The following is a 129,251-nucleotide window of genomic DNA, read 5'->3' on the forward strand; positions in this document are numbered from 1 at the left end:
TAAATCTTTTATTTATAGTTCCTAGAGACGATAGTCCGCTGTTAATCCCCAAACAGCATGCATTTCCTGAAACGGATCAATATTTACCTCAACTCCTCAAGAGAAGAAGAATGAAGTCTCGCGTCTCGCGTGATTACCGCGTCCCCTTTAGCGAAAATAAAAGCTTTCTCCTGGAGTTATTACAGCCAGTATGTACACAACAAGGCATCGTGGTATATATATAAAAAATAAGAAAGCAGAAGAATATAATCTAGTTAGTCTGTTGATCGCTAGAATCTAGTAATATGAGTGAGAAGGATTGGATTCACAACAAAGCATAATAACAGACTTCCTTCCTGTGGTCATAAGGTAATTCTATTACCTTATTTATTTTTATTTTCCTCAATACATTTCTTCGATTTTATTTATTATTTATTAATGGAATTACTTACAAAATAAGTAATAATTTATATTTTATATTCATATATAAAATATAAATGTCTCGATCTCATGTGGTCCAATATGTCAGACATCTATGATGTCAGACCAGTTTTACGTCACACATTTTAGTCTCCGCCAGGCCGGAAGGCCAAGAGCCAGACACAATGTTTTCGCCCCTGACCGCACGCACATCCATCCATCCGTCGTGTGTGTGCGTGCACTATGAGTGCGTGCGTGTGTGTGCATGATGTGTGTGCGCGCGCGCGCGTGTGTGTGTACACTCATTGAGATCACATTGAGATAACCTTCATAACAATGATGTCTGGTCTCTGTATAATGATGTATTGTCTTTGTTTTCAGTGATGTCCAGATAGAATCACCAGAAAACAACAGAAGTTACAGAAGGTCATTCCATCGGTGAGTCATAAATTAAGTCTCAGAGCTCTCTGTTTGACAGATACACAAGACATAAACAAAACACACCATTTCACCCAGCCTACTGTACTTCAACTACAATCCAAAAAAAGGAAATGCATCTCTGATCTGTTTTGTACTTCTGTCTTTTGTCTTGATGTGGATAATCTAAAGCAACTACAGGACTGCTTGTCAAACTACACCACCTGATCTCAGATGTAGAGTTTTGAACTGAGAGCCAGTGGGCACAAAATAAACAAACAAATAAACACGTTGTGGGCTTGTATCAGCTGTTATATGTACTACCGGACTTACCATTGGGCAAGGGTGGGCATGTGCGAAAAAAATAATAATAATAAAAATAAAAATAAAGATTATGATGACATTTTTATATTTGCAATCCAAATAAAGTGATACTTGTGTTTAGTTACTGTACATTTTGTTTTATTATGGTAATAACATTGAGAGCTTCTGCTCTGCTTGCCGCAATGCATGTAGCTGCTCTGAAAGCAGTCTAAAGCACTTTCCACACACATAGGCTACACACATGCACACACACCCCACTTCTGTATCCGCTTTAGACCCTTCCAATGAGCCAATGAGGATACACAGTCAGATTATGCATGGGCCCGTCCGGAGATGAGTTCACGGTGTGGTCAGGTGGACCGGAGGTGGAATTTTTGCGCGCGCACGAGGGCCTCTTTATTTCCCCTTGCCCAGGGGCCTCATGTCATATAAATCCGGGCCTGCCTGGGCCACAGTAGCCTGTGATTGGGCTACTAGGCTGGTATTCAGATGATAGACAAGCCTTTCTGTTTTAAATGTAATGTTGTTGTTATTGTTTAGTTTAACTTAATTAACAGTGACATGATGCTATTGTGCAGGTTCTGTTCTACCTGCTGTTCCTCCAGTCCAGCCAATGAGTGGTTCCTCCCCCCCTCCCTTGCATCCATCATTCACCACCAAGATGACACGCACACACACACGCTCACGCAAAGGAAATCGTCATCTTATCGTGTGTTTCTTAAACATACCTGCTCGCTCTCCTTGGGCTAAATCAGCACCATCGGCAAGGATTTTTGCTTACTTTCTCCTCTGCGTTCTGTGGTGTACGGATTCGTACCTTAACTCACCACGGAACCTCCACCAAATAGAGTCTGAGAATTATGTTCGAGAACAGAAGGAGTCCCACAACGCCTTCTACCTGCATGACGGGACCGAACGCAAACATCTTGGTTTCGGTACGGCTACTATCTACTCCACGTTAACATCAAACCCGGATCGGAAGAATAAACCCCTGTCTGGCAAGTTTGATAGAAGGACATTGATTTTCCTTTACCTGCTACGATCGGGAGATGTACCACAAAACCCTGGTCCAAACACTACCAGGCAAGCTGATGCCAGTTTGGCCAGGGATCAGCTGATCCCACCCCAAGCTAATGTTGCTAACGCTACCGCAACAACAACAAAAATGGATCCTCAGATCACGACTCATCCTCAAATCCCCGTCAAACCCAGCTACATTGGGACGCGAGGGAAGGAGCCGAGTGGCGATCCAGAGTGCCCCACGGCTGAACATGGTGAGATTAACTTTTTGACCTTCTCAGAGACCAAGCTTGATGACTCAACAACAGACTCTTAGATTGAAATAGAAAACTATTCAGTCATCAGGAATGATAGAAATAGGTGTGGAGGTAGAGTTTGCATGTACAGTATATACTGTACATAAGGATGTCACATTTATCACTCGTTCTGACCTGAATCACAGAGCTCTTGAAACTGTATGGGTGGAAGTATTTTTTTTAGAAAACTCAAAAACATTTACTAATCGGCACTGTATACTGACCTCAGAGTGATTTCTATGATTTGCTTGAAGAGTGCTTAGCATGGTGGAACGTGTAGAAAAACATCTTATTGTGTCTTCAAATCCTTCAGTAAGCTTTGTGATTTGCACGGCCTCAGTCAGCTAATTACTCAACCCACTAGAATGAGGGGACACTTTCTCAAAACATCATAGATCTCATTGTAACAACGGTCCAAAATCACCTCAAGTGGGGCTAGTGTATTAATTGATCACTATATGATTTAGATTTACTACCCTTACAAAACAAAAATCCAAGGCTGGCTGTCACAAAACAGTCTCAGCTAGAAACATAAAAACCTACTCTAGCAAAGCCTTTAATCACAAACTGGTGATTTTTTACTTGTCCGCTGAACTCAGGAGTACACAGGTCAAAGAAACATGGCTGGGGTTTAAAACCAAATAGCTACTCTAAATGCCATGGCTGCCATGAGAACCACCAGGGTTAAAGCACGCTCAGAGCATGGATACATTCTGACATAATGAGGGGCGCCTCACCTAAACTCACCAAATGCTTCATCAATGACCTCCAAACCCACCTTGGGAAAATTGTAAAAGATGGTAAAAGACTATAAAACCAGGCAAACGCCCAACACCAAATCTGCCCCAAAAAAGCCTATACCTCAATGATAAAGTTGCCGAAAACATAAACAAACCGCATGGGCTTAGAAGTTAGGCCTACTGAACAACCAACTAGGCTGCAGTCAGAAACTGAAAACCAAATACCACAACATCAACATTATATCGGACGACATTACAGACAAACTCATTACAGACAAATCACTTACAGGTGGCTGCGACTCGAAACTGGTAAAAGGACAAAGCCAAAGCCTACCCATACCTCCCTCTGACCTTGCTGGTGACAGCTTGATGAATGCAGGAAAAGGTGAGCTTTTTCTGGTACTACCCTTTCTTTACCAGGAGCATAGGCAGCGGTGAGCCAAACGTTTGATGAGGCTACATGTTGGGGGTCTCCTCTCGTACCCTATTACAAACTATATCCAGACTTTGTGTAGGTTACTATGAAATAATATTGCTATAATAGTGCTATTTAGGTAATTTGGAAATCAGTAGTGCGGCAACAAGACACACATGCATGCACGCACGCACGCACGCACGCACACACACACACACACACACACACACACACACACACACACACACACACACACACACACACACACACACACACACTCTAGTCTTTTTTGCAGGTCTTTCAGTCCAAGTGTATCAAAAAAGGTGAAGACGACCTCCCGTTGGTCCGACCAGGTTAAAATTCACCAGGTTAGCATTTACCAGCGTCCGCAGGTTAGCATTTCACCAGGTTAGCATTCACCAGCATTAGTTTTACTGAGGTTAGGGTTAAGGTTAGGTTTAGGTGTATCTCCGTCCCCCGACTTTCGGCACCTCCATGCAGCCAATCACAAGCTTCCGCTGCCTTAACCGAGTTGCTTTTTTATACACTCGGACTGAAAGACCTAGAAAAAACACTCTCCCATACTGTATAATGCTGCCCATATATATTATATATCATTTGTAAAATTACCCTATGACCAGGATGTACATACATCTTATTCCAAAACTATGCACGTACCAGTTGTTCCACTACTATTCTTGTGGGGATTTACAGGTGCAGAGAGATTTATTTTTCACATAATCACATAATGACTATTTATCTCAACCACTCTTTTTTTCTCTTGCAAACAGGACATTTTGTGATCCAGCACAGGGCGCGGTTGATTCAAAAGGTCACCGCAGTCATGCCTATAGTAAACAGTCTAGAAACCATGGTCCATCCTGAGATCTATGCTGGGATTCGAGCTGAGAAGACAAGCATGGACCAAATGAGGACACTGTACACTGAGCTTCTAACTCCAGGTGGAAGAGCCGTTAGAGAAGCATTTTATGATGCCCTTAAACAACACCAACCTGACCTGTTGAAGAGCTTTGGTAAGATCAGATTTATTGCTATTGTTATTGTCTGGACAGCCTAGGATGGGAGACTATGTTTTTGTTTTCATATTCAGAATAGTTTTCACTTGTCCAGCACATGGGGAGGGGTGGGGGTCCCTAGCAAAATGTGTTAATAAAGTAATAATATCATGTTAAACCTACATAGGCTATTTGAAAAGAGACAATCTACTATAAAAGCTCATGTGAGCTTGTAGATTTTGAAAATGTTTTTATAAAAAAAATCTTGTATGGAGGGGTCTCTGGCACAAAACATTTTCAGACAAATACATAATAATGTGGGGGTCCTTGACATGAGAAGGTTTGAGAACCACTGTTCTAAACAGTCTCCAGAACATTAGACTGTAAATACAGAAAAATAAACTTGTTTATTGACGTTGTTTGACGTCTTTGTTCTCAAATGAATCTTCAAAACAACTCATTCTGAAGTAATGTGTTCACTTTTGTGGCCCATTCAACTTAAAGGTGATACACCATGAAATTTCACTTTTCCTATTTTAAAACCTAGCACCTAGCACCTAGCACCTTCTATCCTCACAAAGTCCCAATTCTGACCGTTGTGTCTTTCTCTGGTTTTGAGAAGGCGAAGGTTAAAATACGTCATCATCGGCCGTCATCATCGGCCGTTTTTGAAGAAAAGCATTTTATTTTTTTCATTTTTTCAGTTTCAACTCCACAGGCCGGTGTACGCATTGGTTACCACAGGCTAATGTAGTCTTTCTGCTGCTAAGGTGGATGTCACTCTCCTTAGATAATGACAGGAGTTCCATTGCATGAATGTCACTCACAGAGCTCATTTCATTATCCTCCTCTCAGAACCTGATCTTCCAGTAGAAGACTCAACTGAAATTCATGCAGCCGTCCCACCTGCTGGTCTGCAATTTAAAACCATTGGTGAGTTATGAAGGAATCTGAATCAATATATTCTATTAAACAAATGTCACCTAGGCTTAATGTCATCTCTATGGAGTTGGATCAAATATCACATGACTACTTAAAATGTAACGCAACATGCCAGTTGACATTTACCCAAACATGCAATTATCAATGTTGTCTGTCCTTTTGTATTTTAGAACCCCAAAAACAGCTTAAGCGTTATCTGAAGAAGAATCTTCAGTGTGTGTTTGAGTGGAAGGAACACTTAGGGGAAGAAGGGGAAGGAACACGTCTGAATGACATTTTCACAGAGGTCTACATCACAAAGGGATTTAGTGGAGAGATCGATAGACAACATGAGGTCAGACAGATTGAACTGGCATCCAGGAAACCACCCAGACCAGAAACACCAATCAAATTCAACGACATCTTTAAACCTTTACCTGGAGAAGATGAGATCAGAACAGTGATGATGAAGGGAGTGGCCGGCATTGGGAAAACAGTCTTAACTCAGAAGTACATTCTGGACTGGGCAGAAAACCAAACCAACCAGGATATCGATTTCATGTTTTTATTCACTTTCCGAAAGCTGAATTTGGCGAAGCAGGAGAATCACAGCTTGGTGGAACTTCTTTATCCATTCTTTGGTGAAACCACAGAAACCGTAATCAGCAGCCTTAACAAGTACAAAGTTTTGTTCATCTTTGATGGCCTTGATGAATGTAGGTTTTCTTTAAGATTTAAGAACACGGAAATCCGGACTGATGTCGCAAAGCCAATTTCAGTGGACGTGTTGCTAATAAACCTCATCAGTGGAAACCTGCTTCCCTCTGCTCGTATATGGATAACCACACGCCCTGCAGCAGCTGAGCTGATCCCTAAATATTATTTTGACAGGGTGACAGAGGTGAGGGGATTCACTGAGCCCCAGAAGAGGCAATACTTCATGAAGAGATTCAGTTATGATGAGAACAAGGCCAGAACAATCATCTCACACATCAAGAAATCACAAAGCCTCCACATCATGTGTCACCTTCCAGTCTTCTGTTGGATCACTGGTAACGTCCTGGAGGACATGTTGACAAAAGCAGGGAAATTATCACAGCCAAATACACTGACTGATATGTACATCCACTTCATGGTTCTTCTTTACATACAAAAGGAGGCCAAGTATCATGGGACATTTCATTCAAATCGAGATAAAGCCATTCTGTCTCTTGGAAAACTGGCTTTTAAACAGCTGCAGAAAGGTAACCTGATCTTCTACGAAGCCGACTTGACAGAGTGTGGCATTAACATCAGAGATGCAGCAGTGTACTCAGGAGAGTTCACACAGATCTTCAAAGAGTACAAGGACACAGTGTTCTGCTTTGTTCATCTAAGTGTTCAGGAGTTTCTGGCTGCTCTTTATGTCCATCTCAAATACAAAGACAAGGGTGTCAACCTACTGTCAACCCCCACGAGTACAGTCCATGGTCTGTTTAAAGACAAATCCAACTTAAATGACTTACACCAGACTGCTGTAGACAACGCCCTGCAGAGTCCAAATGGACACCTGGACTTGTTCCTCCGTTTCCTGTTGGGCCTCTCATTGGAGTCCAATCGGGTGTTTTTACAAAGACTGTTGAAACATCCAGGAAAAATATCACAGACCAATCAGGAAACAGTTGCGTACATGAAAGAGAAGATCAGGGAGAATCCCACTTCAGAGAGAACAACCAATCTGTTCCACTGTCTGAATGAGCTGAATGATCATTCTCTAGAGGAAGAGATCCAAGAGAACCTGAGCTCAGGAAGTCTCTCCACAAAAAAACTCTCTCCTGCTCAGTGGTCAGCTGTGGTCTTTGTGTTGCTGTCAAGAGGCAAGGACCTGGACGTGTTTGACCTGAAGAAATACCAAGCTTCAGAGGAGGCTCTTCTGGGGCTAATGCCATTGGTCAAAGCCGCAAAAAGAGCTCTGTAAGTAAACTGATATCTGGATACATTTAACATAATAGGTAATATTGATACTGGTCGGTGAGAAGCCTAAGGGTGAAAAGCGCCATCTATCTTGGCCAAATATGGATTCTGTTAGTGTGGTTCTCCTAACAGGGCATCATCTGGGATACAATCCCTTTTATGCCCATATGGAGATCCCTAACAGAATCCCCTTTATGCCCCTATTAGATATGGGCTTAATATTGATGACATCAGGGATTTCCATATATGGGCATAAAAGGGATTCTGTTAGTGATTCCCATGACATCACAACATACAATCCCTTTTATGCCCATACATGGAGATCCCTGTCTGAACCAGCCACACCACTGTGATGTCACCTGTTTATGCCCATTTATGGAGATAAATGCGTATCTGACATCACTGTGATGTCACCTGTGATGTCACAGTGACGTGTCAGGGGAACCACAGTGTCAGGCGTTATCCCTGCTCTGAGTATCTGACATCACTGTTATGTCACCTGTGATGTCACAGTGATGTGTAAGGGGAACCTCAGTGTCAGCCGGTTCTGACAGTAATTAAATTAAATTGAATATATGATTTTATAACATATGTTTCTTCAGGTTGAGTGGCTGTAACCTATCAGAGAGATGCTGTGAGGTGTTATCATCCGTCATCAGTGACAACTCCTCCAGCTTGAGGGAATTGGACCTCAGTAACAATAATCTGCAGGATTTGGGAGTCCAGCAACTCTCTGTTGGACTGGGGAGTCCACACTGTTTACTGGAGATCCTCAGGTCAGTATTCCTGAACTGTTTCAACCAAGTTAAATTCTCGTGCGTGTACATATAAGCATGTGTAAAGGTTATAAAACAAAGAAACAAAGTGATGAGATCCTCGGGTCAGTACTTTTCAACCAATTCAAATTCTGGTGCATATAGTATATAAGCATTTGCACTACTGTTGTTGTCAGGTGGCCGTAGGCACATCAAAGCCAGGTGGGGATCAAAGCCATTGCTTGCTCTGCCTCGGGCCGAAAACCGAGCACACCTTTCCAACCCTGCCAGCATTTCCAAACGCACCATGACATATACAATATATGTTAGTGTTTTTGAGACCCAGTGAAATTGACACCAGGAGCGCTCGTTTTCGAGTGCTGCTAGTCCCTTTGAGCGGCAGTCGTCGCAGAAACAGTCACCACAACAATATTTTCTATTCTGTCCCCCCTGGTTTACACATTCTAAAGGCGCCGAGTTGGCTCATGCAACCTTCGCAATGCTCGACACAGTGACTAGCTCGCTAACGCTCGCTTGGCGGTGTCTCACGTGGCTCACGATCGCCTGAGACGGCATGCCTCCGTCATGGTCAATAGAAAACGAGTGCTCCTAGGTGGTAGTAGCGGGGTGTGGTGAACTAGAAGACGAGCGCACCGGTCCCAATCTCACTGGTACCTCTAAAACACTGTAACATACAGTATATATCTGTAACAGTGTTTTTGAGACCCGGTGAGATAGAGACCAGGAGCGCTCGTTTTCCATTGACCATGACGGAGGCGCGCCGTCTCAGCACTAGAAAACGAGCGATCCTGGTCTCAATCTTTCTGGGTCTCAAAAACACTTACCGTTGTCTCTGGTTGACCTTGTCACATTTCCTGGGGCAATTTGCCCAGATCAGGCATGTCAGGGATGTAAAGCATGTCATGTGATTTTCAACTGTCCACCACTAAGGGGCAGTGGTGATCTGCTGCCTTGTTGCTGTTTTTATTTCAATTGGTCAGTGGTAAGTACTAGACTACATACTTTCTGTTAATGTTTATGCTAGGTGTATGCATGTTTTCTCAAGACAGCTCATTTGAATTGAGAAAAGGGAGAAAAAATAAAATAATAATAATGTGTTTGTTTCCTTAATTTATATATATATATATATATATATATATTAGGCCTGTCACGATTTACTAAACCCACGATTCGATTCGAATCACGATTCAAGGTTGACGATTCACGATGTCACGATTTTTTCACGATTTTTTCAACAAATTTATTTTCCAGAGAAATTACCCCAAAAAATCCACAATTCTTACAATTCCAGTATTTTTTTTGCTTTTAACAATACTGTTTTCTCTTATGCTCTTTTCAATACAGTAGAACTATCAAATAACAAAAAACAACAATAACATTTCAGTTCACTTGTCTTCTCTTACAAGGAATCCTGTATGTTTTAGATGTTCTCTTATCCTCTATACAGTAGCAAATAGCAAATGACAGAATAGTGTAAACTTATCAATTCTTAAATGTCAAATCCTGTTATTTTTTTTAAACTACACTCTTACACTTTTTTCAATACTGTATCAAAGAATGCATTTTTTTTGTGGTACATATCAAGCCAACTGTACTGTAAGCCAGGCACAAACTAAGGCATAATAACAACTCTTACCCTCTTTTCAAAATCAATAATTCATCAAAGTCAAGACCTAGTGTCTCATTGTGGATAGACTGTTCAAAGTCCCTGACTTTCTAACACACCATTCCACCAGCTTATATATTGAATGTGTCAATTCTTGTTTACCATTCCACCGGCTTATATATTGACTGTGTCAATTCTTGTTTTCACTAGAAACGTTGTTTCCACATTGTAACCAGTGGCAGAGACATGCATCTGTACGTAGCATTGTTGTTGTTAGCCCTTAGCACTGATTAGTGCTATGCTCTGTAGCAGCAAAGTAATGACACAGCACTCAACTAACTGCTCTCTTTGTCAATCGAAATCGCGGAGCTATGCTCTGCAGCCCAATGGAGGCACGCTGGCAGCTGTGAGTGGGTGAGCCTTCCTACTGTAGCTGCCGCTGCCTGTGTCTGCCTGACGTTAGACGTTGAACACGCAGAGACGTTGAAGACAGAATGGAGATTAAGTCGAGGGTGACCTCTGGTGGTCGAATCGCGATTCGTTTTTAAAAAAATCGATTTTCACCGTCCCCCAATAAAATCGATTTAAATCGATTTTTTCGTAAATCGTGACAGGCCTAATATATATATATATATATATATATATATATATATATATATATATATACCGCTCAAAGAAATGAAGGGAACAAAATGTTCCCTTAATTTATTTGTAGTACTGCTCAAAGAATTAATTTTGTTCCCTTCATTTCTTTGAGCAGTATATATTATATAGGCCTACACCTATTTCGTCAGGAAATTAAGTATTTTCCCAACCTAGCTGATTTGCTGCCCACAAGGAGCGTGTGAGAAATTAGGGGCTAAGAGTCTTGCTCACGGACACACATTGAGATTGCTACCTTGGCCTAGAATCGAACCAGGGCCAGCCATAGGCTCTGGTTTCCCAGGCGGGCTCCCTAACCATTCAGCTATGCTACCCTATTTATTTCAGCTTAGTTTTTTATTTATTTAATAAATCAAATAGCAAAACTAATTAAAATGTTTATAGTGTTATATGGGTGGCTGACATTTTATTAAAATGAGTTTTGATAAGACAGACTGATGCTGTGCAATTGTACTCAGAAGGATGTATGTATGTGTTTTACAAATGACCATAGAGTTACCATGGCTTGGTGGTAGAATCAATGTGTTGTAATGTCTTGATCCTTGGGTAAGGCAGTTTGAATCCGGGAAGAAGATCATCATGTAAATTAGTTTTTCAATTTGAGTTTTGCCTATTATGTGTTCATGGCAAAGACAGCCATTAAGCTATCGATTAATTGATCAATATAATGTTAGATAGGTAGGCTAGAGTAAAGGATCTTATTAGGTGTGATGGTGGCTCAGGGGTAGAGAAACTGGCATAGAAGACGGAGGTTTCTCGAAAGGTTTTCAGTTCGATTCTGGGCTCCCCCAGAGATAGTGTTTAAGAATCCTTGTGCAAGACTCTGAAGTCTCAACTCCTAGTTGACTGGTGAGCAGGTTGGTGCCTTGCATGGTTTCCTGCCATCTGTGTGTGTGAATGCAATCTGGCAAGCCATTGTCAAGAAAAGGGACCTCCCACTCGTCCCTTTCATAGCCATCATTGACTCTTGTCTCGCGAGATTGGTGTGAATGTAATGCACAATCTATGTAAAGCGTAGATCGTCCATTCTCAAAAAGCCAAGGTATAAAATAGGATTAAAGTGGTTAATGTTAGTTTTGTAATATTATAATTTACTTCTTCAAAGTCCAACATTATGAATTGCTCAGCGGCAGCTCCGACTGATGTGTGCAGCAATAACAGCCTACAATTAAAAGTCTTTAGCAACTCTATCATCAGCAGCTTAAAAAGGGGCGGCCATAGCTGAATGGTTAGGGAGCCCGCTTGGGGAACCAGAGCCCCTGGTTGTCCCTGGTTCAATTCCAGACCATGGTAGCAATGTTGATGTGTGTCCCAGAGCAAGACTCTTAACTCCTAATTGCTCACGCGCTCCTTGTGGGCAGCAAATCGGTTGGGCTGAAAATACTGAATTTCCCTTGTGCAAGGAGTAGGTAACTATTATTATTCAAATGTAGTTGACACTCTGATATAGGTAAGAACCCAATTCTGATTGTGATTGAACATAAGAATAAGAACGAGTTTTGTCATTTCTAGACACAATATTTTCTTTAATCTTAATTAAAACATAATTTAGCTAAATTGCATGACTATGGTGGGGAAAGAACAAACCAATCTGTTTCTGATTAACATTTGTATTTACTTTCCATAACATGCCATGGATAAATACATTTCTTGTATGAGACATTATATATCCTGCTGATGTTTGCTGACTCCTAAGTGCCACCCCGTGGCTGTATTTGAAACTACATTGCAAGACATAAGTGTGTGAAGGCAGTAGACCGTGTGAAGTAAGTGAGATGAAAAAACCTGAGTGAAATGTGACAAAGTCAACCAGAGACAACGGGTACATATATAACATATATTTCACTTCAAGGGCTATAGTTTAAGTCGGAGGTGGAGTATAGCAACCAAAAGTTGCTGAAACTTGGATATAAAATGTGTATTCTTTACTCAGTTTGGTCAACAGCCATTTGACAGAAAAGTGCATAGAACTTTTTCATGAGACGTCATGGCCATTTGAAATTCATAATGGACATGACAAAATCTCCAACCCAGCAGAACATTGTATTGAAATAACCCGTGCGTGCATGCGTGTGCAGGTTGCCTGGCTGTATGGTCTCAGAGAAAGGCTGTTCTCATCTGGTCTCAGCTCTGAGATCAAACTCCAATCTCAACGTTTTGGACTTAAACTACAATCACCTAGGAGACGGAGTGGAGCTCCTCTCTGCTCTACCACTGGAAACTCTGAGGTTTGGACAGAACTGCTGGCACTCACTGTAAATGTGTTCTATGGTAGTTGGTTTAGAGTAAGATAATCATATGGTGATGCTGTAGAATATTGCTTGATTGTTTCTATTATTGAATGGAATAAGTAGACCTTAGGTTGTGTCTCCTCCAACCCCAGTGTTGACCATGGTGGCGAGTGGAGGCTGCAACAAGGTGTGAGGAAATGTAAGTGTGAATTCTGTTTCATTCATTATATCAAAGTATCACACATCCAGCTATGAACAGTTAGTGTACATAGCAGCATGTGATTACCTCATTCACATTCTTCTGTGAATGAATATGAAGAAGTGTTTTCATTCCCAAGAGCCCCTGTAAACAGGTAAGGTATTAACAGTTCAAACATCCATTCTGGAGTTGTGATTCGGGCTTCCGTGGCCTATGTTGTACTTTTTACTCCACTACAAATATTAATCAGCTTGCAGATTTATTATAACAAACATTAATCACTGAAGCCCTATTTGATACTTTGGCTCTTCAAAAATAGATGATCTACAAGCTCTCACTCAAGCATGTAGAACTGCTACAACACGCAACAACATTGTATTGAGATAGTGTGTGTGTGTGTGTGTGTGTGTGTGTGTCTGTGTGTGTGTGCGTGCACGCACGTGTGTGTGTGCAGTGTGTCAAAATAGAGAAGATTTAGTAGATTTAATGTAGCTCCTTTTAAATCATAGGACTTTTACTGAGTAAACTACAGTGTGGTATTGCACAATATAGTTTGTGCAGTAACGTGAAGACAATGGAGGGAGCAAAGAAGGGTAGAGATGTTGCCTCGCAACATTTACAAAATCCACTATGTCAATTTACAGGCCTGGGACACAACTATGAAATAATAATAACAAACACAAGTGTTTCGAACGAAACACCTGTTTATTTAGGTCTGGAGTGAGGTACTCAATCCTATGGGTGACCGCTAGTTCACTCAAATACAGAAACGTATCTCCTCAGCTCCCAGAGGTCAATCTCCTATTGGCCAAAGGGGATGTCAATCAAGTCTTGGGGCGTTAGGCCCACCGGGTAGAGACTCGGATGGAGTACCTCCTTCCAGACCTAAATAAACAGGTGTTTCGTTCGAAACACTTGTGTTTATTAGTGGTAGAAGCTGCTTGGAGGACCGAATGCGCTAACGAGCACGGGGCCACATCCAACTGAGGAGGACATTCCTCTAGTGGAATGAGCAGTAAAACCTTCAGGTCTAGGCAAATTCACACTATCATAGGCCAACTTAATGGCCTCCCCGATCCACCCTGAAAGAGTCAACTTAGTGATCTCCATTGAAGGGGTGGACCTACCATGAGGAACAAACAGACTATGCGACTTCCTGCGCGTCTGAATCCTCTCACAATAAATCCTCAGTGTCCTGACAGGACAAAGGGAGGAGAACGAAAGGTCAGAAGTTCCACCAGAACATGCTGCACCACCTTATTATTTCGGAATGAAGTGAAGGTGAGGTTTCAGCAGCACTCTCCGTCCGTCCGGAGAAAACCTCAAGCAACCCTCTGACACAGAGAGAGCATGGAGGTCACTAACTCTCTTGGCAGTGGTCAAGGCCAACAGGAGAGCAGTCTTTAAGCTGAGAAGCTTCAAGGACACGCTCTCTAAAGGCTCAAACGGTGCTTGACTCAAGCCCCGTAAAACCACTTCAAAGTCCCAGGGGGGGACAAGAGACCTCGCCGACAGGCAAGGGTGTTTTGACAGTTTTACTCCATCCAAACCCTGGTGACAGGCCCTAAGGGCCGCGATGTAACCTCTGATCGTAGAGGTTGCAACATTCCTACTCACACAATCCTGGAGGAATTCTAGGACTAAGTGAATGGAGGAGTGGAGAGGGTCCACCGAAGGATGTTTAGTCCGACACCACTCCACAAAGGCTTCCATCTTGACCTCATACACCTTATGTGTGGAAGGGGCCCTGGCCTTCTGCATCATATCAATGACTGCAGAAGACAAAGCAGCTGCCATCAGCCTGTCCCTTTCACGGGCCAGTCCCACAGGTCCAGCCTCTGAGGATCGGGATGGAAGATCTCTCGGTGGCTCAGCAGATCTATCTGCGGTAACTGCCAAGGATCCTTGTACAGAAGTGGAGCTATCAGGGAGCTCCAAACTCCTGCCTTCGGTGCTATCAAAAGCATCTCCAGACCGTACCTGAGAACCCTCTCGAGGGTTAGAAGGACAAGGTCCATCGGTGGGAAGGCATACAGAAGGCCCTGAGGCCACTCTTGAGCAAGAGTGTCTATCCCCTGGGGGCGAAGGCCCCCTCAGGGCAAAGAACAGTGAACACGTTGCGTTCTCTTGAGATGCAAACAAGTCTACCACCGGCCGGCCAAACTTGGCCCAAGTCTGGAACGCTACTGACTGGTTCAAGGACCAGTCCTCGTCGCGAACTCCCCTCCTGGACAGTAGGTCCGCCCCACTGTTCAGGAGACCAGGGACGTGGGAGGCCCTGACTGACTGCAGGTGCTCCGAGCAACAGAGAGCCACCTTGCGAGCTAGGCTGTCTCCCCCCCCCCCCCCCCCTGATGCTGAATCCCAGGGAAGAGAGGTGCGCCCAGGGAAGAGAGGTGCGCTATTACTAGACGTGTATGGCGCTCACTTCCTTTCTGGAGGATGCGCTTAAGAGCCAATCGTCCAGGTATTTTGAAATCCTTATTCCCTGACATCTCAGAGGTTCGATGGCTGTCTTCGTTACCATCACAAAAACGCGAGGACTGAGAGACAGACCAAAGGGAAGAACAGTGTACTCGAACACTTTCCCCTGGAAGGTGAACCTCAGAACTTCCTGTGTGGAGCGTAGGTCGCAACGTGCGTGTACGCCTCTTGTAGACCTATCGAAGTGAGCCAATCGCTCTCCCTCACCAACCGCAGCAGACTGGTGGTGGTGAGCATCCTGAACTTGAAGGTCATCAAGTACTGGTTGAGTTGGTGGAGGTCCAGAATGGACTGCCGTTTTTGCCCTCGGCGTGTGATAAATCCAAGGGTTCGCTAGTGATCCACACTCCTTTATGGCCTTCGGTAAGGCTTTCCACATTTTAGTTGTATAGCAGAAAAACGAGTTTGACCCTTTGTTGGTTTTGACTCTGGGTTGGAAGTCATCTGTGGCGCTGCCTCTGGTGTTGTAATTATGGACATCCTTAATGTTTATAAAGTATTTTGACAGGTACTTGGGTATCATAGTGGTGTAGTGTATCTTGTACACCAGGCCCATTGCAAGTTGCTGTACTCTGTCATCTACTCTGAGCCACCCCACTCTTAACTGGTGAGTAGCGGTGAGGTGAGTCTGATAGGGAAGGTTAAGCAGGACCCTAATTCGTTTATTTTGGGCTGTTTGGAGTTTAGTTTTAAGGGCTTTTGGGGCGTCACAATACCATACGTGAACTCCGTAGTCAAAGAGGGGCTGGATTATTGCACCAGCTATGGTCTTCAGTGTGTTGAAATTGACCATTGGGGCGATCCTCTGTAGGAAACAAGTTTGTTGGTTGATTTTATTTATTACTTTAGAAGTCATCTTTTCGCTGGAAAGATTAGAGATTAGTAAGAGATTTCGTTTTTTCGTGTTATGACCTTGTCACCCACTTTGATTGTGAAGTTATCGACTTTTTTGAGGTTAGGATTTGATCCAAAGAGGATGGACTCAGTTTTTCCCAAGTGAATTGATAATTTGTTGTCGTTAAGCCCCAGTATGCTACCTTGAGGAACACCACAGCTTACTGGGAGGGGGGGGGGGGGGGGGGGGGGGGGGGACAGGGTACCGTTAATCTCCACCACCTGTTCCCTCCCCACCAGGTAAGATTGCATCCAACTCACTGCTGCGCTGTCTAGACCGATGGCTTTTAGTTTCTCAATCAGAATAGAATGATTTACGGTGTCAAATGCCTTCTGGAGGTCCATCATGACCATGCCGCTATATTTGCCGTCATCCTCTTCTCGTTTGATTTGGTCAGTCAAATAGAGAAGGCACGTGTCAGTGGAATGAGATTTTCTGAATCCAGATTGGAACTCGTAAATCAGATTATTCTCATCGAGATATTTTGCAATCTGTTCGTAGACTATTTTCTCCATGACTTTGGATATGGAGCTAAGAATGGAAACGGGGTGGTAGTTTCCAGGGTCTAGTTTGCTACCCTGTGCTTCCTACAGCCTCTTGTGGAGGGGGAGGCAAGCTGTGTGTCAGTGGTTAAGGCAGAGTGTATATTGAGGCCTGACAAGGCAGAGACACCATACCACTGTTCAGACTTTGTGTATGCAGATTTAGCAGAGTCAGTGGCAGGGCCTGAGGAGGCTGAACACTAACCCCATTCTTCCCAGCAGAACATGCAGAGGGAAGAACGACACAGTTTGTAAGGAGAACACACTTTTTAATGTTGACTTCGGGCAGGGCATGAAAGAATCATTTTTGGCTTGCGCGGCAAGCAGCGCGAGCGGGCTCGCAACACAAACACACTGCAAACCAGAGTCCTCCATTGCCTGGAGGAAGAGCGTTGTGTGCGCTGTTTCTTGGGAGTGGAGGGGGCAACCGGTAGAGTCATGGGGACAGCCTCGACCACCAGCCCCCTCTTCTCTCTCCTGGCGGCAACGCGCGCCTGGAAGAGCTGGAGCCCACCTGCCAAGAGCTCAGTCCCCGAGTGGGGCAGGCTCAGTCCCCGAGTGGTGCAGGTCGCTGAGCTCCTTCCTGCCCGGTCCATCTTTGTTCCAGTCAATGGGGTCTAACCAACCTCCAGCGACATTAGGTGATCCATGGCCCTGCCTTTCCACGCCACAGCGTAGAAGTTCAGTTCTAATAGGAGGTCCATGGCCGCCTTGAGCTCGGCTATCGCATCGAGGTCAGGAGGCGGAGTGCTGTGGAGCAGCTTCACGTAGGCTAGGAGGCCCACAGTATTGAGGGCCCGAACAGAGTGTCCAGATGACCGGTAGGTCTCCCTGCGCATCTTGGAGACGTGCTTGTGGTGGGGGTCCTGCAGGAGGGTGCCCGAAAGAGCATAGGGGCTCTTTTTACCGGGCTGCTCCAACTGGAACTGGGCCTGGAGGGTGGAGGCCAGAGCGGGGCTGATGTGAGGACATCTTGGAATCCCCATCTGCTGGGCCCCCTCAAACTCGGTGGAGAATCCGAGTTTGGCTGGATCCTTGTGGGTGGTCCAGGGCCACTGGACCACGGCCTGCAAGCCCGTGATGGCGGGGAGGGGAGCCATCGCTGGTGGCGGCGGAGGGACAGGGTCCACGCCAAGCCTGGCTTGCTGGGCTGCAGCGGGCTGTTCCCGTACAGGGACGGACAGCCCTTTTAGCCTAGTGGCCCTCTCCAAAATGGCCCAGGGTTCCATGGAGAGGGCACTGGAACCGGTGGTGGCAGCGGTAGCGGCGCACTGGGGGGTGGGCAGGGCCACCGCCTGAGACAGAAGCGAGCTACCGACTGCCAAGGGGGAGGACGCCTGCGAGTCCGGCGTGGCGGCTCTCGCGGGCGTAGCACCAACACTGGCTGAGGGGGCAGCGAGGCCTGCACCGGTTCCAGCGGCATTGGGAGTCGAGGTCGCTGGGGCTGATCCCGGGATGGCAGCGAGGCCTGCCATCCCGGGAGTGGCGCGAACTCGATCGCATCCATGTGTGGACAGGGCCACAGCTGAAATGGAGGAGAAAGGAAGGAGGGGGGAGCCGTTATCCTCCGGGAAAAGGGAGATCACAGGGGAGCCTTGTTCCATGGGAGTGACGGCGTCGGACGGCTGCTGAGCGAGGAAAGATATTGTTCGTTGTCGTCTTTGTTTTTCCCCCTCATCCTCCTCCTCGCTGTCGACGTCCTCGGAGCCCGAGGAGGAGGAATTCGAAGAGGCGCTCACGGCCGCAGGCTGGAGGAGCAGCGGCCGCGGCCCGACTCGAAGGAGCCGGCTGCGCGGTTGTGCTGGGGTCTGTGGCCACCGCGGTGCCAGGGGCGTGAGCGGAGGTGAGGCCGGAGAGAAGGCAGGCCGAGTAGAAACGGCTGTGTCGCTGTGCCAGGGGCATCCTGCGGCAGACCCTGCATGCAGGCCTCTCTTCCAGGCTGTTGGCGGCGTGCTGCCAGCCCAGACAGACGATGCATTCGGAGTGGCGGTCGTCTGGGTCGAGCTTGTAGTTGCACTCAGGTATGGCGCAGTTAGCGAGAGGGCTCGAAGCAGCTATCGTCAGCGTCAGTCTTAGCCGAGAGGCACAGGGGCTCAGAGGCAAGAGGCAAGCAAGCAAGCGATCGGTAAGCTAATAGCAAACGCAGCGTTTGGTACACACGAGCAGGCTAAGCTAGCAGCAAACACAGTGGAAGCGAAGCTAGTAGCAGGTTAGCAAAACTAAGGCCACGGATGCTAGCAGGGCAAGTGGGCAATGGCTAAAGCAAGGCTAGGCTAGAGCAGGCTAGGATAGCACAATAACAATGCACCAAACAGTGAAATAATTCGCTGGAAAAAGAAGACTATAGAAGTCCCGAAGCCGTGGGACTGGTCCTAGGCTGTCGCTTTCGGCTGTCTTCGGAACAATTATAACTTCTCTGTGGAGAAAGCAGAAGAGAAAATAATACTTACGTTGGATGAGGAGCTGTGAGAATCGCGTCTGCATGGAGGAGCAGAAAAAGCGAAAGAGACGTAAGGAAGTCGCGGGTCTTTATAGGGGGTGGGCCTAACGCCTCAAGACTTGATTCACATCCCCTTTGGCCAATAGGAGATTGACCTCCGGGAGCTGGCGAGATACGTTCCTGTATTTGAGTGGACTAGCGGTCACCCATAGGATGGAGTACCGACTGGAAGACCGCTAATATAATATTGATTTGAAGATGATCAATGTGTGTGAATATGCTTATCTTTATTTATGAATGTGCATTTGATTTTAATCTATATTAGTCATGTGACGGTTAGAATTTTTTTTAAACCGGTGCGATATATCATTAAAAATCGAACCGAATCGGTAATACCGGGTTTGACCAATTGGGTGCAGATAAAAAGGCGGACAGATTTATGGTCCACATCTACTGTATATGGATCTTCGCAGTGAGATCAGATGTCTCCTGTTTGTACTGTAACTGCTTGCTTGTGTGGAATGGGGGAAATGCTCACTGCCGTGTTTGTTTTTGCTCAGGTGCAATGCCTATATTGGGTCAAAATGAGTGCTTGTAGATCGGCTACTTTTGGTTAAATGGCCGTAGCTCCAGAACCGCTGGTCCTAGAGGGCCCCTCTACGGATCCGGGAGGGCAAGGCGCAGGCAGCTGTGGTGGTCCGCGACCCCGGCGGACCACCAAAGGAGTGGCGCCGCCACAAAAACGCTATAATCAATCAAACAGTTAGGCTATATACATACTGTATCTCAGGTGGCATACATGCTAGGCTAGCTTGCAACCTCAGTGTTGTAGTTTGGCCAATAAAGATTATTTGACCATGTTCACCCCAATGTTAATCGTCGCTATTGTTGTAAAGACGTGATGAAGACCTGTGTGGCATCTAAAAAGTTGTCCAATGTCCACATCTGTAAACAATCAGCGTTAGTTAGAGTGTGTGTGCAGTTGTGATTGAATGAAGAGGACGGGGGAGGGGACAGTGGACGCGCGGGTCGCTGCCGGAGCAGCACTAAACTCCTGCAGTGAGCTGTCAATATAGCAGAACTGCGCTCCTTCACTCAGACTCACTCAGTATACAAGCACAATAAATATAATACGGAATGAATTTAGTGCTGTCGGAAAATACAAGTGACGACGCCAGCATACGTTTACATTTGTAAGCTATATTTTAATTGGATAGTTTTTTTTCCCAACTCGGTTTAGTCGGTATTCATAAACTGAAATGGTATAATCAAGTAAACCGGTTACCGAACCGGTTAAACCGGAAACTGTCACATGACTAATCTAAATCTTATTCTCCTCATCAGATGTCTGTGTACTCTCACTGGATCCAGACACAGCAAACGGATTCCTCTCCCTGTCTGAGAACAACGGGAAGGTGACACATGTGAATGAGGATCAGGGGTATCCTCCTCACCCAGAAAGATTTCAGCACCAGTCACAGGTGATATGTAGAGAGGGTCTGACTGGATGCTGTTACTGGGAGGTAGAGTGGAGCGGAAGGGTTCTCATAGCAGTCACATACAAAGAAATCAACAGTCAGGGTGATGAGAGTAGTTTTGGATCCAACGACAAGTCATGGAGTCTGGAATGTCAGGGTTATGATAATAACAGGTACACAGTGTCTCACAACAAGAAGGAAGCTATCCTGCCTGTCTGTCCTTCTGACTCCAACAGAGTAGGAGTGTATGTGGACTGTCCTGCTGGCACTCTGTCCTTCTACAGAGTGTCCTCTGACACAATGACACACCTGCACACCTTCCAGTCCACTTTCACTGAAGCTGTCTACCCTGGGTTGATGTTGTATGAAGACTCCTCAGTGTCTGTGTACATCGACAAGGTACATACTCTAGCATCCTGGGTCCTCTGGGTCCTGCGCACGCACACACCCACCCACCCACACAAACACACACACACACACACAGACACACAGATGGATTATGGATGTTAAAAGAGTGAAGTAATTCAAATGACTAAGCACATTTAAAGACTTTTTAAAAATATATATTTTTAAATTGCATAGACGTGGTCATAATGATTAATAGATGCAAATAGTATTTTTATATAAAAAAATCCAGATGTTTTCCTGTAAATGCAAACATACTGTGTGAAGACATACCGGTAGACCCGCATGATGAATATAAATTAATCTTGATTGAATTCACCTGCTAAATTCCCATACCTCACTTTCTTCCCCTTGCACCTGATTTTAATTAGGGAGACAATTCTTTATCTAACTGAAGATGTCAGCCAGATGGAGCATTACTTGTTTTAAACTCAAACAGTACATTCAAATGTAATAACATTGAAGTGAGAAATAAGCAGTGTAGCAACATAAACATACTTAACGCTGCCCCTCTCGCTCTCCCTCAGGCTGCGTGAATTGCAGGCTACAAATATAGCATTCTCTGGCTAATATATTCCCATAGACCATGGGGATGGAAACTTTTGATTGATTCAGAAACATAAAAAAGAAAAAATGAAATAAATGCTTTTTATTTCATTTTTAGTTATTGTAACTAATATCCGTATTAGCTTATTTTACACACAATTGATGATTTAGTTGTGTTATGTTAGTGCAAACCCACCAGACACACAGTAGTCAGCTGTGCATCACTCAATCAGAGGTCATTAGTCCCCCCAGGAATCCACAAAGAAAAAGTCTTGATTCCGCAGAGAACAATCCTGATTCTGTGGAATTCTGCGTAGAACACTTCTTGATTCTGCGGACATTAAAAAACAGCCTAAAATGACCATTTATCAAGCAAAAGATTATTTAGTTCTAATAATCAAGTAAAACCCTTCTTGAAATAGCTACAATTAATTGTAATTAGTGGTTAGAATAATCAAATATTCGAATAATCAATTTTTGAGAATAAAAATGTAATATTATTAAATCTATAATTTTTGTAATTGTTATTGTTTTTAATATTTAATTTCTGTTGCAAAGACTATATTGTCATCCAAACCATGCCCATAGTAATTACATTAGTTTGACACATCAGTCAAACTATTACTCCAGGGCCCTGTGAAGCAAAGTCCTATGAGGTGGCCGTAGGCTACAATTCGTTTTATAATGGGATTGGGAGTAATAACTGATATAATGTCAGGTTTTACTGTTATTCCGCGGACGGCAGAAAAATCCGTGATCGCGGATTTCCAAGCTTTTTTTCCAGCTTGGAATTTTTAAAAGCTGGTCTGCATAGAGATTACATTGAATTACCAAGCCAACCATTAGCTTGGCTTTTCTGTATGTGAATGAGGCATAAGTCAGTTATGAATTTAGTCATATTGTATTATTATCTTAACTAATAACATATTTATTAACAGTTCTAATCTCAACACAATCTTCCTCATATTTTAGAATCTGAGCACTGAACAACAGCTAACCACAGGTTAAGTGGCTAACGTAAACAAAACTATTCTCCAGTCAAACACCATTCCACCATTTTTCACAAGCCTCATGCACTCACTTTTCTTCATGGTCTACTTTGCTATTTAGTTGATTTGAATTATGATAACTAAGAAAATTAAAAAGCAATTCCTTTATAAATATTACTTAGAATGTGCATATTTAGAGAATAATGGTAATACATGTAAATGCAAATTGAACAATTGCAGTTTAATTTGAATTGTGTACAAAATGTTATCACATTATATTGTTTTTAAAACCATGATAACTATTTAACAGGACAGTTAATAATAAATGAATACAAAACATTTTTAATTATATCAAATAATGTGAACACTTAATTTGCATCGATGTAAATTTAAGTTAATGTCTTGACAGCTGCAGAAACTGGCTCAGGATATGCAGGACCTCGAGAAGTGCACGGTTCAACTCAATGAAAGAGACAGTGAACTGAGGAAGACCAATCAGAGACTGACAGAGACAGTCAAGCAACTAGAAGAGAAAGACACTCAACTGATGGAAACTAGTAGATTGCTGAGAGAAAAAGATGAAGAGCTGAGGAAGAGGAATAAGGATTTGGATGATGTCATCCGTGAAAAAAGTCATGTTGGTGAGATTTTATAAATCGCTTTTTATATTCTGGCCTTTAAGCCGACCTGGTACTCTGCAGACAGAGTTGGGTAGTAAATGGTTTTATTACACGCTTGATTTAATGCTTGATTCTGATGGGTCAACTCTGAATTCATCAGTCTGTTATTTCTGAATAATGACAGCTGAACAATAACTAACCTGCTGTATGATCAAAGACTCAATCAGTGCTGCTTGCTTTTGCCATATCCAAAATGGCAGCCATGTGAACAAACACACAATGTAATTTACACCTAAACTGTAGTCTCAATACACATTTGAAGCAATACACAAACAAAACAGTAACCGGATGTTGATTCTATATAATCAACATACAACCCTTCAGGGTGATATACAGATGTGCCATTCATCTGCTATTTTCCTTAAAATGTCCTGCAAATGCATTTTTACACCGGTTTTGCTTTTAATTTTTTTTTTGGAGAACAGAGCTTATTTTTGTTTTTGTTTTTTGCAGAAATTAGCAAAAATAGCTGATCTACAATCTATATTTTCTGCAAAATCCCTGAAAATCTATTTATTTATACTAAAACTCGTTCTTGAGGCTTTGAGGTAATTAAAGGGAAACCAGCCAATCAGAATCAAGGAATGGAAGAATTTTAGAATGATCAATAACGCCCTTTAGATCTCTACCTCTGCTATGTGATTGGTCTAATCACCCTGTCGGCTTTCACGTACAGTACACCTTGATTCATGTTTTTTCTTCTTTTTTATCCCTCGATTTTGTAACCTATTTTCTTTCACCCAGTCTATGTAATCCTGGGCTCTGCACTCCCTCTGCCACGCTTGGGGAGACAATGGACTGACCTCATGCTTCCTCCTTTGCATGAGGAGTCCAAGTTGCTCTTTTTTCACCTGACAGTGGGGATTTCCCCGGTTTGGACGTAGCACATGGAAGGAACACGTAGTTCCAACCGGTTCCTTTTCCCTCTGTCAGGCGCCCAGGCTGGCTAGGGGGTGGCACCATGAGACCAGGATGACTGCATGTTTTTGTGAGGGTACCTACCCAGGGGACACAGGGAGAACATGCAAACTCCACTCCTTGATTCATGTTACTAATACATGTATTTATGTATTATTTCATGTATTATTTCATTTAAAAGTATATAGGCTAATATAATTTAGACAATATTTGAATTGGCCCTTGGCTATTTAGATGTTTTTTTTTTTGTTTTTTTTCTGTTGGACTACTTATAATTTCATATTTTAGACATTTCAATTAGATTCTTATCATTTGAACAATACATCTGTAAGTAACCCAGCACTTGAGTTGTCTTCACTAGATTTTTTATTTGTATTTATTTGTATTTTTAATAGCAGTTGAGAAAGGTTTTTGGCTACTCTATCCACCCCTGTCTAGTGGATATGAAAGAGACAAGAGTTACACAATTTTATTGATTTACATGCACTCATCTTGAGTGAGTGGTGGTTAAACAACATAATTGTTTACATATATTAAAACTCGTTCTTGAGGCTTCACTAGTTGTTTGTTACACTCTGGTTTGTCAGAACTTACATATCATTTCTTCCTACTTTTGACAAAGAGAGCAAACTGGGCGATCTCAGCCAACAAATGAGAGACAAAGAGAGAGACCTGCAGTGCAGTCGTGAAGAAACGGAGCAGAAAGATGAGGAGCTGAGGAAGAAGGAGAAGGAGAGGAGTGAGGTCATCTTTGAAAACACACAGCTTGGTGAGAATTGGATCATTAAAACTTTCTCTAGATTCTATGGTTTATCAAAAAATACAGTACATATATCTTCAACCTGTCATTGCAGCTCAGCAGATTTGTGATCTAAAGACTGAATTAAAGAAACTGACTGCATCAGCTGCACAAACAGGTCAGTAAGCTGGAATAGGCATGTGAGCTTGTAGATCGGCTAAACAGTACTCTCAATAATGTTTTTGAAAACATTTAAAGCGAGAAGTAGACAATACGTAACAGAATATTCATTCTATATGATCAAAATATCAACACGTCCCGCTGTTTTACGAGACAACCACATTATTGGACACACCTGGCATAAGAGACTAGTTTCATTACAGTAAGAAATAAAATCAGTGAAATAATTTGGTTGTTATTGTTGGGTCAATGTATTAATTTCATTATTAAGTATCTGTGTGATAGGTGGGGGGTCATTATTGATCAATAAAGTCCTTTAGGTATCTACCTCTGCTATGTGATTGGTCTAATCACCCCATTCATGTTACTAATAATTGTATTTATGTATTATTTCATTTAAAGGTATATCATTGGCCCTTGGCTATTTAGATGTTGTTTTTTTAATTTCTGTTGGACTACTTATAATTTCATATTTTAGACATTTCAATTAGATTCTTATCTTTTGAACAATAAATCTGTAAGTAACTCAGCACTTGAGTTGTCTTTTCACTAGATTTTTTTTTAATAACAGTTTAGTAAGGTTTTTGGCTACTCTACCCACCTCTGCATACAGTGAATATGAAAGACACAAGAGTTATGACATTAAATTGATTTACATGCACTCATGTTGAGCAAGTGCTGGCGAAACAGAATATAATTATTTCAGTGACGTCATTACGTGCGCGTCCCGCGTCTCTGACGCATTCACGTTGCCTAGAGACGCATTCACGTCATTGTCCTGGTGTCCCACGGACGCATCACCTCCATTGGAGTCCACGTTAAAATAATTTACCACGTCGCGAAAAAAAAAATATTTTAAAAAGTCCACAGACGCCACCATTGTTCATGGGTGAAGGCATGCTACTGTACCCTACGTTAACACAAATGAAATCCGCGTAGAAAGTCTTAAAACAGACGATAGAACTAACGACAGTGTGTGTTTGGAATCCACCGATGCTATTTTTTGTGCCGTGCATGGTCACAGAATTCAATGGGTGCCTTAGTTTTAGCGTAGCACCGGGCCGCTCTCTGACCATAGTGGCACAGCGTGTTAGGTGATACACCAAGAAGGGTTCCCCCACCGAACGTGGGTTTGGCTTGTCGAGCCTGTTATCGGGTAAGCGTCACGTCATGGGCTGCTATAGCGGCCGGGGGCCGGGAGGTACAATGCGTTATTGATAGTTGTGTGCTTTGGAAGTGCATGCGTGCCGCGGAACAACGGTGGAACGCGTGAAACACTAAAAAGTTTGGTTACCTTTTTGAAAAGACAAGGAGAGAGCTAAATACAATGGGCTATATCATGCAGCACGGTTGTTACATCATGCTCGGGAGGGAACACTTCGACAATGCAGACGGAGCCAGGCACTTGTCCATAGTGCATCACATAAGACCCAAGTGCAATCAATAACTTTGCACATCTGCGACTAGCTCACTAAGGCTATGGACCAGAGCTAGTCTGAGACGAGTTGAAACAACTCCAACGCGGGCTGTTGAAGCAGCGCGACAACCGTTCTCTTCCACCCAAAGTATGTGGTGCTTGAAAATATGAATGATTCCATCGATAATAATCCGTTTGGGACACTCAAAATCACTGCCATAGAGTTATTGCGACCGTAGGTCGCACTTTACTATCAAAACCACCACAAAGTGTAAGTAACTCCGTCTGTCTGTCCCTCCGTCTGTCTGTCACACCTCACACGTCACACTTTTTCCCTGCTTATATCTCCGCAACCGTTGCCCCGATCCATGCCAAATTTTGCACACACGTTCCTTGGCTGCCAAACTACAACCTCCAAGGACCCCCAGAGCTCGGGGGACCCCCAGATGTAAAAAATGACCAAATGCGCAAACATGACCAAATGACCACCCCAACGGGGCTGCTCACGGGGAATTCCCGGGGACCACCGACTCCTGGTGCTCCAGAACGGATGCAAAAGTGGTGGCGCCCCCAGTGGAGGACCCCCTACACTGCAGCTCACATAAAATGCCGTAACTCCGGCTAGGAGCGACCGGGACAGCCGGGGCCGGTACCTATTCGTCCGCCTTGCCGGCGCGGAGACCCCACCCCTCATTTCTCACATGGCCCTCTTCTAGCGCCACCATCAGGCCGATTCTTGCAAAACACATTTTTGGACACTGCTCCTACAATTTTCGCCCTAAAATCACGCAAATCGGTACACAGTATGTCTACACTCATCCCATCAACATGAATCTGTCCCATATAGCGCCACCTCCAGGCCGATTTTTAAAAACACAGTTTTTGGACACTGCTCCTACAGATTTTGCCCTAAAATCACAAAAATCACTACACAGTATGTCTACACTCATGTCATCAACATGGATCAGGAAGATTTTGGCAAAACACATTTTTGCCCTATTTGTGGAGATAAGTGACCTACGGTCGCTTATCTCCCGATTAGGGAGCCTTACTGGTAATGTATCGCTCCGTGCGAATTAATCCGTAGCGTTGCCAGCGCGACTTCTCAGTCTACAGAAAATAGCAGATGTACAGGATCACAACGCGGTGCGAGCAGACACGGTTTGAGCTTGTTGATTGGGTATTTTTTTGTTGCGTGACACCGTCGTACTATGCATTATAAATTACACTGTTAAAGAGACGGTACACATTTAGTTTCTTCAAATATTTTCCAAAAAAAAAAAGGTTGACTTGCCTTCTGTCTGTTAAAGTACTGTATTTGAAGGCCCTGGTCAAATGTATTTAATGGAAAAAATAGATATGCATTTACTGTAAAAAAAAAAAAAAAAAAAAAAGGAGAGACATGGAAATGTTAGCCTATAGTTTATAGTATAGTTTTACAGTAGGCTATTATTATTAATTCATGAATAGTACTGTAATTATATATATATATATATATATTAGTGTCTCATCATGTCTTTCCACAAAATAACAGAAAAAAGCTCAATAGTGGGCTCGATAAAAGCCCGGCTCGATAAGCAACATCGATAAGGTGCTCATTATCAATAAAAATTAACGAGCTCCATCCCTAGTGCTTCTTCATCTCAAGGTACTATTATAGTTTAATTGTTTCATTCGTTTTTGTATGTATTTTGTAAGATAAACAATGTAAATAACCATATAATAACCAATTCAAGTGAAATGCTGCACTTTGTCAAAAAAATATCCCTGGGACTCATCCGAAAGACCCTTCTTGGGTCCCGGGACTCATTACATTAAAAACCTATTAACATCACTGTTATTTACATATATTAAAACTCGTTCTTGAGGCTTCACTAGTTGTTTGTTACACTCTGGTTTGTCAGAACTGACATATCATTTCTTCCTATTTTTGACAAAGAGAGCAAACTGGGCGATCTCAGCCAACACATGAGAGACAAAGAGAGAGACCTGCAGTGCAGTCGTGAAGAAACGGAGCAGAAAGATGAGGAGCTGAGGAAGAAGGAGAAGGAGAGGAGTGAGGTCATCTTTGAAAACACACAGCTTGGTGAGAATTGGATCATTAAAACTTTCTCTAGATTCTATGGTTTATCAAAAAATACAGTACATATATCTTCAACCTGTCATTGCAGCTCAGCAGATTTGTGATCTGAAGACTGAATTAAAGAAACTGACTGCATCAGCTGCACAAACAGGTCAGTAAGCTGGAATAGGCATGTGAGCTTGTAGATCGGCTAAACAGTACTCTCAATAATGTTTTTGAAAACATTTAAAGCGAGAAGTAGACAATACGTAACAGAATATTCATTCTATATGATCAAAATATCAACACGTCCCGCTGTTTTACGAGACAACCACATTATTGGACACACCTGGCATAAATTAAGAGACTAGTTTCATTACAGTAAGAAATAAAATCAGTGAAATAATTTGGTTGTTATTGTTGGGTCAATGTATTAATTTCATCATTAAGTATCTGTGTGATAGGTGGGGGGTCATTATTGATCAATAAAGTCCTTTAGGTATCTACCTCTGCTATGTGATTGGTCTAATCACCCCATTCATGTTACTAATAATTGTATTTATGTATTATTTCATTTAAAGGTATATCATTGGCCCTTGGCTATTTAGATGTTGTTTTTTTAATTTCTGTTGGACTACTTATAATTTCATATTTTAGACATTTCAATTAGATTCTTATCTTTTGAACAATAAATCTGTAAGTAACTCAGCACTTGAGTTGTCTTTTCACTAGATTTTTTTTAATAACAGTTTAGTAAGGTTTTTGGCTACTCTACCCACCTCTGCATACAGTGAATATGAAAGACACAAGAGTTATGACATTAAATTGATTTACATGCATTCATGTTGAGCAAGTGCTGGCGAAAAAGAATATAATTATTTACATATATTAAAACTCGTTCTTGAGGCTTCACTAGTTGTTTGTTACACTCTGGTTTGTCAGAACTTACATATAATTTCTTCCTATTTTTGACAAAGAGAGCAAACTGGACGATCTCAGCCAACAAATGAGAGACAAAGAGAGAGACCTGCAGTGCAGTCGTGAAGAAACGGAGCAGAAAGATGAGGAGCTGAGGAAGAAGGAGAAGGAGAGGAGTGAGGTCATCTTTGAAAACACACAGCTTGGTGAGAATTGGATCATTAAAACTTTCTCTAGATTCTATGGTTTATCAAAAAATACAGTAAATATATCTTCAACCTGTCATTGCAGCTCAGCAGATTTGTGATCTGAAGACTGAATTCGAGAAACTGACTGCATCAGCTGAAAAAACAGGTCAGTAAGCTGGAATAGGCATGTGAGCTTGTAGATCGGCTAAACAGTACTCTCAATAATGTTTTTGAAAACAGTTAAAGATAGAAGTAGACAATATGCAACCGAATATTGATTCTATATGATCAAAATATTAACACGTCCCGCTGTTTTACGAGACAACCACATTGCATTGACGTACCTGCTATAAATTTAACTGACTACTTTCATTACTATAAGAAATAAAATCAATTCAATAATTTGGTTGGGGGGCGCCTGCTGGCCTAGCGGACCAGGCACATACCACATATAGGTTAATGCAGCCTGACAGCGTGTCACCAGTTCCGGTCCCAATCCCGATCACGACGACCTTTGCGGCGTGTCACTGCCCGTCTCTCTCTTCCTGTTTCCTGCCCTATCTCCTCTGTAATACTATAAATAAAGGCAGAAAACCCAACAACTATATCTTAACAGTTTTTATGGAGAACAGAGCTTATTTTTGCAGAAACTAGCAAAAATAGCTGATCTACAATCTACATTTTCTGCGAAATCCCCTGAAAATCTACTGTCTTGAAGACGTGTGAATTTTTTAAATGACACATCTGTCTGCTTTGTCGTTGGTCTAATCACCCTGTCGGGTGAAATACTGTATGGCACATGGTTATTTTATATGTTGTTAATTTTTACTTCTTTAAAAGTACAATGTAATTATTTACATATACTAAAACTCATTCTTAAACTTGAGGCTTTGACGCTTCAAGTAGTGTTTGTTACACTCTGGTTTGTCAGAACTTACATATCATTTCTTCCTATTTTTGACAAAGAGAGCAAACTGGACGATCTCAGCCAACAAATGAGAGACAAAGAGAGAGACCTGCAGTGCAGTCGTGAAGAAACGGAGCGGAAAGATGAGGAGCTGAGGAAGAAGGAGAAGGAGAGGAGTGAGGTCATCTTTGAAAACACACAGCTTGGTGAGAATTGGATCATTAAAACTTTCTCTAGATTCTATGGTTTATCAAAAAATACAGTAAATATATCTTCAACCTGTCATTGCAGCTCAGCAGATTTGTGATCTGTATAGATATGTGAGCTTGTAGATCAGCTATTAAACAGTACAAAACAGTACTCTCAATAATGTTTTTGAAAACATTTGAAGCGAGAAGTAGACAATACGTAACCGAATATTGATTCTATAGACGGGTTTCTTGTTTACAAACATTGAGACTAAATGCACAGGTGACTGTATCATGTAATCAATTCCTACCAATCCCCAAACCTGTTGTTTTGGGGAGCGCGGGTTCCATTGGCTAATTTTGGTACCGACCTGCGCACGCATCTAGTTCTTATCAGTGTAACGTGGACCTGAAACCCGTCAATCAACACTTCCCGCAGTTTTCTGAGACAACCACATTATTGGACACACTTGGCATAAATTAACAGACTTCTTTCATTACAGTAAGAAATAAAATCAATGAAATCATTTGATTGTTATTGTTGGGTTGATGTATTAATTTATTCATTAAATATTTGTGTGATAAGTGTGGAGCAGGTCATTATTGATCAATAACGCCCTTTAGGTCTCTACCTTTGCTATGTGATTAGTCTAATAACCCTTTCGGCTTTCACGTACAGTATGCCTTAATTCATGTTACTTTGTAATAATTGTATTTATTTATTATTACCCATATTATTTCATTCATAGGTATATAATATAATATAGGCCATATTTGAATTGGCCCTTACCTGGTTAATTAGATGTTTTTAATTTCTGTTGGACCAGGACTACTTATAATTACATATTTTAGAAATTTCAATTACATTCTGATTGTTTAAAAAAATAAATCTTTAAGCATTTCAGTTCTTATCACTAGATATTATTTATATTATTAATATAAAGTAGCAGTTGAAAGGTTTTTGGTTACTCTACCCACCTCTGCCTACAGTGAATATGAAAGACACAAGAGTTACACAATTTTATTGATTTACATGCACTCATCTTGAGTGAGTGGAGGTTAAACAATATAATTATTTACATATATTAAAACCCATTCTTGAGGCTTCACTAGTTGTTTGTTACACTCTGGTTTGTCAGAACTTACATATCATTTCTTCCTATTTTTGACAAAGAGAGCAAACTGGACGATCTCAGCCAACAAATGAGAGACAAAGAGAGAGACCTGCAGTGCAGTCGTGAAGAAACGGAGCAGAAAGATGAGGAGCTGAGGAAGAAGGAGAAGGAGAGGAGTGAGGTCATCTTTGAAAACACACAGCTTGGTGAGAATTGGATCATTAAAACTCTATCTAGATTCTATAGTTTATCAAAAAATACAGTAAATATATCTTCAACCTGTCATTGCAGCTCAGCAGATTTGTGATCTGAAGACTGAATTAGAGAAAGTGACTGCATCAGCTGCACAAACAGGTCAGTAAGCTGGAATAGGCATGTGAGCTTGTAGATCGGCTATTAAACAGTACTAATATTAGTCTTTTATAGCCAGATAACAATCATTATCCATTGTCTTCATTATAGGACATGTAATGAGTGCATTTTTTAATTTTTAGAATTGAAAACAAGCTATATTGAAAGATGACAACATAACAAGACAGCTATGAGGTGGGGCAGGGACATCAATTAAATGTATAGTTTTTATGAGTATTTTGGTTTATGAGTAAAATCACAGGTCAAAGATCTCTACCTCTGCTATGTGATTGGTCTAATCACCCCGTCAGCTTTCACGTACAGTACACCTTGATTCATGTTACTAATAAATGTATATATGTATTTCATGTATTATCCTCACTAACTAATCAGAATGGGGTAGTGTGTATGTATGTATGTCTGTATGTCTGTATGTCTGTATGTGCATCTGCAACTCCACGTTCAGCAGTTGTTCAATTGTCTAAAAAACATAATACAAAAATCAATAAAGCATATGCCTTGCTGACCATCAACTTTTCCACCTTCAGATGCATCTCTACTTTTCATAATCACAGAATGTTTAGATTTTTTCCCCAAAATTTTGGCCTGTAGGCGGCGCAGGGCCAGACTGGGGCACCACACAGTATAGGCACCGAAGGGCCTGACTTGGCCACCACGCAGTATAGGCAGTGCAGGGCCACAGTGGGGAACCACACAGTATAGGCACTGCAGGGCCAGACTGGGGCACCACACAGTAGGCGGTGTAGGGCCGGACTGGGCCCCCACACAGTAGGCGGTGCAGGGCCGGACTGGGCCCCCATGCAGTAGGCATTGCAGGGCCTTATCAGTTGGATCACTGCTGTAACGTAGCTGTGAGCGCCTGCGAAGCAGGCGCGATCTCTAGATGTGAGCGGCCCGAAGGGCCGCGAACTTCTAGTTTAATTTAAAGGTATATAGGCTAATATAATTCAGGCCATATTTGAATTGGCCCTTGGCTATTTAGATGTTTTTTTTTCTGTTGGACTACTTATTATTTCATATTTTAGACATTTCAATTAGATTCCAATCATTTGAACAATACATTTGTAAGTAACTCAGCACTTGAGTTGTCTTTTCACTAACATTTTTACTTGTATTTATTTTTATTTTTAATAGCAGTTAAGAAAGTTTTTTGGCTTCTCTATCCACCCCTGTCTAGTGGATATGAGAGACACAAGAGTGACACAATTAATGTTTTGTGAGTGGTAGCGAAACAGAATATAATTATATACATGTATTAAAACTCATTCATGAGGCTTCACTAGTTGTTTGTTACATTCTAGTTTGTCAGAACTTACCCATAATGTCTTCCCGTTTTTGACAAAGAGAGCAAACTGGGCGATCTCAGCCAACAAATGAGAGACAAAGAGAGAGACCTGCAGTGCAGTCGTGAAGAAACGGAGCAGAAAGATGAGGAGCTGAGGAAGAAGGAGAAGGAGAGGAGTGAGGTCATCTTTGAAAACACACAGCTTGGTGAGAATTGGATCATTAAAACTTTCTCTAGATTCTATGGTTTATCAAAAAATACAGTAAATATATCTTCAACCTGTCATTGCAGCTCAGCAGATTTGTGATCTGAAGACTGAATTAGAGAAAGTGACTGCATCAGCTGCACAAACAGGTCAGTAAGCTGGAATAGGCATGTGAGCTTTTAGATCGGCTATTAAACAGTACTAATATTAGTCTAACTTTTTCAATTTATCAAAACATAAATATGTCTTCAACCTGTCATGGCAGCTCAGCACATTTGTGATCTGAAGACTGAATTAAAGAAACTGACTGCATCAGCTGAAAAAACAGGTCAGTAGGCTGGAATAGATTTTCTTTATTCAAGTTTTGTACATTTGACATAGTATGTTGTTGCGACTGTCAGCTCGCAGTTGAAAACGGCCAGCTCAAGTCTGTGAGTGAGTGAGTGAGTCAGTAATGCTCATGTCCTGTCATGTCTGTGAAAGCCACAAGGAGGCAGCACAGAGCTAGGTGAGTGTTTAACAGAGCACATCTGTGTGTGTCTGCTTTAAAACTTGTTTCACTGAACGCTGAGTATGTGATGTCAGCATGCAGACAGACAGTTACCATGGCGGCAACACTGTGTAGGATCAGTGATGTCAGCATGGAGATGGTCAGACAGTAAACTGTCAGACATTCGCTAAATTAATAGTTAGATAGATGATTAGAACACCTTAACCTCCAGGATGTCAGTGAATCATGACCATGAAACCAAACAAAGGGTATGTATGAAATGTAGTATATCAAATAACTGGGAAATATATATATATATATATATATATATATATATATATATATATATATATATATATATATATATATATATATATATATATAATGTGTATGTATGTATGTATGTATGTATGTATGTATGTATATATATGTATATATGTATATATGTATATATGTATATATATATATATATATATATATATATATATATATATATATATGTATATATATATATATATATATATAATATTTTTGTATATGGGGGAAAATGAATGGGAGATTTGTTTTTGGCACCAGTAAAACTGCTATGCTCTATAGCCAATACAAAACTTAGAAACATAGCCTAACAAAAGGAAATCATCAATAAAACCCCAAAATATATAACATAATTAAACGAAAATACACACTATTTAAATTTGACATTACTCAAATACAACAAATCAACCGAAGAAAGGGGAAAACATAAAAATCTTTCTGCAGACTAACATCCACTATTTATGTTGTGTTGCAGTAGATGGAGAGAACACTGACTCCACTCGTCCACCGAGGAGGGGATACAGTATGGAAAGACTTCCAGATAGTGAGTACACATTTTATCACACAATTCCAATTTACAATTTAGGCATTTAGCAGGCGCTCTTAATCCAGAGCAATTTACAAAAAGCAAGGTAATACATCAATACATCAACATCAATACATCAAATGCATAGAAATGATACATAGCCTGCGAAGTTAGTTCAGGCAGATATACTCGAGGGGGCATCAGCTGACTGTTGACTGCCAGCTGACGTGGCAGTCAGCTGATCATTGCCAATCTTAAAGCCTGCTCAGTATGTCTTCCTCCTGCCTTGTTTGATTTGTTGCTTGCGCTTGCTTGCCATCCATGTCTGGTGTGAGACTGTTTCCTGTGCCTAGCTGGCCTCTGGGTGTTACTGGTTGTTTCTGCTGCTACTGTTGCTTAAATCGTGTTCTTAGCCGCTGCTATGATGTGATCAAGGCCAGGTTGTATGCAAAAACTTTGGGATTGTTTGATTCTGGTAAACGCTGCTGAGTTCTAATTACTGCTTCATCAAGGTACATACATGTTTGTCGTTGCTAATGTTGCTGATGCCAGCTTAAAACCCGTTTAATCCCACCGGTCACAATAGTGACCGTAATTATTTTCTTCATTTATGAGGCTATAAAATGTTATTGAATGATTCATTCATGCATTTCCAGCAATTATTGAAAAGGTTAAAGGGTCCTAATCAAATATGTGCAGTGTCACATGTTAACTATAAATTGTCACATGACCAGAGCTGTTTACTTCCTGTCTGCACCAAGAGGAGACGATGGAAGCATCAAAGCCCCAAAAGAAAATGTTAGTAAAGTATCTTAACATAAAGATAGGACCATGATTTTTGGTACACGTCTTCTTTAAGATGTCTCGTATTGGTGTATGCCTTTGCAATTACTCAAATGTGTTCAGTGTGGTCATAAAATGAACAAACATATCAACGGCAACAATAGTGACCGGTGGGATAATACATTAGCAACTACTGTAGCTATACACATACTAATACACATAGCAAATTATTCTCTTTCTGCTGTTTTCTTTTACTTTAACTGGGGAATCCCCGGGGACCACCGACTTCTGGTGCTCCAGAACGGATGCAAAAGTCGTCGCGCCCCCTAGTGGAGGACCCCTGCCACTGCAGCGCACATAAAATGCCGGCAGCGCACATAAAATGCCGTAACTCAGGCTAGGAGCAAACGGGAGAGCTGGGGCCGGTACCCACGCGTTCGCCTCGGCGGTGCTGAGACAGCCGTGTGTATAGCGCCACCTTGTGGCAGACCCCCGCCACTGCAGCCCACTAAAAAGGCCGTAACTCGCCCCCCCGAGCCACTTGACGGTCGCTTATCTCCCAATTATTGAGTCTTACTGGTATGTTGGATGAAAAATAGCTCCCAGACAAGGCATGCAACATTGCAGTGTCTCAAAGTGAGAAAGATAGATAATGATAATGATATGATAGTTACCTACTCCTCCCGCGAGGGAAATTCAGGTATCACAGCCCAACCCAGCTGTTTTTTTTTTCAGCTTAACCCAGCTGAACCCAGTGCAGCCCACAAGGAGCGCGAGGGGGGGAGCAGTGATAGCTTGAGTGGGGAATCGTACCTGCGACCTCTAGGGTCTCCGGAGTCCTAGGTATGGACACTAACCACTCAGCCATCACTGCTCTCCTCAGTGCTGTCCTCAGTGATTGTTATAGTGATGTGTCAGACATGGACTATTAGGGGCAAACAGGTTATTAGGGGCAAGCCAGGCTGTTGAATGCACGTGCAGAATTTATGCAAGTAGATGAGTGGAACGATGACTTACTAGTAAAACGCCTAAGGACGACAATCGACCTTGCCGTGAAAGGTGAGGTCACGCCATGTCTTGGCCATCTGACCAGTTATGTACGTATATTGGACCAGTTACCCATAATGTAGACCCCTGGTACCCATATATGGAGATCCATGTGAGACCCCAACATGCTTATACTCAGTTATTTGTTATGTGAAAGTCCTATGACGTCTATGACATCTGACATCATATATACAATCCCTTTTGTGCCCATATATGGAGATCCCTGTCTGTAGAACCAGCCACACAGATGGTGGTAGGTAAGTAATAAGATGAGGGATCCAGTATGGTGGATGGTAAGTACTGTAGGTAGTTAGATGATGGATGCGGTATGGTGGTTGGTAGTTAGTAGATGAAGGACACGGTATGGTGGTAGGTAGGTAGGTAGTAGATGAGGGATGCAATATGTTGGTGGGAAGGTACTGTAGATAGTTAGATGAGAGATGATGGTAGTAGGTAGGTAGGTAGACCATACTGCTGTGTTGGTTGGTAGGTAGATAGTTAGATTAGGGATGCAGTATGGAGGTACATAGTTAGATGATGGATGCAGTAAGGTGGTAGGTAGGTAATTAGATGATGGATGCAGTATGTTAGGTAGGTAGGTAGGTAGGTAGGTAGGTAGGTAGGTAGGTAGGTGATAGATGCTGTAAGGTGGTAGGTATGTAGTTAGATGATGGATGCAGTTTTGTGGTAGGTAGGTATGTATACAGTAGGTAGATGAGGGATTCATTATGGTGGTAGGTAGGTAGGTAGTTAGATGATGGATGCAATATGGTGGTAAGAGGGTAGTTAGATGAGTGATGCGGTATGGTGTGGTATAGTTAGATGAGGGATGCAATATGGTGAATGGTGTGTACAGTATGTAGGTGGTTAGATGAAGGGATGCTGTATGGTGGTAGGTAGGTAGGTAGTTGTATGAGGGCTGCAGTATGGTGGTAGGTAGGTAGTTAGATAAGGGACCCAGTATGGTGCTAGATACTGTAGGTCTTTAAATGAAGGATGCACTATCATGGTATGTAGATAGTTAGATGGTGGATGGTTGAAACCACAGTTTATTATGAGAAACGGCACATCATGTCCATGTCTGTCCGTCCGTCACGCTTTTTTATGGTCTATGGGTTTGCCGCTCTGACATCATGCTCACTCTCACGCTCTGACATCACTGTGATGTCAGGGGAACCAAATCCCTTTTATGCCCATATATGGATATATGGAGATCCCTGTGATGCCAGGGGAACCAAATCCCTTTTATACCAGTTATGTGGAGATCCCAGATGTCATGAATATTACCCATATCTGTGAATATCTATGGGTACCAGGGGTCTCTATATATGGGTAACTGGTCCGATATATATCACTGGCCAGATGCCCAAGATATGGTGCGACCTCGCCCTTTAGGGCGAGGTCGCTTTTCACCCTTAGGCGTCTTACTGGTAGGTAGTTTAATGAGGGATGCAGTATGGTGGTAGGTAGGTAGTTATGGCCTTTGGTGTAAGATTTTAACTTTCTAGGATAACTATATTTACTATATACACTTTAAAAGGTTGATAGAACACATTATCCCACCGGTCACAATTGTGACCGAACATAAAACACACCTTTTCACCTACTTTTTCATGAAAATCTCAAAAAAATATGATTGATTATTGCAAAGGGTTACTAATGACACAATATTTGAATATTCTTATGTCTGGGAAGAATTCGGGATTAAACGGTTTAGGACAACTTTGTTTTTTTACAACAAGGGTTCATATTTTAGATTATAATTAGAAAAAAGAAAAAAATGAGTGTTAAAATGTTTTCATTTGCTTCGTTCTATTGTTTTATCGTGTTTACCGTGCTAAAATATGGGGCATGCGTACGCATGGGGGCATGCGTACAAGTGGCTAAATATGTAATTTTAGACACAATAAGCCAGCAGTTTCTTTGTTGCTTTTTACAGTAACACTTCTAGCCCCCATAAGTCACATCCAACCATGAAAGGTTGCGTTGTATCTTGGGAAGTGGCTTATTCTGTATAAAATGACATATTTAGCCACTTGTACGCATGCCCCCAACCACTGAAATAAGAATCTCTAAAACAATAGAAAGAAGCAAATTAAATCAATTTAACACTCATCTTTTATATTCTTTAATTACAATCTAAAATATGAACCCTTGTTGTAAAAAACGAAGTTGTCCTTTAATTCTGCAGTGCTGCGGTTCTAATGTGGCAGTCGTTTTGTTGCTAAAGCTATTTTAAATGTGCTTTGTGGGCAATAGTTTGGCTAACTAACAAAGTTAAGCTCAGGAACAGTGGTTGGCTGTGTTTGTTTCATATGTTTCATATGACGGTTCCCTCTGGGCTTAAAAACTACGAAAAAACTTTGTTAGAACAAGCACCTATTCAGTAAAAAAACGTATAAAATCAGAACACATAAAAATGCTATCTAAAGCTAGCCTTACATCTAACAACTTTGGTAAGATTGTGGACAGATTTGGGAAAGATTTCTTAAAGACTACCCCTCACACTATAAGATTTGAAAAAGACTCCCCAAAGACTGTAGGATGATTTTTCAAAGATTTCAGTTGTTAGATGTGTATGCCTATAAAGATTTTGTAAAGACTGGTTCAAGATTCCCTTTTATTTGCTGAAATATGCCTATTATATAGCCTTGTGTTCCTAAATAAATTATAACATTATTATAAAGCATTAGGCTAACCATAAATGAAAATAGCCGATCTACAAGCTCAGTCACAGCGCGTCGCATCACAGTTTTGATACTTTTACTTGATTACTTTTTCTATCACTGCACAGTGCACACACACACACACACACACACACACACACACACACACACACACACACACACACACACACACACACACACACACCGAGCTCCGCCTTCCTCCCTCAGCCCTCTGTGCCTCTCCTCTCTAGTTTTCTCCTCTCAGCCGGCGCAGATCGATCCTATCAACTATTATCAACGTTGAATGTTTGGAATAATGGAAACGCGGAGAAATAACTAATAAAGGGCTGTCGTAGTAGCTGCACCAACAACGACCAGGCTGGCAGCTCAGGCAGCGTCTTTTGGGGAATGAATGGCTTGGCTTTTGGATTGTTCTGTTTTGGTTGTAGGCTAGGCTACGTCATTGTATTCATTCAGACTCACCCCCGATTTGTGAAAATATTAAACCAGTTTGATATTCTCGTAAGTTAACAGAATCTGGCTCTCAAGTTGGGGTAAAAATCGAGTCGGACCACTACCTCACATTTAACGATTGAGTAACAACTGAGTCACGGGAGCGCGCCGCGACTAGCCTCGATTTTATTACGATTGAGAAATCTTTTCAAAGTTGTTAGATGTAAGAGGGCCTTAAATTACATGTATGGTCACTATTAATTAATGATACCACTAATAATACAATGAATCTCCCGTCTTGTCTTCAAGGTGCGTCCACAACTAAGACAAACAACAAAGCAGAAGATGAGCTGTTTTCTGCGAGGGTACAGTTCATTCAGAGTATCTCAAAGCCCACCCTGGATTCTCTACTGGACAAACTTCTGGAAAAGAAGGTTATCAATGATGGAGAAATGGAGTCAGTCAGTGCTGTAAATGTTAGGAGAGACAAAGCACGTACAATTATTGACATGGTGCGGAAAAAGGGAAATGATGCAAGTTTAGATATGATTAGCATACTTCATGAGCTGGACCCTGCACTTGGTGCACAGCTGAAGTTCATTTCAGGTAATAATATATCTCTCTCACACAAACACACAAGCACAGTCACACTCACGCACTTACTCACACGCGCACACATTAGGACATTTGTTTCTTGGGTGCCTTTGCAACTGCCAACATAGTCAAAATATATTTTAATGATTAACCACAGTTTTATCCTAGCTGAATGAGATTATGTGACTGACTTCACCTAATACTTTGCAGTTGAGTACTTAAGTATTTTCTCCATTGTGTTTTCAGAGCTGAGACTGGTGTTACTGGGGAGGAATGGAGTTGGGAAAAGCTCTGCAGGAAACATCATCCTAGGCACGGATGCGTTTGGTGCTGAGGCCAGCTCCTCTGACCTGAAGGGTAGAAGGAGAGTGCAAAAGGTCTATGGGAGACAGCTTGTGCTGGTGGACACTCCAGACTTCTCTGGGCGCTCTCTGGAGGACACATGGCAGGATGTTGGGAACTGTCTGAGTCTGTCTGCCCCTGGTCCCCATGCCTTCCTCCTGGTCCTACCAGCGGAGCCCTCTGAAGAAGAGGTGAGAAAGGAGATGGAGATTATGCAGGAGATGTTTGGAGAGACCAGCTGGGGACACAGCATCGTCATCTCCATCCACTTCGACAGCGTGAAAGAGCAGAATGTTGAGCGAGCACAAAGTCAGGCACATCAGCAGCTTGTAGAGAAATGTGGGAACAGAAGCCACATCCTCAACATTAAGGACAGCAGTGATGCTCAGGTTTCACAGCTGCTGGAGATGATAGAGATTATGGTGGAAGGAAACACATGGAGATTCTACAGCACTAAGGCCTACCAGGAAGCAGAATCTAAGGTCAGAGAGATAAAGGTTCAGATGGACAGGGAGGACATGAGACACATGGAGGAAGAGCAGGAGATGAGGGAGAGACTTGAGGGGGAGCTTAAGGGCTCTCTGAGGAAGATGGAGGTATCCATCCAAGAGCATGAGGTAGACATCAAGAAACTGAACCACCAAATAGGTGAACTGGAAAGGAAGGTGAAAGTGGAGAGTGATGAAGAAAAGAAAAGAGAGTTGGCAATACATCTGAGGGGGGAGTCTGAGAGAAAGGAGGAGATGGAGAGAAAGTTGCATAGTTTTAGAGAAAAGACAGAGATGGAGGAGAGACACAGACAGGAAATGGAGGAGATGAGAGAGAGCTTCGAAAGAAGGGCCAAAGTGGAAGCAGAGAGAAATCTAATGAAATGTCTCCTGACCTCAGAGGTGCAGAAGTTAAGGAGTCAACTGGAGGAGAAGGACAGAGAGGTGACACTGAGGGAAGACTTAGAGGAGAAACAAAGAATGTTGGAGGAAGAGAAGAACAAGGTGACAACACTGAGGGAAGAGTTAGAGGAGGAAGAGAACCTGGACTTACTGGAAATTTGTCACAACAAACCAACAGGCACAGGCAGTCTAGAACAGAGAACATGTGAAGGAAGACAAAGGAGAGGAGAGTCATGGTGGACGAGATGTTTAGTGATGTGTAGTAATATGTGCAGAAATGAACTACAAGACATCTACATGGTAACTTGATGTATATCTGTGAAACATGTATGAAGCTTAAATAAATGTACCTGGATTTCACACACTTGATCAGTGTCATTGTTTTGAGGCAGCATGTCAAGTGGTTGTTTAAGCTTTTGTTGACAATATTGGACAAATCCTTTGTGAACTGTGTATGAACTGATTTGTCATTATTTGTAAGGTAAAAGGTAAAAAAGGAGGGATTGGGAATAAGTAGGTAATGCAAGTCTGAAAAGGTGGGGGTTCAGTGTGGTTTTAAACGTGGCTCTTTGATTTGTGCTGAGAGTCAGAGGGTGTGACACAAAGAAGGCAGTGTCACCCCCAGGTTGGTTTCTTTGTCCTGGGACGTCCAGGAGTTTGGCATCACCCAACCTGAGGATCCAGTTCTAGTCCCTGAACAATACCCAACAGTACCTGCTCTATGTAATACATCAACACTGTCCATCAAAGGTCTTATGACATCACATTTACATTTCTTTTTACTTCATGACTTTTTGTTCATGTTTCCTGACCTCAATTACACCAACAAAACCTGACCTTTAAACATTCAGTGGTTTTTCTGTAATCTGTAGTTTTTTTAATAATTAGGCTCAGTTTGTCACGGGTTTGAATCTCCTTCCTGCAACCTTACCTGTGTGTCAGTCCTATCTCTCTCTCTCTCCCTGTTTCTTGTCTACTGTCCTATCAATAAAGGCATAAAAGCCCCCCCAGTGTACAAATGGAACCAAATGGACCCTTACAGGTCTGTAACTCTGAGAGTGTATAAATGGAACCAAATGTACCCTTACAGGTCTGTAACTCGGTCAGTGTACAAATGGAACCAAATGGACCCTTACAGCTCTGTAACTCTGAGAGTGTACAAATGGAACCAAATGGACCCTTACAGGTCTGTAACTCTGAGAGTGTACAAATGGAACCAAATGGACCCTTACAGGTCTGTAACTCTGAGAGTGTACAAATGGAACCAAATGGACCCACTGATCTGTGTCTACATGCTGATGAAGGTCCACGTGACCGAAACATTGCAATAAAACTAAAACCTTTGTAAGTGAAGACGGTGTGTTGTAGCTTTTGATCTATTAGTCCGACTCACTCCAAACATGTTCATGTCAAGGACCCCCAGATTAATGTCAAGGACCCCCAGATTAATGTCAAGGACCCCCAGATTAATGTCAAGGACCCCCAGATTAATATATGCATGCAAACCGCAGAGCCTTATCTGAAAAGTCCTTGAGGCAGGAACCCCCAAGAGAGAAAGATTGTTTTCCTCGCAATTTTTATACGATTTTTCAATATTTTTAAAATACATAAAAGGTATAAAACAGCCATGGTTAAAGTGGTTAAGCTGGTTGTGCTACTATATTAACAGTTTTAGCTGGGGACCCCCTGGAACCCCCTTCAAGGACCCCTGGATCACTTTGAGAACCACATAAATAGGGAAAAGGTACAGTTTATGACGGTACAGTTCACTGGTACAAGGTCTACTAAAAGGAGATCCTAGAAAAGACTACGCTTATTTACACAGGAAACCATTGAAGTATCTCATATAACATTGAATGACAGTGCAGTAGATCAGGGAAGTCAGGAAAAAAAAGAGAAAAATAAACAAAAAACAGTAGGCTTAGGTAGCCTATATACAAAGAAGGGTCAGTAATCACATTTGAACTGGGGAACCCCCAAACTACTCATATTTGATGAGTTGTGAGCTTGTAACAGCTATTTTCACAATATTTGCCTCTATTTGACAGTTTGGCCAATATGTTTGACCGGTTTTTATAGTATAGTTTGTTGATTACTTTTGATGGGGTAATTGCATTTTTTTATTCATTATTTTTTTTCATCCTTTTTATCTTTTTAAGTATTAAAAACTAAAAATGCTTATTAAATTGTCACTTCACTGTCAACTGGGACCCCTTCAAAAATCATGTGGGGACCTCCCTGGGAGTCCCGACCCCCAGCTTTAGAACCACTGCTATAGAGTCAGTATCAATCAATTAATCAATCAATAAAAAACTGCACTTTTCAACATGGCATTTCACGGGCAGGTCAGGAGGGGGCGCCGGAGTGCCGAGCAGCCAGCCAGGTTGCCGGGACAACCGACCAGCAAGAAGCCAAGAAGCCAATCAGGGCGCGAGCGTCCCTCCAGACGATAGGACGCCCCTCCCAGCCCTGGCCTGCTGTTACAGTGCATGTTGTGTAAACGTTGTTGGATAAGGACTGTGTAGGACTGAGGAGAATACAATATAAGGTTATGGACAGTGACCGTGAGCGTGCATGAGAATGACTTTGTCTCTGCAATAAACACATAGGTAACCAACCAGTTAGTTTACTAGTTAGTTAACTAACTAGTAGTGTGTGTCAAGTCAACCAGCTGCAGCCTTCTGTTCTTCACAAGGTGAGTGCACACTGTTCACACTAGCTGTACTAAACACTGTAGTCCAACCATATAAGACTTATTAATGAGTACAGTAACAGTAACGTGTAAATAAATGCCTGGTTATAATTGTGTTATGCTGCGTTCACACTGGCAGCGACAGGCTACCAATTTCAATTCAATTCAAAGGAGCTTTATTGGCATGAGAAAACATACGTTTACATTGCCAAAGCAAGTATCACAAATACAATAAAAACAGTTGAAAATGGGGAACATATACAGTTGGAGGGGGTACAGCATTGAGTTAACAGAGCTATGTCGCATTGTGACCAGTGGTGTACTGTAAAGTACATTTACTCACTATAGTAAATATCTTAAAGTACTTCTTGTGCACTGAAAGCTACAAAGATACAGACTGCTATTATTTTTCAATGGAACATATACTACATATTACACTATACAACAGGGTATCCAGGTTATTAAACAGAGTATTATCCCCCTTGGGATAATAAAGGAATTATCTATATCTATCTGAGTCTTTATACTGTAGTTACACCTGCATTAGCAGTTAACATGGTTGTAACATGTTCTGTTCAGACCATAATCACAAGAACATGAAATGCAATGCTTCAGCCATGCACCAGATCATGTATTGTGTATGTGTATTTTGCAGTTAGACATTGGCAGCTATTTGCAAAATGTGATATGATACAGTATGACATAATGTTAAGTAGGCTAGTATACATTATAACTTATAAGATTTGAACCTTCAAAATGTACCCTTCAACATATTGTGTATAATGCTATGCTATGATGACATCCACAGGTTTTTATAGAAATTGTTGAAATTAAATGATCTACAAGCATGTACAAATTGTATACATGACAGGTGGGCACTATAGGGGCATCTGGGCACATGGATGTACAATCGTCTATTTTGTCCAAAAATGTAAAATAAGGAGTAATTATTATAGTAATAAGTAAACATGATGTGAACATGCACAGTACATCATTATCAGACTTCAGTTTATCATTCAACTCTCTTGTTTATGCCCCACAATGACTGGATTTATCCTTTTCATATTTTGGAAACAAAAGCCAATTTAACAGTATACCACCTTCTTTGGTGCCCGGCCGCCTGTCCTGTTACCTTCATAGCACGTATTGTATATTTCGACTCTTCTGGTTACCAATACCAATACTAGTTTAGTCATACTGTCTACAATCCTATAAGTAACAACAACCATTAGGTGTGTGTGTGTGGGGGGGGGGGGGGTATGCCTTTAATGGTAATTGCATTTATATAGCACACTTTTATCCAAAGCACTTTACATTGTGCATTACACATTCATACACCCATGTCAGAGGAAACCATGCAAGGCACCAACCTGCTCACCAGGAGCAACCAGGGGTTCAGAGTCTTGCTCAAGGACTCTTCCACACTAACTCTGGGGGCGCCTGGGATTGAACATCCGGGCGCTCTACCGGCCACTCTACCCCTGAGCCACTGCTGTCCCATTCTTTTATTATTGATAGACAGTAGGCTGAAATGGAGAGAGAGAGAGATGGGGAGTTCTATACTTCCAGTCTTTTTTTTCTTTACACATTCAACTTGTATTTTTGTTGTGGTTTCAATGAAGGGAGGGGGTGCAGAAGGGCAGAGACCGTAGTATCTTAGCAACACTGAAAGCGCTATTTCTCATTGGTCGTGTCATGATTAAATGAGCCAATGAGCTGCCCGCAATGAGCTGAGTCCAGATCCAGACTGGCATTAATGTCTTGAGATGTGGCATTCCATGCTGCTACCATAACTGTTAACATTCCCTGCTCATGCTCATATTGCCAAGCTAGAAACATGCAGATCTCCGCCAGGCTGGGTTGTCTACCCAGGGCTGTGCCAGTCAGTCGACACAAGACGGTGCAACTGCTAAGTGAAAGCTCAGCCCCATGAGCCGCCTTGGCACGGAGGTTCTTCCATGGCCTGCTTGGGCCGCAAAGTTTCACACCAATAGGTCCGGCAGTGTCCGAGATTAGCTGTACGCACACACGCACGCACGCACGCACGCACGCACGCACGCACGCACGCACGCACGCACGCACGCACACACGGACACACACACACACACACACACACACACACACACAGCCATTCAGCTAGTCGGAAATAATATAATAACAAACTCCACAGCTAAATTAGGTGCGGCCATGAACTATGACCTAAGTACCAAACATATCACTGAAGTCACTGAACCCCAGACAGCACAGCACAACAAGACAGCTGCTCTCGCTGTCTGCTGTCGCTGTCTGCTAGTAGCCAAGAGGCTGCTCAGGAGAAGGAAACGTTAGCGTCATTTCTGTTATGACGAGCTCCCATTTCACTGTTGTGTTGTGATGTGATGCACTCAGTCAAAAGCACATGCTGCTGCATAGCAGTGGTTCTCAACCTGTGGGTCTGGCCCCGCATGGTTTATTTTTGCGGGGAGGAGGGGGACCCCAGATGACAGTGTGAAGTGACAATTTCAAGACATTTAAGACCTTTTTTAAATCTTAAAAGAAAGAAAATAACTCCTACATTTGTTGCAGCCTGAAAAGGTTGAGAACCACTGCTATAGTATTTGTGTGTAAAATATCGCAAGCTTCTCTGTTACTCTATTGGTTAAGCAATAAGCACTCTGCTCATGTTCAGTGATTTTCTCTATTATAAAATGCTAAATGGTGCATTTATATTGTGCATTTATCTAAGGTGCTTTTACTGCTTTACATAGATTGTGCATTACATTCACCCATTCACACACACATTCATAGTAGGATGGACGGAGGAAACCATGCGCAGCACCAACCTGCTCATCAGGAGCAGTTAGGGGTTCAGAGTCTTGCTCAAGGACTCTTAGACACTAACTCTGGGGGAGCCCGGGTTCCCAGTTTGATTGTGGGTAACTGTTGGATACATGGAATAGTTGTCTGACGGGATCTGACTTCACATCAGCGTGGTTCCAGAGACAGGGATCCTTATTGGCTCTACACAACCATAAGGGGATTTGTCCACCATTTAGAAGAAACCATTGCGTTTTGAGCATGAAAAATGCTTTGATGGACACATGTCCTTAGAAACACTTAGGGTTAAGGGTATGGTCACACCGAGCTGTACTTAGTTATAGTAATAATTATATAAGTTATTAATAATTAAGTTATCAGTGGGAATGGCCCTTTACGGCCGGACTACACCAAGAAATGTGTGCATATGCGCGTACTGTCCGTGAAGACGCTCGCGTATGCGTAAACGCTCCAGGCTACACCAAGGAGGGAGTATATGTGAGGAAGACCAGATAGTCTGTGTACAAAACGCATACGCCTGCTTAAAAAATAGAACCGATCCTATTTTTGGGGAATGCGTATCCGTGGTTCGCGCTATCCGTACGCCTGGTGTAGCCGGCTGAATTGATATATATTGGATCTATCCAAAACGCGCATACGCGCGCGCGCCCCACATACGCACTGACGCGCGCGAAACGGCTTGGAGTAGTCCGGCCGTTAGTCTGCTATAATAAATATGCTTTCCTCACAGTTAGGCCACTAAAGTTAACATGCTGTTGTTTCTCACAGTTAGCCCAATAGGCCTACATGTACTGTATGTATGTCTTCCTCAGTTCTCTCTGTCCGTCCTCCCTGCCCAGCATCCATCATGGCGTTGCTCCGTAGCTACTGTGAGGCCAACTCCTCTGTGTGGCGGACCTGGGTGGACCGCGGCATGGCGCCCTGCTTCTACTTCACGCTGGTGCCCTCGGTGCTGCTGAGCCTGGCCTTCCTGCTGGGCACGCTGCACTGCGTGTTCTACCAGCGCTACGGCACCGCCATGGAGCCCAAGTTCGTCCCGCGCTCCCGTCTCTACGGCCTGCAGCAGGCCGTCTCCGCCGTGCTCATGCTGCAGTTCCTGGGAGGCATGCTGTGGCGCGCCACAAGGTGAGCTTTTAGAGCAGTGATGGCTGAGTGGTTAGTGTCCATACCTAGGACTCCGGAGACCCCAGAGGTCGCAGGTACGATTCCCCGCTCCAGCTATCACTGCTCCCCTCCCCCTCGTGCTCCTTGTGGGCTGCACTGTGTTCAGCTGGGTTAAGCTGAAAAAAGCAGCTGGGTTGGGCTGCGATATCTGAATTTCCCTCGCGGGAGGAGTAGGTAAATATCATTAACTATCATTTACTGTAGGCCAGGGGTCTTCAACAGGGGCTCCGGGACTACCTAGGGCGTCCTCAGAGTTGCTACTGGGGGTCCTCCAAATCTTTGTGTGATAGAAACTTTTTTTCTCCTTTTTTATATTAACCACTTGAACCCTAGCGTCCATATTCTGAGAACTTTTGCCGAAAATAGACGATCTACAAGCTCACAACGCCTCGCAGCGAGGCGTTGTGAGCTTGTAGATCGTCTATTTTCGTCAAAGATGTTTGGTTTGTAGGGGAAAAACAAAACATGAACCGTTAAGTGTTGATGGTTCAAGTGGTTAAATATCTGAAAACACAAATTGTCACGAATCCAAAATACACTGATGATTATGCTGTCAAACGATGAAAATATTGAATCTATGAACAGGTTGTGGGGGTCCCTGCTTCATCCCTCTCTCAACTAAGGGGTCCTTGGCCTGAAAACGTTGAAGACCCCTGCTGTAGGCTATATCTGACCCCATTAACAGGCATACTCAAATAGCTGAACCTGGGGGGTCACTTTACAAAAAACGGGCCAGTTGATAAAATGACGCAATTAATGATGCTTGATAACTTCTGTCATTTGATTGGTGCCTTATCTTGTTGATCTTAACAGCTGACAGTATTTTCTGGCAAATTAAACGTAGTGGTATTGAATTTGCATGAGACGGTCAAATTAAAGCTAAAGCATCCGTCTTATTTTGGGTTAAAGTGCTGCAGTTTTGCCTTCTTGGATGTAATAGTAATGTAATTAAAGATAAACTAATAACTTCCCTCAAATATTATTATTATTATTTTGATTGATTGATTGATTGATTGAGAGTCTTTATAGAACAACAAAGTCATGACGTTACTCGCCCTTCCCTCAGAAGTAATTTCTCTATGGAGAATAACATTGAGTCATCTTAAAATCGTCTCATATAAGCATTGTGGTCGGCGATATTGTCGGGGAGGTGGCTCTGTATGGTTTATGATGGTCAGTCACTAATATTTGATACAGTCTGTTTCTGGTGAAAATGTAACTAATTCGGCAACAGTAACATTAGTGTTTTCTCACCATCAGTTGATTCTTCATATCCATATGAGTCAAATCACTGAGGTCATTTCATTTGTTTATGTTTGGAACACAGTTCTTATATGACGCTATATGAAAAAATCAGAATGGGAGGGGGGGGGGACAGAAACCAGGTAGGATGGGTAAAGTACGTCAAACTTCGTTGCTCTATGGTCCTTCAAAGGAGTATTAAAAGGTTTTTTACTGAAAAATCCACTCCAGTGAGCCATGGCAGTTTTTTGTTTCTCTCTGTGTCTTCTAAGGCCTTTTGAGTTGCAATGAAAAATAAAACTTGTTGCTTGCGGATAGGGCATTCACCAAATATTCAAATATCAAAGTCACTATTCGACGTTGTTCACCGAAACTTTAAAGAATATATAGTTTATAAAGCGTGGCTAGATAGGAAGTCATAAGAATGAGTTGTCAATGACCCTGGTGGATGAATTTGTTAATGCTCTAGGGATGTCCCGATACCACTTTTTTGCTGACCGAGTACGAGTACAAGTACTTCATTGTGAGTACTCGCCGATACCGAGTACCGATACGAGTACAATTAATAATACAAAACAATGTGTTGTCATCCTCACAAATCTTAAAATTAGGGATGTTCCTAGCGACTAATTTCACTGACATGTACACGACAATTTTGAAACCTATTGGGATAACCGAAAATTAATTGATGAATTTATTTATTGACATTAACAAGCAGAAAATAGCCAAAATCTAGCACATTTCAATCTATTAGGCTAAACCTCATTTGAAAAAGATATCAAGAGTATATGAAAGCCTTTTAATAATGTTTATACTATTGGAATCTGCTCCAAAATAATTGATTACATCACCAGTGAAAGACGTAGTCTAAAACTAGGTCACCAATTAAGCTCACCGCAGCGCAGCTGGACTGACAGGACTCCTCTCGTTAAGCGACCTCTCTCATCTCGCTCATCTCTCATCACTGTTAGGCCTACTTTAAACCATTATTTATGGCATTCGCAGCCAACTTATGACTGAGACTACTTTCTCCATGTTCTCAAAATCTCACCTCAAAATGGATTATTCTTCAGATGAGCGGATCACACTGATGCAACAGGCTCGAGCCGAGCTGCCGAGGTAATGAGTGAGTGATTCACATCCAGTCGCCTTTTTTGGATTTGATTTCTCCATCAAAGGCAAAGCACTCAGACAAACTTTGCATCGTAGCAAGTTTTAAGATTAATGAATGATGAATGATGCTGCTAAATCACTCAATGTAGGCCCTCATGTTGAAGCTGCAGAAAGACAGACAGACAGCCTGCTGCCGCTGAATGCCAGCGTTCACTCCGTTCAGCGTGCACCAAGGGTGTCGCACCAAATTCTGGGCCCTGGGTACAAGGATTCACTGCTGGCCCCCCATGAATGTTCTTCATGGGGTATTTAAAAAATAGCAGATCTGCAAGCTTGCAGTGCGGCACTGTGAGCTTGCATATCTGCTATTTTTCAATAGCAAAAGTATAAAATAATTAAGGCCCTGGCTTTCACCTTGAGCCCCAGTAACCCAGTCCCACTTTTCTCCCCCTTGTGACGCCCCTGTTCGGTATCGGCCGCTGCCGTCAGAAGTATCGGGCGAGTACGAGTACAGCAAAATAGGGTTGTATCGGCGCGAGTACCGATACCGCGAGTACCGATACCGTATCAGGGGTTCTCAAACCTTGCGTGACCCCCAAAATAGACATATTTGAACTGGGGACCCCCACCCTGACAAGCACTTGGAATTGTAGGTATTACATTTAATGTGACTCGGTTCCACAGATAAATATTGTGAAAATAGCCAATCTACATGCTCACAACGCAAGGCGTTGTGAGCATGTAGATCGGCTATTTTCACAATGTTCGCCTCTTGCTTACTTAATATTTGACAGTTTGGCCAGTCCTGTCGAATATTCGACTATTCGAATACTTTGAGGTCGAATAATTTGAATACTAAAAATCACTATTCGTGAATGCCCGGCCTAGTGTATTGTAGTGTTGGCGGTGCTGCTGCTAACAGAAGGGTTCAGCCATGATGCCATTTCATTGTCTTCCTCTGTGCTCCATGCCTCTCAGTGGAGGGGAGCTCCCCGGCTACGTGCTGCTGTACGGATGCTTCTCTGCCCTGGGCTGGCTGTGGGCCGCGGCCCTGCTGCGCGTGGAGAGGACCAGGGTGCTGGTGAGCGACCGGACACGAGGACACAGCGCCTTGCTGCTGCTCTACTGGGCCCTGGCCTTCTGCGCCGAGAACCTGGCCTTCGTCTCCTGGTTCAGCCCTCACTGGTGGTGGGCGCTGGAGGACCCCCAGCAGCAGGTGAGAGAGACAGGGTCCACCGTAGACCATACATGGGCAACTGGCGGCCCGGGGGCCACATGCGGACCCACGGGCCCCACCTTCACTTAATGCGGCCCTCAGGTTAATATCGGAGTACTGATGTATTATTGATTTCAGCTGTTACAATTCCAAACATGGAAAAATGACCTGCGTCTATATTAGTAGCTTAATGACTAGTATTAAAATGTTATTGCATTTTTATTATATCCAATGTATTTGTATTTAAGTCCATAAAGTTAACATAAGAACATATTGATGCATTTGAAATTTTAAAACAAAAGAAGAAGAAAAAGTTACTTTTCGGGATTCCATTTCAAAAATAGCAAAAATAGCAGATCTACAAGCTCAAAATGCGTCGCCCTGCGACGCGTTTTGAGCTTGTAGATCTGCTATTTTTGCAATAAAGGCATAAAAAATAGCCCAAAAACAAATCTTAAAAAAAAAAAAAAAGATTAGTGGCCCTCTCCATCATCAAAGTTGCCCACCCCTGCCTTAGACATAAGCCCCTTCTCCACTGGAAGATGGAACCAGAACTTTCAGGAACCTGAACCTATTTTTTTGGTTCTGGTTTTGTTTCCATTGCGTGCGGCCCGGTTCCAAACGAGGTTCCTGGAACCTTTTTTAGGTCCTGCTCCTGAGGTAGAACTAAACTTTAGTTCTGGGAACCTATGGGCGGGGCCAGCAGCGCTGCTGCTCTTTTTTTGGGACCTTCCCAGTTAGTTCTGTTTATATGGAAACTAAGTGGAACTTGGTCCCAGAACTTCACAGGTTCTTGAAAGTTCTTGGTTCTGGAAGGTTTTGGTTCTAGTTCTGGGTTGGCTCTACAGTGGAAATGGGGCTTGGCCCCTTCTCCACTAAAGGGCCGAACCAGAACTTTCCATAACCAAGAACTTTCAAGAACCTGTGAAGTTCTGGGACCAAGTTCTGCTTACGTTTCCATTATAACCAGACCTAACCAGGAAGGTCCCCCATAAAAGAGCAGCAGCGCTGCTGGCCCCGCCCATAGGTTCCCAGAACTCATGTTTAGTTCTATGTCAAGAGCAAGATCCTAACAAAAACCGGCCTGGTCTGAAACCGGGCCGTGCGCTATGGAAACAAAACCAGAACCTAAAAAATAGGTTCAGGTTCTGGAAATTTCTGGTTCGGCCTCGTAGTGAAAAGGGGCTTATAGTGTAGCGCCCAAGTCCAATACCTGCGTGCTACTGGTTGCCGATGGCCGGGTAAGTTTAGACGTGTTCTCATAATAAACGATGTTCCAATATTGCAAAAGTACATATATACTTTTATTGCTGTCAAACAGAATAGCAAAATTAGCAAGTTCTTAAGTTATTAGATTTAATGCCATCCACTGATAAGGCTGTGTAGTTTTTGTGTGTTTTCAACTTATTTAGTCTCAATTCTACAGCATCTGTACTTTATGAGTGCTACTGTAGAATGTGCAGTCAGTGTTTACAACCGGACGGACGGAAGGGTGATTATTTGTTAAAGCTGTGTGCGTGCGTGCGTGCGTACTGTATGTGTGTGTGTATGCGTGCTGCCATGTGACATGGGAGTAATGACAAGACAAAAGCATGTGCCTATATTTGCTGAGTCACTGCCCTGTCAAACCGTTTCACTTCCCCAATGCGTTTCCTTCAACCAATCAGAAACAGTGGATTTGCTGAGTCACTGGCCCGTCAAACCGTTTCACTTTCCCCCATGCATTTCATTCAACCAATCAGATAGAGTAGACGATGGGTTGTTGCTCCTCCCACTCTGCCTTGGCTCCAAACCGACCGTGACCTTTGCTTCTTATTGGTTCATGACATAAAAAAAAAAGAAAACATAATCGGCCTCCTGACATTTAAAATGCCTTCTTTAATCTACTTGATCAGAACCTGATTACACTCTGTTTTAAACTTAGACTCCTGTCGATTGATAAACAGTAAATGATTAACAATGTCCAAATCTAGTAGACAAATTCATTTATATATCGTTGCTTCCTGTTGGCTGTAATCTCCAGATTTGACCTTTTTCTTTCATAAATGAATGCCCCACTTGATCATAATATACCACAGCGTCACACAAAAGCATCAAAAGTAGCAGATCTACAAGCGACACATTCTGAGCTTGTAGATCTGCTACTCTTGATGTTTCTGAATATGAATCCTGAAAAGTAACAGTTTTGGACATGTGAGTGAGGTTTCCAACCGACAGAGATATACACACGCATAAAGTGTTAACTTCTTCTATAGCACTGGAAAGCCTGCTTGTTACCCTTTTTTAACTGTTCCCCGTTTTTAAGGTCCATGTTTCTGTGGGATGAGCAGGACCGCTGAGAACAGCAGCATAATAATAATAATCATAATCTCAATCATAATAATATAATAATATTTATATATACTGTATATATAGTGCTTTTCTGAGTACCCAAAGACACATGGGGGCCATGAGAAACTGTGGCCTAAACTGTAAATGTGTCTGTCCACTTTTCTCTGTGGTAAATGGTGCATTTATATAGTGCCTTTACAGATATTGTGCATTACATTCACCCATTCACTCACTCACACACCGATGGCGGAGGAAACCATGCAAGGCACCAACCTGCTCACCGGGAGCAATTAGGAGTTCAGTGTCTTGCTCAAGGACACTTCGACCGCAACTCTGGGGGAACCCAGGATCGAACTGGGAACCTTCCGGTTGCCAAGCGGCCACTCTACCTCCTGAGCCACTGCCGCCCACTGTGGTTGCTCTGTGGTTGATGATATAAATGTCTCTCTGTCTTCAGGTGCAGTTTACTCTGTGGTTGATGTTGTTAACCCATTTAGGCCTAGAATTATTGAATGCTGTTGTTAATGTCTCTGTCTTCAGGTCCAATTTTCTCTGTGGTTGATGCGGTACCTTGGCACCGGCATCCTGTTCTTCATGGGTCTGAAAGCTCCAGGGTTGCCGCGGAGACCGTACATGCTGCTCATCAATGAGGACGAGCGAGATGTCGAGCATGATGGACAGGTAATCGGCACACGCACGTGCACACACACGCACACACGCACTCCTAGTATAGTGATGCGTTGTTCTGTTCAGTTATCCTAAAAGTCCAGGGTATGAGACAATAGACAGTGATACAAGTTCAGCTTAACAACATCGGCGCCAGTCGACTTTCAGGTCGACTATGTCATTATGGACGTCCCTGCCGATCGACTTTAATCGACTTTTATATAAAAGCATTGTTTAAGCTTTTATTTGGGTTAATAGACGGAGCTAAATGGTTTCCTTACCTTCAGCTGGTAATAACACGAGACCGTGAAAAAAAAAAAGGATACGATTATAACGTCACCGCTTAACCAGGCCTTCCTGTTTACATTAGCTTCTGCTAGCCGTTAGGCTCAATGCAAACCATCCGACCCTTACGCAGCTTCACTAGGTCGGATTTTGATTCGGAAACTTTCTGTGTGGCGTCTGTATACGTTCCGCTGCCCAGACCGATGGTGGTTTTAGACGATCAAGCACAAATTGAACAGGATTGAGCACAGATGGCGGCCCGCGGATCTCCCATTGTGAGTCAATGGAGTGACGTCACTTTCCCATCCTTTACTCATGGTTTATACATGGCTTCTTCTGAAGGTTTTAGTGTTACGATGACGCACTCTAGTGGTCTTTTTGTGGTGGTATATCATCATGGCTTTGAAAACAATGAAATTATACCCTATCATGTTGATAAAATATAGCTATTCCCTGGCGTTATTAGCGCACATTCATATTTCAAGTTGGCTGGCTATGGGTTAAACTCAACATATTTATTTCTTACATCTTATCAGAATACAAAGGGAATATTCCCCATGCATTAAACTTTCCTTTGTCCATACATCATCTCATCGTTTAACAGTTTGTCAGTCAGACTTTATAGCAGCTTTCTCCAAATTTTAGAGTTCCAAAAAAAGCATAACATATCCATTGAAAGTCCTATGTATTTTAAATCGTCTCTGTCGGGTGGAAACCTCATATGACCAAAACTGTTATTTTTCACGATTAAAATGCAAAAGTAGCAGATCGCGTTTCGAGCTTGTGGATCTGCTACTTGTGATGCGTTTGTGTGATGCTGTGATGTAACGGGGGGAAAACACCAACAGTTATATGGAGATAACAGGTTTCTGCACGACAGCAACCTCTATATACTGTATGTATCTCTACCAGGCTCTGCTGGGAGCAGCAGAACAGAACCAGTCTATAACATGTATTTTATATATATATATATATATATATATATATATATATATCTACCAGGCCCTGCTGGGAGCATCAGAACAGAACCAGTCCACCTGGCAGGGTTTCAGTCAGAAGGTGCGTCTGCTGGTTCCCTACATGTGGCCCAGAGGAAACGTCTTCCTGCAGCTGCTGGTCCTCCTCTGTCTGTGTCTGCTGGGAGCCGAGAGGGCCATCAACGTCTTTGTGCCCATCTACTACAAGAACATAGGTAAGAGATTCTCTGTGCCCATCTACTACAAGAACATAGGTAAGAGATTCTCTGTGCCCATCTACTACAAGAACATAGGTAAGAGATGGTTTCTATTTGCCCATCTACTACAAGAATATAGGTAAGAGATGCTTTCTCTCTGCCCATCTACTACAAGAACATAGGTAAGAGATGGTTTCTCTGTGCCCATCTACTACAAGAACATAAGTAAGAGATGGTTTCTATTTGCCCATTTACTACAAGAACATAGGTAAGAGATTCTCTGTGCCCATCTACTACAAGAATATAGGTAAGAGATGGTTTCTATTTGCCCATTTACTACAAGAACATAGGTAAGAGATGGTTTCTATTTGCCCATTTACTACAAGAACATAGGTAAGAGATGGTTTCTATTTGCCCATTTACTACAAGAACATAGGTAAGAGATGGTTTCTATTTGCCCATTTACTACAAGAACATAGGCAAGAGATTCTCTGTGCCCATCTACTACAAGAACATAGGTAAGAGATGGTTTCTCTGTGCCCAGCTACTATAATTTACAATTTAGGCATTTAGCTGACACGCTTAATCCAGAGAGATTTACAATAAGCAAGCATGAGTCTGTAGTTCTAATGGAAGCTAGGGAGTGAGTCTGTAGTTCTAAGTGCGACAAGGAGTTTATTCCACAGTTTGGGGGCCAGGAGGGCGAAGGGTCTTGGACGAGTGGGTTTTTGTCCTGGGTTTTTTAGCGATGGTTCTGTCAGCATCCCTGTGGTGATCTGAGAGATGTTTTCTCTGTGCCCATCCACTACCATGTGACAATAAAGCTGATTCGGATTCTCTCTTTCTTATAATATAGAGTGTTGTCATCCATTCACCTCACTCTCTGTCTCTCTCTGTTTCTCTCTCTCTCTCTCTCTCTCTCTCTCTCTCTCTCTCTCTCTCTCTCAGTGAACGAGCTGACGGACGGGAGCAGCTGGAACACTCTGGCCACCACCGTGTGCATCTACGTCCTCTTCAAGTTCCTCCAGGGGGGCGGGGCAGGTACAGCTTATACAGGGCACCCTAGGGTGCCTCGAAGCAAGTCCCAGGGTCCCACAGAGTACTTTGATAATATTTGGAATTGAATCAATGTCACTTTCGGTTTGACCACTTATACTTGGTAAAACGCACCTGAGTTGCGCTGTACTTGGTGCGTTCTTCTTCAGCCTACAGTACACCCACCAAGTCTCTTCAGCAAAAATAGCAGATCTACATGTTCACAATGCGTCGCGTTGTGATGCATTGCGAGCTTGTAGATCTGCTATTTGTTGGTGAATGTTCCCACCCAGAATAGGGATGCTGGGGGTTTATGAGTCTGTCCTACAGTATCTTTAACTCTTATGGGTCCATTTGGTTTCATTTTACGCTCTCAAGAGTTAAATGATTTCTTTAACATCTGCATTACTTATTTTACAAAAAGTCTCAACGGTACTTGAGTAAAAGTATGAAAGTATTCGAATAAAAAAAAATCAAAATGTACTTAATTCTACTTAAAGTACCAAAAGTAAAAGTATAAAATGTTTGAAAATAGATGCGCCGCGTTGTGAGCTTGTAGATCTGTTATTTTCAAATAGCCAAGGGATAAAATAAGGCTTAAGTTGTTAATGTATGTTTTCTTTATATTATAATTTATATCTGTAGTAACTAGTAACTAAAGTTTTCTAATAAATGTAATGGAGTAAAAGTACAACATTAGGATCTAAGATGTAGTGTAGTCGAAGTAAAAGTATTGGAAATACTCAAGTAAAGTACAGGTACCTCAAAGTTGTACTTAAGTACAGTACTTAAAGGAGTAGTTCACCCCCCAAATTACATTTTTTCTATTGATTACTCACACCATGGAGACTTGAGTTCAATAATATTTTTTGGGTATTAATCGCATTCCTAAGATAAAAATTTGATTATAGTAAATGTACCCCCATTGATTCCAGATGGGGACCCGAATGTATTTGTGTCCCCATCCGGAATCAATAGGGGTACATTTATTGTAATACATTTTTTGTCTTAGGAATGCGACAAAAAAACAAAAAATATGATGTTACTCAAGTCTTCATGGCATGAGTAATCAATAGAAAAAAAGTCATTTTGGGGGTGAACTACCCCTTTAAGTAAATGTACTTAGCTACTTTACACCACTGGTAAACAATGTAGTAAAACCAGTAAGACTCCCTAATCGGGAGATAAGCGACCGTCAGGTCGCAGCGTGATTTTAGGGCAAAAATTGTAGGAGCAGTGTCCAAAAATGAATCGGCCTCATGGTAGCGCTAGAAGAGGGCCGTGTGAACGGTTGCAGAGATATGAGCAGGGCAAAAGTGTGACGTGTGACTGACTGACTGACTGACTGACTGACTGACGGACAGCTGGTCGAGGTTTTGATAGTAAATGCGACCTGACGGTCGCAATAAAATATTATACGTTGTTGAACGCCTGTCACATTATCGCGAGGATAGCGCCTCCCAAATCATTCTGACTCTCTGCTGTGTCAGTGGTCATCAATATGTCCGTACAGACAAATGTGTCAGTGGTCATCAATATGTCCGTACAGACAAATGTGTCAGTGGTCATCAATATGTCCGTACAGACAAATGTGTCAGTGGTCATCAATATGTCCGTACAGACAAATGTGTCAGTGGTCATCAATATGTCCGTACAGACAAATGTGTCAGTGTTAAGGACTTGGCCTTGTCCGTGGAACATTTTAGGTTTTCTGTTTTACACACACCAGTATAATGTTCTTATTGTGATCATAAGACCCGATTATTACTGTCTGAATGTCAAGCCTCCAGGCTGTCTTCAGAATATGTAGGACACGTAATTACTGTGACACTCTGGCACATCAGGATTCCAACTACTGCTAGTGGTTCTCAAATGTTTTATTTTGCAGGAACTTTGTGCAAAATATGGAGTCCATTTGGTTGCATTCGTACACTCTCAGAGTTACAGACCTCAAAAGTTCACAGTGACTTTTTATGTACAGTAGGTGCAGCTGCTCAAGCATAGTAGTGCAAGGAAGGGACAGGGGAGACAGGGGGTCTAGCTTGTGTTTTCTGGTTGCGACCGTCAGGTCGCAGTTACTATCAAAACCTCCACCGGCTGTCCCTCTGTCAGTCTATCCGTCCGTCAGTCTGTCCGTCACGTCACACTTTTCCCCCACTCATATCTCCGCCATTGTTGCCCCTATCCATGCCAAACTTTGCACACAACCTCCACCCCTCATTTCTCACATGGACCTCTTCTAGCGCCACCATGAGGCTGATTCTTGCAAGACACATTTTTGGACACTGCTCCTACAGATTTTGCCTTCATCAACATGGATCTGTCCCATTTCCCATATTCCCTCCTGAATATTGCCTTCTAAAGTTTGTGTATGCGACCTGACGGTCGCTTATCTCCTGATTTAGGGAGTCTTACTGGTAATAATATTGTATTCATTTTTAAATGTTATGTTGACAAAAATGGCATGGCGATGACCCCGTTGTGTGTCCAGGTGCGTCGGGTTTCGTCAGCAACCTGCGCTCCTTCCTGTGGATCCGGGTGCAGCAGTACACCAACCGGGTGGTGCAGCTGCGTCTGTTCGGACACCTGCACTCCCTGTCGCTGCGCTGGCACCTTGGACGCAAGACCGGGGACGTGCTGCGGAGCATCGACCGCGGAACCTCCTCCATCAACAGCCTGCTCAGGTAGGCTGTCAGAATCTATTAACTCTTTTTACTGCCTATGACAAGCGCTCGTCACGTGTCGCACACCGCCACGGCGATCGCTTGTCAAATCCTGATTTAGTACAAGACTGAGCACTGGGGGGAGGGGTGGGTGTCTGCAGTTGCCACAGCAACCACAGTACCTGTGCCTGAAGTGTTGTGCCACGCAAACACACACGCGGATTGATTTCCTTTAGGTTTCGTTCTCGTGGCCCTGGATCTACTTTTCTCTCCGCCAGTGTTGATTTTGGGTGAAAACGGGGCACACTCCACTGGCTCTATCTTTGTAATTGAGGTCTGCGACCGCCTGTTTTTTGGGGGGGGGGAAATACACAGAGGATGGAAATAATAGATGAATATTATGTATCTCAAAGGTAAGGAAGGTATTTTGATGGCAGGGAACAGATACTAAAGCTTTGGCAGAAAGATAGTTTGACGGTCTGCTCAGGTAGGCTGTTTGTAATGTCTTTTTAAAATCAGAACCTGTTCCATTAACAGCCTGAACTCTAGCGTCCATGTCATTATCTGTGAACCTTCAGTGAAAATAGGCTGTCATTTTATTTATTTTTTTCTTAATTTTTATCCCACAATTTTTGTAACCCATTTTTCACCCAGTGCTAATTGCCTATGTAATCCTGGGCTCTGCTCTCCCTCTGCCGCGCCTGGGGAGACAACGGACTGACCTCATGCTTCCTTCTATGCATGAGGAGTCCAAGTTGCTTCTTTTCACCTGACAGTGGAGATTTCCCTGGTTTGGACGTAGCGCGTGGAAGGAACACGTTATTCCAACCAGTTCCTTTCCCCTCCATCAGGCGCCCCGGCTGGCCAGGGGGAGGCATTATTGAGACCAGGATTACGTGCATGTTTTTGTGAGGGTATCAACCCTAGGAGACACGGGGAGAACATGCAAACTCCACACAGAAAGGCCCTATCGCCAACCCCACCTAGGGTGTGGGCGCTGATGACGCGGAGGAGGAACACGCCGCCAGCGCCCACAGCGTCCCCCAGCGGGAATCAAACCCAGGACCTTCTAGCTGTGAGGCGAAGCGCTAACCACTATGCCACCGTGCCCCCCGTTAGGCTGTCATTTTAGCCGAAAATAGTAGATCTACAATCATACAATCTGTCCCACGTGTGTCATGTGAATTGCAGGCATGCAGAAGATTATGCTTGGTTGTTGTTGGATCACAGCCAACAATGAAGTGAAATGCACAATAACCAAATAAGAATGAGAAGAATACTGTACTAATGTTTAGTATTGTGTGTTAACCAATAATCGGTCGATGACATTTTTTCTATGGGTCACCACTTGAGAAAGTGGAGACAATTTTATATTTGGGCCTATGATTTGATTAACAACTATCTTTTAAAGAATTCTGCTTTTACTTCTCTTCAACCTGCTCTTGCTTCTAATCCTACTAGAGATAAAACAACGTAGTGCATGTAGCTTTGTACATTCACTGTCTCTATGTACAGTAGTTTGGTTTAACAGTAGCTAGGCCTGGGAGAGCTGTTGTACAGTATGTGTGATTGTATTAATGTTTTTTTTTTTTGCTTTGTTTATTGTATTGTATTGTATTTTGTAATTTCAAGGGGTTTAAATAAAGAACATGTATTATTATTTCCTGGTATAACTGACGTGCTTGTTCTCTTGTCTCTGCAGCTACATCGTGTTCAGTATCTGCTTGTTCTCTTGTCTCTGCAGCTACATCGTGTTCAGCATCTTCCCCACCATCGCAGACATCGTCATCTCCATCATCTACTTCATCACTTACTTCAACGCCTGGTTCGGCCTCATCGTGTTCGTCTGCATGGCCCTCTATCTCAGTGAGTCTCCCTTTATTCTACAGGCTCTTATGTGTCTTCGCAGTCAGGCTCAAACCTCTTATCTCCATATCCTAACTTTTTGTGTGTGTTTTTTAAAATAAATTAACGTCCCTAATTGATCATACTGCAGCGTCACACAAAAGCATCAAAAGTAGCGGATCTACAAGCTTGAAACGTGACGCGAAGAGACACGTTTCGAGCTTGTGGATCTGCTAATTTTGATACGTTTGAATTTGAATCCGTTTTGGACATGAGATTTATTTATGTATTCCTTGCAATGATGCAGTTTACTTTCAGGTTTTAGCGTTTTAGCGTGCATATCCAAACCATCCCAATTTATTCACATACATTGAACAAATTAAATTAGGAAAACACCGCTTCCATTGCATGTCACTTTGTATACATGTCACTGGAGTTTAGGAGGTTTAGTTAACATTCTGATGAATATGTGTTCATTAAAATCTTGATTTTAATAAAACAAAAAAGTGTGATTGACCAATAATAAATTGCATTGGACTCAGTGTGCAAGGTTGTTGACCCTCTGCTGAAGCTGGCTACATGACTCAGATCTTAACCCCTTCAACTGAGCTCCATTTAAGTGAAAAGGACCTTTTCTTTGACGATGGCTGGCCAGATTGCTGACATAGAAACATAGGTTTTTCAAAAAATCTTAGAAGGATTCAAAAGACACTTATTGAATCGGGTCAAAATTTTAATTTTCACGATTTTTCAAAAATAGCAGATCTACAAGCTCACAGCGTGGCCGCGCTGTGTGTGAGCTTGTATATCTGCTATTTTTCAATAGTTAAAGCATAAAATAATGATACACAATAATGTGTACCCGTTCTGAATGGGTTAATGCAATTTGTGTGTGTGTGTGTGTGTGTGTGTGTGTGTGTGTGTGTGTGTGTGTGTGCGTGTGTGTGTGTGTGTGTGTGTGTGTGTGTGTGTGTGTGTGTGTGTGTGTGTGTGTGCGTGTGTGCGTGTGCGTGTCCTCCAGCACTGACCATCATCATCACTGAATGGAGAACCAAGTACAGACGAGACATGAACATCCAGGACAACAACGCCAAGTCCAAGGCTGTGGACTCCCTGTTGAACTTTGAGACGGTAAAAAAAATAACTCACAATGTGTCGCGTTGTGATGTGTTGTGAGCTTGTAGGTCTGCTATTTTAGCTATTTGACTCACAGCCAATTATACTTATACTTTTCTGATCCAGTCTGGAGCTGAAATAACTTAAACCCCACTGTTTAAAATGTGTTTAGTTTGGTATAATCGTTTTGTTTCCATATATCCATCTTTTATCTAACTCATAGCGTGACTAGTATGTGAGGGAAGAACAATGTGACACCAGACGGAACACACATCTTTTTCCTACCTTTTTTCTAAACCAGATGGTTATCAGTTTTAGAATGAAAACCAGGCTTTTCCTCCATGGTGGAAAGGCTGGTGACTTGAACACTAGTATCCCAGTGTGTGTGTGTGTGTGTGTGTGTGTGTGTGTGTGTGTGTGTGTGTGTGTGTGTGTGTGTGTGTGTGTGTGTGTGTGTGTGTGTGTGTGTGTGTGTGTGTGTGTGTGTGTGTGTGTGTGTGTGTGTGTGTGTGTGTGTGTGTGTGTGTGTGTGTGTGTGTGTGTGTGTGTGTGTGTGTGTGTGTGTGTGTGTGTGTGTGTGTGTGTGTGTGTGTGTGTGTGTGTGTGTGTGTGTGTGTGCGTGCGTGCGTGCGTGCGTGCGTGCGTGCGTGCGTTCCTCAACAGGTGAAGTACTACAATGCAGAGAGCTATGAGGTCAGCCGCTTTGAGGACGCTATCCTCAAGTACCAGGTACTGTACACAAACATGACATCACAGTACCAGGTACTGTACACAAACATGACATCACAGTATTAGGTATACAAACATGAGATTTTAGAAGCGCCACATACTTTTAAAGACGTTATTCTTTTATCTCCAGTTTGAGCACCCGCTTTCCTCTCTTTCTCACAGATGTTTGTTGTTGTGTTGTGTTGTAGAAGTCAGAATGGAAAACCCAAGCCTCCCTGGCCTTCCTCAACCAAACCCAGAACCTGGTCATCGGTTCTGGACTGCTGGCTGGCTCTCTGCTCTGTGCTTACTTTGTCACTGAAGGAAGGTTTAAGGTACTGAACATGTGTTTGTTTTTGATACGTTACACTTTCTTTATGAACTCCTGGTGGGTACACGTCCCTACCGTATGCTTATGTTGATTTTATATTGTGGTTTTAGCAACAACAGGGCGTGTTTTTCCGATCGATTGGTCCTTATCTTTGAATCCACAATGGATCTTGTCTGCCTGTTAGGCTACACCTCTCACTAGAGATAAGGGCTAAAAGAAACCAAACAGGTGTGTGTGGTTTTGTTTTGATCACAAGGATCACTCATCATTTATTTATCTTTTGCTTATTATACAGTATTTAGATTATTCTTTTTGGACTCATAATCCATTATGTTATACTGTAGATCTGAGGTCACAGTCCCTTCATAATCTGTGTAATCTGCAGACCAGATCAAATTACTGCTTCCCACAATCTGGATTCTTGTTCAGAGTCACATTAGCTAAACATTAACAGCATGACGAGAGAGAATGGGGCCGACTTATCAATAAAGGGCTACTTTAAAAGAAAACATATATGTCACAGTGTTTTAGAGATTCAGTGAGATTGAGACCAGGAGCATTCGTTTTGGGGCGCGAGGTTGAGCAAGCGGTGCCTCCTTTCCGGGGACTGCCCATAAGGTGAACTACAAAACAAGCGCTCCCGTCCCGATCTCACTGGTACCTCAAAAACAATGTAACGTATATATTATTAGGAAGTAACATCTGATTGAAATGTGTTTTTTCTACATAAATGATGAGAGAAAGCTGTTGTTCTGTAGGTGGGAGACTTTGTCCTGTTCGGGACGTACATCATCCAGCTGTACACGCCCCTCAACTGGTTTGGAACCTACTACAGGTGAGATCATAAACACTGTCTCTTAACTTACTACAGGTGAGATCATAAACACTGTGGGTTCCCAAACCTTTCAGAACAGTGTTGTTTTAACCTAACCTACTACAGGTGAGATCATGCACACCAAGGCTTCCCAAACCTTTCAGAACAGTGTTGTTTTAACCTAACCTACTACAGGTGAGATCATGCACACCAAGGCTTCCCAAACCTGTCAGAACAGTGTTGTTTAACCTAACCTACTACAGGTGAGATCATGCACACCGTGGGTTCCCAAACCTTTCAGAACAGTGTTGTTTTAACCTAACCTACTACAGGTGAGATCATGCACACCAAGGCTTCCCAAACCTTTCAGAACACTGTTGTTTTTGACAGCAAATTTTGATTTAGTTTTAGTCATAGTCTTTTGAATAACATTTTATTTTGTTTTAGTCATAATTTAGTCACCTGAAAAGTATTAGTTTTAGTCAAATTTTAGTCGACTAAATATCATAAGATTTTAGGCAACTGAATGTACAGTTGATTTACTCAACTGAAATGTATTTTGGCAGGCCCTGATGGCATCATAATGACTGATTTTACACTTGGTTGTGTGCTGAAAACAGCAGATCTACAAGCTCACAACGCGTCGCAGCGTTGTGAGCCAAACATAAAATGACTCTCTTCTCCACTATAGTCCCTCCCTAACATTTTAGTCTAGTTTTTATTTTGTTGACAAAATTGTCAATATATTTAGTCTTAGTTTTAGTCATCACAGCTTAGTTTTTATTTAGTTTTTGTCAGTGAAAAAAATGCAGCCGACGAATATTTTTCGTCATAGTTTTAGTCCACGAAATCAACACTGTTTCAGAACCCCCCCTTAAATAATCATATTTGGACTGGGGACCTGCATGCCACCCCCCAAATTATGTATTGTTGGATAAACTTATTCTGATCATTTCCTTGACATGAAAATATTTCAGAACCACAGAGATAAAGTTAAGTAGTAAGTAAAAAGCTGAACATGCTTTAAGCTGGTAGAAAGCTTGTTTAACTAGAAAATATTGTTCCTTCGAAACAATTGTGGGCTCGCTTCAAGCCAGAAAACAATGGCTATAAAAGTACAAAATGTCAATGCTCTCTTTGACGTTACTGACGTCAAAGATTGGTCCATTTTGTTCCAAAAATGTGATGTGCAAAAGTTGGTGGCGCTATTACAGGCCAATGTGAGAAGGGTGGTATCTGCTCCTTGACCTATTGGGAATGTGCTTGCAAGATTTCACGCACATTGCAGGCTGTGTTCATGATTTGAGGTGTTTTTGGCTTTGGCCACTTTATCGCTGCTTGCAGCTATATTTATTATTATTATTATTATTTTGTGTGTGTGCACTTCATAAGCATATTAGATAAAGGTCCTTAGATTGTGTGTAGAATGTTTCATGCAAATTGCAAAAAAACGGGTTTAAGCGTTTCACAAACTGCTCAAAATGATATAGCGCCCCCCTTTGGCCAATTGGAGTAAGATTGGTTTTAGTGATATTTGGACTAACACTCTACATCTTAGAAAATGCCATGAACATGTTACTTTGCATGTATGATTTAGAGGCAGAAGAATAATTTGCATAAAACTGCAATATTCATTGAATTATTAAAAAAAGCATGTTTCAATTTAAAAAAAATCCGATCTGACAGATCTTTAGATTTTGGTCCAAAGTTCATGTAAAAAAGGTTTTGTGCACGTAACGCGAAAAATCCAGAATTAAAGCGGGTTTACGCGTTTTACAAACTGCTCAAAATGGCGGAAAATCGAAGGGCGGAGCTTACTTAACAACGACACAGATGTCTTCCGCTTGAGTCAAAGCACGCGTGTAACAAGTTGCATGTCTTCAAACGAAACAAGTCATGACTTATGCCCGTTTGAAGTTTGAATTTTCAAACGCTTCGTATAGCGCCCCCCTTTGGCCAATTGGAATAAGATTTGTTTCAGTGATATTTTGACTAACCCTCTACATCTTTGCCAAATGCCATGAACGTGTGACTTTGTCTGTATGATTTAGAGGCAAAAGAATAATTTGCATAAAAGTGCAATATACAGTGAATTATTAAAAAATAATGTTTCACTTTAAAATAAATCTGGTGGATCAATTTGACCGTATTGGTCCAAAGTTCATGTGAAAAAAGTTTTGTACGCGTAACGCGAAAATCCCAGGAGGAGATAGATTTTTACTGTTTTTCATATAATTCCAAATTGTGGGAGACCTAAAGGTCAGAGGTCAAAAGTCAGAGGGTAAAAGTTGTTCGTCATGAGGAGACGCATACGTGTATACAGGTTTCATGGCTGTACGTATAACAGAGCATGAGCTCTACCTGTTCAAAGTTTGCACTTTCGAAGGCTTCCTACAGCGCCACCATTTGGCCGATTGCTGTAAAAAGTAATAGCACACTTCGCCACTGTAAGCTGAACACATTGATGTTTTTATTTTCATTTTCTGTCTAAGTATGTAGGAGTAGAAAGGAACCGAAGTTTTGAGGAGAACTTGATATGACTGACTGCCTGCCTAGTATAGAAATAACGACAATATCTAAAGTATTACAATTATTAGTACAATTAGTAGTACAATTATTTCTGCTGCTTTGCTTTCATGTGGTTCTTCTCTCCTCAGGATGATCCAGAACTCCTTCATTGACATGGAGAGCATGTTCAAACTGTTTGAGGAGGACGAAGAGGTGAGTCTCCATTTTCACCCGGCGATGAGTTGTCACTCAAATAACTGCGATGAACAATTTAATTGTGTTTCTGTTGTTGATCACTACAGCATATGAATGAAAATGTAAATGACATGTTTCTGGCTTTTAGAATTTGAACTTGCACAGGGCACATATGATAAATAACATACATTTACAAAGAAATTACATTTAATAACTTTATACTTTAATAGTAGTAACAGCCAATCTACAAGCTCGCAACACGTTGCATCGCGATACGTTGTGAGCTTGTAGATATGTTATTTCCACTATTTTCTTTTTTATGGTTTTTGAAACTATATGATAATTTTTCAACATGTATTATTGTTTGCTATCCTCTGCAGGTGAGAGATGACGTAAACGCAGGCAACCTTCTCTACAAACTGGGAAAAGTGGAATTTGAGAATGTCTTCTTCAGCTACACCAGTGGGTGAGTTGTTGTGTCATCTGCAATGATCAACATTTCTCTTTGCTTACATTATACAGTATTTAGATGATCATTTCTCTTTGCTTACATTATACAGTATTTAGATGATCATCTCTATTTGCTTACATTATACAGTATTTAAGTTATCATTTCTCTTTACTTATATTATTCAGTATTTAGATGATCATTTCTCTTTGCTTATATACAGTATACAGCAGAGGTCTTCAACAGGGGGTCCTCAGAGTTACTACAGGGGGGCCGCCAAATCTTTGTGTGATAGGGTCTTTTATTTTACATTAACCACTGGAACTCTACCCCTTTCTTCAGCCATAAAAAGATGATCTACAAGCTCACAATGCCTCACTCTGCGAGGCGTTGTGAGCTTGTATATCGGCTATTTTGGCCAAGTGGTTTGGTGTAAAAAGGAAAAGAAAAAGAGCAAACCAAGTACAGCGAGAAAGGTCAAGCTTACTAAGTATTGAGGGCTGAAGTGGTTAAATGTCTGAAAATACACATTAACATGATTCCAAAACGACACTGATGACAGTGCTGGCAAACTAGTCTATGAAGATTATCTATGAAATCTATGAAACAGTTTAATCTGCGACACAATGTTATACAATATGTAGTGGCTGTCCCTGCTTCATCTCTCTCGGCTAGGGGTCCTTGTGCTGGAAAATGTTGAAGACCCCTGATATACTCATCCACAGCACCCTTGAATTACACGGTTATGTTTTAAAATCATACATCATACAGTATTATGCGACGTAAATATGCACATCTTTCCACCTTAGATACGGTAGGCTATGTCACAGAGAAGTATGACTTTATACTTACCCCTGCATCCCTATTCTGGGGGGAACATTCACCAAAAATATTCAATCTACAAGCTCGAAATGTGAGTTGTGAGCTTGTAGATTGCCTATTTTTGGTGAAGAGAGTTGGAAAAAGAAACTCATCAAGTACAGTGCAAATCAGGTCTGTTTTACTAAGCATAGTGAAGTGATATTGATTAATCAGATTATTCAGAGGTACCATGGACTGGCATCACTGCACCCACTTTAGGAAACCCTGATTTAGATTATTCTTTTGCCAAGACTCCTAATCCTCTTTGTTTTTGTGTTTTTTAGGAAGGAGATTCTGAAGGACGTGTCTTTCACGGTGCATCCGGGACAGACGTTAGCTCTGGTACGTCTCTGGACACACTAAGATAAGATAAGATCATGTAACTGGACAGACGGTAGCTCTGGTACGTCTCTGGACACACTAAGATAAGATAAGATCATGTAACTGGACAGACGGTAGCTCTGGTACGTCTCTGGTCACACTAAGATAAGATAAGATCATGTAACTGGACAGACGGTAGCTCTGGTACGTCTCTGGTCACACTAAGATAAGATAAGATCATGTAACTGGACAGACGTTAGCTCTGGTACGTCTCTGGACACACTAAGATAAGATAAGATCATGTAACTGGACAGACGTTAGCTCTGGTACGTCTCTGGTCACACTAAGATAAGATAAGATCATGTAACTGGACAGACGGTAGCTCTGGTATGTCTCTGGTCACACTAAGATAAGATAAGATCATGTAACGGGACAGACTGTAGCTCTGGTACGTCTCTGGACACACTAAGATAAGATGATGTAACTGAGTTCAGCCAGGGTGGAAAGTGGGGCATTGATTGATATCATTACATTTTTAGCTGGCAACTTTGCAGATTTTGCACCCAAATCCTATTGTAGGATTGAGGACACAATAAACCATGATTTTAAGGCTTTTTTTCTATTGATTACTCACGCCATGGATACTTGAGTTCAATCATATTTGTTGTCGCATTCCTAAGGCAATATTTTGATTACAATACATTTACCCCCATTGATTCCCATCTGGAATCGATGGGGGTAAATTTACCATAATCAATTTTTTTGTCTTAGTAATGCGACATAACTACTCCTTTAATATTTACCTACAGTAATAGGTGGGACAGTCTGGGTATAGACATTGATGGCCGTGTTGTTGTGTGTTAATCTCCCATAGGTGGGACAGTCGGGCTCAGGAAAGAGCACCATCATTCGTCTGATCTTCCGTTTCTATGACGTCCAGGGAGGCTGCATCCGCATCGATGGCCAGGACATATCCAAGGTGAACCGCCTGGCTCGCTATACTGTTGCAAGAGCAACCATGATCTGGTACCACACACATTTAGAACAATTCCCATTCTGGAGGAGTCGTGGTTGACTACGCTCTCCCCCAAACCAACGGTGGGAGTTGGCAGTGATAGCTCACAACACGTGTGGCGCGCTGTGAGCTTTTATCGCTATTTGTTCTACGACAAAGTATAAACTAGAAACACTGTTCCTACGAAACAGTGTAGGCTCGCTCGTGTACTATATTCTACAGCGTGCCAACTGTCATGTGAAGCTCAACCAATACCCCAGCTAACACCACTCCCACATGTTTTTCCACACCTCAATTGCACCTCATTGGCTAAGGGCCCTGCCTTTGTACTGTCTGCGACGGAACTCACTATATAAATAATGAAGATAACACAGTGTTCTCGCCTCTCAGGCGAGCCCACAACTAGAAAGATGCAATTGCAAACTGTAAGTGTGGTTGCCGTGACGCGAGTCACACTTCATGTGACTAGCGTCTCGTGTGGTCTATGATGTCAGACATCTATGATGTCAGTCATCTCCATATTTGGGAAATGTTAATTTTTTAGTCAACGGAGAACATTAATTCACAAATACAAATACATTTATACAAATTAACCCATTTAGACACATTATGACGCAATATTTTATGCTTTAACTATTGAAAAATAGCAGATATACAAGCTCACAGCGCGGCACCGAGTGCCGCGCTGCGAGCTTGTAGATCTGCTATTTTTGAAAAATCGTGAAAATTAGATTTTTTGACCCGATTCTATAAGTGTCTTTTGAATCCTTCTAAGGTTTTTGGAAAAAACCTATGTTTCTATGTCAGCAATCTGGCCCAGCCATCGTCAAAGAAAAGGTCCTTTTCACTTAACTGGAGCTCAGTTAGTCTGTTCTTGAGAGACTACTATGTCAGTGGTTCTCAAACCTTTTCATGTGAAGGACCCCCAAAATGATATTTATCTGGCCACGGACCCCCATTTCAAAATATCTAGTTCCAGGGACCACCCAGAAGCAAAATTTGAGTTACAAACGTTCGCTTTGAAAATACATCTATTCAAAGATTTGCACACATTTTCAAGACTTTTTCAAAAATAGCAGATCTACAAGCTCGCAGCACGGCACTCGGTGCCGCGCTGTGAGCTTGTATATCTGCTATTTTTCAATAGTTAAAGAATAAAATATTGCGTCATAATGTGTTCAGGTCTAAATGGGTTAAACTATATAACGTATCTCTTAGCAAAATGCAAGGCATCGATTCCCGATGAAGCCAGTCGGTTTGACATGTGGCCCAAGTGCACACCACCACAACTGTGGGAGGAGTAGAGCAGCAAAAAAGGTTTATCTAGGAGGGGATGGAAGACGGATGGAAATAATTAGGGCTTATGTGTTGCAGCATCACCCTTTCTTGTTTTTTTCTTTTGCTAGTTGTTTTTATCGCTCTGACCTTTGGACACACTATTAGGTTGTGTTAGTAGTAGTTTTTTGAGTATTTCTGCTTGTGTTTGACATGATGTAGAGATACTTGTTGCACGAACTAGCATTGACGTTATGGTCACCTTGATTTGGGCACTGTATTATATTGATAGTTGTGCTTTAGGACACTTTATGTATATATATTATTCGTTCCCTTTCCTGTTGTACCTTGCTCTTACTGTACTTACTGTACTCTGTACTCTGTTCTTGTTTTTTTCTATTTATCTTTTTCATATATTATTCGTTCCCTTTCCTGTTGTACCTTGCTCTTACTGTACTTACTGTACTCTGTACTCTGTTCTTGTTTTTTTCTATTTATCTTTTTCGTACTTCTCTGTAACTTTGTAATTAACCATATACTGCTGTGCTGCCTCTGGGCAACTGATTTCCCCCCTTGGGATAATAAAGGTATCTATCTATCTATGTGTGTTTAAGCAAGTTTGAGCCTTTACATGGCTGTCCACTGCATCTGTAATTTGTGTCATTGTGTCATGCTATTATTATTGTTGTTGTTGTTCAGGTGAAGCAGACGTCTCTTCGCTCCCACATCGGCGTGGTCCCCCAGGACACGGTACGTAAGAGTAAAACTTATTTTGGTTTGGCCTATACAGTATAATAACAGCAGAACAAGTGGAAAATAAAACAAAAAAGATAGTAGTAGTAGTAATAATAATAATAATGACATAAAGGTTTTTGGGAGTTCAAAAGACAAAAGAGCAAGGAGAGCATAAAAGAGCATCCTCCTAGTATAATCATAATAGCTGATAATCATGTTTTAGAGTCATGACACCCCATATTTAAGTGTACATCTGCATAAAGTTTGGTATGTGTGTGTGTGTGTTTCAGGTGCTATTCAACGACAACATCCGTGACAACATCCGCTACGGCCGCATCGCCGCCTCCGACCAGGAGGTGGAGCAGGCCGCCATCGCCGCCGACATCCACGACAAGATCCTGGCCTTCCCTGAAGGTAGGGCCGGGTCGGCTTTACAGTCGCGCTAATTTATCTGAATATAAATATAAATTATCTAAGCATAGCTTGCTGCTTAGCAGAAATGGAATTTATTTTTTATTAAAGATATTAAGATATATTTTTTGAACGGAAAGGGAATGAGGTGTAGTTGCAGACTCTATATAACATTCAGGAGGTGTAGTTCCAGACTCTATATAACATTCAGGAGGTGTAGTTCCAGACTCTATATAACATTCAGGAGGTGTAGTTCCAGACTCTATATAACATTCAGGAGGTGTAGTTCCCAGGGCTCCAGACTAACTTTTTTCACCTACGTCCCAGGACCGTCCCAAAATACAAATTGAACCGTCCCCAAATGAATGTAATCCGTCCCAAAAAATAATAAAAATAATAATAAATTATTGCAGGCCTATTAGTATTACTATTATAATAATATTTATTATTATTGTTATTGTTGTTATATTGTTGTTGTTGTGGTTTTTGTTGCTGCTGGTGAAATTGGCTTGACAATCCTTTCTATTTTTATACTGTCATTTGTGGCTTCTAAAAATCTTACCTCAGCCAGTTTGCTGGTGTGATTGTCATATACGGTAAACTAAAGAACCAATCATGCACGACTGTTGGAGGAATTACGGTAAAACTGGGTTTGTACTTTGTCCGTACGACCCTACAACTACGCGCATCATCAGGGCTTTGAGGGCTTTTAGATCGTCTATATGCTCACCGCACCGCACAACACCGTCGTACTGAAAGAAGTATAACCAGTGCCATCCACGCTTCATCGAGTGGAGAGTGCAGACGCGTGCAGCTGCTGCCGAAATGGAGTTATTTATTATGAGTGGACCGGTTGTTTTTGAGAGTTTTAGAGACACTACTGGACTGGAGAAAATAAGCTGTCACACGGCACGGGAACTTTGTAAAATGAATGCCAGCTTGCACGGCTCACGGCTGGTTGTGATGATGAAGTTGATTAGACGATTAGACGAACATATTCACATAACGTCTTGTAATTGGGAATATAGGCTATAGGTTTATAGAGATGACAAAAGTTAAACAAACCGTTGATTTAATTACAATGTGTCCTACTCCAATATCCAAACAACTGCGCGTGCTGCTCACTAAACGTAGGCTATGTGTCTGTGCTTGGTGCGTTCACAGTGTTCCGTTTTACATTTTCATTAATAATCACAATCCAAATCATATAACGTTACTCTTTATGAGGCGAAGCAGGGGGCGGGGATGCTAAGATTTATCTCTCAGCCACAGCTTGTAGATCGGCTATTTTCCACTAGTTGTAACCCAGACAGTCTGTTCTCTGCCTCATTCTGCTAGTTAATCTCTTCAAATTGCGCAGCATTTTAGCAACTAAGTACCTGAAAAGGATGATCAGCACTGCCTGTGGTAACTTCTTAAACATTCTGTTTACATCATAGCCTATTCATTTTCTGTGAGTCTCATGCTGCGAGTTGGCTCAAAAAAATCCTCTACGTCCCGAATGCGTCCCAGGGGAGATTCATTTGCGTCCCGAACACATATATTTAAGTCCCTGGGACGTAGGGATGCCGTTAGTCTCGAGCCCTGGTAGTTCCAGACTCTATATAGCATTCAGGAGGTGTAGTTCCAGACTCTATATAACATTCAGGAAGAGACTCTATATAACATTTGGAGATGTGTTGACTAGTTGTCTGGCTATGCAAGACCATTAGCCTAGTAAATCTAGGAAAAATAATACACTCAGGTTGGACAAAATTGTATTATTTAGTTTTTCAACTGATTCTGACAGGAAATGAGGTCTACTAGCCAGGAAAAAAATCTACCCTGATCTGCTCACTGCAAATACCCACAGTGGCCAAATCAAGTTGGGCTCCCATCTACTTTCTATACAGGAGGAAAATACCCAGAAAAAATATCTGCTTTAAGTAGGATGTGAGGGGTCTAACTAGGGGTTTGTCATGATGCTGAATCCATTGCAAGCATTTGTTTTGCACAAAAAACATTCCTTGGGCTACAAATAGCCCCAGAAAACGATGGTTTAGTGACGAAAAGTGATGAGTCATCACCTTTTGTTGGCGTTTTCTGGTGTCAATGAATGTTTTTTGTGCAAAACAAATGCTTGCAATGGATTCAGCATCATGACAAATCCCTAGTTAGACCCCTCACATCCTACTTAAAGCAGATCTTTTTTTCTGGGTATTTTCCTCCTGTATAGAAAGTCGATTGTTTTATCCTGGCTAGTAGACCTAATTTCCTGTCAGAATCAGTTGAAAAACTAAATAATACAATTTTGTCCAACCTCTGCCTTATATTTATCGGACTACATGTTGTCTTTGAACAGGGGTGTCAAACACTACCAAACTGATTGATTTAAATATTTATATCCAGTCTATCTGTGTGTGGTAGGTAGCATCTCTCTCTCCTTGTTGCTGACGTGCTGGAAAATGGTTACATTTGTTGAAGCCAGTGGACTAGACCATCTGAAATGAACTGCTCTTTTATCTGAAGATGGCCTAACCTCCTTTACTGCACTGGTTGAACTGCACTGGTTGAGTAGACGAGCTATGCTCAAACACAGAGTACACAGACCGTACAAAGTACCAGTTCTCATATTTAATAGCCTACTCATAGCTACATACTGCCACTTACTGGTGGAACTGAGTATGTATGTTGTAGGAAGCCCTGCACAATACATGCTGTCCTCAAATCCCCAGCATTATAAGCATGACAGATCCAATCCAATCCAACTTTATTCATAGAGCACGTTTAAAAACAACAGAGTTGACCAAAGTGCTTTACAGAAAGTGTCCTAGAGACAACAATAAGGACCAAGAATCACAGCAAACCAGAAATAGAATTCGAAATCAGAAATAAAAACAAAGATAAACATAAAAAACACACATAGGCATAAAATAGAAACTCAAAAACTCAACATAAGTTAAGACTCACTCTGGATTAAAAGCTTGTGAATAAAATGTGTTTTAAGACATGTTTTAACTCATTTTGCGCCGATCCCGAGAATACTTGTGAAAAATACTCGAAAAGTACATGGTGCCGATCACGAGTATACTCGTGAAAAGTAATATATTACTGTAACGGCAGGTATCCTACCGAGTACCTCCGTCGCTGATTTATCCTCATCACGGATCCACGAGCACAAAATAGTAATCCCATAACATTGAGGCAGACGGGGGATCTCATCTTTAATGTCCATTATCTCAAAACTACACTTTAGAAGCGAAGATGGAGGCAGATGCTCGCTTATGTTACACATGTTTAAAAGCTCCGGTCCGCCATTACACAACTCCACGTGGATGACGATCGCTTCCTGTGAATGACGCGATGACGTCAGACCGGAAGTGTTTACGCTATGGACTTCTGGCCTTCAAAATAAGACAACGGCCGTTAATGGGGCCGGGGGGGGGGGGGGGGGGGGGGCACTCTGGACATGTTAACCCGTTGATTTCAGCAGCACAAAATGAGTTAAAAACAGAGAGTGGGGGTGCCAGTTTGATAGTGAGGAGGAGTTCATTCTAGAGCTTTTAGGGGCAGCCACAGAGAAGGCTCGATCACCCCCTATTAGATTAGATTTTTATCAAGCTGTCTCCTGATTAACTTTTGCATAGTGTGCATGTATGAAAACAGAAAGCATCACTACAGTATAGGTGTTAATGAACGGAGCAGCACTGACCACACACCAAACGTGCACCTTACATGTAATCTTAGTGTTTCCACCAAGTTCAATTAAAATGTAGATGTGTTTTGTGGTTGGAAAAAGGGCCTTTCTGTGTGGAGTTTGCATGTTCTCCCCATGTCTCCTAGGGTAGATACCCTCACAAAAACATGCAGTAATCCTGGTCTCTATACTGCCTCCCCCTGGCCGGCTGGCACTGAATGAAGCATGAGCTCAGTTCGGGGCTCTCCCCAGGTTGGCAGAGAGAGAGCAGAGCCCAGGATTACGGCTTAGGCAACTGGCACTGTGTGAGAAATGGGTTACAAAATCATGGGATATAAATGCAGGGGGAAAAGAAATGTAGATGTGTTTGATGGGAAGGTTTTAAGCTGACACAGCTCCCAATCAGAATCGTCCTACTCTCTGTGCAGAATCAGAACCAACCAAGCATGTGTGTGTTACTGTTGTCTCTCTGTACAGGCTATGACACCCAGGTGTGTGTTAATGTTGTCTCTGAGTGAATTTCCTTCGGGATCAATAAAGTATTTATCTATCTATCTATCTATCTCTGTACAGGCTATGACACCCAGGTGTGTGTTAATGTTGTCTCTCTGTACAGGCTATGACACCCAGGTGTGTGTTACTGTTGTCTCTCTGAACAGGCTATGACACCCAGGTGGGGGAGAGAGGTCTGAAGCTGAGTGGAGGGGAGAAGCAGAGGGTGGCCATCGCCAGGACCATCCTGAAAGCCCCACAGATCATCCTGTTGGACGAGGTAAGATCATCCTCCTCAAATCGTTCATTTTAATGATTTGTTGCACCTACCCATTCACTTACTATACAGGAACCCTCCCCCCCCCCAAAAAAAATGTCTTTAAGTAGCATGTGAGGGGTCAACCCAGGGGTAAGGGTTTTTCATGATTCTGAATCCATTGCAAGCATTTGTTTTGCATGAAAAAACATTCCTTGGGCTAAAAACTGACCAACAACACTATGGGTGTGTGATGAAAAGTGAGTCATCACTTTTCAGAGTTTTGTGGGGTCCAATTTTAGCCATGCAAAACAAATGCTTGCAATGGATTCAGGATCATGAAAAACCACTAGTTAGGACCCTCACATGCTACTTAAAGAAGATTTTTTGGGGGGTCTTTTTTTCCTGTAGGTCAAATTAGCCTTTGTGATTTGGGGGGGATAAACAATTACCTCAGCAACAGATACAGAATGAGTAAGGGTGTAACGATATAGTAACTGTATCGAAATATCGTTTTTAACTTCGAAGTATATCGAAATGAAAACAGCTAAAATTGAATCGTATCGTATCGTTTTATTTTGTATCGTATCGAATCGGCAGTGCAAAGAATCGATTGTATCGATACTACCTACTTGTGCATGTATTTAGCATTTTTAAGAAGAAAAAATTAAAAGGAGGGGTTTAATTTCTTTTCCTTTCCATATAGCTACACTGATCTATCGATAAATGTGTGTAATCTCTGGGTTCATGTCAAGGTGCAGGTTTGTCAATATACAATGTCCATGTATTTGGCAGATAATCACTGTGTTTACTTAAAGCCATACTGTGTAAGATGCCCAACTAGTGGTCATTAGCCCTATAGCAAACCGCGGTCGCGTCCGCGTCTTTCGGACGTTTTTCGTACCTTCAGACCCCCGCGTCTGCCTCCACCTCGCTGAGATCTATCTTTTAAGGGGTCCCTTGTTCCTGTGCGTTCAGTAATTCCAGAGATACGGACTCCTTCACCCTGCCTGGTAGGCGAAATTACCTAGAGAAGGGATGGTACAAACGGGCGACAACAAATATGGCTGCCATAGCGACCCCACTTCAAGATGCGCTGTGATTGGCCGGCAGTTGTATAACCCTCGCTCTGATTGGCCGGTAGTGTGATGACGCAATTTTGGCGCGAGATCCGGTCCACGGCAAGGATCTCAGTTTACATACAGAGAAGGCTTTACAGGCTGAAATTCACGGCGCGGATCTTCTAAAACTTTTGTGATTTAATAGTTAGGAGAATTTTAAGATTTGTTTTATAAAAAAAGTTACATAGTACAACTTTAATTATATCCATAATAATACATGTTTCCCTTAAAAACCTGCACTATACACACATATTTAATTGCTTTGCTAAATAGTTACTATATCGATTTTAAATCATTGAATCGAATCGTATCATATCGCCATGAATGAACCAATATCGTCCATGTATTGTATCGTCAACCATGTATTGTGATATGTATCGAATCGCTATTAAAATGTATCGTTACACCCCTAAGAATGAGTCTAATATCACAAACCCATTTATCAGAATTATTTTTAGTTTGTAGTTACTGCACTGTGGCTTAGTTCGTAGGGCCGTATACGTGGTCAGGTCTCAACACACATTTGTGCTTTACCGCTAACAGGCCACGTCGGCGCTGGACACGCAGACGGAACGCAACATCCAGGCTTCTCTGGCCAAGGTCTGTGCCAACCGCACCACAGTGGTCGTTGCTCACAGGTAAGAGCAAGGCAGTGTTGTGCGCGTTCAATGAACGATCGTTCATGAACACGTTCATATTTTGGGTGAACGCGAACTGAACGCTCTTTTTTTCTGCTTGATGAACGTTATTGTCGAACGTGTTAATTCTGACGTCCGTGAACGGCGCTCGTCGTCCTGTTCGGCCTGCACCTGAGCGGTGCTGTGTGCTTCTCTTTACATGAAGCGCTGAGTCTCCTCCTCGTTACGTCGTCTCCCACATAAAGCCTGACTATACTTCGTCGTATGACGTGTGTTGCATGCCGAAATAGCTGATCTGCAAGCTCACAACGCATCGCATTGACGAGACAACGTGAGCTTGTAATTGGTGAGACCCAAAATGTCAAGCACATGGAAATGTAAGCATTTCATTTAGTTTGACTCGGTTCCACTGACAAATATCGTGGAAAAAAGCTGAACTACAAGCACACAACGCCTCGCACTGTGAGGCGCTGTGAGCTTGTAGATCTGCAATTTTTACCATGTTTGCCTCTTTCTTACATAATATTTGACAATTTGGCCAAAGAGAGATGTGTCATTTGTGCTTATTGTTTGTTTGCATTTTTATTTCATTTTTCTTCTCTCTGGTCAGATAATGCAGTGTGATGTGGTTGTCCAGATCAGGGGTTTTCAAAGTGGGTGACGGAGCACCCTGGGGTGCCGTGATGGCAGTCCAGGGGTGCTGCGAGATCATTTGATAATATTTGGAACACTTGGAAAAATATTTAGTATAATTTTAAACTTGAAGTACAAAGTTATTTTCAGTCAGGTCTAACCAAAATGGCTGTTATCTCAACGTTTTCCTCGCAACATAATCACTAAAATATCGTCACTGTCGGGCAGAAACCTCGTATCTCCAAGTTTCAAATGTGTATGTCTTTTGGTAAAGCAAAGACCTGCTTCATCATTCAAGACTGTCGCACAAAACTAGTGAAAACAGCCGATCTACACCTCGCACCGCGAGGCGTTGTGTGCTTGTAGATCTGTTGTTTTCACTGGTTTAGTACATTGTATAGATAAATACAAAACAAACGGTTTCGGACATAAGGTTTCCAACCGACAACGACAATATGCTATAAATATAAGGTGCTGGGAGTGAAAATTATAATGTAGGGGTGCCTCGGATTAAAACAAATATTCATGGTGTGCCCTGAGACAAAAGAGTTTGGGAACCCCTGGTCCAGATAATGCAGTGTGATGTGGTTGTTGTGGACTGAAGACTCACCTTTTCAGACTCCACCTAAACCCTTAGCACTACTGAAACACTCAATGACCATACATGAAGCTAGTCAGCATTTGTTTTTAGGCTTTTAGAACCTTTTCTTGACTGATTATTTAGTTTTCTAGATAGATATCCATTTGCATTTGTTATATTGCTGTTGATGTATTGACATGTTATCCTGTTCATCATTGTGATGTTGTATCTGCTTATTGTAAGTCGCTTTGGATTAAAAGCGTCTGCTAAATGCCTAAACTGTAAACTGTTGTGTTGTGCAGGTTGTCCACCATCATCGGAGCAGACCAGATCCTGGTTGTCAAAGAGGGCCAGATAGCAGAGAGAGGAAGGTGAGGCCTTCGCTCTCACCATTTCACTTTAATTAGGATTATTCTGGTATGGATCTCACTCATTAGAGCCCTGCACGGGGCAAAAGGTCCACAACCCGGTCCTCCTATAAGACACCACAAGGTTCTGCAATATAATAATACAGAGTCTGACAAAAAACTAAATCATATTTGACTGCATTTTTTTTAAATTAAAACAAAATCTTTGAAACAATTAATTCTTTTTACCCCAAAAAATCGAGGATTTTATTTTCAGGCCAAATTGAACAGCCCTACTCTAAAAGTGGAGTATGAATCGGCCCTCATTCACCACATAAACCACCGCTCTTCTTGTGCAGATCAGTGTAGATTTCGTCGACTAAAACTATGACGAAAAATGTTTGTCGACTGCGTTTTTTTTTCCACTGACGAAAAGTAAATAAAAACTAAGCTGTGATGACTTAAACTAAGACTAAATATATTCACAATTTCGTCAACAAAATAAAAACTAGACTAAAATGTTAGAGAGGGACTAGTGGAGAAGAGAGTCATTTTATGTTTGGTTGCTCTCAGCTGTTGCCTGCTGAGAATAACCGATCTACAAGCACACAGCGTTGTGAGCTTGTAGATCGGCTATTTTCAGCACGCAGTCAAGTGTAAAATCAGTCATTACGATGCCATCAAGGCCCGCCAAAATACATTTCAGTTGACTAAATCAACTGTAGATTTAGTCACCATAAAATCTTATGATATTTAGTCGACTAAAGTTTTACTAAAACTAAAACTTTTCAGGTGACTAAATTATGACTAAAACAAAATGACATTTTATTCAAAAGACCATGACTAAAACTATATCAAAATTTGCTGTCAAAAACAACACTGGTGCAGATGATCTGAAAGCCACAGTTACATCACCTCTGTCTGTCAGTAAAGCACCAAACTGACCTGAATGATCACACATCCTCTACGGCTGGTAACTGTTAGAGGCGGTTTAACCACTAACTGGAATAAGCCTTGTTCAATACTTTGTCGTTAGACAGTGTTGCACGAAAATAACTGATCTATAAACTTGCTTCACTTCCCATTGCAATGTGACGTAAGCTTGTACGTTGGATACTGTTCGTAATTCTTGGAAATGTACTGAATAATTTTTGAATGGCCAAAACCTGGACATCAGGTTGAAAGTAGACGGACTGATTTAGCCGTTCAAATACTGACTTACAAAATATATACAGTATATCACATTGTTTATTGTTTATGAGAATGCCATTGTACAGTTGTTTTTTCTTTTTTTTCTCTCTCTTTTTTTTTAACCCATTTACTGTCTCACCCGATAATCCCGAGAAAATGTTTAACGCGAATCGGGCATTGATCACCCGCGGAAAAGTGCTTCCGGTCACATCACTTCCGTATCCGGCTTGATCAGTTTCCGTATCGGGTTGGGGCGGGACCAAAGCGCAGTTACCGTTAGCTAACCATGTATACAGCTAGCAGACGGAGCTCAGCGATGGATGCGTCTTTTTTCAATGGGATTTTTTTTATTTGAAAGCTGTGATCGGGTGTACACACGCCTGGTGCATGATCCGTGCACAGATCGTGCACGATGTACACGCACGCGCCCACGTTAAAAGGTAAGGACAGAGTAGCAGTTTTAACGTCAATGTTTTAAAAGACAGTAAATGGGTTAGTAGCCGGAAAAATTATCTACAAGTTTACACCGTGTCACGTTGTGACGTGTTGTGACGTGTTGTGACACGTTGTGAAGCTCGTAGATCGGCTATTTTTGGTGAAGGGATTTGGTGTAGATTGAAAAAGAACGCACCAAGTACAATGCAGCTCAAGTCCGTTATACAAAGTATCGAGGGTTTGTAGTGATATTGATAAATTCCATATATTATCAAAGTATTCTGAGGCACCCCTGGGCTTGTGTCAAGGCACCCTAGGGTGCCACAGCACCCACTTTGAGAAACCCTGTACCAGCGACCCTGTTTTGGGCATGACATTTTAGGTGACCATTCTGCAAAGTTAGGCACACATTCACACAAGAAAAATAGATTTCTGAAAAAAGATTTCTACATCAGTGGTTCTCAAACTTTTTCGTGTCAAGGACAAAATAACGGAACTCCTGTAAGTGTACTAGAGATGGGACGTTATTATCGTTTATCGTGATAGTTAACCTTTTATTTGCCGAGCTGCATATCCGCTACCACTTAAACCCTCTATAATTGGTAACAAAAAAGGTACTTATGATAATACGTACTTGATACAGTCTTTTTTTCTTCTCTCTATCAAATGCCTTTGCCAAAAATAGCATTTTTTAGGCAAATGTTCCGCCCCAAGATAATGGATTTTGATTATCATGATAATATCGTAAATTGTGATTTCTTTTTTCACAATAATCGTGATGTGAAATGTTCATATTGTCCCATCCCTAAAGTGTATGCATGGTATATTTGGGGAAATGTCGCACTTTCGACAACGCAACAGGATAGTGCGTCGGCAGGATAGTGCCTCACCCCACGGAGGTTGGGGTTAGGTTTGGTTGTCGAAAAGATGACATGTAGAAACAGCGACACGCTCTCGTATATTTAGTGCTTTCTCTGTCTATTTCCATTTCCATATATCCCAGACACGAGGAGCTGCTGGCCAAGGGCGGCCTGTATGCTGACATGTGGATGAAACAACAGACCCAGGACTCGGACTCGGCTTCAGACACGGAGAGCAAAGACCGCTCGTCTGAGAAGCTGCAGCCGCCATCGGCATCTGTAAGCCACCCACACCACTGAGTGGAGGATGGTGTGTGGTTTTCTTTACCAACGGCGGAGGCCAGGGTGGCATTCACTGCTCACCCCTCCCCTCCGTCAGGGGTGTCACAAGGGGAGGAAAAGTGGGGACTGAGTTACCAGGGCCCAAGGTGGAGGGGGCCTGGAATTATTTTATACATTAGCTATTGAAAAATAGCAGATATACAAGCTCACAGCGCGGCACCGAGTGCCGCGCTGCGATCTTGTAGATCTGCTATTTTTGAAAACTCGTGAAAATGTGTGCAAATCTTTGAATATATGTATTTTTTTAAGCGAACATTTGTACCTCAAATGTTGCTTCTGGGGGGTCCCTGGAAGTGAATATTTTGAGATGGGGGTCCGTGGGCCAAATACATATCATTTTGGGGGTACTTCGCATGGAAACGTTTGAGCACCACTGACTAAAAAACATAGGTTTTTCAAAAAACCTTAGAAGGATTGAAATATTCAAAGACTTGCACAAATGTTCACGATTTTTCAAAAATAGCAGATCTACAAGCTCGCAGCGCAGCACTCGTGCCACGCTGTAAGCTTGTATATCTGCCATTTTTCAATATTTAAAGTACCCAGGGCCCAGAATTTGAACCCTTACATTACTGACTCTAAAGTGTATGAGGATGATACACAAGAACACTGGGATCACTTTGTAAAGTGTGTGTGGTGTTTCTGGCTCATCCTGCCATCATGACAGATCAAGGAGACGAAGGAAACTAAGACTACAAGATGTACAGAGCTGGTGCTTTGTTTCTCTCTCTCTCTCTCTCTCTCTCTCTCTCTCTCAAAAAGGTTTGAAGCGCAAATTAAACTTTGGTAGAGGTTTTGGGTTGTGTTAACGACCCGTGATGTCAAGTCAAGTCACCTTTATTTGTATAGTACTTTTAAAAACAACTGGACTTAATGTGCAGTGGAGGATTGTTCCAGAGTTTGGGGATGTACTGTTTAACTGAAAATATTGGTGAGACCCTTGCTCCGTAGATTTTAAAATTCATGTCTCCCCAATAGTTTTCAGTATTCACTTTAGTATGTGTGCCAAAAGTGTGACTTTGAGACCTGCTTCACAGTGAAACTCAACGGTGAGACTATTTTACTTTTTTTTTCTTTTCTTTTTTTTTTTATCTATGGAGCAACTATTGAAAGAAGACACCAATATACAGTATGTAGTTGCATACTGTATATTAATGTAACTACAAGGTAACTACACAACTCAAACCTCTACCAAAGTGCCATTGTGCAATAAACATGTCTTTGCACTGTAAGTTATCTGGTGTGGTAAGTGCATGTATTATGAATGTTTTCTCTTTTTCTTTTTTCTTTATTTTTTTTAGTTAAATATTGGCCGTGACACTGGTTAAGGGGGAAAACAGCAGAATGTCTAAAACTTGGGGCTAAGTCCACCAAGGTGTCTTAGTTTGTCTCCCCCGAGTGCAGAGCATGTTATTTAAGGTTTATTTATGCTACGCTAGAAACGCCACAAGGACATCTTCGAGGACCATTTTCCATTCTTCTTCTTCTTTCGTTTATCATTGTCCTTGATGATTGGTTTGGCGAATTATTTTTATTCAGGACACATTAAAAATAACTTGAACCCCAGCATCCCTATCCTGGGGGGAACAATCACATTTAGACGCGATGTAAGCTTGTAGGTCTTCTGTTTTTGGTGTCAAGGTTTTGGGCCCTATTTTCAGCCATACCTTCCCTATCCCTGGGTTTTTAGATTTTTTTTTTTTTTTACTGTTTTGAAAAATAGTATTTTTAAATAGTTCAAATAGCTGATCTACAAGCTCACAACGTGTTGATGTAGATCGGCTATTTTAAGTATATTAATATGTTTGTCAAAATAGTAAAAAAAAAAAAGGCAAAGCAGTTTAGGGATAAGGCATGGCCAAGTACAGAAACGCCAGCAGTGTGACGAAGCTATGAGCGTCTGTTTGGCGCTGAGCTGTGCACACCTGACGTTTTGATCTGCTCAGCGAGAGTTGGAAAAATGTACAACTCTGGTAGCATCGTTTAGAAGAGTGCCTTGCATTTTCGCCGGGGAAGAACAAATCTAACACTTTGGTGGACTCACATCCGCCCTAAAGGCTGCTATAGCTCAGGAAGCCATCCATTCTGTGTCCAGATTGACGGCTGTTTTTTTAATTCAAGTGATTTCTTGTTCAGCTGCAACTTTACCACGTCGGTGGAAGTGAAAGTTAGAGTTGAGAACTGACACGTACACTTAATTGTTAGAGCTTAAGTGAACCAAACTATTTGTTTTATGGTTAACAGATAAGATGTTATACTATTATTATTACATGAATATAAATATAAAACAATTTTTAAGCATTGTGTTTTAAGATAAATTGTGCTTCGGTAGCACTTTGTTTTTGGCAAAGAGATTAATGGGAGTCATCCGTCCTGGTTATTATCGGTGTCCTGCAGTCTTGTGTGGAAGCACTTCAATCTATATATATTTGCAGTATATTTAATTGTGTAAGGCGTCCGTCTATATACTGCTCAAAGGAATTAAGGGAAAACTTTGATCTGTTTTGAGCGTTGTTTTGTTTGCCAGTGGTTCCAAACTGGGGAACCCCAAATTATTTTCATGACCTCCAGATGATTAGATAACGTGCAAAATTGTTTTCTCACTCAACAGTAAACAGACCAGGGTATCTGCACATTTCTAAAGTTACAATTTAAGGATTTTTAAGACCCATTTACCAAATTGGCCAAAATTGCCAAATGTATGCCAACAACTTTGAAAATACACGCCTCGCAGAGCGGAGCATTCTGAGCTTGTAGTTGGGCTATTTTCACAGTCTAACTAAACTAAATGTAAAGCCTACAATTCCAAGTGCTTGTCAGGGTGGTGGGTCCACACACAGTTCAAATATGATTAAACTGGGTGTCCCCAGTTGAAATATTATTTTGGGGGTTGCGGCCTGGTATAGGCCTATATACTGCTCACAGCGTGTATACAAAAGAACAATGAAGTTATCAAAGGCTTTCTCTAAACCCCTTTGAGCCGTGTTTATCACCGCGACCGAGTGCAGTTTGTATATGTTTTATTGTGTATCTCAGTTTGATCAAGTGTTCTATGTTTTAATGTCTACTAATTGTCTAGCACAGTAGTAGATGTCAGTGTATTTTTTTTTTTAACTTGCAGTCGGCTCAATGAGCTGGCTGGGGGGTGAAGTGTAATATTTCCCTTGGCATAATTTATACTAGGTGTTCGCCGGCAGACTTTGGCCTGTAAAGAAGTCCAAATACACTTAATTCTCATGGCCATACAGCTAGCGTTTTGTGAAAACGCTCCAAGGCATTGCTGAAATGGTGAATGTTCTCTGCTCTCCATAGTTTTAATGAATAAAGGTTTCTTTATTCTCTTTTTTTGATAGCTTGTTGTACAGTCTGGTGATTGATTGATTGAATACTTCAATAGCAGTTTGCATACGAAAAACACATGACAGTATAGTTCAGATACAAGTTCTTCTAATAGGATTTAAACCACAAGAAAGCACAATGTATTTTTTACATTGTCTGCATTAAAACGACTACCCGTTCAAAGATATGAGCTCCGAAATGATGTGCAGTGTGTGGGTTATGGGATGTGCACTGTGCACACAGTATATGGGGGATGGAAAGTAACTTTAATTGGTGCTTGCATGATAATATGTAGGAGCATCAATGTAAGAAATACCCGTTTCGTTTAATGGCTACAGAGATACTGTGTACCGATCTGCATGATTTTTGGACAACATCTGTAACGGGGCCAGACGGCCTTCACAGTTATGTCAGGTGTGTTCATATGCTAATGGTGATGCGATTTCAGATCAATTGCTCCAGCCATTGAGGAGAAACGCTGTGACAGACACTCACTCAGACAGACACTCACTCAGACAGACATTCGGAAAATGATATGTTTGATAATAATAACCTGCTTCTTTCCATGTTGGTGGGTCAACAAACGAAATGAAACAAGTGGATGAAATACAGCGTACGAACACGTTTTAAGTACAAAGCCTTGTGGGCTTTTAGACTGGTTCTTTGGTTCTCTGTTTATTTTTTATTTTATTTTTTTATCCCCAGCTATTTTCAAAAGGCCTCAACATGAAATGGGGCTTAAAGTTACGGTCACACAAAGTTTAATTCCAACTGTGAGGGCGGATTCTGCCAACGCTTTTTAATGTAAATGGGGAGTGTTTTTGCAGAAATCCGCGAATGGCAAGAAACCACTCCACTAAACTTGTGACTGACTGTACCCTAAAGGATGTTTCAATTTAATAACATCCTTGGGGGTCAAGACAGTTTTTAAGTTGGTTCAGTATTTTAATAGTTGATATTCATTTTATCAGTTATTTTATCAGTATGAGGCCTCAGAAAAAAATAATGGGTGTTTTTAATGAATCTATCATGGTTAAAATGGAGTTTGAAGTTACAATGGGGGTATATATATATATGTAGAGGGTAACATTTACATCAAATATCTAAATATTGAATCAAGCAACTTAAAATCTGTCCAGGGTGTTCATAAAAGCCTGATTAGACGATAACATGACCAAGTGAAATATCCCTTTAACTAGTCTGTTCCTCATTTTGCTGGGGACCCCCTAGAACAGGGCTACTCAACTTGAGATGGCTCAGGGGCCACTCAGCAAAATATCAAAAGTCCAAAGGGCCGCAAGCTAAAAATGACGGTCCTATTTTGGACGTTTACATTGATTTTGTACAGTACACAGTCTAATAATTAAGGAAACGCACAGAAAACAGCCACATTTCCATAAGCCAGGCCAAACCTCATTGAACCAAAAGATTGTCATGGATGGAATGATGAAATTGATGACATTTGAATTTTTTATCAAATTAGGCTTTATTCACAAAATGTGAAGTGAAAATGAACAGTTCTGGTTCAACCTTTTTGTAACCTCCCCTGTGTCTGGGTATGCAAGGCTAGTGAACTTTGGCAATGTAAAGGTATGTTTTCTCATGCCACTAACACTCCTTTTCATTAATAGGACAGATTTAAAATAAATAAACGTTTATACTTATTATTCAATCACTCAAACCCCAGCATCCCTATTCGTGGGGGGCATTCACCAAAAATAGCCGATCTACAAGCTCACCACAAGATGCATTGTGAGCTTGTAGATCGGCTATTTTTGGTGAAGAGAGTTATTGTATGGAAAAATAACTCAAGTACAGTTCAACTCCCCCTCAGATGCACTGTACTTGTAAAACAGTTTGATGCTTTGAGCTTTGTAAAACACAACAGCTCGTTGGTGGAGATTTGTGTTAATAAGCATAGTTCCTTGGCTGCAGCGCGATCTGTTGGAATGCTTGCACTGTCGGTGCCATAGAGTTATAGTCGGAGCTGACTGGCGGAGTCGCGGGGGGAGAGACAAGCAGCGGAGACAAGGGCTAGGTCTTCATTAGCCTGAAACATGACGATCGCGGGATTCGCGGCCGTAGGGCCGTTCATATCGCACGACCGTCATGCGTCTCCGCTCCAGTGAGCCCGACTGTGGTTGTCTGCTGCAAAATCTCCGCATATTTGTCTGTCTGACTGTCTCGTTGTACTGTAGCTCTAGTGTAGCCGCCTGCATCTCTGCACTGCTACTGCATTCACTTCCTGACTCTTATCCCTAACTACGGAGTGCACCGAGGGTCAAACATCACCGCGTTTTGCGTTTCGCGTTAACTTTGACAGGCTTAGAAAAATCATATTTTTTTTGGCATGATCATGACGGGCCGCACAGACATGCGGAAAGGGCCGCATGCGGCCCGCGGGCCGCGGGTTGAGTAGCACTGCCCTAGAACCTCCTCAAGGACCCATAGGGGTCCCCATGGCCATTCTTTGAGGACCTCGCTTGGTGCACTGACTGGAGTCAGGTCCAGCACAAACGACACCGTTCCTTTTCTGAATAAAAGTCTGTTATGATCAGCGATCACACGCTGTGTATATCTGAGTACAAACTGTACTTTTCCCCCCTTCAGAATAAAGGTCTGGTATGATGATGATAACACACACAGTACACACTGTACTGGTGTTTTTCCCTTCCATATTTGTCTAAAGCTCCCATGGCCCAGAGGGACAGGGTCGCTGTGATTGGCTCGTCGGTTGTCATGCAACCGCTGAAAATTTTGACAGAAATTGTATGCAATCGTTTGATTACATAGGCTACATCATGAATAGGCCTACTCAATATTAACAGTTTGCAAACTTAACAGTTTATACGATGATGTTAAAAGCATAAACAACAAAAGACCAAATAATGTCCACAGTATTTAGACAAACTATGAGTTATAAGTGTGTTTTTTATGTAACTATTTTTTATTTGTCTCCATTTTGTATAGACATTAATCAAACTCCAATTTTAATTCTAGTTTAATAAGCAACAAGATCGATTTTTATATGGTTTGTTTCGTGCTGTGCTGTGCTAAACTTTCTAATTTATCAGTTTTTATGGTAAACTAAATATAGATATCTATTTAAGAATGAATTACTGTATAAACTGGGAGCGATGTGACACATAGCTTGTAGATCTGTTCTTGACTATATTTGGTAAAGAACCTCGGTCACCGGGCTTTCCCCAGGTTCCTATCTGCTGTCTCGGTACTCATATCCGGTTTAGATCCCGCCTACCGTATCCGCTATTCTCTTACATACACATTAACCTCGCCTACCAGGCTTTCTCCCGAGAGAGAGCCTGGTGTTCGTTCACAACAGAGCGTTTGGTTTCCGCCTAAAGCGCGGAAACCACTAGAAGCGGCGTCGCTTTGATTTGGTTCCCTCCGTTTGTTTCCCCAATCCCTTTTAAAATGCTGGAAATGCTACGTAGTCTTGCCAGTCGCTACGAGTTGGATTAAAAGATGCACATACCAAACGAATTTTTCGAAAGCAAAACTACGCCTCATCAAGGTGTTTATTAGGTCGGCCCTAAAAGTATGTCCTTGGGTGCAGGGGAATATTTTGGGTTAAAACTGAATCCGGTTGATAGTTCCGGCCAAAGCGTAGTCCGTCTAGGACTACAACATGACGTAAAGTGGTTTCCGCTCCCGACCGGATCAAACCCCGTAAAGTGAAGTGATCCCAGACTACATACACATTTGACGGACGGGCACAGTCCGTTTCCGCATCCTCTCTAGACCGGATATCCAAACAGCAAATTGAATTGGGCCCACCCCGTTCATTTTGCATGCATTCTGTCTGCATGTATCTATTCTGCATCCGGCTTAAGGCAAGACCCAAATTTAGAGTGAACATTTTTAAACTAAAATCCTTGCTTCTGGGGGTCCCTGGAACAAAAATATTTGCAGTTATGGGTCCGCAACCAAATACATATAATTTTGGGGGTCCCTGAGAAGTGAGAACCACTTTTTTTCCCCAGACAACTGTTTAAAAGACATTCGTAGAATCGGCTTATATCAGTGGTTCTCAAACTGTCATGTCAAGGACCCCCAAACTGTTATGTATTTGGCCCCGGACCCCCGTCTCCAAATATTTAGTTCCAGGCAGGGACCCCCAGAAGCAAAAAGCAAAAAAAAAAAAAAAAAGTTAAAAATGTCTTAAAGCTAGATGCAGAATAGATACGGGCGTTTATGCAATGACTAACCTCGCCTACCAGGCTTTCTATGCAATGACTGACAGGCGTCCCTCCGAGCGATGGGACCATGACGGCTTGTGGGCGGGGCGTAAGAGAACGGACAGAGGCATCGTTCTGAAACTCAACATTATTATTATTTAGCTCGGCTAGCGGCTAGCCTAGCCTGCTAGTTGCTTTATAAACATGGACTTCGACGCGTTGTTCAACGAGAAGACCTTCCACCTGTCAGACTTCCAGGAATTCACGGTGAGTTTTTACTTTAGTTTAGTTTAGTTTAATTAATATAGAGACCCGCACAGCGCGAGCTAACGAGCTAACGTTAGCATGCTAGCTATAGCTGACAAACGTCAGCTGCTATTAGTATTTTAGGCTGTGTTGTTGTTATTGTTACTTTATAGGAGGTAAAGAAGATACAAGTGTTAAAATGTGGTTATTTTAACGGTGTTAGTGGTGTTATCTGGGTGTAGTTTTGACAAGTTTTACGTTTTGTTTTGTCCGTTTTATATGAGATACTTAGTGTGGTTCCTGTGGAAATAAGCCTCGGCTTTCTAGGATCTCCTTTTAGTTGACCTTGTACCAGTGATTTGTACTGTCATGAAACTGTACTTTTTTTCTATTGCAAACTTCTAATAAATTCTTCAATCAATCAATCAATTACCCCGGACGTGAATGTGGAATCATAACTGTAGCTAATGAGATTAGTTATTATGACAGTTAAAGTTACAGTTAAATCAAAGGCTCAGTAATCTAGTTTATGTATTTATGTCATTGTGACATTAGGTTAGTAGTAACTTTTGTATATGTTATGTATGATATAACATTGTGATATGGTGTAGGCAGGGGGTGTGGTCTTCCTGTTTTTACAGGCTGCTTACTTTACAGTAAAGTATAAGTTATGTGATTATCTGAACTTACCTGACTGTTCTAGACCAGTCTATTATTTACCTCACCTATTTCTAATATACAGGGCAACAATACAGATAATTAAGTCTGATTTTTAAGAATTCTCTGTAAATATTGTGAAAGTACCAATGTCACCACTACAATATGTAAAATATAATATAGTAGTAGGTAAGTAGTACTAACTTCTGTATCTTTTATACAGGGTATAATACTATTGTGATATGGTGTAGGTAGGGAATGTTGTCTTCCTGTTTTTCCAGGCTGCTTTACTGTAAAGTATAAAGTGATGTCATTCTGTGAACCTACTGTACCTGACTGTTCTAGTCTGGTCTGTGGTCTATTATTTACCTAACCTAGTTCTTATTATGTAGGGCAAGGGCAACAATACAGGTCTGATTTTTAAGAATTCTCAGTAAATATCTGTGTAAATATTGTGAAATTACCAGTTGTCACCCCCACAAAAGTAGGTAAGTAACTTATATATCTTTTTTGCAGAGTATAATATTGTGATACGGTGTAGGTAGGAGATGTTGTCTTGCTGTTTTTACAGGCTGCATTACAGTGTAGTATAAAGTAATGTCATTCTCTGAACCTACCCGACTGGCTGGTCTACTATCTACCTTAACCTAGTTCTTATATGTAGGCCAGGGCGACACAATACAGATGACTAGGCCTGTTTATAAGAATTCTCAGTGTGTGAGTATTGTGAAAGTACCACTTGTCACACCCACAATATTGATGTATTGATTGAATACATTATTAAAGGTCCTGCAAGCAAGCAGGACTTTCTTTGTGTTAATACAGTATTCCATCATTCATTCAATTAAGAGTTTGAAAACAGTGCAGAGGTTTAGTTATACAATGACAGATCTACCAATACTAGGGCTTTCACGATATGACATTTTACATGACGATTAATTCTCACTCAAATAATTGCGATTAACGATTTAATTGTGTTTTTGTCGTTGACAACTACATTTCTGTTTGGCTTGTAGGCTTTGAAGTAAAACTGTACAAAACAGTCGTGCAACATCAACTGAAACATTCAATAACATTACTATAAATGACATGTCATGAGACAAATTACCTGGTATCAGATTGGCAATACATTGACATACTCACTGTTACCAGCATTTTAGGCAGCATAGCATATTAAGCCGCTTTTCTGATTTTCCATCATGTATTTGGTTATGAGGTTATTTTGGTTTGTTATTTTACTGACTTGTTAACGTGTAAGAAGCCACTATGACATGAAATGACAGTCTCTGGCTCTTTGTGTTGACAGTTTATTCCTGGCCACCAGAAGTTGTCCGAACGAGTGAGAAAGAGATTGTACTACGGCCTGGACTCAGATGTCTCTCTAGATGCCCTCTCCTGTCCTGTCACAGGTAAAAATTACACAGATGCTTTCCCGGTTTGGTTTGGTGTGAAGTGATAGTTTGGATTAAGGGTTAAATCACTGTATATTTCTTAAAGCCGTCCTCACTACAGATTGTTAGTTCAGTAACTGTCTCTCAAGCTCTTTAATAAATGCCTGCTAGTTGTTTAAATGTCTTAATCCTGAGTTATTTAACTTTATAACAAAAACATAGGTTCAAACTCAAGGTTTAATCGTCACATGCATTTTGTTTTGACTAAATAAACAACCACCTTACTGCATGAGGGACAGTATAAATATTAGGGGTGTAACGTTAGATTTTAACAGCGATTCGATAACGCATCACGATACATGGTTGACGATACGATACATGGACGATATTGGTTCATTCATGGCGATACGATACGATTCGATTCAATGATTTAAAATCGATATAGTAACTATTTAGCAAAGAAATGAAATCTGTGTAAAACATGTAAAAAATCTATTATTATAGTAAGTAAATGCTGTGACTATCTAGAAAATAAATGGACATTATATTTCAACACATGTGGACAAACCCACCTTGACATGAACACAGAGATTACACACATTTATCCATAGACCAAGAGTAGCTGTATGGAATGGAAAGGTAATTAGACCCCTCTTTTTAATTTTCCCTCTTAAAATTGCCAAATACAAGGCACAAATACTTAGTTTCCATACAATCAATTATTTGCATGGCAAAACGATTCGATACCGATTACCACATTTTAAAACGATACGATACAAAGCCAAAACGGTACGATATTTTGCTTTTGCAAACGATATAGTAGATCATTGCAAATTAAAATAGATTTTTCGATTCAGTTACTATATCATTACACCCCTAATAAATATGTATCTCTGGTGTTTAGTTTGCAAGGCAAATGTTATCTTTGTTGCTTTGAATGTTTGCTGCCGGATGTATTGCGTTCCGTATGCGATTCTCAATGTTGTTGACTTTTTACTGTGTCTCACGTTTTCTTTCCTTGTTTCCCAGATATTGCGGTGGAGTTCCTCCATCAATCTGCCCCCAGCCCCATACGGAAGCTCCACAAGAAGTATGCAGCGCATGTGGCCAGGTGGGTTCTCCGGGTGCTATAGATGCGCACACTTTAAGAAAATTTGAACTGGGGACCCCCCCACGGACCCCCCACCCTGACAAGTACAATACTTGACATCGTAGGAGTTGAGGCATTAAAATGTGTTTCCACAGATGAATATTGTGCAAATAGTTGACTCTTTCTCCGATAATATTTCACAATTTGAGGGTGGGGAGTGCGCAAAATAAATTTCCGTCTTGGGATTTTTTTTGCTTTAACCCCTGTACACGTATGTTGGGGTTGTTTAACTGTTGAGTGAGAAAGCTAATCATCTGTGGGACCACCCAAAATGTGTTACTGGGAGGCCTGCATCTATGCCTGCCTGGTTTACATAGAGACATATAACTGTTGTGTATGTGTGTTACAGGGAGGCCTACATAGAGACATATAACTGTTGTGTGTATATGTGTGTTACATAGAGACATATAACTGTTGTGTATATGTGTGTTACAGGGAGGCCTGGGTTACATAGAGACATATAACTGTTGTGTATGTGTAACTGTTGTGTGTATATGTGTGTTACAGGGAGGCCTGGGTTACATAGAGACATATAACTGTTGTGTATGTGTAACTGTTGTGTGTATATGTGTGTTACAGGGAGGCCTGGGTTACATAGAGACATATAACTGTTGTGTATGTGTAACTGTTGTGTGTATATGTGTGTTACAGGGAGGCCTGGGTTACATAGAGACATATAACTGTTGTGTATGTGTAACTGTTGTGTGTATATGTGTGTTACAGGGAGGCCTGGGTTACATAGAGACATATAACTGTTGTGTATGTGTAACTGTTGTGTGTATATGTGTGTTACAGGGAGGCGTGCATCTCTCCCTGTGCCATGATGCTGGCTCTGGTTTACATAGAGAGACTCCGACACAGAAACCCTGAATACCTGCAGAACATCTCCTCCTCCGACCTCTTCCTGATCTCCATGGTATGTGTTCCAGAGGTCAGGGGTCAGGCTGTACTGTACCCTATGTGTCCCAGGGGTCAGAGGTCAGGCTACTTTTGGGGTCTTGTTTTTACTGCTCGTTCCAACAAAGGGAATTCCTCCTTCTGGGATGACGTCACTGACGTCACAGTTGGCATTTATATTATTGTTTGATTGCATTTTGTGTGTTAGTCGTATTACCAGTTAATTTTGGAGTTTTTTCTTTGGTCGTATCTTTAGCTACATTTTGTAAAAGACAACATGAATTTTGATTGGTTTAGTTTGACGTTGTGCAGCAAATTCAGAAAATAAGAAGCATGCCTTACTTTGCAACAAACATCTCCTTTTAATCATAAAATAAAAGTGTGTGTATCAATTATTTCAAGTCGGTGTGAAAGTGGTCTTTCCACTTACCACTTTCAACCTTGTGTCCCCATTTGGAGCTTGAGATCATTGTCAGCTTGTAGACTGCCTATTTTTGCTATTATTTTTGAAAACAGGCATAGAAACATTGCTTTTGTGCCTGTCCAATGTTGTATAATACGATGTTCTAGATAATCTAGAATGCAATGAGACAGACAACGTGGTGGAGATTACAGATTGTCATTGTACCATCAGATGGTTGCCAGTAAGTACCTGTACAGTGTACAGGGTTCCCACAGTCATGAAATTCCTGGAAATATTTTGAAATTAGAAAAATATTTTTCCAGTACTGGAAAAGTTTTGGAATTGATCAAGGGTCCTGGAAGGTCCTGGAAAAAAGAACTATGCATTGTCTTTGGTTATATATATAAATATTAGAGGCAGAAATTGTGAAAATAGCCGATCTACATGCTCACAACGCCTCGCAACGCGAGGCGTTGTGAGCATGTAGATCAGCTATTTTCACAATAGAACCATGTTATACAAAATTCCTCAACTCTTTGTGCTCGTCAGGGTGCCGGGTCCCCAGTTAAAACATGAATATTTCGGGGGTCACGGGTGGCCTGAAAAGGTTGAGAACCACTGGCATACACTACCTGTCTTTGGGCATTGTGCATAGGAGTAAGCGACCTGTTTTATTGTTATATACCGGTAGTCCTGGAAATTGGGTTAAATATTCTGGAAAAGTTTTGGAAATTAATTGGTAAAAATGTGTGAGAACCCTGCCTGTATGATAGAGAGGATAATGTATTGTCATTGTACCATCAAATGGTTGCCAGTAAGTACCTGTATGATAGAGGATAATGTATTTCAGATGGTTGCCAGTAAGTACCTGTATGATAGAGGATAATGTATTTCAGATGGTTGCCAGTAAGTACCTGTATGACGAAGGGGAGGACGAGGAGGTGTTCAACGACGAGTGGGGAGCAGCGGGCAAACTGGACGTTCAGACGGTCAACAGCCTGGAGATGGGCTTCCTCAACGCCATTGTGAGTGCATGGGTTTAATGTACATCTCAGTCTGATTACACTCACTATGGTTCCATAGAAGACCACAGCATGTCTTCTGTGGAAGCATGTTGTGCAGTGTAAATAAGCCGATCTACAAGCTCTCAATGCCTTTTTGATTGGGCTGTTGGTGAGGTTGAGATGTTGATTTCATATTTCATATTTAAAGTTATGACAAAACTAGATGTTGGTTTAAAAAGGAAATGATTAATTCAGCATTGGGGGAAAAATGTCTTGTAGACTAAAGGCTCGAATCTCCCTTTAATGGATTATTCGATCATGCAGGGACGGTCCTGTGTCTTTGCTCCTGCAGGCGAGCACCAGATACCCTCACAACAAGGAGGTTGAGGAAATGTTGGGAAAGTGAGGACATTTGTCTGAAAATTGAGACATGTCCAGCAGTGTTTATTTCATTGACTACCTTTTTTCAATGAAATAAAAACTTTAAAAAAAGCTATGATGAGTAAAACGTAAGACTAAACTTTAATAAAAACTAGACTTATGTCAGGGAGGGCCTAGTGGAGAAGAGATCCAGTAGAACTAAAAGTCATTTTATGTTTGGTTGCAGTCGGGTGCCGGTAACCACCAACTTCTGTGAATCCAAAAACAAATGACAATGCGTTTTACGGAAGTGGGTGGTTTACAAGGCTAGGGTGCCGGCGCTCTGAAAATAGCAGATCTAACAAGTTTGAGCTTGTAAAACGGCTATTTTCAGCATGCAACCAAGAGTAAAATCAGGCATTACGCCATCAAGGCCTGCCTAAACACCATTTGTGTAGACTAAAATCTTGTGATATTTAGTCGACTAAAACCAGACTTTTCAGATGACTAAAACATGGCAAAAAAAGAAAATTATGACTAAAACTAAATCAAAATGTGCTGTCACAATCAACACTGTTGTCTCTTAGTCCTTGGCTTTCCAAGAAGAGTCTATTTCTGTTGTTAGCTTGTTTTTAATGGTGTGAGAAAAGGTTAAGTATGCAGTAGTGAGGGAGGCTCCCAACTTCAGTCTATTAATACCTGTGTGTGTGTGTGTGTGTGTGTGTGTGTGTGTGTGTGTGTGTGTGTGTGTGTGTGTGTGTGTGTGTGTGTGTGTGTGTGTGTGTGTGTGTGTGTGTGTGTGTGTGTGTGTGTGTGTGTGTGTGTGTGTGTGTGTGTGCGCGTGTGTGTGCGTGCACCCCCTGCTACTTGACCTCGTGACCCCTAGCGTCCCTATTCTAGGCATGTCATTGTAGGGCCAACATTTGGTGACAATAGCACATTGGGGGTCCCCAAATGATTTTTTTGGGGTGATTAGCTTAATGTGAAACATTGTTTTCTCACTCAACAGTAAACAAACCCAACATAACAGTATAAGTTTATACATGGCATCTGCACATTTATAAAGTAAAACTTTAATGACCTTTTAAGACCTTTTGATATCAAATTGTCAAATATTATGCAAGAAAGAGGCATACGTGGTGAAAGAAGCCGATCTACAAGCTCACTGTATCACAGTGTATCTGTGGAACAGAGTCAAACTAAATGCAAGGCCTACAATTCCAAATGCTTGTTGGGATGGGGGGTCCCCAGTTCTTTTAGGGGGGGTCGCAGCCTGAAAAGTTTGGGAACCCTTGCTCTGGTCTACAGTACAAGTTCAAAAAACGTGACGCATTCTGAGTCATCTAAAACATATTTTGTTCCAGGCACTCCCCAGAAGCAACAATAAGATGTGCTATGAGCTTAACGTATATCATATCTAAACGTTCACGGATGCTTTCCCGGTTCTAAGTGTTTAACCAGTGTGTGGTGCGTTTCAGGAGTGGAGCCTGTACACGGAGCCCAGTGACTACTTCAACCTTCTGAGCCGCTTAGAAACCAGGTTGGTTGATCTCTGCTCACTAGGGCTGTCACAATTATTACATAATCGTGTAATCGCACTTATTTTTTCATAATCGTTTCCATGTTGAGAAATGTTAATATACCGTAGTTTCAAACACTTTCAGAAAAGTATTGGAAATAGCAGATCTACAAGCTCACAACGTGTCGCGATGCGACGCGGTGTGAGCTTGTAGATCGTCTATTTCCACTATCAAGTATAAAGTTGTCAAATATGTCAGTAAATTCCTTGTATATTTAAGTTATGTGTCATAATTACCAGGTGCAACTTCAAAACCTAAAAGCCAAACAGAAATGTAATTGTGAATGACAAATGCACAATTAAATCGTTAATTGCAATCATTTGAGTGACAATTAATCGTCATGTAAAATGTCATAATCGTGACGGCCCTACTACTCACTCATTGAAACTCTATTATGTCTCTCTGCTCACTCACTCCCTCACTGAAACTCTATACGGTATCATGTTTGTATGCATGTCTGGCAGTCCACGCCACACCCATGCAACTCCGTGCAAACCATTAATACCCAAATGACAACAGTCTGCAACTGGTTGCTCCACACCCCTGCTACGGTCTCTAACGCCACTCCACACCGCAACATGCAGCTACTTGCAACATGCAGTTACTTGTCTTGCAACCATTATCCCCAATGGCAGTTGCAAGCAGTTCCGTTGTTGTGGAATGGACTTGCCTTTAGACCGTTTAAAGGACAACTTTGTTTTTTTACAACAAGAGTTCATATTTAACACAGTCATTAGAGAAAAGAAAAGATGAGTGTTAAAATGTTTTCATTTACTTCTTTCTATCGTTTTATTGATTTTAATTATTTTGATTTGCATGCATGCCCCAGGATGGGGGCATGCATGCAAGTGGCTAAATGTGTCATTTTAGACACAATAAGCCCATTCCCAAGATGCACCTCATTCTTTCGTGGGCAGCTGTGACTTATGGGGGCTGGTGTAAATAGTAACAAAGAAATTGTCAGCTTATTGTGTCTAAAAAGACACACAGTATTTAGCCACTTGTACGCATGCCCCCACCCACTGAAATCAAAATACTAAAATCGATACTAAGCAGTAAATGAAAACATTCTAACACTCATCTTTTCTTTTCTCTAATTACAATCTAAAATATGAACCCTTGTTGTACAAAACTAAAGTTGTCCTTTAAGACTGAGTCCGATTCTAAAAACGCCTTCTAAATACTTCAAATCTCTTAAAAATGTAAGGTATTTATAAAAAAAAGGTATAGTTAGAAATGGGGGTTAGTGTCTGCCGTGCGTTATGTGTTATGTGTGTTGACACGTTGTGGTTGTGTCCTGTGGTTTCCACAGCATCGCGGAGAGGCAGGGCATGAAGAGAGGATGGTTCACCTACACAGACCTCTGTGTTCTACTGGAGCAGGCTGCCTGGAGACAGGCTCTGACTGCACTGTACCAGCACTTCACCAAGGTATGATAACACTGGAGACAGGCTCTGACTGTACTCTACTAGCACTTCACCAAGGTATGATAATAGTACTGGAGACAGGCTCTGACTGCACTCTACCAACACTTCACCAAGGTATGATAACAGTACTGGAGACAGGCTCTGACTGTACTCTACCAGCACTTCACCAAGGTATGATAATAGTACTGGAGACAGGCTCTGACTGCACTCTACCAACACTTCACCAAGGTATGATAACAGTACTGGAGACAGGCTCTGACTGCACTGTACCAACACTTCACCAAGGTATGATAATATACTGGAGACAGGCTCTGACTGTACTCTACCAACACTTCACCAAGGTATGATAATAACACTGGAGACAGGCTCTGACTGCACTGTACCAGCACTTCACCAAGGTATGATAATATACTGGAGACAGGCTCTGACTGTACTCTACCAACACTTCACCAAGGTATGATAATATACTGGAGACAGGCTCTGACTGTACTGCACCAGCACTTCACCAAGGTATGATAATAGTACTGGAGACAGGCTCTGACTGTACTGCACCAGCACTTCACCAAGGTATGATAATAGTACTGGAGACAGGCTCTGACTGCACTGTACCAACACTTCACCAAGGTATGTTAACTGTTCTGCTGCCCTTGACGATCCTCACCGTCATTAAAACCGGTTACTACACAACGCCATTGACAGCACTCACCGTCAATCTTACTGTATTTACAGTAAATGTATTAATACTTACAGTATGCGGCCGCATCGGTAATGTCCGCGATTTGTTTAAAACGCACGTTGGGCGTGCACGCGAAGTGAAGCTCCTCCATGTTAAGTCAATGGAGAGGCCCATAAAGAGACTTCATTTACTCCAAATAAGACTTAAACCCAAAGCACAGCTCCAAACAACAATAGCAAGGCAAGCCTGGCGGCCGCCATGACACACTGTCACATGACACATGTCATGTGACTAGATGACGTAATCGTTGATGTCATTCAACAGTCCGTGTGTGTACACACATTCCAGGCAGGCCTTTCACAATAAGAGCGTGTGCTAATGGGCAGATCTGTGTGGCGTCAAAGAAAAGTTAACCCTTCATACCCTGCAGCACTAATTGTGTTAATATACTGGAGACAGGCTCTGACTGCACTCTACTAGCACTTCACCAAGGTATGATAATAGTACTGGAGACAGGCTCTGACTGCACTCTATCAGCACTTCACCAAGGTATGATAATAGTACTGGAGACAGGCTCTGACTGTACTCTACCAACACTTCACCAAGGTATGATAATAGTACTGGAGACAGGCTCTGACTGCACTCTATCAGCACTTCACCAAGGTATGATAATAGTACTGGAGACAGGCTCTGACTGCACTCTATCAGCACTTCACCAAGGTATGATAATAGTACTGGAGACAGGCTCTGACTGCACTCTATCAGCACTTCACCAAGGTATGATAATAGTACTGGAGACAGGCTCTGACTGCACTCTATCAGCACTTCACCAAGGTATGATAATAGTACTGGAGACAGGCTCTGACTGCACTCTATCAGCACTTCACCAAGGTATGATAATAGTACTGGAGACAGGCTCTGACTGCACTCTATCAGCACTTCACCAAGGTATGATAATAACACTGGAGACAGGCTCTGAACAGGCTCTCACTCAACACTGCTAGTCGGGGGCGTTAGGGATATTCCGTGCTAATCAGTCTAAAAGCGCCACATTTTGCACAGATTTAGCCCAGGGCATGCTCTAATGATTTAGCTAGGGCGCCAGAGTCGGCGACCTTCGGGGTCGCCACAGAGGCCAAATCAAGTTGGGCTCCCATCGACTTTCTATACAGGAGGAAAATACCCCAAAAGAAATCAGCTTCAAGTAGGATGTGAGGGGTCTAACTAGGGTTTTTCATGATGCTGAATCCATTGCAAGCATTTGTTTTGCACAAAAAACATTCCTTGGGCTACAAATGGCCCCAGAAAACACCCACAAAAGTGTGAAAAGTGATAACTCATCACTTTTCATCAAACCATCGTTTTCTGGGGCCATGTTATCTCCCTAACGCCCCCGACTATGCTGGTCATTCCATGTTAACCACATTATACCATGTGTCTGGTCATCCAGGTGTCCTGCATGCTGGGTCTGGTGTACCTGACCAGCGTGGCGGGTCTGATCGCCACCAGTGCTGTGCTGCAGCAGCTGAGCCTCCCCAGCAGGACCACCCAGCAGCCCCTGGGCCCCGCCCCCGCTCCGGCGCCGGCCCCCGCTCCGGTCCACATCAGCCCACTGGTGTCCACCGGCGTCCACAGCAGCCACGCCCACACCCACGCCGCTGCTGGTTCCCACCCGCTGGCGCCTCTCGTCCCTCCTCCTCCCCCTCCCGCCGCCAACCAGCGTCTTCTTCCCTGCTGCGTGCTGACGGGCAACGAGAGCCGGGACCGCCGGGGGCGCGGCGGTGGTGCCGCGCCGGGCGCCAACCTGCCCCACCACCACCACCACCACCACCCTTCAGCTACGTCCTCCTCCACCCAGACCTCCATCCTCTGCCTTTGGGGCTCCATCCTCACCTCTCTGGGTCACACGGCCGACCCGGAACCGGACCCCGAGCGGCGGGGGCAGCAGCACGGGACGCAGCGACCTCCAGGCTCCACCTCGCTGCTCTTCCCCCCCGGCTGCCTGCCTCGCCTCCACTGCGGCCCCGTCAACTCCTCTTCCTCCTCTTCCTCCTCCTTCGGTGCGGAGCAGTTCGCCCACGGCCCCCTGCTGGACAGTAACGGGTACCACCGTGCCGTCAGCGGCGGCCTCCTGGCGGCGGGGGCCTCCTCCTCCTCGGGTGGGGGGGGCTCTGGACTGGGTGGTCTGCGTGGTGCCCTGGGGCTGGGGGGCCGCTGCCACCCCCTGCACAAGGCCCCCGCTCTGCTCATGCAGCCTGGGTAGGAGCTAGCCACGTCCGCTCCTGCTTTTGTCGCGCTTCTGTGTTGCAACGACCGGAGAATGGCCGGGATTACGAAGCTCACCCCCCCCCCCCAGGGATGGGACGATGTGTAGGTTACATCTCAACGTAATGAAAGAAATAATTGCGATTAACAATATTAATGTGATGATCAAAACATGCCTTAAAACTAAAAATGGCACTTTTGTTTAATCACTTAAATCCCCAGCAATCCCAATTCTAGCCCATTTAGACCTGTTGCCACCTATAGGTTGTTACGCTTTTCAAACCCGAGGCCACCTCTGTGTCTCATTAGTATTTGCTATACATATAACAATGTTGTTGTCTCGAAAGGCATGGCAGAGATTATGTTTTGCCCCCTGTCCGTCCGTCTGTCTGTTACCAGCTAATCTCCGGCCCGGTTGCTGCCAAACTAAGCACACACACTCCCTGGATGCCAATTCAGAACCTCTGCCCCGCATTTTCCATGTGGGCCTGTTCTAGCGCCACCAATGATACTCCTACAGATTTTGTCAAAAAATCACGCAAATTGCTATATGGTATCTCTATAGTCATGTCATCAACATGGATCTGTCCGATTTTCTATATTCCATCCTGATTGGCTCCCAAATTTTGCAAGATTGGTCCGGTTTGAACAAAATGCCTCAAATCATGAACACAGAATATAATTTGCATGAAATTATGCACGCACATTCCCACAAGGTCAAGGAACAAATGCCACCCTTTTCATTGTCCTGTTATAGCACCACCGGCAGGTCGACTTTTACAAAACAAATCTTTGGACAAAATGCCTCAAATCATGAATGCAGCGTCCGATTGCCGTTATAGGCAGAAGACCCCCATTGGCCTATTATAGCGCCACCAGGAGGCCACAATAACCTACCTGACCTGGTGGAGACCTGTGCTCTGAAGAGCACTGCTTCTAGCTTATGTTACATTTATTGAATAAGAATTTGAAGGTTTTCAGAAACCTCAGGTTAGGTTTTAGAAGGCGTTTTAGAACCGGCCTCAGGTCTAAATGGGCTGGGGGGAGGGGGGGGGGGGGGGGGGGGCACGTTTGCCAAAAATATCTGATCTACAAGCGCCCAGTGCTTTGATTGAGCTTGTTGATGAGTTATCTTTGGTGAATAGAGGGTTTAAAGTGGTACTGAATTTGCAGCTATTATTTTCTCTATCAAGATTAATCGTTCTATCCCTTCACACAACACGCCTACGTGAGCTTTTAAGTCGGCCATTTTCAACGTGTGACACAATCGTGCGACAGAAACCCAATTTAGGCTTCACGATCTACCATGGCAGACTCTTATTTCACGACACAACCCAGCAACTCAGCAATGGCAATATTTTAATATTCTTTTCAACACCTTGTAAGTTGTGATACAGCACATATTGAATGAAACATTACATAAAGAACAGTAACAAATGAGTATTTTTTTGCCATGATAAGTAAGGCCCAGTTTAAAGAACAGTAACAAAAGACTCAAATGAGTATTTTTTTGCCATGATGAGTAAGGCCCAGTTTAATACTTGTTGCGTGCCATGTTTCGCACCAGAAATAGCCGATCTACAAGGCCGAACGTGAGCTTGTAGATCTGCCATTTTTCTTTAGTCAGGCCTAAGATGCCAAGACACTTTTTTACAAGTTATCAGATCGCGTTCAGACATTTTCATTAGTTATGTCCTCGTATTTCTGGGTTGGTGAAAGGTTTTTGCCATGTTTGCTTTGCTTTGCACTCGGTTAGTTTGGCATCCCTCATTTACCCGTCGCTGAAATAGGTTCAGGCTCATGGATATTGTTTGGGTTGGGGTTGGCCTTTTTTGATGTGTTTTTGAATTGACTTGTTGAGTTCAGAGTTTAATGATGCTAACAGCTGTGCGCTACCTGGCAGGCCGAAGCAGGTGTTTTTATGCCTAGAATTATTGAATGCTTTAACTATTGAAAAATAGCAGATCTACAAGCTTGCAGCGAGGCACCGAGTGCCGCGCTGCGAGCTTGTAGATCTGCTATTTTTGAAAAAAAACGTGAAAATGTGGGCACATTTTTTCAATGTATATTTTTCAAAGCAAACTTTTGTAACTCAAATCTCTGCTTCCGGGGGGTCTGCGGCCAAATACCTGTAATTTTGGGGGTCCTTGACATGAAAAAGTTAAGAGAACCACTGATTTAGAACAAGGATTTAGAAGTCGGGTCAAAGATCGGGTAAAAAGTTATTCAAAAATTTGCACACATTTCCACGTTTTTTTTTTTTCCAAAAATGATTCGGGCACGTTCCGGGTATTTGGAGGTTTGGAACAGTTGGTGAATTGTGCTTTGGTTGATGGAGATGGAGATGTGTGGAAGTAGGAAGTCACCCAGTTTACTCTGTAAAGGTTTGGTTCAGACATACGAGCACATTTTGTATTTTGCTCATCATCGTAAAGGATATATTTCATTTTACAGTTGTAGGTTTACCGTGTTAAGTTGATCACACACCTGGCACTGAATTAGCACAGCTAAATGTTAATGTTTTTTTACAGCATTCTTCCAACTCTGTCCCAAAGGTGTCAAAGTTTTCTCATGGCACCCGGAGGAGGGTTTGTGTCAATGTTCTCCATGCTACTGGTTTCTCTACTCTTTATTTTTCCAGATTAAAAATTGTAGATGTACACGCAATCTTGTACATCTGCAAGTTTTGAATAGCCAAAGTGACGATAGTCAATGAAGCAGAAACTATCTACCAAATCTATGAAAAGTCTGCCACACAATTGTGTATCTACAATATGTAGTGGTGGTGGGGCCGGGGGTCCCCTGCCCTCGCAGCTAAGGGGGTCCTTGGCCTGAAAAACCTTGAAGACCCCATTTGCTAGATTGTTCTTTCAACGTCTATGTATTGGCATCATTGGCTGCTGTGGGTTTGAGAGGACATTGACACACATGTTTTACTAAAGGCTTTCAAAGGGAGGTGAGGAGGGCCGCTCAGGGCTGGTGAGGGGACGTAGCTCCGTGGTGAGGTGCCCTGGGGTGCCCGCCTGGGTAGCAGGGCATCAGGGAGGGCAGTGGCACTGCGTGGCAAGCTGGCACCTCGTCTAGGAGTGGGCAATGTGGACAAAATGTTAGAGTTGTTTCCATACCCAAACCAGTATCGGAAAAGCTCCCGGTATGTACTGAATAAAATGCTGTTATTTTGGGGAGGTTTGGGTTACATTTTGCGTTAACGCTTGGGTTACATAGGCGGGTGTGATCCATGTCATTTGTCACAGGAGGGGAGGGAGGAGTAGCCAGAACCGTGACAATTGGGTGGCACCCAGGACAGGTCCCCGTGCCACAATGAGGAGACAGTACATGTAACGTCATTTTGTTAACCAACATTGACTATTTACTGCCTTTAGTTGAGGTAAGGGACAGACTGTTTGGGTGTTTTGCAACGGGTTTAGTTACAGTATCGATGAAGATGTCTTGTTTAAATGATCTGTTAGCAGCACCGCCTCCTCTTGAGTGATTTGTTTTCACTAGAAGTTCTTTAACATTTTGATAACAGTTTTTTATGCTAACACACAAACACCTACCTACCTGCCTGGTGGCTCTCTCTCTCACACACTCACACACTCTCTCTCTCACACACACACACACACACACACACACACACACACCAAAGTGGTAGGTAAAAAAAAAACATGTATTGAATTTGCACAATCTTCACTTTAACAGCAAGAAGACCAGATCACTCCATTCATTGTTTTCACATGTAGTTTTCAACTTGGCAGAAACATCTTGTTGTTGTTTCTTTTGGTGAAAGTGTGTTTTCTGTTCTCAGCTTTGCTTTCATCCACCCCAGTGGTTCTCAACCTTTCTGTCCGTCACCCCCAAAAAAAGATCATATTCCAAGTAAAATAAATAAGTATTCATATGTTTTTTAAACTGAGGAGGACCTCCCGCCCTGACACGAACTTGGAATTGGCATTTCTACCACTTTTTCTGGTCACCTGTTCAGATACTGGATTCTGATTGGCTTAAAACAGTGGTAAATCAGTCACCCACTGTTGTGTTGCAGTTGTAACATTTCCAATAACCTTGCAAGTTACAACTGTGTTTTCTTTCATTTATATGGTAGAAGTGGTAGAAAAGCAATTTACCATTCGAGGGTCGTAGGTTGTTCGCCTTGTGCCACAACCCTGAAACAGTGGTAAATCAGCCAACAACCCACTCCCTCTCATGGTAAATGGCTTACATTTAGTTTGACTCAGTTCCACAGATAAATCTTATGTGAGGTGTTTAAAAAAGGTAGTCCTTATAAATTGCCACTTGTCATCTTTAGAGCCTCCCCAAAATCATAAGAGGATCTCCCCTGGGGGTCCCGACCCACAGGTTGAGAACCACTGATCCCACTGATCTACCCCCCTTCTAGAAGGAAAGTAAAGTAACAGGAAAACGGTGGTTGTTTTTCACTTCTATTTCATGAACACGTTTCTTTAGATATGCGGTGTGGTCCTCACTGCTCACCAGGACATAACATTTACATTTAATTTTAAAGGAGTAGTTCACCCCCAAAATGACTTTTTTTCTGTTGATTAGTCACGCCATGGAGACTTGAGTTCAATAATTATTTTTAGTTTTTTGTCAAGACAAAAATTTGATTCGAGTAAATTTACCCCCATTTCAGGAACGAATGGGGTAAATTTATTGTTATCACGTTTTTGTCTTAGGAATGCGACAAAAAACTAAAAATATTATTGAACTCTAGTCTCCATGGCGTGACTAATCAATAGAAAAAAAGTCATTTTGGGGGTGAACTACTCCTTTAACCACTTGAACCCTAGAGCAGTGGTTCTGATACAGTTTTGCCTCAGGTCACGCCTGTAAATAACCTTTTCATCAACGGCAAACCCTGAAGTACATTGTTATACTTACTTACTTTGAGAACCCCTGCCCGTCGTCTATTCTTGGGGCAAACAAATTAAGGCAAAAAGTGATCTACAAGCTCACAACGTGATATGTTGTGAGCTTATAGAGCAGCAGTTTTTGTTAAAGAGATTTGATGTAGAGACATCTACTAAGGGGACCCAGGACTGAGCCCTGGGGGACCCCACGTCACATAGGGGTGTAATGAGGTCAAACACCACATCCCTTTAATTTTGTAATCCATGTAAGATACGTGTACAAATCTGTAGAAATGCCCAAACTTAATAATAAAAAAAGAATAATTCCATATATTGCTGCGTCAGTTTTTTGTGTTCTGAGCTTCTCACACTACTTATAGTTCAGAGTGAATGAATGCTTTAAAACTGACACTCTCTCTAGGTCGTCCTCAGACGAGCCTTCCATCGTCGCTTCCAGTCATCCCGGTTCTCCATACATCTGGCCAGCTCGTTGGTGCTTTGTGCTCCTACGTCTTTCTTGAGTACATCCACGTATGTTATTGTGGGACGTCCTCGTGACCGGTGCCCATGTGTTGGTTCCCACAGCACCAGTTTGCTGGCAGGAAGCTCCTGGTGTCTTTGGCAGTGTCCTGCTAGTCTCATTCTTCTGGCAGCAATTTTCTCGCTAACCCTTGGTATTCCCTCATACAGGCTCTTGTTGGTAACATGTGCACTCTTGCTGATGTTAAGTACTGCACGCAACATTCTGGTGTAGCACCCGTCTAGAGACTTCTGCAGGGTTGGCTTCAGGGTCCAGCATTCACTGCCATAGAGGAGAACAGACTCTACCGTTGCAAAGAAGAAGCTGAGTTTGATTTGGCGGGGGAGGTTGGAGTTCCATACACTGTTCATGCCGTTCAGGGCCTTCCATGCAAGTGCCTTCCTCACTTGAAGATCTTTCTCGGTTGAGTTGACCCATGCGCCCAGGTACTTTAAGTCCTTGACTTCCTTCAACACAGCGCCTCCTGTTGTTGTCAGAGGTGGGTGTTCCGGTTGAATGAAATATTGTAAGGCATGGCTTACCAAACATTTCAGGCTGTGACCCCTCCAAAATAATTCTATCTGAACTGGGGACCCCAAGCACTTGGAATAGTAGGCATTACATTTAGGTTTGACTCTTCCACAGATATATATCTTGAAAATAGCCGAACTACAAGCTCACATTATTTTGGGGGAGGGTGTCACTGCCTGAAAAGTTTGGGAACCCTTGCTTTGGAACTGATTTTTTCTTTTTTTTTTTCCTAAAAAGTAACAGTTTCCACCCGACAACGTCATTTAGCTCAGTGTTTCTCAACCACTGTGCCTGGGGACCTTTGGTGTGCCCCTGAGAAGGGTCAAGTGTGCCTCTTGAAACTGCTCGAAAGCCAGTATTGTATTTACCATTTTAAAAATGATTTAAACTAGTGAAAACAGCCGATCTACAAGCACACAACGCCTCGCACCGCGAGGCGTTGTGTGCTTGTTTTCACTACTATTGTGTGACAGCCTTGTATGATGAAGCAGGGCTTTGCTTTGCGAAGAAACGTACACATTTGAAACTTGGAGATACAAGGTTTTCTTCCCGGCAGTGACGATATTTACACCCCTGTATTATGTTGGTGTGCCCATGGATTCTTGGGACATGAAAAGTGTGCCCATGCAGAAAAAAGGTTGAGAAACACTGCTTTAGCTCATTGACATTCTACAGAGGATGACCAATGACGTCTGACCAGACGTTTTCTCGCTGCCACATAATGGAAGGAACAGATGCTTTGTGCAGGACTTCCTGTTTGCTGGCGTCGTGACAACAATGAAACAGCAGAACACCTTAGGACACAACTGGACAGGACAGCTTCTCCAACCAGTTAGAACGCAGCGCCAGGTTTCCATGGCTACCGCCCCGCATCCTGCAGGGCTTGCTTCACGGCCCAACATGAAAAATGTTCTATCGATTGCTCACGCCATGGAGACTTGAGTTCAATAATATTTTCTTGTATTTGTCACATTCCTAAGACAAATGTGATTATAGTAAATTTACCCCCTTTGATACTGGATGGGGACCCAAATGCATTCGGGTCCCCCATTATTGTCTTAGGAATGCGACAAAAAATATTATTGAAAAATCAAGTCTCCATGGCGCGAGTAATCGATAGAAAATGTTTAATTTTGGGGGGGGAGCTATTCATATCCATTTTTCAATAGTTTATATTTATTACTCTGCTGTATATAAACCATATGCAAATATTGTACTTCTGACTCCACTGCAATTATTTGAAAACTTTTATTTTGCAAGAACATTTTTACTTTAACCCTGTTAGCCATGTTATAGTTTTTCAGAAATGGCACATCTAAAACCTCACAACGTGTCATGTTGCGATACGGTTTGAGCTTTTAGATCAGCTAGTTCTGCATTTGGTGTGTGACTGCTTTACATATACAGTATGTTGATGCCAGTCCGTCTGCACTATTACTCAAGTAAAAAAAAAAAGAAACATTAGTCTGAAATCAGACGAATCCGTCGGTGCCCTTGGTGGATTCGGGTCTGGCCCAGTTCAATTGTGAATCCATTTCCTCACCCCGAAGAGAGGGGCGACCAATCAGGGCCCAGTATTAGTCTGGTTTGTGTCCGGAGTCTTTTTTTTTTTTTTTTTTTTTTCGAAAAAAAAAAAAAAAACTACTTCCATATAAAAGTACTAGACTCATATCCACGTGATATAGTCTGGCTACGCGAGACTAAAAAAACATACAGTAATAGATTTATAGGATTTTTTTTTAAAACAACCATACGGTGCCATACGATTCAGATGACTACAACTTCTTGCTTTATGGTGAACTGTTCATTTTGACAGTACATTTTTATTTCATTTAATCTTTTGAATAAAAATAAGTTTAGTTTTAGTGCTTAGTGTGAATGTCCCTACTGGTCTCTTCTCTACTAGTCCCTCCCTAACACTTTTGTCAAGGTTTTATTTGTTGACAAAATTGTCAATATATTTAGTCTTATAGTTTTAGTCATCATTTAGCTTGTCGTTTTTGTTTAGCTTTCGTAAGTGAAACAAAGGTAGTCAACACAGTGTTGATTTCGTCGACTAAAACTATGACAAAACATGTTTGCCGACTGACGAAAACTAAATAAAAACTAAGACTAAATATATTGACAATTTTGTCAACAAAATAAAAACTAGACTAAAACGTTAGGGAGGGACTAGTGGAGAAGAGAGTCATTTTATGTTTGGTTGCTCTCAGGTGTTGCGTGCTGAAAATAGCAGATCTACAAGCTCACAACGCGTCGCAGAGCGAAGCGTTGTGAGCTTGTAGATCAGCTATTTTCAGCACGCAAACCAAGTGTAAAATCAGTCATTACGATGCCATCAAGGCCTGCCAAAATACAATTTAGTTGACTAAATAAACTGTAGATTTAGTCGCCTAAAAGCTTATGATATTTAGTCGACTAAAATTAGACTAAAACTAAAACTTCCCAGGTGAATAAAATATGACATTTTATTCAAAAGACTATGACTGAAACTAAATCAAAATTTGCTGTCAAAAACAACACTGAGTCAACATTTTTTTTTCTTTTTTTTCTCTCGTCCTTTTTTGAGCGGTGGTTACACCGTCTCCTATACGTGGCCGTGTGTGTATGCGTGTGTGTGTGCGTGTGTGTGTGCGTGTGTGTCTGTATGTAGCCTGCAGGCCTGCAGTACTTTTTATGACCACACATGTTAAGGGAGGGGCGCTGTTGTTCAGGCCAGGCCAGACCAGGCACACACACACACACGCACACACACACACACACACACACACACACACACACAGGGGGGAAGGGGGGGGGGGTAAACCACCGCTCAGTTCACACGGGTGTGATTTTTTAATTTCAGTCAAGCTAGCAAGGGGACACCCACAGTAGCCCAGCAGTCCCATGCACTCCCCTCCTATTGAACCAGTGCCAGCAGCCCCCCCCCGCCCCCCTCCCCACCCACCCCTACACACTTATGGGCCTCTCTCTCTCTCTCTCTCTCTCTCTCTCTCTCTCTCTCTCTCTCTCTCTCTCACACATACCACTTGAGACTCCGAATATAGACCCTGCTAGGAAGAGTCTGCCTGCCTGTGTACACACGCACTCTCTCTCTCACACACACACACACACACACACACACACACACACACACACACACACACACACACGGACACCTTTCTGCTAGCTTAGCTTTGAATGCAGCCTGTTACATGGAAGAAGAAACATGGCATTTCCCAAACGGGTAAGACAGTTCAAATTGTGTGTGTGTGTGTGTGTGTGTGTGTGTGTGTGTGTGTGTGTGTGTGTGTGTGTGTGTGTGTGTGTGTGTGTGTGTGCGCGCGTGCGTGCGTGCGCGCATGTTTACATAGATAGACCTTTATCGATTATTGTCATTTGTCAGGGCAATTCATAAACACGGGACAAGTACAGAGAAATAAATTAAAATGGTGTGTGTGTGTGTGCGTACGTGCAGGGAGTGTAACTGGAATCAATGGCATAATCATTGAACATGTTTTATGTAGAATTGTGTGTATGTTGTATAGATATCATTAATATTATTGATGTGTTGTATGTATGTTGTATAGATATCATTAATATTATTGATGTGTTGTATGTAGGCCTATGTTGTATAGATAGGTATCATTAATATTGATGTGTTGTATAGTTCTCATTACTATTAATATGTTGTATGTATGTTGTATAGGTCTCCTTACTATTAATATGTTGTATGTATGTTGTATAGGTCTCATTACTATTAATATGTTGTATGTATGTTGTATAGGTCTCCTTACTATTAATATGTTGTATGTATGTTGTATAGGTCTCCTTACTATTAATATGTTGTATGTATGTTGTATAGGTCTCATTCCATGCAGATAAACAGGACATGCAGGCAGCAGGTACAGTGCATTTGTGTGTGTGTGTGTGTGTGTGTGTGTGTGTGTGTGTGTGTGTGTGTGTGTGTGTGTGTGTGTGTGTGTGTGTGTGTGTGCTACAGTGCACATGTGTACAGTAGGTACAATGATGTGTACAGAGTACAGCAACTTGCAATGGGCCTGGTGTACAAGATACACTACACCACTATGATACCCAAGTACCTGTCAAAATACTTTATAAACATTAAGGATGTCCATAATTACAACACCAGAGGCAGCGCCACAGATCACTTTCAACCCAGAGTCAAAACCAACAAAGGGTCAAACTCTTTTTTCTGCTATACCACCAAAATGTGGAAAGACTTACCGAAGGTCATAAAGGAGTGTGGATCACTAGCATCCTTTAAAATTGCCCTGAAAAATCACTTACAGGCAGCAGCCGTTCGCAACTGGTAAAAAACTAACCTAGCCCAACCCTGCCCTCCCCTGCCCATTCTTTGTATATATTATATGAGATACTTCAATGGTTTCCAGTGGAAATAAGCTTAGTCTTTTCATGGATCTCCTTTTAGTAGACATTGTACCAGTGAACTGTACCGTCATGAAACTGTACCTTTTCCTATGCAAACTTCTAATAAAGTCTTCAATCAATCAATCAAAGGTCTACATACCATTTCCAGACTTTTCAGGCTGCGAACCGGAGACCTCCTCACCCTGACAAAACACTTGGAATTATATTACATTAAGTTTGACTCACTTCCACAGATTACTCAGCCAAACAGCCAAACTACAAGCTCACAACAGCTCGTAGATCGGCAATTTTCACAACGATTTGCCTCTTTCTTATGTAATATTTGACAATTTAAAATAGATAAATAAATAAAAAGGTCTTAAAATTCATAAAATGATAACTTAAGTAATGTGCAGATAACCTGTATACAGATATATTGTACGTTGGTTTGTTTACAGAATGAGAAAATAATGTTTCACATTAGGCCTGGACCAATCACCTGCAGGGACCCCCTATGGCAGGGGTTCCCAAACTATTTTGTCTCAGGGCACCCCATAAATATTTGTTTTAATCCGAGGCACCCCTACATTATAATTTTCACTCTCAGCACCTTATATTTATAGCATATTGTCGTTGTTGTTGTCGGGTGGAAACCTTGTATGTCCAAAACCGTTTGTTTTGTATTTATCATCTATAAAATGTACTAAACTAGTGAAAAACAGCAGATCTACAAGCACACAACGCCTCGCATCGCGACGTTGAGATAATAGCCATTTTGGTTAGAACTGACTGAAAATAACTTTGTACTTCAAGTTTAAAATTATACTAAATATTTTTCCAAGTGTCCAAATAAATTCCAAATATTATCAAATGATCTCGCGGCACCCCTGAACTGCTGTCACAGCACCCCAGGGTGCCCCGTCACCCACTTTGAAAACCCCTGGCCTGGCCTTTGGAGATACTTATGTTGCAATATTTGTGAGCAAATAGATTGACCCCCTGTTTGGTAACCAATGCCCTACCCCAGTTTAGATCTGGCAAAATGATCCTCTGGTGTGAGCTATGATTTAATGATGTCATTAAAGCGGTATATTTCAATTGGGCCTTTTGACTCGGAGGCTTTCAGCTTTCAGGAAGAAACCAAAAACGTATTTACTTATTTGCATATTATAACCACACCTGGGGGTCTATTAGAGTAATGTTAACTCCATAGACACATACACAACATATTATAACCACACCTGGGTGTCTATTAGAGTAATGTTAACTCCATAGACACATACACAACATATTATAACCACACCTGGGGGTCTATTAGAGTAATGTTAACTCCATAGACACATACAAAACATATTATAACCACACCTGGGTGTCTATTAGAGTAATGTTAACTCCATAGACACATACACAACATATTATAACCACACCTGGGGGTCTATTAGAGTAATGTTAACTCCATAGACACATACACAACATATTATAACCACACCTGGGGGTCTATTAGAGTAATGTTAACTCCATAGACACATACACAACATATTATAACCACACCTGGGGGTCTATTAGAGTAATGTTAACTCCATAGACACATACAAAACATATTATAACCACACCTGGGTGTCTATTAGAGTAATGTTAACTCCATAGACACATACAAAACATATTATAACCACACCTGGGGGTCTATTAGAGTAATGTTAACTCCATAGACACATACACAACATATTATAACCACACCTGGGGGTCTATTAGAGTAATGTTAACTCCATAGACACATACAAAACATATTATAACCACACCTGGGTGTCTATTAGAGTAATGTTAACTCCATAGACACATACACAACATATTATAACCACACCTGGGTGTCTATTAGAGTAATGTTAACTCCATAGACACATACAAAACATATTATAACCACACCTGGGGGTCTATTAGAGTAATGTTAACTCCATAGACACATACACAACATATTATAACCACACCTGGGGGTCTATTAGAGTAATGTTAACTCCATAGACACATACAAAACATATTATAACCACACCTGGGTGTCTATTAGAGTAATGTTAACTCCATAGACACATACACAACATATTATAACCACACCTGGGTGTCTATTAGAGTAATGTTAACTCCATAGACACATACACAACATATTATAACCACACCTGGGTGTCTATTAGAGTAATGTTAACTCCATAGACACATACAAAACATATTATAACCACACCTGGGTGTCTATTAGAGTCATGTTAACTCCATAGACACATACACAACATATTTTAACCACACCTGGGTGTCTATTAGAGTAATGTTAACTCCATAGACACATACACAACATATTATAACCACACCTGGGGGTCTATTAGAGTAATGTTAACTCCATAGACACATACACAACATATTATAACCACACCTGGGTGTCTATTAGAGTAATGTTAACTCCATAGACACATACAAAACATATTATAACCACACCTGGGGGTCTATTAGAGTAATGTTAACTCCATAGACACATACACAACATATTATAACCACACCTGGGGGTCTATTAGAGTAATGTTAACTCCATAGACACATACACAACATATTATAACCACACCTGGGTGTCTATTAGAGTAATGTTAACTCCATAGACACATACACAACATATTATAACCACACCTGGGGGTCTATTAGAGTAATGTTAACTCCATAGACACATACACAACATATTATAACCACACCTGGGGGTCTATTAGAGTAATGTTAACTCCATAGACACATACACAACATATTATAACCACACCTGGGTGTCTATTAGAGTAATGTTAACTCCATAGACGCATACAAAACATATTATAACCACACCTGGGTGTCTATTAGAGTAATGTTAACTCCATAGACACATACACAACATATTATAACCACACCTGGGGGTCTATTAGAGTAATGTTAACTCCATAGACACATACACAACATATTATAACCACACCTGGGTGTCTATTAGAGTAATGTTAACTCCATAGACACATACACAACATATTATAACCACACCTGGGGGTCTATTAGAGTAATGTTAACTCCATAGACACATACACAACATATTATAACCACACCTGGGGGTCTATTAGAGTAATGTTAACTCCATAGACACATACACAACATATTATAACCACACCTGGGTGTCTATTAGAGTAATGTTAACTCCATAGACACATACAAAACATATTATAACCACACCTGGGGGTCTATTAGAGTAATGTTAACTCCATAGACACATACAAAACATATTATAACCACACCTGGGTGTCTATTAGAGTAATGTTAACTCCATAGACACCATACACAACATATTATAACCACACCTGGGGGTCTATTAGAGTAATGTTAACTCCATAGACACATACAAAACATATTATAACCACACCTGGGTGTCTATTAGAGTAATGTTAACTCCATAGACACATACACAACATATTATAACCACACCTGGGTGTCTGTTAGAGTAATGTTAACTCCATAGACACATACACAACATATTATAACCACACCTGGGGGTCTATTAGAGTAATGTTAACTCCATAGACACATACACAACATATTATAACCACACCTGGGTGTCTATTAGAGCAATGTTAACTCCATAGACACATACACAACATATTATAACCACACCTGGGTGTCTATTATAGTAATTGTAACTCCATAGACACATACAAAACAGAAAAAGTACAAAACTATGCCGTCACCACCTCTTACAGATTGGTCTCCTGTCTCTCAATCGCCTTCATGTAAAGTATTGTATGTGATGATCACCTCTGTCTCTACCGGTAAAGTACAACATTCCTCTGGTTCCAGTGTTCCCGCTCATCGCCGCACGCTCACACGCACGCGCCCAGCTGCTCCAAGCCATTGCATGCACATACACACTCGCGCGTGCACGCATTTCCAAACAGAGATGTAGCGAAAAACATCATACAGACACGGCGCGTGCACTATACTATACATACACTGAGGCAAATGAGTAGGCCTACAGCAGATATACAATCTCATGTGATCACCTCTCTCTCACTTCATGTAAAGTAGTGGTTTTCAACCTTTTCAGGCTGTGACCCCCAAAATAATCATATTTTAACTGGTGACCCCCCCACCCTGACAAGCACTAAGAGTTGAGGCATTACATTTTGTATAGCACGTTTCTATTGTGAAAATTGCTGATCTACAACGCCTCGTGTTGCGAGGCGAGGCTTTGTGAGGCGTTGTGAGCATGTAGATCTGCTATTTTCACAATTTCTGCCTCTAATATTTGACAATTTGTCCAATGTTTAATTTGTCATTTTAGAGGTATTTAAAAGTCCTTAAATTGTCACTTTAGAAATGTGCAGATACCCTCTATACACTTAAACTTTATGTTAGTTTGTTTACTGTTGAGTGAGAAAACAATGTTGCACATTAAGTTAATCATCTGGGGACCCCCCCAAAGTAATTTGGGGACCCCTCTGGAGGTCCCGACCCACAGGTTGAGAACCACTGATGTAAAGTATTGTCTCATTGATCATTGATCACCTCTCCATCCAGAGGACGATGCCAACGTCTACATGACCTTCATGAAGAGCCACTGCTGCTACGATGCCATTCCTACCAGCTGCAAACTGGTCATATTTGACACCACGTTGCAAGTAAGAACTCTGTCTGTCTATGACAAACTGGTCATATTTGACACCACGTTGCAAGTAAGAACTCTGTCTGTCTATGACAAACTGGTCATATTTGACACCACACTACAAGTAAGATCTGTCTATCGTATAGTTATCTTATAGTTATGTACCAGCTTATGCCTTAAAGGCCTGTCCATACTGTCCCCGACCACCAAAAGTTTCGTCGGAAAGGTCCCGTTCAGCTACAAAATCGTCACTCGCATCTTCTGAAAAGCATTACCCCGAATTAGAGTTCAGAAAGCTGCACGTCGGAAAGTCGGAGCTCTCAGATGAAATGTTCAGTGGTTGGAGACAGTATGAACAGGCCTTTAAGTTAAGGCATAAGAGCTGGTAAGACAATCAAAATACAGCCCAGTCTTTTAAATTTCAGGGTCCCCAATTTCAGGGGTCGATTTGAAACTAAGTCCCTCAAGGTAAATGGTGCATTTATATAGCGCTTTTATCCAAAGCGCTTTACAGAGATTGTGCATTACATTCACCCATTCATGCACACATTCATACACCGGTGGCGGCGGAAACCATGCAAGGCACCAACCAGCTCACCGGGAGCAATGTGGGGTTCAGAGTCTTGCCCAAGGACCCTTCGACATTAACTCAGGGGGAGCCTGGATTCGAACTGGGAACCCTTCGGGAACCCTTCATGCTCTAATAACGGTTTCTCTACCCCTGAGCTATGCCACCCCACGCATAGGTAACCCTGAGGGTCCCTGGACCCCACTTTGAGAACCACTGATCAATGATTATACGGCTCAACTCTTTCTTCCACAGAATTTGTGAAAAGTACATTTACTCAATCATCAATCTTACAATTTTAACAGAGGCTACTTACTGTACTTTATCTTAGTGCTAACATTTCTTGATTCTTTATTTTTTCTTTATAGAGGATATGCACATGCATAAAGTGAATGTCAAATCGAGTGGCAAAGTGACTTTAATGTAATTTATTGCAGTCAGATAGGACTTTTCTGTGTGGATGTATGGGCTGTCAAGGCCAGAAAATATTTTTTTTGCATTCCCGCTTAACTTCCGGCCAGGTATGATGATGATGTCACACGCATTATATCCTCTATTTTACTTAGCTTTATTTAGTGCTTACTTTGCAGATTTAGGTGATTTATATTTAAACATCCTTTACCAGCAGTAACATTAAAGTGATGAACACATTGATGCATTACTAGAGTCAAAATCCAGTCATATGACTGTGAAATGAACCATTCTGCATAATGAGCATTTTTATGTTCTCAATGAGTACCTCTTACACCAATGCTTTATTACATTCCTATTGTTTTTGTTTGTTTGTTTTTCAGGTCAAAAAGGCGTTCTTTGCTCTGCTGGCCAACGGTTTGAGGGCTGCTCCGCTGTGGGACAATAAGCTGCAGAGGTTTGTGGGTAAGAGAGAGGGCAAACTACAATATCTTCTAAGTCCTAACCGTTTTCTGATTAAACTGTACAGTATATCTGTGGTAATCAAACTTTTCATGTCAAGGACCCCCAAAATGATGTGTATTTGGCCACGGACCCCCATCTCAAAGTATTTAGTTCCAGGGACCCCCCTAGAAGCAGAGATTTGAGTTACAAATGTTCACTTTAAAGAAATATGTATTTAAAGATTTGCACACATTTTCACAGTTAAAAAAAAGCAAATCTTGTAGATCTAGTTTAGAATAGTCAAAGTATAAAATAATGTTTAAAGTGGTTCAAATTATTAACTAACATTGTAACTAAAATAACACGGACGCATTCCTGGTTTTAATGGGTTTACATATTGATATTTATGTATAAATAATATGCCATAATATGACATAAATGTAAGGTGCTATGGATGTTGTTATATCCACAACTTTCCAACATCCCATCGTGCATTGCGCATAAGTTGCACGGAGCTTCCGGCGCCGCAGCCGAGTGTGATCTACAAGCTCACAACGGTTGCATCTGCGACGCGATGTGAGCTTGTATGTCTGCTGTTAACCGGAAGTGTGGTGCAAAAGATTCTCCAGTAAATTCCCGCAGAAAGAGGTAGATAGGGGCTGCTGTAGCTCAAGAGGTTGGCCAATGATCCATGGGTTGGGGGGTTCTAATCCCAGCTTCTCCTGTCTACATGTCGAAGTGTCCTTGGGCAAGACACTGAACCCCAAGTTGCTCCCGGTGAGCAGGTTGGTGCCTTGCATGGTTTCCACCGCCACCGGTGTATGAATGGGTGAATGTAATGCACATTGTAAAGCGCTTTGGATAAAAGCGCTATATAAATGCACCATTTACCATTTATATAAGTTATTATAAACAGTTGTGTTTCTCTTCCAGGTATGCTGACCATCACAGACTTCATCAACATTCTTCACCGCTACTACAAATCTCCAATGGTGTGTAGTGTGTGTACCATATGCAGAGTTTAAACTCAGTGCTCAATGCTGATGGAAGCTGCAGGCTCACTCCTCACTCACACCAACAGTGATAGTGGTTTTCCATTAAACATAGGCCTTTAGATGTGTCCAAAACCTCTGAGACATCCCTCTCACTTTGGTGTGCATGCCTAGTTCAGACCACATCAACATTTTGATTGGCTGTCTCTCGCTTTGCCCTGCCGCAAACCATCTATGTATGGTGAACGTTTGGTGGAATCAACCGATCTACAAGCTCACAACGAGTTGTGTGTGTTGCAGCGCGGTGTGAGTCCATGGGCGCAAGTGTCTTTATGTCTTGTCTTTATGACAAAATATAGTCGTGCAAGCATTTGATGTTATATTGTCAAGTGCAACAGAGCCATATGAATATTGTTTGAGAATTTAAAATCGACATAATGTGACGTCAGACAGTTAGTTTTAGTTGACAACTATGCAACAGACTGTGTACAGTATAGTTCTGAGCGCAAGCCCTGCCACAGAGCGGAGGTCCAAAGACAAAGAGAGAAGGCTCTCCCAAAGTGTCCACATTGTTAGTCACGCTTTCTTATCGTAAATATAACATTTTGCCAAATCCTTAAACGAACCAAGGGGTCTCCGACTGACTAATCGAAATGTTGATTATTCCGGTGGCAGTGCCAACTGCCAGCCATGCAGGGACGCATTATTTGGCTCCAGCCTCCAAACCCCAACTCATGTGCGATTCCAAATTGTGCTGCAGGGACCCCTGGGCTCCAGGGCACCTGACTGTGCATGTTTTGTGCACATGCTATAATCCGTCCCTGATGGAACCATGTTGCTTTCTCAGAACTCTGGTGTAGCAGTTTGGTGTAGATGATTGTATACAGCATACATTCTTTAACGTATAATTACTTGCTGATCATCCTCACAGGTCCCTTCATTGAACTGTCTGGGTAGTCGACGCTAATGCGGCTGAAACAAACCCTCATGTCTGCTTTGTCTTTTCTCCTCTCAAAGGTCCAGATCTATGAGCTGGAGAACCATAAGATTGAGACATGGAGAGGTGATACTTTTCAAAGTAAATGACCTTAATGTAGGACCAGTGAAATGCTGCCTTTGTGTTGTACTGTACGCCTATTGTTGTTACTCTCCCTCTCACACACGTGTGTGTGTGTGTGTGTGTGTGTGTGTGTGTGTGTGTGTGTGTGTGTGTGTGTGTGTGTGTGTGTGTGTGTGTGTGTGTGTGTGTCTCTCTCTCTCTCTCAGATGTGTACCTGCACTACTCCAATCACTACCTGATAAGCATCACTCCTGAAGCGAGGTAGGACTGATCTGAAATCACTGCCTCTCCAAATCTTTAATAAACGGAAAATACAATACAATCTAAATACACTGATAATTACTGATGTCAATACGTGTCCACTGAAGCACTCCTCTCCCCATCGCCAGACCTTCCATCTCCATGCTAGTCTGTCCACAGAGGCCAAGGCGCGCTGACTAAATAAGAACATAGTTCAACTTTTGGGAGAGGATCGCCTAGTCTAATTTATTCTGGTATTTCCTCTCCTCTCCTCTCCTCTCCTCTCCTCTCCTCTCCTCTCCTCTCCTCTCCTCTCCTCCTCAGTCTGTTTGAAGCCATCTATTCCCTGCTGAAGCATCGTATCCACAGGCTGCCCGTCATCGACCCCAAGTCGGGGAACGTCCTGCACATCCTGACCCACAAGAGGATCCTCAAGTTCCTGCATATATTTGTGAGCAAACGTCAACATAACCATGAATATCAATGACATTACAACAGAATCAGAACAGCATTAAGGTTGATAGGTTTGGTATAGTTTTTTGCAAGGTGTTTAAGACATATTTGAGAGGCACCAGACTTCAATGTGTATAACCTTTTTTTATGGCTTTGAGTAATTGAATTGTATTACAGTAAACGTGACTAAGGACGCACATATCAAAAAGGCCCAGTGTACCCTTTGAGATCTAATTGTTCCCATAAGGCCAGACCTCACCAATGCAACTAGTCGCAACTGCCATTGGTTATAAAGGTTGCAAGTAGTCACATTAGTGTGGACTGGCCTTAAGACTAGGCAAGTGAGTAAGACTTGGCATTGCCACATAGGCATGGATGCCTGGCGGTGTCTGCGGTTTAATTCCCGATCTGGACGACCTTTGCCGCGTGTCACTCCCGTCTCTCCCCCTGTTTCCTGTCAGTCTACTGTCCTATCTAATAAAGGCAAAAAGCCCCAAAACAAATCTTAAAAAATAAAAGAGAAGACAAGTCAAGGGTTCTCCAACTTTTTGGGCCACGACCGGACTCAGGACCTCCAGTGGGGCGGCTGTGTCTCAGAAGGTAGAGCAGGTCGTCCAATGATCTTTGGGTTGGCAGTTTGAATCCCGGCTCCTCGTGTCCACATGTGAAAGTGTCCTTGGGTAAGACACTGATGCCCACATTGCCTGCAATGAGTGGGTCGGTGTCAGCTTGCCACCGTTGGTGTGTGAATGTGGGAAGTGAGGACGCTGGTGTTGACTGAATGAATGGAACATTGTAAAGCGCTTTGAGTGCTTAGAAAAGCGCTATAAAAAATGCAATCCATTATTTCCCATGAAGCCACAAAAAGAGCCACAAACAAAGAAAATTAGACCCGTAACAACATCTGTTGTGGTCCTCAGGGAGGAATGGTCCCCAAAGCCCAGTTCCTCCAGAGGCCCATCCAGGAGCTGGGCATCGGGACGTTCCAGAACATCGCCACGGTGCAGCAGACGGCCACCGTCTACGACGCCCTGTCCATCTTCGTGGCCAGGAGGGTCTCAGCGCTGCCCGTGGTGGACGAACAGGGTATGACACGCTGTCCAAAACCAACGTCCATCTTTTCAATATTTCATCCACTCTTCAATCATCACCATCACTACATTGACTCAATAGAGTGCAAGTCAATTACACAACATAGCACACTAACATTTAGACATCCCTTTTATAATGGGACATCAGACATGGTGAAGCATTGAAATAAAATAAATATTGAATAGATTTTTATTTATTTTCCATCATGGTGCTTCTGAGCTCTCTGCTTACAGTGGAAAGGTTTTGCTCGAGACCACAGGAAACAATGAACAAATATATATATTGTGGTTTTACTTGTGTATCTTTTACCAAAATCAAATCAAATCAAAATCTACTAAATATGAGTTTCATTATGAGAGACTCTGAGAGTGTACAGACATTACCAAATGGAGAGGTGTACACTCTCAAAGTTAATTGAACGCTCTATAGTGATTATTATAGAGCATGATGTATACTTACTCACAGACGTTGTCCATGAGTATAATGTTTTGTCACTCACAACTTAATCCAAGGTCTTTGGATATTATGGGTGCGTTCGGAAACCCGCACCGGGTGTGTGCTCAGTGTAGTGCGTTCAGTGGGCGTGACGTTGTAAAGTGCGCTCAGTGTGGCTTATTTACGAACGACCAGTTAACAGGCAGCTGTGCGCTTTTTCACTCTGAACTCTGAAGGTAAACTTTCTGAAAAGCAGCAGTTGCTAACGTAACGTTGATATTGAAAGGAGATGTAATGCATAACATTGGCATACCTGCTGTTAGTTTACACGTTGATGCGTGTGAAACTATCAAGCCCAAACGACCAACGAAGCTGCAAATGCTGCATTTTGCGGTCATTTCCTCCATTGTTCACAGCTGAGAAGCGCTCGAGACATGGCCATGAAAACCAACCAATGAAAACACCACACTGACGCACCACACCGTCAAACCCCATCTTCTGAGTAGGGTCGTTCGCCCTCAGCACACTGGTGCGGCGCGCACTGGATTTCCGAACGACAACGCACCAAGTGCACCGAATAAACGAACGACAACATGGCACACCAGTGCGTTGAGTGCGCATTTCCGAACGCAACCTCAGCTAATGATGTCCTAATGAATATATTGTGCGATCCAGATATAACAGGGTTTAATGTTTTGTTCAGATAACTCTCACCATCCATATGCTGTCTCCTCTCTCAGGCAAAGTGGTGGCTCTGTACTCCAGGTTCGATGTGATTGTAAGTACTGATGTTTATATACAGTTAGTTACTGATCTGTCAGGTGGAAACCTCATATGTCCAAAACTGTTACTTTTCAACATTAAAAGAAACACAGTAAAAGCAGTGGATCCACAAGCTTTGCTTTTGTGTGATGCTGTAGTATGATCCAGTAAAAGGTAAATGGTGCATTTGTAAAGTGCCTTTATCCAAGGCGCTTTACAGAGATGTGCATTACATTCACCCATTCACACACACACACATTCATACATCGATGTCAGAGGAAACCATGCAAGGCACCAACCTGCTCACCAGGAGCAACTAGGGTTCAGAGTCTTGCTCAAGGACTCTTCAACACTAACTCTGGGGGAGCCCGGGATCGAACTGGGAACCCTTCAGGATACTGATCGATCCGCCATGATTTGACATGTCACCGTTCATCAGCCTACAAATAACTGGACAATCAGTCGGAAATGTCATGGTGCAATACCAGCTTGACAGCGTGTCGCGGGTTCGAGTCCCGTTCCCGCCGACCTTTGCTGCGTGTCACTCCCCATCTCTCTCCCCATTTCCTGTCGGTCTACTGTCCTATCAATGAGGGCATAAAGGTCCCAAAATAAATCTAAAAAACAAAAAAATAAATGTCAGGGAGGAGCACCTCATTTAGATATTTCTCATGTCATTGTTGTTGTCTGGTCAAACATTTGAAGACAAAATAACGCTCATCCTCTGTTGCTTGATGCTGAGCCAAAACTGTCAAAGCAGTAGTACTAGGAACAGAAAAAGGGGGCTCGCAACTCACTTTTGAACAGGTCCAAGTTTATTGATGACGACAGCAGCACAGATAAACGTTTCGACCGTTTTTTTGGTCTTCTTCATTTTGAATTGTGCTTGTTGTTGTTGGCCAGAACCTGGCGGCCCAGAAGACCTACAACAACCTGGACATGAGCATGCAGGAGGCGGTTCAGAGGAGATCCTGCTTCGTGGAGGGAGTCATGAAGTGTTACCCTGACGAGACCCTGGAGACTGTCATAGAACGCATCGTCAAGGCTGAGGTATACTGGACTAGACCAGAGAAAGAAACCCAGAAAAAAAAACATATGTTCAAAGATTAGCCTGCAGGGTGATCAAGGCTAGGGTGAGTGCTACGGGCTAAGGTGGAGTCTGAGGAGGTGATTCTTCAGAGCGAGTCTGTAGATCCAACTGCAATGGGGAAAATCTACTTCTTAAAATAAATGTATCATGCCTGTTGCTAAGGTATGGCAACATGACTGGTGTCTTGCACGCGCACGAAGGCTGGTGCAAGACATGACTGGTGCAAGACACCAGTCATGTTGCCATACCTTAGCTTTTTCTGAACTGACGCCACTGGGGAGTTCAATCCACAGTTTGGGAGCCAAAAGGGAGAAGAAGATTCTGGGACGTGTGGATCGTTGTCCCGGATGTTCTTTTAGCGAAGGTTCTGTCCGCTGAATACAACACACATGTGTGTGTGGGGAGGAAATAATCATCAATGACTAGGCTACATTTGGGAGGAGAAAGTGGGTGAAAAGCACAAAGAAAAGACAACGTCTGTAATGTCTCTGTGCGTCGTCCCCCCATGCAGGTCCATCGGCTGGTTCTGGTGGACAGGACAGACACGGTGAAAGGCATCGTCTCTCTGTCGGACCTGCTGCAGGCCATGGTCCTGACGCCCGCAGGGGTCCATGCTCTGCTGCCCTAACCACCACCACCACCCTGGGACCATGTCTCCTGGGGGTCCATGTCTCCTGGGGGTCCATGTCTCCTGGGGGTCCATGTCTCCTGGGGGTCCATGTCCTGCTGCCCTAACCACCACCACCCTGGGACACGCTGTCTCCTGGGGGTCCATGTCTCCAGGGGTCTATGCCCTGCTGCCCTAACCACCACCACCCCAGGACACGCTGTCTCCTGGGGGTCCATGTCTCCTGGGGGTCCATGTCTCCTGGGGGTCCATGTCTCCTGGGGGTCCATGTCTCCAGGGGTACATGTCTCCAGGGGTCCATGTCTCCTGGGGGTCCATGTCCTGCTGCCCTAACCACCACCACCCCAGGACACGCTGTCTCCTGCCCGCCTGCCACACTTCCCCAGGTCTGATGGCCCCTGCAGCCCTGGAACCCTGGCAGGTATACTATACTGTAGGCCAAGGGTCCGGGACCCCTAGGGGGAGTTACTACAGGTGGTCCTCCAAATCTTTGTGTGAAAGGAACTATTTTTCCCCCCTTTTTTATATGAACCACATGTCCATATTCTGAGAACTTTAGCCAAAAGTAGCAGATCTACAAGCTTACAATGCCTCGCAGTGCAAAGCGTTGTGAGCTTTTAGATCAGCTATTTTCGGCAAAAAGGTTTGGAGGGGAAAAGAGCTGACTAAGGACCGAGTGAAAGGTCAAGTTCATAAAGTATTGACGGTTCAAGTGGTTAAATATCTGAAAACACAAATTCACATGAATCCAAAATACACTGATGATTGTGCTTTCAAACAATGAAACAATATCTATGAAAAGGTTGTGGGGGTCCCTGCTTCATCTCTCTCTCATCTAATAGGGGTCCTTGGCCTAAAAACGTTGAAGACCCCTGCTGTAGGCTGTTCCTGCCATTCCTTCACTTCATTGTTCAAGATGTCTGAGCTGTCTGTCTGTCTGTCTGTCTGTTTTCCGTTACCCTGTTGTTTCTGTCTCTGTTAACCTGGCTTTCTACCGCGTAGGAAAGCCTGGCATTATTAAACTGAGCCATGTCATCCAGTTTAGGGGAAAAGAGAGAAAAATAAATCGTGTTCCGTTTGGCGTTGCATTGTTTTTACTCACCCACATGACGCGAATCGATTAGTTTAATCTAGTAAAAATGGACATACCAAATGATAAGTATATACTGTACAGAAATAAATGAAACGATTATATCAAACTAAAGACATTTTAAACTACAGTAGGGGAATCATTTGGAGGTTCAGAGCAGCGGAGGTTCCGGTTGTGTGTTCCGGTCGACTGATGACGTAAAGTTATTTAATCTCCAGACCGGATCAGAAACCCAAACCATTTTATTGATCTCACAGGCTGGTCTCTGTATCCCTCACACCTCCTCCTCTGTCTGAAGTAACAAGCTTAAGGCTATAGATCAGTTTCTAAATCTTTTTTTTTTTTTTGAAACAAAGAAGAACCTGAACCGGCAAAGAACCGGTTCAGGTTCTTCCTCCCGCCTATGGGATGAACCAGAGGTGAGCTTTTCCACTGAGAACCGAGTTTGTTTCAAACCGTAAAAGTTGGTTCCGAACGGGAACCACAAAATCCTTGGTTCCTCTGGTTCAATCTGGATCGAGCAAGGACGAACCAAAGGTTCCAAGAAAGTTGAACGGCACTGGTTCTGGAACCAAGGTTCTTTTGGTGGACAAGGCCCCTCAGATTGGTCGTCTCCTTGACCCATCACTGCCCCGTTGCCTGGTTCTTTGTAACATCTAGAGTCCATAATGAGTCCTTAATGTTCATTGTTTGTCTGTTTTAGAAACAGAAGACAGTGGAGCTGAACATTCACATGAACAGAAGCTGGACGAAATGTTTCCTCGTTGTGCTCTAAATAATGTAATTCTGTCTTTTGTCATCATTAAAAAAGCAACGTTGATAGTTTTGTCTTATAATGAGATACAGATTCATGGATATATATATAGTCTGTAATGGGTCCCATATTGGTCCATATGCAGCTACATTGATCAAATTGATCAACATGTTTACTTGGTGTTGTATAATAAACATTTATATTAAAGGTTGTACGCATCTGAGTCTGACTAGTCTTTTTCATATTAAACTGCAGTGAGCAATCTTCGTTCCGACTCTCAACCTATGGTCATGAAGTGTGGGTCATGAACGAAAGTATAAGGTCGCGGGTGCAAGCGGCCGAAATGGGTTTCCTCAGACGGGTGGCTGGTATCTCCCTTAGAGATAGGGTGAGAAGTTCAGTCACCCGAGAGGGACTTGGAGTAGAACCACTGCTCCTACACTTGGAAAGGAGTCAGCTTAGGTGGTTGGGGCATCTAGTACGGATGCCCCCTAGGAAGGACCTCAATGCGCGTCCCACTGGGAGGAGACCCCATGGCAGACCAAAGACCAGATGGAAGGATTATATCTCCAAACTGGCTTGGGAACGCCTCGGTATACTCCCTGAGGGAGTGGAGGAAGTTGCTCAGGATAAGGAAATCTGGAAGTCTCAGTTGAAACTGTTAACGTATGTTTTCTCATGTCAATACATCTCCTTTGAATTGAATTGAATTGAATATCCTTACATGACATTCCAGTGTGTAGTAGCATCTCTAGTCCACTAGGTGACGTAAGTGAGCCTTTCTCCTCTGTCTTGCACAAAGTAATGAAGACAGTAAACAAGGAAACACATGACAGCTCTGTTACTCAGATCCCATAGTCCAGAGGGACAGTGTTTGGTTTGGTTTTGACAGCTGAGCAAACATGACAGAATTAATTAAATACAATAAATGAATGAATTAATTAATGAGTACAAAAACATTTATGTGAGGCATAATTGTACATATTTGTAATGCTGTATATGTCTAATAATGTCTAATAATAACAAATGCTATAGTATTTACCTAATATTCATAAAAAAAACAAATACAAGAAAAACAATAAGAAAATAACAATAATGATGATGATGATA

General features: G+C 42.2%; 4 protein-coding genes across 4 annotated transcripts; all 4 read left to right on the forward strand.

The window, feature by feature from the left end:
- Positions 1-2,305: 2,305 nt before the first annotated feature.
- Positions 2,306-21,756, forward strand: LOC308279902 (NLR family CARD domain-containing protein 3-like; the record flags this gene model as incomplete). Its single annotated transcript, XM_080720122.1, has 9 exons — positions 2,306-2,414; positions 5,740-7,501; positions 8,104-8,277; positions 15,635-15,710; positions 17,770-17,859; positions 17,948-18,175; positions 18,605-18,962; positions 20,682-21,214; positions 21,748-21,756. 9 exons carry the CDS (start codon positions 2,306-2,308, stop codon positions 21,754-21,756), a joined length of 3,339 nt encoding a protein of 1,112 aa, XP_080576248.1.
- Positions 21,757-44,546: 22,790 nt separating this feature from the next.
- Positions 44,547-86,911, forward strand: LOC308280571 (ATP-binding cassette sub-family B member 6-like). Its single transcript, XM_080720896.1, has 22 exons — positions 44,547-44,730; positions 48,384-48,669; positions 52,042-52,279; positions 55,151-55,291; positions 56,564-56,753; positions 57,684-57,776; positions 60,262-60,454; positions 62,178-62,299; positions 63,300-63,409; positions 64,058-64,123; positions 64,312-64,437; positions 65,192-65,268; positions 67,905-67,968; positions 68,331-68,416; positions 69,544-69,601; positions 70,455-70,559; positions 72,570-72,620; positions 72,896-73,019; positions 77,352-77,464; positions 79,105-79,199; positions 80,715-80,783; positions 83,389-86,911. The coding sequence occupies exons 2-22, from the start codon at positions 48,392-48,394 to the stop codon at positions 83,543-83,545; spliced, it is 2,556 nt and encodes an 851-aa protein (XP_080577022.1). The 5' UTR covers positions 44,547-44,730; positions 48,384-48,391; the 3' UTR covers positions 83,546-86,911.
- A 4,340-nt stretch (positions 86,912-91,251) lies between these two features.
- On the forward strand, positions 91,252-104,192 carry cnppd1 (cyclin Pas1/PHO80 domain containing 1). The gene is made up of 8 exons (XM_080720900.1): positions 91,252-91,392; positions 93,335-93,437; positions 94,449-94,530; positions 95,365-95,485; positions 96,766-96,894; positions 98,712-98,773; positions 100,126-100,243; positions 102,367-104,192. The coding sequence occupies exons 1-8, from the start codon at positions 91,330-91,332 to the stop codon at positions 103,177-103,179; spliced, it is 1,491 nt and encodes a 496-aa protein (XP_080577026.1). The 5' UTR covers positions 91,252-91,329; the 3' UTR covers positions 103,180-104,192.
- Positions 104,193-118,039: 13,847 nt separating this feature from the next.
- prkag3a (protein kinase, AMP-activated, gamma 3a non-catalytic subunit) lies at positions 118,040-126,297 on the forward strand (the record flags this gene model as incomplete). Its single annotated transcript, XM_080720910.1, has 10 exons — positions 118,040-118,138; positions 119,485-119,566; positions 120,479-120,537; positions 121,555-121,600; positions 121,804-121,858; positions 122,162-122,288; positions 123,211-123,376; positions 124,558-124,595; positions 125,483-125,629; positions 126,181-126,297. Exons 1-10 carry the CDS (start codon positions 118,058-118,060, stop codon positions 126,295-126,297), a joined length of 918 nt encoding a protein of 305 aa, XP_080577036.1. The 5' UTR covers positions 118,040-118,057.
- Positions 126,298-129,251: the final 2,954 nt, after the last annotated feature.

Source organism: Nannobrachium achirus (assembly GCF_963921795.1).
Source record: "Nannobrachium achirus genome assembly, chromosome: 24".
NCBI lineage: Eukaryota > Metazoa > Chordata > Actinopteri > Myctophiformes > Myctophidae > Nannobrachium > Nannobrachium achirus.

Bases quoted from the DNA above. Each gene is read 5' to 3' on its own strand.
- LOC308280571 (XM_080720896.1), top strand. From the start codon at position 48,392: ATGGCGTTGCTCCGTAGCTACTGTGAGGCCAACTCCTCTGTGTGGCGG. The intron at 48,670-52,041 runs GTGAGCTTTTAG...CATGCCTCTCAG, and splicing joins ATGCTGTGGCGCGCCACAAG to TGGAGGGGAGCTCCCCGGCT. The intron at 79,200-80,714 runs GTAAGAGCAAGG...TGTGTTGTGCAG, and splicing joins ACAGTGGTCGTTGCTCACAG to GTTGTCCACCATCATCGGAG.
- cnppd1 (XM_080720900.1), top strand. From the start codon at position 91,330: ATGGACTTCGACGCGTTGTTCAACGAGAAGACCTTCCACCTGTCAGAC. The intron at 95,486-96,765 runs GTATGTGTTCCA...AATGTATTTCAG, and splicing joins ACCTCTTCCTGATCTCCATG to ATGGTTGCCAGTAAGTACCT. The intron at 98,774-100,125 runs GTTGGTTGATCT...TGGTTTCCACAG, and splicing joins CTGAGCCGCTTAGAAACCAG to CATCGCGGAGAGGCAGGGCA.